Genomic DNA, 143,077 nt, shown 5'->3' with positions numbered 1-143,077 from the left:
GTCCTTGTTCCGGGAGGTTTTTCTCCGGGTACTCCGATTTTCCGCCCCCTACAAAATCAATATTTCGTAGTGCTCTGCGCAGTGATAATATATATATTTAACACGATTTCCTCTAAGGGAGCTTTTTGATTGACGAGAGAAACAGAGAATCATTTGACGTAAAATAGACGTGTTGAATTCGAGGTTCGCTTTACATACGAACATTTTACTGAACATTACCGTAGTTTTACTGTTACAGCTTCTGTTATTAGTTGCTTGTGTTTCATTGACGTATATCGCAGGATATCTGTTGACCACGGACAACGAATATCCAGTGTACCATGACCATATTTGGGCAGTGTTACAATGTGTTGAATAATCAGCGCGCTCTTCTCGATCAGCCTCCGGTCTCTAATAGCTGTCCCCGGGGGCTAAATCGAATCACAACGGTACATGAATTTGGTGCGCGTTTTTATCATTCCAGCGAGAAAAGATTAACTTGGAACATTTTAGGGAACTGGTCATAACAAGTTTGTTCGAAAAGAACCCACCTTGTCTGTGGTAAGGGGGGTTATCGAAGGCACCACCCAGCACCACCTATCTCATGAACATTACCGACAAAATTTTATTGGCTTTAAAATTTGAGTTGACACAGAAATATTCAGCTAGCAAGAGTCAGCATTGCTAGATAAACAAGAAAACTGAGGTTTGAACCTCACTGTTATCTTTTACTGCTGGATTGGGGGGGGGGGGGGGTGGGAGGCTATGCAATAAAGGACCATCTTTTGAGGTTGAGGAAGGAGGTGAAGGCAGAGACCACCATCTATTTTGTGGTTTGGTGAGTCCTGTTCGAGTATAGTAGCTTTGACCACTTCCCTTAGGTCCCTGTTGCAAAGCCTGGCGATTAAAGATGACTTACCTCGCGGCAGCTCTTTGGCATAAACGAGAAACTTTTTCGCCGTTAAAAGGAACAGTTGATACACATTTAACAGGATACTCTCACGTGAATTAAGATCTTCATCCAAGAGAAGAGGATGGCACTTTGGGCGCACTGAGTACATGAGCTTACGATGGAGGGCTTGACCAGGATGCGCATCTAAGGCCACGGATATTGTGTCCCTTAAGAGGACCCCTGAGAGAAAAGGAAATTATGCATCTATAAATGGCAACGTGCAAGACAGGTTTTGACTGTCCAACATAGGGGCGTCTAGGTTGGATTATAGGAATGAAAACAGCAGAGACAAACTGCATATTTTTTCCTAGGGAGTTGTCCTCTCTGTATCTGTTTTAGGTGTCTGCCTCACAAAGCTTATTTTGTGAAAGACATTCCATCTTGGAGATGTTTATATATCAGGAAGATCTTTGTCCATACTACTACCAGAGAGGTTTCTGCGTTAGATCATTGTCCATATCAAGGCCGATTTCAACGGTACGACTTTGCTGTATTAAAGCGACCTGTTGACGACAGGCTTACGATACGAATTGTTTCGAGTAAATCAAACTTCAGTACAACAACTTGAGTACAACTTGTCGTGCACGACAGGTAGAATGTTTAAATAAATGTAAATATATGAAACATATATTTTGAACTGCGGATGAAAGATCAAATAGAAGAAAGATCCTCGCAGTTACTACGCAACTTAAGCAGTTGCGAAAAGAAAACCTGAAAAAAAAGTTAGGCTTGAACGGGATTCGAACCCATGACCTCTGCGATGCCGGTGCAGTGCTCTACCAACTGAGGTATCAAGCCAACTGGGAGCTGGTCATATTGTGAGGATCTTTCTTCTATTTGAGGTAGAAGGTTGTCGTTTCCTCCACTAACCTGTGTACCGGGAAAAATCACTGCGCACTTCAAGCGTGACAGTATCCAGAAGGTATCCACACCATGGAAACCTTTCACCTGCTCCGACCCTCTTCACCTCTTGCCCATCAGCCAGGACCACGTTGAAGTTAGTCATTGTTTTATCACGATTGATAAAACAGCCGTACTCTGGTATTCCAGCATGCATCGTATTCAGGAATTTAACAGCTAAGCTCTTTTGCGGAGTGATGAGCAGAAAGTCGTCAACCCATCTTAGCAAGAGTGAGTTAGGTTCACGTGACAAGTCTGAAAGGTGGATCTTTTCCATGTGGCTGTAGAAATGGCCACAAAGCATTGTGGACAGGATGGATCCTTGGGCGATCCCTAAAACAAAGGGATTTGAAAGAGGTTATTAACATGCGTTTTTGACAAGTTTAATTAAAAATGGTGAAATAAGACCTTCACTTAGCTACAGAAAAATTTGCGAAAGGAACAATTCGTAATCTGCTCTTTAAGTGCATTTTGGAAACAAAAATGCGAGAACTTGGAAAACGTTAGTCTAACAATTTTCAATTTCAATCAATTCCGACTTACTCTGTGTCTGGCCAGAGGCACTAATCGACAGTTTTATTCTACTGGGGTGATAATTTATGACAAAACTAGACAAACATTTTTGGGTTTTGAAATGACGCGAAATTCGCATGTTACTTCCCCTTTAAGCTGTTGAAAAGGTTCTTTACCTGCTCTAAACATAATAATGATAAAAAAATTACTGACTCAGAGAAATAGTTTTTCGGAACGAAATATTTCAATGCTATCTCAATGTCTTCTTCAGTCGTTTGATCTTGTTAATCGGTCACGTGATCCTCAATCACGCAATCACGTGGCCATTGTATAGTGACCAATTAACAAGATCAAACGACTGAAGAACACATTGAGATATTTCGTCCCGAACAACTCTGATGTTCCACCGCCGACCGGTTGGCTCAGTTGGTTGAGTACCGGACTACCGTGCGGGAGGTCGTGGGTTCAAACCCCGGCCGGACCAACACTCAGGGTCTTTAAATAATTGAGGAGAAAGTGCTGCCTTTGTGACGACATCTGCAAATGGTTAGACTTTCTAGTCTTCTCGGATAAGGACGATAAACCGAAGGCCCCGTCTCACAACACTTCAATGTTCATAACCCTGTGGGACGTTAAAGAACCCACACACTAATCGCAAAGAGTAGGGCATGGAGTTCCCGGTGTGCTGGTCTGGTCTTTGTGCTATTTCATGATTAGTAGTATTGTAAACCGCATTTGAATATATGCATATAGAAAATGCGGTATATAAATACCATTACCATTACCACACACCTCTGATTTGTTGGTAATATTTGTTTCCAATTCTCACAATGTTGTTGAAGATGTGCTCCTTGAGCAGGTCAATCAGTTTGTCCTTGTCTTCTGTCAAATACCACACGAGATCCACCGCTACCACTTGCTTCAGTTTCCATGTGGCAATGAGGGACTGAAAGAAATCTGGAAACGAACGACAGTCGTCTGCAGTGCTGACATGCTTGAAATATTCCCTGCAAGTTAAAAAGCAAATTTAATTTTTACATAAATAGTTGAACACTTACATATTGAGGGCTTGGTGGAAAAGTGGTGTAACTTACAATTGAAGGGCTGGAAGCACAACCGACCCAAATGACTTTCCAGATTGCTTTTTGTTGTTTTAGCTCAGATTAATCGAATTTTTGCATGTGGCTTTGAATTCCTTCAGGACACATTGCTCCAATGTTTTATCCGCTGCCTTGCGTTCCGTTTGCGAGCAACATTTCCGTTTTTCTCACAAAACGAAGCGCAAAGCAGCGTATAACATTGGAGCAACGTTCCTGAAGGAATTCAAGGCCACATGCAAAAACTCTGGTGAATCTAGGCTAAAACAACAAAAAACGATCTGAAAAGTCATTTGGGTCGGTTATACTCCCAGCCCTTCAATTTGACCTTGAAACATCCAAACATTGCTCCAAGTAAGCTTTATTTTGACATCTAGACTGGACAGATATCAAGTATGAAATGAGCCTGAATGTATATATTTTTTGTTCTTTGACAATAAGTCAAAATACAGCTTATTTGGAGCAGCTTTTTCAGTGCAAAATTGTCGATTATACACCTCTTCTATCACGCATTCAAATATGTTGAAAAGAAAAGGCTATAAGCTCCAGGTCTGAAAAGGGGTGTGGAACTCATTTAACCCACAGAGTATGGCCATGGTTTTTATTAGAACTTAGTTACAAATCCTGATAAACAGAAATTAGTATTACCCGAGATTAAAACCATACCTGAAAACCTTTCCTGCTGACATCTTTAGCAAAGCAAAGCGCCGGATCAAATACTCCTCCTCTTCAATGACTCCTTTCACGATGTCAAACAGTTTCTGGTGGGGGATAGATTCATAACAGTGGCTGACATCAACGTGAACAAAATACAACGGCCTTCCTTCTACACACTTTCGAGTTTTCTCAGCAAAAGGCTTCAGTACTCGGTAGAGATCATCACTTCCAAACAAGGTGGCACCCAGGTTCTTGGGTTTACGTTCTTTCTCAAATTTGAGAACTTCAAAGAGATTTTGCAGTTTCCTGTTGATTGACTGCGGTTTCTGAGAGCTAACTGGTCCCTTGCTTGTTGGACAGTGTCTCATATTAGTGATGGGGCGCACTGTTGAGCTCTTTGGAATAAATCTAAGTGGAGAAAAACTAACGATTTCAAATAGGGACCGGTCAAAAAGTATAGGGTGGGGTGGGCTGGAGCATTTGGAAATGTGGTAGATAAAAGACACATGGCCCACCTCCTCCTTTTGACACAAAACTGACTGATCCGCCCCTAAATGAATGTTGAATATTACGTGACCTTCCCCCTATTAAACATGGACTTTTTGGGTGTATAATCTGGTCAGCCAGCTAGCCAGTCAGACAGCCAGCTGGTCAGCCAGCCAGTCAATCAGCTTGTCAGCCCGCAAGCAAGTCAGTCCGTCAGTCAGTTGGTCAGCCAGGCAGCCAGCGAGTCAGCCAGTCAGTCAGTCAGTCAGCTGGTCAGCAAGCCAGCCAGTCACTCAGTCAGCCGGTCCGCCAGTTAGTCAGCTGGTCAGGAAGACAGACAGTCAGCTGGTCAGCCAGCCAGTGAGTCAGCCATTCAGTCAGCTGGTCAGTCAGCCAGTTAGTCAGTAAGCCAGGCAGTCAGTCAGTCAGCTGGTGAGCCAGTCAGTCAGTCATTCAGTCAGACAGCCAGTCAGTCAGCTGATCAGCCAGCCAGCCAGTCAGTGAGGTTGTCAGCCAATCAGCTAGTCAGCCAGTCAGCCAGTGAGTCAGTGAGTTAGTGAATCAGCTGGTCAGTCAGCCAGTTACAATGCAGTCAGTCAGTCAGTCAGTCAGTCAGTCAGTCAGTCAGTCAGTCAGTCAGTCAGTCAGTCCGTCAGTCCTTTGGTCAGTCAGCCAGCCGGTCAGTCAGTCAGCTGGTCAGCCAGCCAGTTACAGTGTAGTCAGTCAGTCAGTCATTTGGTCAGTCAGTCAGATGGTCAGCCAGCCAGTTATAGGTCAGTCAGCTGGTCAACCAGCCAGTTAATCAGTCAGTCAGCTGGTCAGCCAGCCAGTTAATCAGTCAGTCAGCTGGTCAGTCATTTGGTCAGTCAACCAGTTAGTCAGTCAGTCAGTCAGCCAGTCAGCTGATCAGCAAGCCAGCCAGTCAGTCAGCTGGTCAGCCAGCCAGCCAGTCAGTGAGGTTGTGAGCCAATCAGCTGGTCAGCCAGCCAGTCAATCAGTCAGTCAGCTGGTCAGCCAGTGAGTCAGTCAGTTAGTGAATCAGCTGGTCAGCCAGCCAGTTACAATGCAGTCAGCCAGTCAGTCCTTTGGTCAGTCAGCCAGCCAGTCAGTCAGTCAGCTGGTCAGCCAGCCAGTTACAGTGTAGTCTGTCAGTCAGTCATTTGGTCAGTCAGTCAGTCAGATGGTAAGCCAGCCAGTTAATCAGCCAGTCAGCTCATCAGCCAGTCAGTCAGCCGGTCAGTCACTCAGTCAGTCAGTCAGCTGGTCAGCCAGCCAGTCACTCAGTCAGTCAGCTGGTCAGCCAGCCAGTTAATCAGCCAGTCAGCTCATCAGCCAGTCAGTCAGCCAGTCAGTCACTCAGTCAGTCAGTCGGTCAGCCAGCTGGTCAGTCAGTCGGTCAGCCAGCTGGTCAGCCAGTCAGTCAGTCGGTCAGCCAGCTGGTCAGCAAGCCAGCCAGTCAGCTAGTCAGCTGGTCAGCCAGCCAGTTACAATGTAGCCAGTCAGTCAGCTGGTGAGCCAGCCAGTCAGCCAGTTTGTCAGTCAGTCAGCTGGTCAGCCCGTCAGCCAGCCAGTTACGTTGTAGTCAGTCAGTGAGCTGGTCAGCCAGCCAGCCAGCTAGCCAGTCAGTCAGTCAATGTTTAACGATAGTAATACTTAATAACCTTATGGCTGATAAGCCTGTGGCCCTCATATTCTGGGTAGAAAGTTGAGGAGGGATGAAAACCAGAGAATCCAGAAAAAACAGCGAATGTAAAAAAACTCAACCAATGCACCTCGGTATGGGCTCAACTCCAGCTGTCAATGTTGGCAACTACATGTCTGTTAAGATGGACAAAAACCTTGCAACAATTGATCCATGGAGAAGAATTTGGGAATAGTTGGTGTAAAATAAGGGTTTTAACAGTGTTATGTTGGCAACATAGTAAGATACACAGTTGGTACAAACCTAAGTGGGGAGAAGCCCAAGGAGGATTTGCTATGAAGACGGCTTTCAGCTTCTTTGGTTTTCAGCAGTTTGAAAAACTCCCCACAACATGTATCAATACCAAATTGTTGGATCTTTGCCCATACTGGCTTTCTGTAATAAAACACTCTTTGGCGATGCATACCACTCTCTGTAATATAAAAGAAGGTCCTGAGAAGAGGCGTGATGTACTGGGTTATGAACCACCAAATAAACTGAGCAAGAAGCTGCTGTTTCTTCAGGGAATCTGAGAGAGGAACATGTTTGGCCTTATCCTTCACCACGAGCCACTTGCAGCTTGAGACTTTGATTCCTGCCATCATCTGTCCCAGGGAAAACTTCTCTCCTCTATAGAGTCGCACAAACTTGGCAAGATTGCCAAGAAAGGTTCTTTTGTTTTGTGGAGATCCCCACAGCTCACCTGGAATAACTTTGTGGCAGATACACTCTAGGAAGCGTACAACCTGCAATAATTTCATCATTAGATTAGTTACCAATTATTAAGGGTACAGCTGTTTGTAATAAGGAAACTGGGTCACATGAACATTATCAAGCAGAACACGAGAATAAGATGAGATATTGGCTTGTGAAAATATGTGGTGGTATCATAAATGACCCACCATTTTTAGGGGTAGGTGGTAGCATTGACTGACTCACATGTACACTGTGCATACCTGATCTTGCCTGGTAAAGCTTTTAACAGCATGACGATACACAGAGACATCAACTTTTGCCTTCTTCTTCTGATGTGCACTTTTAGACACCTTTGACTGGCCTTTCTCCCAGGGGTGTTTCAATGACCCCCTTCCCTTGGGGAGCGTGATTCTTGCCAGAACTCTCTTCTTTTTTAACCTCTTCTTTACCCTTGTGCATCTTGCTTGTTTCCTCGTCTCTTTACTATTGCAAGCATAAAAACAGTGATGTCTTAACAGAGTTCTAAATGGACACTTCTTATGCTTTGCAAGGAATTTCAAAAGAATTGGTTGTATTCTTTTAAGTCTCCTTGGAAGACGGAATGGCTTCTTTCCCCTGCTTGGGGTTTGTCTTTGGCTGCTTGACACTCCTGCCATGTTCTTGGTGTTTTGCATTTCTTTTCTGTTGGTTCCCTTTTCCCCATTGCTGACTAAACAGCTTTCTTTCAGGAAAATATGATGAACAAGCCTGCGTGCCCCAGACATACTCACAGGTGTTGTTTCCATTATATGTTTCTTTGGGAACGCTTGGGAGAGATTTGAAGCGTGAAATAGTCTGGAATGAGGCAAGTAAACTTCATTCAACTGGATGCCATGGTTTGTTTTCTTTGATGTGAGGCGGCCTCCACTATTGTTAGCCTTGATTCTCTTTCTCTTTTTAGTTTGGCATTTCTCTTTATGCTTAGGAACGTTCAAGTGGACACTTTGGGTTGCTTTCTTTGATGTGAGACAACCTTTGCTATTGTTAGCCTGGATTCTGTTAGTTTGGGATTTCTCTTCATGCTTAGGAACAGGCCCTTTTTCTGGCAATGATTCTCTTGGCACTGACTTAGGTAGGAGCTTTAAAAGATACTTCCAAGGTTTTCTGTTATTCGTGGCCTTGCTAGCTATCTTTTCTTTTACACCAGCCTTTGAAAAATGCTTTCTTTTTAGTTCACCTTTCTTTTCCACTGGCAAGACAATCACTTCCTTCTCCTGGTCCCTGTGCAAACCATCACCTGCCAAGTGGCCATCAGAACACTCATCCAAGGCAATCAACTCTGTATCTTCTTGCAGCAATGGCATGACAGTCTTCTCAATGGTGCACGTTTCTTGGGCATTTTTGGATTCCATTTCACTGGTAGTGTAGGGAAATATTGGTTCATCTTCAGGAAACAACAGTGGGGATACTTCTTCACCATTTGTTTCAGGTGTAACTTTATCTATCTCATTCTCAGTCATTTCAGAGTGATTCAGATCTGAACTAGATCTAATGCCGTGACTACTGGCTGAAGAGTTCAAGTGGTTTTCACCAGCTTCCCCTGGAAATAATGAAGGGGAGACTTCAGTGAAACTGGAACATGTTCTCGCTTTCTTAGCACATGGTTCTTCTCGGACATCAGTAGGACTGCTACTTGCCTTTCTCTTGCAAAATTCTGACTGACCCTGTTGATTTACTGTTAAGTCCGATGAACTTGTACTGGCCTCAACTGTATCACATTCTTTACTAACAAGAGTAGTAGATGTATCACTAGTGCCAGCAACACCAACACATGCATTCAAATCATTCTCTTTCTGACTTAGAATATTCCTGCGAGATCTCTGTACTCGTTTACCTCCTCTTCGTATTTTCCTAATTCTTCTTGTATGATCTCCATCACTTGGTGGCTGTTTGCTTTGTTTGATGTCTGGGAGTTTAGGTGTATGCGGTACATCTTTAGCAGTTAAGGGAGTCAGACGGCCTATGGGAAAGCCTGCCACTTGAAAATAACATTTGGAAGTCACCTTGACAAACACAGCCACGTTCTGCAGCAGATGAACCATCAAATCATCTCCTATACGTTCATGAAGTAGTTGCCACTCTTTGGCTGTTCTTAGATAGCTAACTATTGTATTGGGATAACTGTTCTGAAGTCCAACAGTCCCAGCCACCGTTCCACTCTTTTCATTGGCTTTTAACGTCTCAAAGCCAAAAGCAAGAACGTTCGACTTGTTTAAGCGGCAGAAGTGCCCGATTACTCTGTTGATGATCTCCTTTAGAGTACACCACTGAGTGTGACTGGGCTTGAATGGCGGCGTGACCGACTGATCTCTAGGAACTGCTATGATAGTTGATTTGAGAAGTTGTCTGTATTCTGCAGGGTCGCCATCTTGAATGATTTCTCCAGATCTGTCATTTTTCACCTTGCGAATGTAGCTTAGCAATGTAAATGACTTAAAGTAGAAGGAATATATTATTCTGCGAGCATTACAAAGATGATTTTTCTTCTCCTTCCCTTTTTTAGCCACCATTTTACAGCCATTTTCACGAGCTGAAAGCGCAGCAAAATTTTGCCGCCATTTTGCTGTTATGAAACGCTGACCACAATGCTTACAGGCGCACGGAATTAGATCATTTCAAGATCTTTCAAGATGGCCGTCAAACACTTCATGTTTGTAGTAGCTCTTTCGTTTAGTCATCTTAATTTCATTGTTTGTAGCGCTATAGAGGTTAACCTAGGAGGTACCTGGATTGTTCACAATGCAAATAAGAGCTTAGGTATTTATGGAGAAGTCCCCGGAAATGTACACACGGCACTTTATCGGAATGGCACTATCATGGATCCTTACTTCCGGTTCAATGATGTCAAATATCGCTGGATAGCTTACGACAACTGGACCTACACGAGGTCTTTTGAAGGTTTGAATAGTTTATGTTATTTTATTTTAAGGTCCTTTGATGAAGGAGAACTCTTACCAATCTGGTGCCATAAAGATTTGAGATCTCCAGTTTTTTTTTTTTTTTGATGGATCATAACAGAAGTTAGGCCTCGAACCAGTTCCCTTCGGATCTGACGTACAACATGCTGTTAAAACCACTAGACTACTGCACCACCTTAACTGTATCAGTGGCTTTCTCCAACCTCATCCCAAAGGTCTAAGCGACATTTAAAATGGCAGACAGCAGCAAAGACTATGAGACATGCTGCAAAATGTTCTATGGACTCTGGAGTATTTGTCATATGACAAACACTTGATTTTCGTCCTTGCTACAATATTGCTTCTTGGATTAAATATGGTATCCATCTGGCAGCCATATTTGATCAAGTCTTTGTCATGTGACAAAATACTGTACATGAATCACTGAGGTTTGCTGCATGTCCCAGAATCTTTACCACAGGTCTAATATCACGGTTTTCGAAGCCATTTTGACGAGTAGGCAAACACGTCTGAAATAACAGTGTTTGTATGGAAATCCGATGTCAAATAATTTTCATAAAACACCACTTCTGGAAAATTCATGAATTGGAAACTTTAGGCACTATGCAAAGGAATGTACAGAAAATAACTGAGGAATGTAGCTGTGCTAGAAAGCATCTAGTTGTATTTTGACATTTCCATACATATTTTGTCTGTATAGCGAACCAGCCATGAACTGCTACTAAAAATAGTTTGCGAGAAAAAATACAGGGAGAGTATGGAAAGTTCAAAACACAACTGGACACTTTCTGGCACAGCTGCATCTCTCCTATTTTTTTTTTCTAAAAATCCTTTTCATCAAAATGGCATCATGCTTTCTGATGTAAATTATCGGTCAGCTTACCTTTGCCGATACGGTGATAACTAATGACTTACATGTGAGTTTCTTTTGTTTATATGCCGATCCTTGCAATTGCAAAACTACTTGTGCTCGAAAAATTACGTCCAAAACCAGTGACATTAATAGCGCTCAGAGCAAACGATTTCAGAAATATTGCGACAAACAGCTTCTGTAATTATTGAGGAATGTTTGTAAATAAAAAATTTAACTAACTTTCCGAAGATGAACGCGATTCAGGCAGATAAAAAGGGCTTCAGCTTCCTGAACTCTCTGACGGTAATTTGACAAAGTTGGGCCAACGATTTCAAAGTGGTTCTATCAACGCATGGACTCTACTGTGCATGTCCCCCTGCTGACATAGTCCCTTTAAGTGTCTTATGTATGTGATTAGCCTTAGTAGACTAATATTGGAAACTAACATGTGTACTGGACAGGTAGATAAAGGTATGATAAGTGTCCTTTCAATGGGTACAGTGTATTTCATCTAGAAAATGACGTTCAGTTCATGACTAATATTTTGGACTTAAAAATAGAATTGCTTCAAGCAAAGAAATTTATCAAGGAGTTCAGTTTTTGAGAACCAAGTCTTGTATCTAGATTTTACAGGGGAAGGGGGGACTTGCATTATTTTATTAGTGATAAAGAAGTGCAAAAGAAGTCATAAGCTGAAAAATAGCCAAAAAATATATTGTCATTGTCAAAGACAATTAGGCCAAGAAAGTGTCTAAATTTTTATATGCCTTTTTCCATCTATTGAACACTAATTTATTGAGTTTTAACTTTAGTTATACTCCACTTCCAAAAAAGAATCCACCTCGATTGACCAAAATGAAAAATTATTAATCTACAGTGAGTTAAAAAAATACCTTATGCTGCAAATTTTACCTAATGAACTCAGAACAGGTGTTCTCACATTCTGCTGTTACTAACTTAAAATTTGAGTATCTCCTTTTTTTCAACCAATAATGGCAAATTAACCTAATTAACAATGGTTTTAGCTGCGTCATGCAAATACACCTGAGCTACTTACCAACCTATTGGTTTCTTATATGATGATTAATCACTAATTTTGTAAATTTTTATTTTTGCAGTTTCTGAGGACCTATTATCCAAAAGACAGATTCTCCTGGTTTTTGAAGGACTGGACACGGTAGCTACTGTTCTTGTAAATGGCATCACTGTGGGTCGCTCAACAAACATGTTCCACAGGTACATCTTCGACATTAAGAAGGCTCTTAAGGCTGGTTTGAACATGGTTGAAGTACGCTTCCTTTCTGCCGTCTTCTATGCCAAACAACAAGCTAAAAAGTCTCCATATCTTGTACCACCGGAGTGTCCAGTCCCAGTACAGCGTGGAGAATGCTATGGAAATTTTATTAGAAAAGAGCAATGTTCATTCAGCTGGGTAAGTTTGTAGAAGTGGTAGATCTGTGGAAGGGGCACAGGATACCCAGGGTTCATAGCCTCCCCAATTTTGTGAGAAGTCCAAAGTTGTAAATTTAATATTTCTTAGTATATATACTGTATTTTAGTCTGAGGTCTACACTGGGCATCTTTAGCAGCAAAAATGTTGATGTTTCTATGGTTGGTGACTAGTCATGCTTTCCTGCATGGAAATAAAAAAAAACTTTTATCTCGAGATGTATGTATGTTAACTAACCTGCTGATGTCAGAATGTACTAAAGGACAGCCATATTCAAAACAAGAAAGCAAAAGTTCTGCCGTCACTTTCTAAAGCAAACATCATGTCATTCTGTGGTCAAAAATAATGTCATATCACACATTCACATTTTTCCTCATTTATTTATAAACATTGCCAAAACAGTTGCTGAGTAAGTGTGAGATCTTTTTTGTGTGTAGTCTTATGGCCAGGAAGGGTGTTTCATGTGTATCTGAATAATGCTCATTTTATTTCGACACCCCAGAATCAATCTACTCATTCACCCCTAAAATGTGGAATGACCAACCTCTCCTGAATGGCATCTTCAAATGCATACATGCCCCTCCTCCCTCATGCTCCTTAAGACATCATCCTCTGTGCACAAATAACTATTATTAATACCTATATTACAGGTATATTTATGAAAACTCTCATCAGAAAGCAGATCACAGTAGTCAAGAGAGAATTTATTTTTTAACATCAAGAGTGGTAGACTTAATGCACCAAAAATTATAATCACTTCACCTCACAGCAGATGGTTAGAGGGAATGTCCTAACATTAGCAGTTTGTAATAAAAATATCAAATACATTTTTCATATCTCTTTCAGGATTGGGGACCTGCATTTGTCCCACAGGGAATCTGGTAAGTTCTTGATCAGAACCTTCTTCATGATAAATGGGAAAGCTACAGTGCTGGACAAAAGGGCTTAGGACAGAAAATGTTCCAAAGTATGCTAAGCCATGTTATCTGTTTAAAAGACATCTTACTCACCCCAACCCTTCCCCCAAGATAATGTTGACGTCCATTTGTAAGGCATTTTTCTTACATGGACTCGACAATTGTAAGGGGGTGTGGCTCGGAGAATGGAAGATTTTTCATTTGAGTGTACTGTGTTCTGTCACGTAGTAGGGAAACACCCTAAATGCAAATTTGTCCCAACCCTTTTGTCTTTGATAATTTGTAGTATCTGCATAAATGTAGTGCCAGAAGAGTTCTCTTATGGGATTTTTGACTGTACATTTGGACCCTGAGAACCAAGCTTAATTGATCATTTTTTCCACATACCAGTTAAAACTCAGTTGCTTGTCATTCCACTTGCTGGACCATGACTGCACTCATTCTTGTCCTCAGGAAACCTCGTAACACATTTTTAAATTTTTGTTTCCTTAACCTACAGGCGCAATGTGTCTTTACAAGCATACAACTCAGCTGTTATTAGGGATATCACTGTAACACCTACAAAAGGTAACTTTATTGTTAATTCTCTGAACACCTTCATTATTTTGGACTTGTTTTTTTGCTTTTGTCATAATTTTTCTCTTTATATATCATATTTTAATACACTACAAAACAAACTCCCAAAAAATTCCAGAGAGAGCGAGGACATGAAAATATTGAGACTGGAGAGAGATGTGTTAATTATTATGTGAGGCTTGTGTGCAAGAATCCATTCTTTTGCTAGTTCATGATGTTCAAACATTTGTTCTTTAATACTAAAAAAATTCCTTTGCTTCTCTCTTCTGGTTTTGTGGATGCAGAGAAATTAATGTTTGTTAATTTCTTTTTTGTGCCTGGAGACAGAAATTCCTAACTTGACTCATGGGCAAGACTCTTCTGACTCTTTCCACTAACTGAGGGTAGAGGGGGGCTTAAAATAGAGCAGAGGGGGTACTTCAAGGTAGAGGGAGGGGGGTTATTATAAGAGAGCGAGCAGTCTTGAGACGGAGGGGCTTAATAATCATACCATATGTGGATGGACAGTGGTGGACTGGCGTGACTTGATAAGAATCTATCAAATGTCTGACAAATATACACTTTTGGTGAAAAAAAAAAGAAACAAACCGACAAAAACAAGGACAGATTTATAAGAGAAAGTTCAAACAATCTAAGGATTTTCTTCCAATCACCTTAACAAAAATGATTAATAAATATTGCAATGCTCTGATTGACTTAATATCTAATTTTGTTTTTCAGTTGGGTCAGTTAATGTTACCTGGCAGTTGTCAGTGACAGTTTTCATAGATGCAGCTGATGAAGGAGTTTCTGGTACCCTACATCTCAGCCTTCCCCAGTTGGCACGCTCTGAGAAAGTTGTCTTAAAACTGTCACAGGGCTTACAAAGAGTTAATTTACCAGTTATGACTTTCTCGGAGAAAGATGATGTGAAACCCTGGTGGCCCCAGGGCTATGGAGAACAGAATCTTTATGCAATCAAGGTGAATCACTATTATATTGCTATCGTTATTGTTTATGCGAAATATATCGGCACTTGTTTGGGGCTGAGGGTGTTTATGAGAGCGTGGGTGCTTATTCAAGGAAATATGGTGGGTGCTTACAATTTGTAGGAAAAATCCGGTTGGTGTAACCGTTACATAATGTTAAGGGATTTCCCGAATTCAACTAACCAACCGGATGAGATTGCGCATACCATTTATCTATCAGGCATTCCGTCCTGCTTTAGATTAGCCGGAAAAGGCTGAGGATTCATTCGGCGGAGGAATTTTCCGCCGTTCCGTTCCAAAATTAATGGAAAAAGAGTCTGAGTACCTCTGAAGGTACTCCACAATTTCCGAATGGAATTTCCAGGAAATTACCTTACCATTTGACTTTGATTTTGTGGCCAAATGATAAGCACCCGGTATCTCTAAGAGAAAAATAACTTACAGAATATCACCAGCCCCTCCCCCCCAAAAAGGGCAAACTTTTGCCCACCCAAAAATTATGAAAAAAAATATGAATCTACCTTCCCTCCCCCCCCCCTCAAAAAAAATCCTAATTTGCACCCTCCTGTCAGTTAAATCCTTCTGCTACTTGTCACTGGTGACATCCGACATTTAGCTGGCTTGCTGAGAACTATCCTACAAAGGAAGAGGGAGAGGAGGAAGATGGGAGAAAATGATGGGAAGAGTGGAATTGCCTGTTCACATTCATATAACAGATTATTACAGTGATCCTATGCGAAAATATGGCTCATTCCTACAAATATTCCTTGCTGGTTTTTTTTCATACTAGTCACATATGTTGGTTTGATAGAAAGTCATGGATGGCATGTGCCCAAAGGAAACTTGATTGTTGGGGAATTCACACTGATGTATTCATTTAATCATTGCAGGTAGTGTTTTTGAGCAGCTCTGGTGAGGAGCAGTCAAGCATAACTCGTAACATTGGTTTCAGAAAAGTTAAACTTGTACAGGAGCCAATAGAGGGAGACCCAGGCTAGTCCAATGTTTTCAGATCTAACAGGGATTAAGAGGATTTGATAGAAATACCCTTTTTTCATAAGAACATCTAATGAGGCTGAGCATTCTTATATTTTTGGCAATTTGAAAAGTTCTTATTAATAAGATGTTCTTAAGCTACCTGTTATATTACAATAAATCTATGCGGAGGTGACCAGGACACCTATCAAAGAATAATGTGGTGTCAAGTTGCTTGTGACATGCTCTGTTGTGTGGCTTATATGCACTCTAGTGTTGAAGTTTTGCATGTGTTATTTTATCTGTATAGTATTTATACTGTTAATTTAAAAAAAAAAAAACATTTAATTGGTCAAAACGAAAATATTCTTCCTATCACGAGGCAGTGCATCAGTGCATCACGTAATTTGAAGAGGCAGAAAAACTAGAATAATTCGCTTAAATGGATAAATTAGATTTCTTGGGGTTATGGGATAATGAGCTGTATACCCATGGGAGCAGGTAAAAATTCTACATTGGCCAGTTTCTTGGATACTTTAGTAGCGACAATTTAAGAAAGTGGATAATTGTTTACAACCATTAAGAGGTTGGCATTTTTTTTTTCAGGACTAGGATTTCACTTTGAAATCAATGATTTGCCAATATTTCTCAAAGGAGCCAATTGGATTCCAGCAGGTAATTACATCGTATATGATTAGCTGAAAATTATTTGCCACGTGATACATTTATCTGTTTTGATTCTCTAAGGTGATAATGTTAGTATTGGACCAATTTGAAATGCAAGGCTTGACAGAGTACCATGCAATCTGGAGCGTGAAATCCAATGAAAATACTAGGACTTGCCGGCAGTTAGCATTGAAATGTTTTTCTCTCCTTCCCAGATGCCTTTGAGGACCGTGTAACAAGCTCTGTTCTCAGGAACCTTCTCCAGTCCGCTGCTGACGTACACATGAATGTCGTGAGGAACTGGGGAGGAGGGATCTATCAACATGATGATTTCTACAAAATAGCAGATGAATTGGGGTAGAGCATTTGGCAATGCATAATTTAACTCGAAGACATGATACTTTTGAATTTCGTTATTCCGTAAAGAGTCAGAGAATCAAGGCTAGACAAACAGTATTTTGTTCTGACGTTGTTTTATTTGAGTAGTTCACGTTACTGTACATGTAGCTCGTTTTAGGCGAGCGCGAAAAAACGAGAAGAGACTATTCGTTCGCATCGCAATATTCTTCGTACCGCTCCTCACTTTCTTAACGCCTGAAACAGACTAGCGCTATTGGCGATTTGCATCTCCCTTCAAAACTTTCAAATTAATACTTTTTTGCAGTCTATTTTTACTTCTAATGCTGTTAAGGGAGGCAGGTGAGGCAGGCATAAAACTCTGGTAATAGCGACTGGGCATCTCTCTAGCAGCCTTGTAAATCCATCCTCAGGGATTTGCAATGTCAGCTGCGAGACGGCAGTTCGCTAAATTTTGTGTGTCTCTCTCAATTCCGCTCAGACAACTTATCTGTGAGCCGTGAATGTGGCTCAATTGCCCTCCTTGATATCATAAGTCTTTAAACGCTGTTCAAGTACCTTAACCTTGTCTTAAACGTTTAAGCGTTGTTTGCAGTAGTATTATTGAAATTTCTCGCTAAAAATAGTCGATTCTGACGAAAGTTTCCGTAGTGAAAGTGAATTTTATTAGCCAGATGAAGCAGACAAAGAATGCGTGAATGAAGAAATCTTGGCAAGCTTCACCATGACTGAAGTGGGCCAGCGACCAGCAAACACGGTTAAGAAAAAAAAAACCCAGGTTATTTACTGGCCTTCGGTCTGGAATAAGGCCCTCTGCTAGACCGCGGGCACAGTTTTTTCCTATGCGGACCTCCCGGCTGGCAAATCAGCGATGTATTTAACAATTATTCCACGAGCCGGCGTTGGAGATGAGATACGCACCGAGTTGGCTATAATCATCTCATATGCAACAAACGGGATTGGAATAATTGTTTTATTAAAAACGCTTAAGAAATTTCGCTAGATCTTGCTGATTCCGCTTTGTAAGAACTACCAGAGTATCGAGCATGGTGTAATGGCTCATATACCATGGTTGCTAAGCCAATCAAATCCCTGGAAATGCATTATACCAATGATCCAGTTTTTAATAAATGTAGAATATACTAATGTGGTGATACATTTCCGTATAATGTGCACCAGATTCAGAATTTGTAAGCGTGTACTGTGTGATGGAATAATCTGAAATTTATTATCAATGAGCAATTGTTTTTTCAGGTTACTTGTGTGGGAAGAATTCATGTTTGCCTGCGCCTTGTATCCAGCCGACACGGGATTCTTAGATTCAGTGAAGGAGGAAGTACGATATCAGGTAGGTTTTTGTACTCAACATTTGATGATCTTAACATCTTTCCAGAAAACTCCTCCGCCTAGGCACAGCTATCCTCCCCTTCTTCAAGAAAATGTGGGAGGGGCATCTGTGTAACGCAATTAAAAATCCCCGCTATTTTTCATAAAGGGAAGAGGGTGGGAAAGGTCAGAACTCACGTGCGCGAGGGACAGCTGGCATAGGCACGCAATGCGTGCAGAACAGATGACGTTTTCTGTCAATGGTCACGTAAATAAATAAATAAATAAATAAATAAATAAATAAATAAACAACTAAATAAATAAATAAATAAATAAATAAATAAATAATAGGAGTTCATAATTCCTTTCATCATTTCAAAGCATGCTTACAAGGAGCGATTCCCTTCACCAAGGCTTGAAAAGGACAGAGTACAGGAATTACGGGAAATTGCGGGTTTCTGGTTATAAAATGATGTACCACTGCTCCTCTTTCTGAGCTTTTCTGTTGATACTGTTACATTTGGTACGCTATCCATCTCCCATTAGGGCAAGCTGAATCATTCAATATTTACACCTCGATTCCAAAGGGGTGGTTTGTGTACATGTACATGGTAAGCCCCCCATATTTCCCGCTCAATCCATAATCCCCTTCCGGTCCCCTCTCTGTGCCTGCCACACAAGCTTTGGAAACTCTTTCTTTTCCTGTGTCTTCACCGCCATACATCTGCAGAATCAAACAAGAACGTGAAGAGATCATGAACCGGAATGCATTTGTCATTCGCAGGTGCGGCGTTTGCACCATCACCCATCCCTCATGGTGTGGAGTGGCAACAATGAAATTGAAGCAGCGCTGGCAGAAAACTGGTGAGTTTGAGTGAAGAGTGGTCCATTTCCTCGCATTATTAGATGACGAAAAGTCTTGATTATCTTTAATTGAAGATGGTAAAGTGAGCGCGATTCGAAGACTGCTTGGCCAACGCGCGGGAAGTGAGCAGCGAAGCCGCGAGGCGTGAAGAACGAGAGCGCAACCCCGATTATTTTATCTCATTGGATGTGCCAATGTTTATTGCAGCCCTCCCTTAGTTTTAGCTTTCCTCTTTTGTTTCTTGATGTAATATACGCCTTTGCTTAGTATTTTGTTTCGACATCTATCATTACAGGGAAATTATTAATGGCAGCTACTTGATTTTGAGCTCCAGCTAAGTAAGGAGTTTTGGCAAATGTTGAATATACCCTTTATACATTGGAGATATATTTTTTATTCCTGTGTGCACCTGTCAAATTCTTAACATTTTTCCAGGAATTATATTCGTTTAAGGGGCTATTAAGGCTTAACTGTCTGGTATTTTATTGTTGGCTGAAATTTTGCTTTTCAAAACTTTCATAGGTTTAAATATGCAAGCGTGGTCAACTTGCAGTCCATGAGGCTGGGTCCATTATCGGAATTGAAGGATTTTCGTGTTTAGATTTGAACGTCTTATAGTTGAGGGAGGCTTATATTTACGTTGAGAATAATTTTACGTTACCTTTGTCGCTGCGTCCGTGCCCGGCTGTTTCCTCAGGCGGTGTTTGATCCCCTTCGCCAATATAGCGACCCTTGCATAAGGCAAGACGCTTCTTGGTTATGATTACTCGGCTGAGAGGTTGGCGGGAAAATGAAATGCGGACCAGACCAACAGTTAGTTCTGGTTGGAACAACCAAAGAAGATTGTGTTATCTTTCCTGTTCTAACCACAGCACTCACCATTTTTGCAATTTACCAGTTATCTTGTTATTTTAATACCCGCAGGTACAACACGACTTCCATGTATTCGAGATACACCAGTGATTATGTCAAGGTAAGTTCTGTTGAATGTTCCCATGGAGTCTTTATTGGGGTTCCATTTTTAAGGTAATCCACACAATTTTTGGAGAATGCAAAATAGACAGAGCGCGAACAAAGCCCTGGGGCAAGACCACATCACAAAAGTTTTTCCCCCAACTTCTTCCCCACCCTCCAGTTCGATATACCTTTGCACCATTTCTTAAAGGAATGGGGGTCGTTTTGCTATTGCTGACACGCTTTGTGCATCTTGGGAGTGTCCGGAGAAACCTGAGTTTCTTAAGGACGGTGAGTAGTAATGCATATGCGTTATTGACCAAGTGTGAGGTCAAGATGGCTGGATAATTGCGTTTTTGCGTTTTTATGACCGAGACGAAAAACGCAAGAAAACTTGGCCAATATCCAGCCATCTTGACCTCACGCTTGGTCAATAACGCAAACAAGGTATTTTTGTATTGTATTGTTATGTAGAGATTTTAGACCTTTTGTTGCCAGTTATCTCTGAAATACGCGTGGTTACCCCCAATTTTCTTTTGGATTCATATAGCCCCTGCTAAGGTCTGCTTTTCCCGCATATAGTTATAAACCGGGCAAGTATCTTTGTATTAAGATGTACCGGTCAGTCAGAGGTTGATCAGTTGCTGGGCGCTCCAACACTCTTCTCTTTCCTAAACGATCAATTCCTTCATCATTTTCACTGACGAGTTGCAGCTTAGCTTTCGCGTGCTATTTTATTTTTCAGCTGTTTATAGATACGATACGAGAGACGTTGGAGGAAGAGGATGAAAGTCGGCCTTTCCTCTCCTCGTCTCCTTCAAATGGAGTGGATACAGAGAAAGAAGGGTGGGTGGCGAAAAACCCAGGCAGTCCCTACTGGGGAGATGGTAAGCCATATAATACACAAGCAGGAGCCCGTTACCCATTACCCATTACCCATTACATTAGTAATGGGCTCCTGACACAAGGGAGGGGTGGGTCAAAGAGTACCGGGCGGGATGGTAAAGAAGTAGGAGTGGGTGTGATAAAAAGTGGTGGACCCTATTGGGGAGTTGGCTGGTAAACCGATGTGGCGAGGGCGGTCGTCGGGTGAATCTTGTGGGAGGTGGCCAAACAACCAGCAGCCTCTTTGGAGAGTTGCTAAGTGATGGAATAAAAAGGGGACGATGGATGGCTCAGCAATATTTCGTATTCTCGTGGATGTCTTGCACGTTTTTAAAATGAAGGTAAAATATTGGTAAATGGGGTTGATCAACCAATAAAATCTTTTTCCCGAACACCATAAGATTCTGAATATAAGCCCTCCTCGTAAAAATAGTGCGCGTTGAACAGCATCAGTGAAATGGGCTGAATGAAGTCCTGACCTTCTTTCACAAATGATACAATGCTAACGATGACAACTGAAGATCCAAATTGTGCGGATGTAGCAAGATTTCACTTTTCTGTGGAAAAAAAAAATAGAATTTCGATGGTATAGAAGTGAAGTAGCAAATGTCGCACTCAATGCCCTTTAAAGTTTACGTTTGTTGTTCAAAGAGGACCTACCTTGTCTGGATTAGGGGGCTATCGAAGACACCACCTATCTCGCGAACATTACCGACAAAATTTTATGGGCTTTAAAACTACGTTGACACAGAAATGTTCAGCTAGCAAGAGTCAGAATTGCTGGCTAAATAAGAAAAGTGAGATTTGAATCTCACTGTCATTTTTACTGCTGGATAGAGTGGTGGCTATGCAAGAAAGACACCATCTTTTGAGGTTGAGGAAGGGGGGTGCAGGCAGAGACCACCATCTATTTTGTGGTTTGGTGGATCCTGTTCGAGTATAGTAGTTTTGAGCACTTCCCTAAAACCTTTCGTGATCCCACAAAAGTAGTAAAGTTTCTCTGTTCCTTTACAATGCACGTCTCATAGAATTGCCATTGATGAGAAATTCTATTCCATCTCTTCTCAGTGCACTTTTACGACTACAAAATGGATTGCTGGAATGTGAGTGGCTACCCTAAGCCGCGCTTTGCATCTGAGTATGGTTTCCAGTCCTACCCGTCTTTTGAAACGATAGCTGAGGTGTCTGTACCGGAGGACTGGACATATAACAGTGAATTTATGGATCATCGGCAGCACCACGGAAATGGTTAGTGTAATGACGACGATACACTCAATCACAGAATAAAATTGTGTGTGACTGGTCCCGCGCTCTTGGTTGAAGAAATGTGACCGCGGTTGTTCAAAAAGATCAAAGAGACCAAGAGACCCATGATAGTTACTGGGCTGTCTACCTTGGAATTTGAAATGTAAACCGCGTATGGGTCATGTAAAGGACGTGGTACGATTTCACAACTAGTGAGGATTAAGAATTAAATGAACGAAAAACAAAAATAAATTAAAAAAAAAATGATATTATTACGAATTGGCTGAGTTGTTGTTGAGGTTACGGTTTGAGCTATCATCAAGGCTTCCCTCTTTTGTACCGCAGGTAATGAACAGATGTTGGATCAAGCGAGTAAGCACTTTAAATTGCCCAATTCGTTAGATTCCCTGAAGAAATACAAGGATACTCTATTTCTTACTCAGGTATGAACACAGTGGACCATTCAATCTCTTCACCGCGTTTCTTTTTTTAGAAGTTCTTCGAGATCGCGAACGAAGAATTTCGACCAAGCCGACGTGATGGATGCGGAGGGAGATTGTATCGAACAAACGTAAAACACAAACTTGAACCTCTCGTTGGTGATTACTAGTTAACCCTTTAATCCCTAATATCAAAGAACAAATTCTCCTATCTTGTTTCCATACTTCTCTTATAAAAGTACTGGGGAGAAGTTATTAAAAGGGATACTTTGTCAAAGGAAACCTCCACTCTTGAAATAAATTAACGTAAAATTGTTGAAGATACAATCTAATTTCAAATTTCGATGGAAAACATGGAAATAATATTTCTGTGTCGAACATAAACAGAAATTGATTATCGCCTATTTTTCATATCAAATTTCTTGGGCGCCGCCATCTGGGATTTCATGACGTAATACGGTTGTTCTTTTGAAGTTCTGCTTGCTGACAATGGCGGCAACCGTATGACGTCATGAAATCCAAAATGGCGGCGCCGGGGAAATTTAAAATCGAAAATAGGCGATAATCATATCTAATTTTTTGCGCACTTGAATGTTATTTCTACTTTGAAACTAAAATTTAGAATTTAGATACTCTTTCTTTCTCTTACCGTCAATTTGTTGTCGGAGTGGAGGTTTCCTTTAAACACCATGAGGTACAAAATGTACGTCATACTCAGCACTATAAGACTCATAATAAAATATAACTGACTTCAGATCATGGTGACATTAAACGTATTAAAGTATTAGTGTAGTAAGGTATTAAACACTTTTGTTGATAGGTGACACAAGCTCAGTGCATGAAGATGGAGACTGAACACTACAGACGTTTTCAGAATGAATCAGTGCAGGTAAAAGCTCGCTTATTCCTTCTAACGGCTGATATGGGCAGTCGACACATGATTTCTGCTGTAATGTTTGGGCGCTTTCTTGCGCTGCTTTTAAGTGCAATTTCGGATCGCTTGATCGCGTAAACTACCGGTGATTTTCGGTAATTTTCATGGCGGTTTGATTGCTGGGTTTGAATTGTTGTACGGCGGTGGGTGCAGAGCGCATGCGATGCCAGCATTCATGAAAGTTACCTTGGGGATCACCCAAGGGATATTTGAAATTTGATGTGTTTTGTGGTGATGTTGCGTGCGAGTTTCTCTCACCGCTGTACAGCATCTGAAACTCACAATCAAAACGAATTGAGGAAAAAAACGAAATCAACGAAAATCGTTGGTAGTTAGCCTGTGAACAGGCTACGGTAGGGGATAGGACGAAAGAAAACACCGCGAGCGAAGCGAGCCGGGGGAAAACTGTGCCGAGAGGGGAGCTGGCCGAGGGAGGACTAGGGGGGAGGAGGGACCCCCTCGGCCAGCTTCACTCGGCTCGCTTCGCTCGCGGCCTTTTCCTTCGCCATTTCCTTCGCCCTATCCGGCTACGGGAGCCTGTTCACAGGCTAGTTGGTAGTTTATATTGTGAGCAAATCGCACTTAAAATTTCCATTATTTTCTTGGAACCTCAATTTCCGCGACTTTACTTAAGTGGAACAATCAGTAAACTGCTGTCTGGTTAATTTGTACGGTTTTTAGCCCAAATTCTGTTTCCTATTCTTAGGCCGACCTGATATCTTTGTTTAGCCTCCCAACCGTTGATTGCAATGTTGGGACGGGTTCTTCAAGTTACGGGTTGGGGAGTCTTAAAAACGTTGAGCTTAAACGAGACTCGAACTTTTGCCACGGCGATTAAGGAAGGTTCTGCTTGGTAGCTCATAGATTACAGTTTATACCAAAGACTCTAAAGTTTTAACACCCTGAAAACACAGTGAACAGCATTACAGGAAAGGACTGCTCAATAACATTCATTTGAACAGCTACGCTAAAAGATTTTGATCATAGACTCAATAGTGAGAGCCGCATTATATACAGCCTATGTGCAACGTATGGCGCCGCAGAAAACTTAATAGCTTTCACTTCCTAGCTTTCACTTGAAAGGTCACACTTTCAGAATTTCACGATACACAGAAGAACAGGCTAAAGCCGCCGTTTCACGTTGAAACTTTTAGCTGAAAAGTTTCAGCAGGCGTTGCACCGTGTAACATGATCGGTTTCGTGAAACTTTTTCGAACTTCCGTTGCGAGACAAGTTTCTCGAAAAGTAGAACCGCTTTCTACTTCTGCAACGGCTCGCAACGGTCGCAGTGGTGAAAAAACAAGAGTTTCACCGTGTAACACCACTTCGTGAAACTGGTCTCGTTCGCCGTTGCACACAAGTTTCAGCTAAAAGTTTCAACGTGTAACGGCGGCTTAAAAATGTGCCACCACACATTGAGCGAGGTGTAATTGTGAAATCCGCAAGTTAAAGTATTAACATACACCTGCTGCTCTTGATAGGGCCAAGGAAGGACTATGGGGACAATCTACTGGCAGTAAGTCGTGCATTATAATGCAAATTTATAATTAGGTCCGTAAAACAGGAGCGCAATCACAAGTGTTACGAGAAAGTTGAAAAACGTGGAGCTTTATTATTTATCACTTAACTACATTCAAAACCCATGACCTTCTCCACACCGGTCGGAAACTCAGTCAAACTTGCTGAGCAACCTTTGAATTGAAAACGTGTTACAGAAATGATGCTTGGATAAAACAATGTCGCATTGTTAACCGCCAATGTCGCATCGTAAAACTCCAATGTCGCATTGTAAAGTCCAATGTCGAATTGTGAAACTCCGATATCGCATCGTAAAACTCCGATCACGCATCGGAGAAGTTTTTCTCCAATGTCGCTTCGTGAAGCTCCGATGTCGTATCGTGAAACTCCAATGTCGCATTGTGAAGTCCGATGTCGCATTGTGAAACTCCGATATCGCGTCCTAAAACTCCGATGACGCATCGTAAAACTTCATTATCGTGTCGCTTTGTGAAACTCTAATATTGCATTGCGAAACTCCAATGTCGTATCGAAGACGGATACAGGACCAGCCTCGTAGCGTCCAAGACTAGAGTCACGCCGTCATCGCTCATGACTTGAACTGCTTGCCGCCCTGATCCTGGCACGTTTGAACTCAGCCGTACGAGAAGCCTTTTCCCAGGTGATAACCATCGAAGAAGTTTTCTGTTGGACCGACAGCATCACAGTGTTTTACTGGATCCGGGCCAACAAAGAATACAAACAGTTCGTTCAGAACAGGATGGACGAGATTCACAAGTTGACCGATGGAATTGAGAATCCTGTTGAAGTTGGCTCGAGAGGGTGGCTAGCGTCAGAACTCGTGCATAGCAGCCTGTGGTGGGAAAGTTCTGTCAGGTTAAAAGGCCCGCCTAAGAACTACTCGAAACTTGAAACTTATTCTAATGAAGAGGATCAGACTGAAGAGTGTACAAGAGAATTCAAAGTAATGGAACGGAGTCCAGAGAATATCGCACATGAAACTACCACAGTGAACATGATTTAAGAGCCTACGCCTATCAAGCCTGTAAAGCTGGCTAAAGTCCTCTACTGTGAACGGTTCAGCAATGCCACGAAACTATTCAGAATAACGGCACTTATCCTAGAGTTCATTAGAAATCTGCAGTCGGCGAAGAATGAGAGAAAAGAACCACATAGTAAAGAGATGGCTGCGACAGCCGAAGAAATCAGTGAATCGAGTATCCTGAGGATCCTTGAAGACGAAAACCTTAAACAGCACCTCGACAAACTCCTCACACAATTCTGGAAACGTTGGTCCAAAGAGTACCTCGTAGGACTACTTGCGGTGGTAAAGGAGGTCAGAACAAGGTGGTAGAGACTGGAGACGTAGTTCTGATTCACGATGACAGCCTAGCGAGCAGCAGTCGGAGATTAGGGGAGATCACTGAGTTGATCGAGGGCAGAGATGGTTCAAACGAGGTGCTGTGCTGCGAGTGGCAAGCAAGAAAGGAAAGCTCCTAATCTTGCGGAGACCTAATGTATCTTAAAGCTGTTCCCACTAGAAGTAAGCGCAGGAAACCGAGACTCACCTGAGAAGGAAGTTGGAGTTGTCCAGCAGCCCGACCTTCCTCTGGAAAATTCAAGATCCCCGAGACGAGCAGCATCAGCCACTGATGACATGATTAGGAAACTGATTCACCAACAGTGAGTTGGTCAAGGGGGGAATGTCGAGAAACCGAAGTAGCCTTCACAAGAACAATCAGCCTGAACTTGATGAAAAAACAGAATTTTGTTTGTTATCGGACATGCTCTTTTAAGAGCATTTAAAAATGGAATAGCCTCGCTGACAGACGTGCAAAACAACTGAAATCTTTAATGTTCAAAACTGTAAATAACCTCGTACCCGAATACCTGTCTGATAAATTCGCTAGCGTTAATACCATCCATAGACATAATCTGCGAGGTGCACAACATAACTTGTTTATTCCGTGACCGAACACTGAGGCCCTCAAGAAAAGTTTTCGTTATAGGGGCGCAGTAACATGGAACAGTCTGTCAGCGGAGGCTAAGCAGGCCACTACTTTAAATAGTTTCTATTCCGCTATTGCATTTTAGAATTTCTCTAACTTAGTTTTAGCACCTATTATAGGATTTTTCAATTGTGTTCATTAATTTTAATGCCTTAGCTTTTTAGCACTAGGTTTAATGCGCACGGCTCTTCAGAAGACCACTTTTTAGTGATAAGGATTCCGTGGATAAATAAAGTTGTTATCATTATCATTATCATTATCATTATCATTATCATTATCATTATCATTATCATTATCATTATCATTATCATTATCATTATCATGATCATTATCATTATCATCATCATCATCATGATCGTTATCGTTATCGTTATCATTATCATTATCATTATCATTATCATTATCATTATCATCATCATCATCGTCATCGTCATCGTTATCGTTATCGTTATCATTATCATTATCATTATCATTATCATTATCATTATCATTATCATTATCATTATCATTATCATTATCATTATTATTATTATTATAATACGCCACAAGAGGCGTGGCGCCCTAACATTATGGAACTTAAAAGCAACGACAGCGACGGCAGCGAGAACGTCAGGAAACAACACTGTCCTTGCACGTGCGTTTTAAACTTTCTTTGTCGTCCTCTGCAAAACAACAACGTGGATTGACCACATTCAAGGTTTTATGAACAACGTGAACGCATGATGATTAATTCTTCTTTCTCGTTCTGAACTTGAAATTTGCGAAATTTAAGAATATTTTAAGAATAAGCCCGAGGCTGAGATTTTGAAAAGAATATAATTTTTTTGTGTTGAATAATTGTAAATACAATACAATTATATGTTTTTAACTAGAACGTATAAAATTCTTCCTTTCTCTTAACGGCAAAACTACTGAAACTAGCCAAGAAAAGGATAAAACAACCTGCACTAGCCAAATGTTCGATGCTACTGACAGTTCGATGAACGGTACATGTAATACATATGATGGTACACAGCACAAAGGACATGGATATAAATGTAATCTAAGAATATTCACAAGAATATTTTGCAGCCTAACATCGGCAGAAAAATAAGAAAATTCATCCTGGGCCGGAAAAACAATATTCTTATAAAAAGAAAAGAGTGTAACCAGTCCCCTCACGTGAACACTTCACTTGTCCCATTTTTGTCAAAACGTCTAATCCCTGGAACCAGTTCCCCCGTGTAAACACGCAAGGGATTTGTCTGAGGGAATAGTACTGGGGACATTTCCCCTCATGTGTGCCGACCATAAGGCTCCTAGGCATCACTGCAAAGGCAACGATAGACCCTTATCACTCAGCGGCCATGTTGAGTCTTGGGGGAATAAAGAGTTTGTTTTCGCACAGCAAGCCTCGGCCAGACGCGAATTCAGTGCGAGGATTGCCGTGCAGAACAAAGCTTTTTATTCTCCTGAGACTCAACATGGCCGCCGTGCGATAAAGGTTTTATTATAATTAAAATCCAAATATGTCTACTGAATACGTCTTTGCATGGACTTCTACGCATTGCTTGAGAAGTCCTGAACTGAAACTTTATTGGTGTTAAGAAGTCAAACAAACTACGATCTCTCTGTCGCCTTTATAGCTAATTCTCGCATGCTGAACAGCTAGCTTATCCAACACTAACAAATCGCCCTTCCTCCACTTGAACCCCACTGCGCATGACCACCCGCTGGTCAGTATGTGTTGGATTACCTCGGGCTCGATTACGCTGCCATCGCCGTAGCGAGTGTTACCGGCCAGTTTAGTTTCTGGAATCTCTGCTTTTCCTGGCAGTAACCGGTAATACGAGCCATGATGTGTTGCTATCTGGTTAAACCATGTCTTCTTTCCTGTTATCGGGTGATATATGCAGGGGTGCTTGTTTTGCCAGGTGTACAAATCTCCACTTGGGTCCCATGTGAGGTTAGTGCCTTGTTCCCTGGCTTGTTTTTCCACAACCTACAAAACAAAAATGTACATGTCAATCCGATAATAAAATAAACATACATTTAATTTACGATATGGTCGATCTCATTCAATCGAACACAATCTGGTTTTTTTCTCGAATGGATTCGCCTGATTATGGAATGCAATAAAACACTCACAAAAAGTTTCCAGTAACTTTGAGGTTATAGTTTTGATGATACTGCTTCATGCATGTTATCTCTCCAGACACAAGTAATAACGTATAGATTAAATTTTGGGGATGGGAGGGGAGGGGAGGGAGGCTGAAGGTAATTGGGTGACAACTTACATATGCGAAGTATTGGAATAATGCTCATTGCCCGGGGCACACTGGAGGTAGCTGATGACAACTGTAGCTCGTTGTAGCTCACTGTAACTCAATTGTAGGCCGGTGTAGGTAAATTTAAGCGCATTGTGACCTGTTATAGGTCATTGTAAGAACGCTCGCGTTTTCAATCTGAGTAGAAACCTTTGTGGGTAAGTCCTTTATGATGATATACTGATAGTGGAGGAAAAAAAAACTTAAAATTAAGGAAACCAGCATTTACGTAAGGCAAGAGCTTCAAGTGCCTACCTAGTTTATTTGTAGGTATAAGTAAGTGGGGTTAGCGTGTGAACGCGCGGTTTTAAAGCAAATGGTATGCAACCAGTACGAATGTTGAGAGTGTGCAAGGCTTGCGAGCGAGAGTCCACGCTTTTGGCACTTCTTGATTATTCACGTTATTGAGGGACTCAATGAGGTTAATCGTTAGTCGTAAAATGACCAAAAATTTTAGTCGTTGGGCGCAAAAAATGGACAATTTTAACTGTTGGTCGTGAAAAAAAATCCCTATCCACAATTTGCGTTTTAGAGATTGTCAAGATCGCTTGTTAGGACGTTTTGTGTCTTGTCTAGTGGCTGATGTACCATATTTCAACCATTTTTTTTTTCCATCCGGGAAAGGTCGTTAGAGACCTGTAGACTTTAAAAATGTGTTTTTCAACAATGGAAACTTATTTTGAACTTTCAATACAGCAATTGACTTTTTTTTTCAGATGTCTGTTAACCGTAGGGGAGAGATTAACCGTAAATGCCTCTACCTCATTGAGAGCGCCGTTGTTTGCTGATTAGTTCGTCCTTCCGCGAGTTTTAAGAACACAAAAAAGCGAGTGTCTTGCAGCTTGTACTCACCTCTCTGTCGTCCGTTTGATATACAAACTGCCAGTTCAGATACTCTCCATTGGACTTGTGAGGGTAGTATCTCACGTATCGCACTTGTTTTTCTTCAAATTTCTGGACAATGTCGGGATCCAGTGCGGAGAGAACGTCACTGTTTTTAACAATAGCTGTTTCACCGCCGCAGCCGTCAGCAGGCTCTTGGACGCAGAAAAAGAAAATCTGTGGGGTGGGGAGGGTGACGAGTACTAATTAGCACCTAGAAATGGATTCTGTTAGCGATGAGAGGGTTTGAATGTGAAATTTCAAAGGAGTGTGTCGGCTGTTTAAGTGACACTTTGAAAAGCTAAAAGTTCTAATTTGTTTTATAAAGTTGTAGTTTTTGTTTTCACTCCTTTATGATCTGCCATAGTCATTAAACCCTTCAACGTCTCCGACGGAATTTCTCCGCTAATTCACAAGGTACCACGCGGTTAATGATTACGTTACAACCAGGTATTCTACTGAGCATCGCTTTAATTGCATGGGCGTATTTGTTGTAAGTCATACCTTAATCTCTTTCACTATAAGGAGTTCCTCCTCCCTTCCGGAAAAAAATGTCTCTGATTGAAAATTGTTCCTTCTGGGGCCCAATAGTCCACGATTAAAGGTAAACCGAGGTTTTCAACTCGCTCATTAAAAATGTGTCGCAAGCTAAATGAAGCTAACAAAAGTGAAAAAGTGACAGCATAATAACAAAAGTGAGGGATAAAAAATCATTTGAAAAAATCGTTATTGAATAGTAATTAAACGAGAATCAAAGTTCACGTTAACCCAGGATTAGTCAAATTGGGGTTTGAACAACTGAGCCCTGATTTATGATTAATGTAAGACAGAAACAAACTTAGGGGAAACAGTTCGACATTGAAGCCAACATGTGGAACACTATAGACACGGAATACACTTCTTACCTTGGATGGGAAGACGTCATTGTAAGCGAATTCGTTATGTGGGTCTATAGTGATGTGAGGAGGTTCGTCACTCGCCGTGTATGTGCCTGCATTCTTGTCAACATTTGAGCGGTAGTTTATGGCGCCTTTAGAATCCATAGTTTTCCACGGCATTCCCTGAGCAATGATGGAAAAATCCTGCGCAGTTTGAGCTGGGAGATTGCGGAATAATATGGCAGGATTATCTGTAAGGTTTTCCTCCACATATTCCATACATTTTGCAGTCAGCTCAGCGAGAGAGGCCTGGTGAGGATTGTTAACAAACACCCCATGTGGGAATGACTCTGTGGGCTCTCCAAGGAACTCTGGGAAACCTTGGCCAGTTGAGCCTACCATATATGGTCTGTCTTTAAGTCTTGACTTGATTTTAGGCACTAGTTCCTCCTTGGGTATCCTCTGAAAGATGGCTGGTTTGGTGCTTGCTTGTGTTGAAAATAAGCAAATGTTTCCTGCCAAAGGCTGTTTTCGGCTCACATGGAAACACAATTTAGGAAGTCTGGAGATTGATGTGTGAAGCCTCAGAAGGTAAACTGCCATATTCAATCTGTTGAACCAAAAAAATTCTGTGTTTAACACATACAGAACTGATTATCGGAACACAGACGCAAGTATGTATTTCTCTTGTATACGCGCCACAGGCAAACCAAGCTCACAATACGAAAATACTCTTCTCTAGCTTGACTCTTGGCTGTCAGGACTAAGAGTGGTTGAATTTCTTGCTTAGCAAAAAAAAAAAAAAAAAAAAAAAAAAAGCAATATGTGGTACCAAAAGCTAAGGCGACAAACGCATCAAGCCAGCAGAGGTTCCTATAATCCTTGCTGTCCAAGGATTCTGTAATAAAAGCTGATTGCTGCACATTGTACTAATTTTTGCTGAAATTAAGCTTCGCAAATAATTAACAAATATTGGACGAGGTTGAGCAAAATATCGTGATTTGTCAGTGGCGAGCAGATCAATTATTTGCCGAAGCCGAAGGCTGAGGCAAATAATTGATCTGCGTGACACTGGCAAATCACTATGTTTGGCGATAACCGAGTTCAATAATTGTTTTATCATTCAATCACCGAGTTTGTCTTTCATAATTATTTTCTCTCTGATAGTTCAGGGAAGCGATCTGCCATTTTTACACAAGAGCGTGGTTGCAATTACGCATGAACAGAATATTATTCGCAGCAAAACACAGTTGGACAGTATTGCGCATAAGCAGATCATTATTGTAGGCAGTTATTTGCAGGTCACGTGGTTTGCTCTCGGCCAATGAAAAGGAAGAAAAACATGCATCGAATGATAACATTTATAATCTATCGTAACAACTAGACAGAAATGATTGAAACAAAAAAAATTAAATTAACGAACTGGAAATGACCTATGGTCTCTGTGGCTTGAAAGAACTAAAACGACGGAGTATATTGAAGATGAAGACAAAATTGAATGTTCGGGAGATCTGTGGTCATCACAACTGCAAAACGATACCTTAAATTTGTACTCTTAAACGGACAAAAGAGGAATATTATTTAGTTGGTCCGAATGTGATAGAATATCAAGTTAATCATATTTTTATGTTAAGGCGGCTGGCACTGGTTTCCATCACTTTGCAGCACATATACTTTGACAGATTAATAGAACCATTCTTTATCACTTGATACAACAATTAATGGTATCAAAAACAAGTATAAACATTTGTGAACAAGTTATGATCATCTTCTTGACATCATAGGTTACCATTGCAACAGTGTGACCTGTTAAAAAAAGCATTTAGTTTACCTTGAAGTGGTTATAACAAAAAAACGAGCTCGATGACCAACCATTTTCATTATGGAACTGCAGTCCGCATGTTTAGATACAATTTTTTGCAAAGTTCAAAAAAATTCTACCGGAGGGGTCCAGAGCCACCTTAAATTTTCGAAAGTTTTCTGGTGTTACATTTCGGAATGACTGGTTTCCGGTCACTGCAGATTCTCGCTGGGGTAGCGTGAGTATCACACCCCCCTCCCCTTAGGAAGGCCTGATACTCAGGTTACACTGGGGCGACAAATATATCAACGAAAACAGATAGACCAGTAACCCGCTTTTAAAGAATCACCATTTACAAGATTCCAGCTTTAAAAGATTCTCATTTTAGGATTCCCGCCTTTTCTGAACTCCTGAGATTCTCCGTTTAAGATTTCCTATTTTAAAGATTTCCTCTTTCAAAGATTTCCCGTGTTTAAGATTCCCTAGTTTAAAGATTTTAAACTGAGATTCCCGCTTTTAACGATTTTTCGTTTTAAAGATTCCCCATTCCCGTTCCCGTTCCCCATTCGACGTTTTCCAAAAACTAATTCTTCGCGCGTCAGATCGCAGGTGAGTGATTTATAACAGGCAGTAGTATAACATGACATTTGAAATGGTTAACTTGATATTCTGTCACCGTCATTATCGATTTTAAAACGCCTTCCATGTGAAAAAATTACTCAAATTTGAATATAGGTAATTGTCGAGAGTCGAGAGTAACATGTCGAGAGTCGAGACGTATATGTCGAGAGTCGAGAGTGATTTGTCGAGAGTCGAGAGTGATTTGTCGAGAGTCGAGAGTAATTTGTCGAGAGTAATAATTCATTAATTTTATGATTTTTTTTTGTGTTAGTCCAAGAAAAGAATTTGATGGATTTTTCAATAATCAGTCCTCAATCGCGTGATTGTATGTGTGCGGCTTCCTTTGTTTTTCGCTGAGAAACACGCAAACTCGTAAAATTTATGCAAATATGCTACAACATATCGTAGGCTCGCCGATTTTTCTTTTCGCATTAATATACCCCACTAGGGAGCCAGTTCACAGGCTAAACGTTATTTGGTTGCATTGCATTTAGTATTCGTCGGTTTCGAAGGGCAGTGATCTTTTTCAAGGAATCAGGTCAAAGAGTTCTTGAATTACCCACATAAATTAGCTTTTGTCAACATTCGTAATTATTTCGTCAGGATTAACTGCACCTTGAATAAACATCCTTCACAGCTTCGCATCTTGTTTACAGATTGTTTGTCACGGGTATGTGGTCGAACCTCTACCGAAGGACACCCTCTCTATACAGACAACTCGTTACTAGGTACAGGTTACTGGGTTGTGCCAGCGAGCAAGAAAAAATTAAAACTATTTAAGACCCAGGGTGCTATACAGAGTCTGGGGGTAAACGGGTCGAGGCTGGCGCCCCTTCCTGAGCTGTACTCTGCACTGACCCTAAACTCTACTCTGGGAGAGAGAAATCCTGAATATTTTGGATAACAACAGTTCATTTGAAAGGCATAAGTTTTCAAAAGCCAAGGTAATTTTTCTTCACGTCAGCGTCTACGCCAGACTACCTCTGGGATTACGCAACTAAAAACAAGCCGGGCGATTTGGAACCCACGCCGAAGATCTTCGGCGTAACCTGCAAGCACGTAATCATGCAAGCACGTAAGCACGCAATCTTCGGCGTAAAATGCAAGCACGGATACCTCTTCCATGTTTAATAAGACGAGTAAACATACCTTTGCCTCTCCTTGGCGATATTTGAAGAGCAGACGATTTGGAAATTGATTGAGCGAGCGATGTTAGATAGTGCAATTCACAGGTACCGGAGGGTAAATGCCCTAAATGCATAATTATGCGAAATATGATACACAGTAGCGTCCATTCAGAGGAGACCCTCGGGACCAGGGTAAGTGTCCCCTGAATAGAGGTCGGGTTGGGGTTTGTTGTAACAAAATAATTAACCAACAGAAAAAGGAACATTCTTAACACTTTTATTCGTTTTTAATTAAGTATTGTCTATTTTAGTATTTATACATTATAATCAGCGCTATTTGACTTGAAAATGACGTTAGTTCAACGTCGAAACGTCGTAGTTGTTTTTGTCTTGAAAATGTTTTTAACAAGGAACAAAAAATAACATTTTTTTTAATTCTGGCTTGGAATCCGTTGCTTACATTGCAGTCATTATTTCAAGCAGCTAGATAATGTATAAACAACCACGGGCTTGATTAACAGATCTTAACATAACTCTGCATGCGATATTGTCTGTTGAATCCGCCCACAAGTACAGTGCAGTCGATTTAAGTGCCACAGGCAGTAACAAAATAGAGTACGTTGGATACCTTTCGCAAACTGGAACAACTTGTTTAATATAACATACACAGTACTATTGCATTGGTAAGATTCTTTCTGACTCGGCTATTGTTTCTGGATTCTGGGAAGCGTTTTGGACTCCGGGAAGCGTTTGGGATTCTGGGAAGGACTCTGGGAAGCGTTTTGGACTCTTTGAAGCGTTTAGGGTTCTGGGAAGGACTCTGGGAAGCGTTTAGGATTCTGGGAAGTGTTTTGGACTCTGGGAAGCGTTCAGGACTCTGGGAAGGTCTCTGGGAAGCGTTTAGGATTCTGGGAAGTGTTTTGGCCTTTGGGAAGTGTTCAGGATTCTGGGAAGAACTCTTGGAAGCGTTTAGGATTCTGGGAAGTGTTTTGGACTCTGGGAAGCGTTTAGGACTCTGGGAAGCGTTTAGGATTCTGGGAAGTGTTTTGGAATCTGGGAAGCGTTTAGGATTCTGGGTAGGACTCTGGGAAGCGTTTAGGATTCTGGGAAGTGTTTTGGACTCTGGGAAGCGTTTAGGATTCTGGGAAGTGTTTTTGATTCTGGCAAGTGGTTTGGACTCTGGCAAGTGTTCTCTCCCTATGAGCCACCGAACGGTTTCATTGCGGCTTTAGGTCTGATTTTCGCGATAGGCGCAGGCACAGGAGTCCATACAATTCTTTGAAACGCCGGCGTTATTCCTCACCCCTTAAATTGCCAAAGCTGTTATCCCTTAAACTATAAAAGTCAGAGTTAGCCCTAAAACTAGTTACTGTATATCTATGAATTATCTCATCCCTACAATTACTCACTCTTCTGATCTTTACCAATAATTTTGTGATGTTTATCCTTCATCTGTGAGAGCTCTAACAGGGTGTCTTTATCTAACCCTTATCCCTAAAATTTTGTTGCGAGAATTCTGTTATCCCGAATACCCTAACAGGACTCTTTAAACGTTGGATTCTTGAGATCTCCTGACAAACCCGGCCATATTTGGTACCAGATTGGTATTGGCCAGAACAAACTATATACAAAAAAGGATGAAACGGAATAAAAACTACTAAGATTTCATCAAGAAATTTAAAGTAGATACCGTTTATCCAAAATGGAGGGGACCACTGAGTGTTTGATGAACTGGGCAAATCAATGTTGATCCGCCATCTTTTAAATAACTTGAGTATCAGGCCTTCGTAAGGAGAGGGGGGAGGGGGCAGCCCTAGTCCTCCCCCCTCTGAAAACCCTGATGCTCAGGCTACCTCTTAAAATCAAGGCCAGCCCAGCTTAAAAACCTAACTAATGAATACTAAATTAGTCGTACATCTCGGCCGTTCCGTGTCAGAGCTGATTGTGTCTTTCGTCTTGTTGAACTGCGTTTAGGTTGAATAGCATTTGGCAGGCGCCCACGTGGTCCTCACTGGAATATGGAGGCCGATGGAAGGTATATCTCGTGAAATTATACGTATAACTGAATCAGGGTGCCATTTCTTACAATCATTACCAAAGCCATACATGGCCAAGCACCTGATTACATTTGTAATCTCGTTAATGTTAGGAATTTTTCCACGTATGGTCTTTGCTCAAATTCTGAACTTTTGTTAGTACCACCATCCACGAAAACGAAGAAGATACTCGGTGACAGGGCTTTTACTGCTGCTGCACCATCACTGTGGAATAAACTGCCGAGCGCAATAAGGGACGAGGATAATCTTACACGTTTTAAGTCCAAATTGAAGACATTTTTATTTAGAGTTGCTTACAATACGATGTAAGGACTGTAAGAATTGTAAATAACTATTTTTAATTAATTATTTTCTATTTTTTACATATACAATTTGTTAGGCGCATTTGATCATATACACATGCTAATTTGCGCCATACAAATATTAATTATTATTAATTATTATTACCAGTGCTGATAACGGCAATAACATCATAATAAATTAACAAAGTGTAAGTCCATTTTGGATGCCATGTAGTTTTAATTGAGTGTAGAGAATGTTTTCCTGTTTTTCATTTTGGATGCCATGTAGCTTTAATTGAGTGTAGAAAATGTTTTCCTGTTCATTTTGGCTTTGCTTCACAACACTCTGTGATTGGATGGTAAAACTCGCGTCACTTTCTCAAATGTTTTTCAAATGAACGGTATAAATACGGATAACATAATACAGGTAAAAATTCAGTCTATATTGTCCAATTACCCCAAATAATAGGTGTCTTGGTCACGTCCGCATAGATTTACTATATACTATACTATAACAGATAGCTTAAGAACATCTTAAGAACTTTTCAGGCTCAAAATTTGCCAAAAATAATAAGAACGTTCAGCCTTAGCCGCAAAATTAGACGTTCTTATCAAAAAAAGAGTGTATTCGTATAACAAAAAGTGCTATATACATGTACTCCTGAATAACTCATATTATCAGTCGAATGATGACCGCCAAAAGGTCATATCTGGTATATCCTTTTTGAAAAAGCCCGTGTCTTCAAGCAACAATCATAATCAGCCATTGGCAGTTGATGTCCATTGACGCCGTCAAGCATCCATGGTATTCTTTACGTTTACCAATACGGAGAGTTTTTGTATTATTTCTTTAGATGCTTCATTATTTTGTGAAGGATTTCTACGCACCTGTTATCGCTTCAGCCTACGTGGATGGGGGCAAGTTCAAGCTCTTTGTGGTGTCTGATCTAGTGAAGGTACCTGCATGTGATTTGCTTTGTCTTTTCTGACCAAGCGTTAACCTCAAGCTAATTTAATAAAACTTTTACACTTGTAATTTACAAGTTAGGTCCTTTTCTTTTACAAGCAAATACAAGTAAGAACTTAACAAAAGTTCAAAAACTAATTTAACAATCATCGTTTAAGAAAGCTAATAATATTAAATTTAACTCGTTTTCTGCAAGCGCGTGTAAAGGGCCCTGACAGTTACCTACAAGTGTAAACGTTTTGCTGAATTGACCACTGCATTTTAAATACGGAACCCTAAGAGGCGTGATTACAGGCTGGCCCGGTTTGCCGAGATCTCGGCATGTCTGTTAAACAAAACAAAAATCAAGGTTGCGATTTATGCATAAGAACCGGCCCAGCCCGGTTCGTGCAATCGGCCCCTAAGAGGGGTGGTCACATGAGTCCGGCTGGCTAGCTCGGTTCACTGAAATGAGTTTCATCCCGGTTCTTTTTATTTGAAGTTATCGAGCGCAAAATGGTTCCAGCAGAAAGAATGTATTGAAATTTAGGGAACAAGTATTTGGCCAACCAGGAACGTCTTCTAGTGTACCTCGGTGCTGTAAGCTTGAAACATTTTGTAACTTTTCTTCGATCGACAATTAATAGCAGTTATTCTGATCTCAGCGATCACAGAAACAAACCATAGAATCCTCTACTACCTGCATTTGTAAGAGCTCTTCCGCCCGGTAACCGGGATAAATTGTTCGTGTGTGATAATTTCCAGCAAAACCCGAGATCTGTAACAGGCCTAGTCCGCTTTCACATATAAACTCATCGAAAGGTTCACTTTCGCCAGTCATAACAGACGCACGCAGGACGAGAACTGGTCAAAAGTTAAATGAAAGCCGCTCTACTTGACCTATTTTTCTGTTTGTTCGTTTTCAGCCCATTACAGAAGGTGCAGTCTCTCTAAAGGGCTGGGGTTGGTCTTCTTTCAATCCGCTGTACAGCAAGAGCGTCACATTCAACATTGATCGTCAATCATCAGTAAGTAACAAGTGGCACGTATGCTGAATTAACATTTTGGGGTACATTTCTTTGATTGACATTTGTCATTAAAATGTGACCAAAAGCAACTTACAAACCGTAAAATCCCGGAATGCAACCACGATAGCTTGAGCCGGCGAAACACTTCAGTGAGCGAACGCGAAAGTCGCCTGGGTGAGAAGATCAAGCTTACTCCGTCTTTCAATTAGCCTCCCACGCAGACGTTTTTAGGGGTTCGTCACGCGTTCCTGCCCCACAGGAGCGCGTGACGAACCCCTAAGAACGTCTGCGTGGGAGGCTATCTTTCAATAACATGCGGACTCCGAAGTTCAAGATTCAAGCAACTGTTACGCTTTTCACTGCTGTCAATTACCTCTAAGAAAACAAAAACGTTGGTTGAGGTTGAAGTTCAGGGTCTGTATGTTATTGAAAGGCGTAGTAAAGTTTAGCAAGTTCTTTTACGGATTTATACATTGTCTTTCTTCTTCCTTTTTTCTTTTCTTTATTTTTCTTTTGTTTTGTGTTTTTTGTTTGTTTCTTGTTTTCCATTTGTGATGGGAATCTTTTTCAATCATGCAGTTACGTTGTGTGAATAATTTCTTTTCAATAACAATCAACCCGACTTTCATATCCCCGTTTTATCATAGAAACTCATTTACGCAGAAGACTTACAGGCTCTTGTAAAAACAACGGGATGTGAAAGTACTCGACACTGTGTCTTCACCATGACTCCTGTGGACCAGAGCACCGGGAAGGACCTGGGACCGACGAATGTATTCTTCCCAGCCAACCTTTCAGAAGCCGTCGGCTTAAAAGAGCCTCAGTTACAGGTCAAAGCTCTCGGAAACATTTCTCTTTAATTTTTTAATTTTAATTTACAAGACTTGCGTCCTACGAAATAAATCTACTTCAGATTTTCATCACCATAGAAAATATCAATAACATACAAGTTTCCAATCCTTTGAGCATGACTGGAATTTAAAAAAATAGGATTTCTTCAGATGTATATATCGCCTGATACTTAGCCGACGAGGCCGTAGGCCGAATTGACTAAAATCAGAGGATATTCCGCAAGATTGAGCAGGATAATTGTTTTATTATTCAACACATTGATAACGAAGCACACTTTTATTGCAGAAAAGCTGGAGACGATCTATATTTTGCAATTTTTTTCCCCGACACACGAAATTACGTATATCGCAGGATATCTATTGACAGCGGACGACGAATATTGAGTGCACCATGACAATATTTGGGCAGTGTTGAATAATAATGTTGGTTTGTTATTTACTACATTGTGATTTATACAGCTGACGGTGAGATCGTCAGAACAGGCCCCTCTTGTGTCCGTACGTCGATTTTGTTTGAGCACCAATGAATATGACGATGTGGTCCATTTTTCAGGTTTTAAAAGTTTCCCAGTTGTCCAAAACAGAGTTCAGCGTGTCTATTCAGGCCCAGTCTCCTGCTTGCTTTGTGTGGTTAGTCGCCAAAGATGTCCGCGGCCGTTTCTCGGAGAATGGGTTTCTACTAACCGAACCGACCAAGGTGGTATGTAATTATGTTTATATACTTCGTGTCAAGTTTGACGTCGATTCGTCGATTAAAGTTTCAAACAATGAACAACTCGCAACGTTCTCGATTAAACGTCTCTCTGAGAGAGATAACCCCCTTAATGAGGTGGTATTGTGGCAATTTTGCTGTATTTTGCCAAAACTGCAGAAAATACTTGAGTACGTTTCTTTGCTGAAATACATGGAATACATTGGGGAGCTTGCACTAATAGGGCTCACAAATGGACAACAAACGGATTAAAAAATATATATACTGATCGGGCAATGCATTATCAGGACTTTTATCTTTCTCTGAATTGTGTCGTGTTATTCTGTATTTCAGGTTACCTTCTACAGTTGGCAGGACACGACAGAAGGCGATTTGGAGAAAAGTCTCTATATTATGTCTCTTTATGATTTATACATGTAAACTGGCCTCTTTAACCGAGTGCCACCAAATGAGGAACCGATCTCGACGAACGTGAATGGGGGGTGGGGGGGGGGGGGGTTGGGGGTACTTCCTTATAAGAGGCTAATGGGGATGTGCCGCTGGATGGGGTCGCATTTTCATGACTGGATTTACTAGAATGGGGTTTCGTTTTCAATAGAGTTACTAGAATGGGGTCGCACATTTTCGGATTTTTGAGGTAAGAAAATTCTATTAAGTAGGGATTCAAAATGGTCTCGGTTAAAAAGTTCAGAAAGTTGTTGTTTATTAAATGTAACAATCACCTCGCATTACATTTCGTTCTTGAAAGTAGATGCATAAATAGAAAGTGACTTAGTTGGGATCGCGAAAATTACATTTTCCCAAAAAGTGACTAACATGGGGTCTATAACTGGCCACAAAATAGACTATAATGGGCCAGGGGCTCCGAGAGGCCAGCGGCACATACCCAGCAAAACTGAACCCAAGTAGCCCCCCCCCCCTCCCCCCCGGAAAGAACACATGAATTCACTAAATGAACTGTGTTCTATGAATTATGAACTATGAATATTTTCTCAATTTAAAGTGTATGACACTATAAGCACTGCTTTTCTAACTTTACAAACAGCCATTTGTCGTCTATGTACCCCGATTTTATAACAGCTTTTTTCAAAAAATACAATGGTTTGTACCCGGCTTACTAATATTAATCGTTTTTCAATGCTTTCAGAAACAGGTTTATTTTGCTACTAATGTGTGTGTCGTTTGCGTCCCGCTCCAGCGGACGGCAAGAGGAGGGACCCTGGCAACCAGGTTGTTAGCAGATCGCTCTTCTGGGCGGGACAACAACAAAAAACTTAGCACTCAAATAAAATACAGCGTCATAGAATTTGTCTTCGTCGAATGCTAACAACTGCAAAACGCTGTCAGACGTTTCAGGAAGTAGAGCGAGGGGGGGGGGGGGGGGGAGGGGGCTGCATTGAATTAGGTTGAATAACTTTATTTCAACACGGTAAATTTACGGTGAACTCCTGTCATGCGAACACCTCGCTATAACGGACACCCCGATAATACGGACAGGAGCTAAGTCCCCGGCAAAAATAGATTACAGACGTTTGACTGAAATAAATTCCCGCTACTACGGACTCTCGCTATTAAGGACACAAACATGTGGTCCATAAAGGGAGTTGACTGTAATCAGTACAGAATAAAATCAACAAAATCTATCCTAAATGTCCTTTATGTAAGAAGTTACTCTAAGAATAAAAACTACATTGAAGGAACTGTATTACATGAATGCTGTTTGTAAGAATACAATAAATTAGTCACTGAAAGAGGGTGCAAGATTATAGCTGATGGCAGAAATCATTTTCTGATTCTGCTTGCTGCTATGCCCGCATATCTGAAGCTAGGCTGTTTCGAAGTACGGTACCACTATAGCTAAAGCTGTTTTTCAGAAAGTTGGTGCGAGGCAATGGAATTTCAACTTTGTCATATATATCTGTACGGTTGACATAACCAAATTTTTGATGAGGCTGGAAAAATGAATATTCGTCCGCCATCTGTTAAAATCTTGCGTGACTAGAATTTCGTTTGGAATGGGGGCCATGCAACAACTTTGTCTCCATGGTCCTTGCATTAAGGTGATAGCTACTTGAACTGGGACGGCGCTACCTCCCAAAGCAAGCTTCAGTGGAGAACGTCGATCTCCTCCCCCTTCCCCGATGGGTACAATGGTGCCTTCCCTTATACCCTCCCCTTACTGACACAACAATAGCACGGCCGGACAGCTTATCATTATCGCTTCACTGTCTCAGTGAGACTAATTCTCCCTTTATAACACGTACACGCCACACAATATGAACGCTTATCCACTGTGTTCCTCGCTTACACTTAAATCTGAGCCTCTCATGCATTACACACATACAATGTTGACAAACTAGTTCTTCATTAGAATAGGAGCCTCCCGCCTTGAACAATTGTTCATTCACATTATGCAGTCATGTAAACTAACAACTGTCTCTCGCCTTTAAATCCAATTCTCCCATGCTGAGCAGCCAGGTTATCTAAGACCAACAAATCACCCTTCCTCCACTTGAACCCCACTGCGCATGACCAGCCGCTTGCCAGAAGGTGTTGTAAAACTGCGGGCTCAATTGGGCTTCCATCTCCGTAATATGTGCAAGAAGGTAATTTGTGATCCGGGACATCAGCGTTCCCTGGCAGTAATCTGTTCCAGGAACCATGAAGTGTTGCTATCTGGTTAAACCATGTCTTCTTTCCTGTAACTGGGTGATGTATGCAGGCCGCTCTATTTTGCCAAACGTGCAAATCTCCATTATCGTCCCACGTGAGGGTATAGCCTTGTTCCTTGGCTTTCTTATTTACAACCTATAAGAGAAATGCACTTATAATGTCAGTCCGGTGTAATCTAATTTCTTTTTCCTTTGTTACAAAGTTCGAACCATCTTGTACATCACAATGAATAGCTCCTTAATTGCTGTTGAGGCCTAAGAATTTCAAACAGAGATCCAAAATTTTGACCCAAGTTGTATAGCATCATAGCTTGAATGCAAAGTATGGCCCCAAAACGTTTTTTTTTTTTTTAATAGTAGCACGGAAATTTCTTCTACAGAGTCAGATAATCCAGCCATCTTATTCATTCTTGGTGAATACTATAAAACACTAAGCTATGATCCGTTGGTCTTACTATCTGAGGGATTTTAGCGTCTGCCAATTTTATTTTTTTTTGGGGGGGGGGGGGGGTGGGAGGCTAATATTAAGGGAACTTAATTCGGAGGAAGGATTGAATTTGGGGGAGGGGTGACACTTAAATTTGGATTTTCGTGGTGAGTTTCATCTGATTATGATGACACATTGGCGTCTGGGACTCAAGAGTGGGAAGCATACCACATGAAGGAAGTACAAAAGCTATGAAAAGAGCTTCGAGTTTATTTATGTCACTTACCTCTCCATAATCCGTTTGATACACGTGTTGCCAGTTCATGTACTCTCCATTGGACTTATCAGGTAAATATCTCGCGTATCGCACTTGTTTTTCTTCAAATCTCTGCACAATGTCGGGATCCAGTGCGGAGAGAAGTTCGCTATTTTTAACCAGAGGTGTTTCACCGCCGCAGCCGTCAGCAGGCTCTTTGACGCAGAAAAAGAAAATCTGATGGGGCAGGAGGGTGGGAATAATAAACATTATTAAAAACTGGATCAGTGTATAATGCAATTCGAGGGATTTGATTGGCTGAGCGGGCATGGTATATGAGCCATGGCCAAGAAATGGCGGCCATTAAATTGTCTGCTGGTTCTTCTCTCACAGCGAAATCAGTAAGACCTAACAATATTTCTTGATTGTTTTTAATAAAACAATTATTCCACTTGCGCTTGTTGGATATGAGATAATTATAGCCAACTCGGCGCTACGCGCTCCGTTGGCTATCTATCATCTCATATCCAACGCGCGCTCGTGGAATAATTGTTAATATTTAAAAAATGGCTTAAGATGAGAAAGTGACCTTTAAGGATTGGACAGGCGAAGTTATAATCAGATGAAATTGTAATTTTGTACCTCACTTCTTTCCCCTCCCGTCAGGGGGGGGGGGGGGGGATTCTCCCCTGCGTTCCTTACCTTGGATGGGTAAATTTGTGAGTAAGACATTTCGTTGTGTGGGTCTATAGTGATCTCATCAGGGTCATTGTTCGCGGTGTACGTTCCTGCATTCCCGTCAATTTCTGTGCGCAACGATGTGCCACCTTCATATGTCAAACTTTTCCAGGGGATTGCTTGAGCAATGATGGAAAAATCCTGCGGAGTTTGGGCTGGGAGATTGCGGAATAATATGGCAGGATTGTCTGTGAGATTTTTTTCTACGTATTCCATACATTTTGCAGTCAGCTCAGCGAGAGAGGCCTGGTGAGGATTGTTAACAAACACCCCATGTGGGAATGACTCTGTGGGCTCTCCAAGGAACTCTGGGAAACCTTGGCCAGTTGAGCCTACCATATATGGTCTGTCTTTAAGTCTTGACTTGATTTTAGGCACTAGTTCCTCCCTGGGTATCCTCTGAAAGATGGCTGGTTTGGTGCTTGCTTTTGTTGAAAATAAGCAAATGGTACCTACGAAGGGTTGTTTTCGGCTCACATGGAAGCAGAACGTAGGAGGTCCCGAGATTGATGTGCGGCGTCTCAGAAGGCAAACTGCCATATTCAATCTGTCGAACTAAATAAAAGTCTGGTTATGCAGGTATGATTTTGTCGTTCGTTTGTGCCACAGGTAAACCAAGGTCACAATTAGAGACATGACTCTTGGTATTCAGTACGTCACGATTGTGTTACAAGGTTTGGAATACGCATAACAAAGATAAAAGGGTATCAGTGATGAAAATAAAAAAAAAAAAACGAAAAGAAAATCTGAAATAAAATTCAGTGCTTTTATACTAAGCGGAGAATGGCCACGACGGGCCGTTGCAATCTAGTCTACTCTTAGATGTCTCTTGATCGGCCATCAGTTTGTTTTTGTAGGCTGCACTGACTGAGCTAGTAACGTCACGCTTCACAGTTATTTGGTTGTATGTGAATTTAAATGCAGAATCATGAACCATGACCGCATTTCATGTATTTTATTTTAAAAGCTCAATATATACATTAATATATGTAGTTATATTTCGTTCTATTCTTCCCTTGGTTTCTGATCGAGCTAGTGAGCGCAAAAAATAATACAAACGTAAAGATCTTTCTCTAATTGGGGACTCCTCTGTAATACGGGCGCAGACACAGATCAAGGGGTGCTAAAAACTGTCTGCCAAAAATATTACTCAATAGCCCTTTTCACGGTCAACTCTGCTCATTTGAATTACAATGAAATATAGCATGTATGTGAGGCAATTTCGGGCTATTTTGTAGTTTTAGCCCGAAATTGCCTCGCATCCACGTGGGATAACATTGTAATGCAAATGAGAAAAATCAACCGTGAAAAGGGCTATTTCACGGCGAGCCTCGTAGTCTCGACGTTTTGCGCGAAGCCGGGGTCTTCCCCAAGCCTTTATTTATTTTGCAGGGGTAAATAACTGTACTGCAAGCCTCGATCTCACACAAGATTGTCCGTCTCGCACAATACCATTTACTCCAAGAGATCTAGAGCGCTTTGTTCAGCTATTCTTAGAAGAGGCAATCAGAGTTGTTTCCACAGTTTACATCTTAACCGCTCATACTTCTTCCACAAAAACACGAGTAAACATACCTTTGATTTGCTCTCGCGATATCTGAAGAGCAAACGATTCCTTATCGAACGGGCTGTTAATTTTCGGAAGCGCACCACCGTTGTTATCGAAGAGTTTCGATCCGCCGCTGATCCCACATCTTTGAAAAGCTTGCGTGACTCAGTTTATGCAAAAACTTTCGTTCCCAGTATCCCAGCCCGTTACAATAGCCTCATACGGCTCGACCGCTCTTTATTGGGGACTGTTCCTTGAATTTTTTCCCAATAGCTTGTACACTCCCATAACATAAGTAAAAAGGGACATTTTTTCAACGTGTATTATCGTTGAACTTAAAAGTTTTTCCTTTGGGAAGGAGCCTCTTGTCTGGAACTATTCTATATTTTTTTATTTATGTAATCATGTAAAACTAACAATTCTTCGATTCAAATTCCGAATAGGTGGTTTTCACCTCACACATCGTCACGCAAGGGATTCAACCATTCAATAGATTAAGTCAAGAAATTGATATGTTGTAGAAGAGTGATACATAAACAACGTGCGAAAGCCACAGGGCTGTGCGATATCTCCTAATCAAGTTATTCGAGAAAATGTACCACGGAAAATTACAGAGTTTAGTATGGGACGCCATGTTGGTGCCCCGTCTGATGGGCACCAACATGGCGGCCGGAAACCAGCAAAAACATCTGGAGTTTACCTTGGCTATTTCAAAGCCTTTCTTCTCTCTGCTGAACTTTCACACATTGACATTAACGCTTCTATTACATGTTAGCTTATCAGACCTAAAAAAAACACGAGACGGATCGATGTTTTCATGTATGTGACATGTTTAGAGCAGCAATCCTTCTGTCACGCACTGCGCAAAAATCTAAAATTCAAACTGCTCTATTTTCAAAACAAAGAATGCTATCCCGCTGAAAACAAGCAGCCGATGGAAATTTAGATTTTCTTATATGTGATGAAGATAAAAACCCAAAATTGTGTTTAGTTATGAATTTCAGTTTTTTATGACGTCATGTGAAAACCAAGAATTTATCCCTTCTGAAGCAGGTCCAATCTCGTTCCCAGAGCCCTCGTAACGAGATTGAACCAGGTCAAGAAATCACCCTTTTTTTATTCCCCGCTGCGCATGACTATTCGCTGGCTAGTATGTTTCAGAGTACCGTGGGCTTGGTTACGCTTTTTCATTTTCGGAAGACTCTAGGTCGTCATTTCGGTAAATTGCGATGTCCCTAGTATTAACACTGTAGTATTAGTATTAACTAACTATTAGTAATAGTATTAACACTGCAGTAAAAGTTAAAGTCCCGAGGCGAACCCATGCATTTCCCAATTGAGCCTTACATTACCGTATTTACTCGAATAAGCGCCGCCCCCGAACAAGCGCCGCCCTCGATTAAGCGCCGCACATGGAGCGGAATGGTTAATAAGCGCCGCCCTCGAATAAGCGCCGCAGCACCGGTGCGGCGATTATTTGAGTATTTCCATAAGATGATAAAAATACACTGTAATCGCTGCAATGCGGTTCTAAGCCAACAATGGGAATTTATTTTCATCAATAGTGATGTTTTCAGTTCGAAGTGAGTATATCTTGATGCTCTTTCATTTAGTTCTCTCTTCAAAATGTTCGCGTTCTTCAGTTCTTGCGTGAAGGATGTAAACTTTGCCGGTAAGAGAAGCCCAACCTCCCTCTTTCTCTTCCCTGTAACTGTTGCAGTAAGGAGATTGTCAGCGTTTGCTTGTACAATCAAAATGTTTTGGCTTTGTGGTATGAGCCTTTTAATAAGCGCCGCCCTCAAATAAGCGCCGCCTTCGAATATGCGCCGCACAGGAGACACGAAAAATTAAATAAGCGTAAGCGTACACAACTTATGCAAATTAGGTCACGTGCCTTCTTACGGATACAAAATTCAAGAAAACGTTTCAGCAAAAATGGCACCACTTTTTATTGCCTCCTAGGGGCTACCTGTAGTTTTAAAACTTTACCACTGTTAGGCACTTCATTTCTGTGCCCGGGCCTTTTTAAAAATTTCCTCAATTTTGAAAATAAACGGCTCATTTTACTTTGGAGGGACTGGGAACTAGTAAAAAATGCCGTTTATTTTCAAAATGAAAAAAAAAATATTAAAAAAGCCCGAGCACAGAAATGTAGTGCCTAACAGTGACAAAGTTTTTAAGCTACCGGCAGCCTTCAGGAGGCAATAAAAAGTGGTGCCATTTTTGCTCAAATGTTTTCATAAATGTCTCGGCCGCAACAGGTGCATAAGTTGTGTACGTCAATATGTTGACATTTGTAAGCATATTATGTTGCCAAAGCCTTACGACGTTACGGCTAAATGTTCAGAAGATTGACCACCCCCTTGCTTTTTTGGCTAAGTAATTAGAGACTCATGCCTTAATTTTCTTGAGTAGATATTGCAGTCTGCAAAGAAACTGCCGAGCAAAGACTAATCTCTTTAAATTTTATTGTAATCACCTCATGAACAACCAGTTTTGTAGAAAATGCGCGTATTCATTTATCGTTCGTTCGTTCGTTCGTTCGTTCATTCATTCGTTTTTTCATCCATCCATCCATCCATCCATCCATCCATCCATCCATCCATCCATCCATCCGTCCGTTCGTCCGTGCGTCCGTCCGTCCATCCGTTCGTTCGTTCGTTCGTTCGTTCGTTCGTTCGTTCGTTCGTTCATTCATTCAGGTAACCTTCTACAGTTGGCAGAATACCACATCTGCACAAAACATTTACACAAAACATTTACATCGCAAGGCTAAACGCTATCGAACGTTGCAAGCTGTGGTTCATGAATTGCGTTAGAAAGAAATTCACAAATCTAGTGTGTATATGACCTTAAATGCTGTTTCTCTTAATGCAAGAGGCCTCAACAAATCTATCAAAAGAAGAAAACTTTTCCGGTGGCTTCATATTAGAAAATTTGATGTAATTTTTCTGCAAGAGACGTACAGCGATGCTAGCTTGGAAAATTTTTGGCGAGCAGAATGGGGAGGCGACATTTTCTTTGCGCACGGCTCAAAACACAGTAGAGGTGTTATGATTCTTTTCAGTTCCTCACTCAGTAAAGAGGTGACGAATGTTACTGCGGATAAAAACGGCAGATTTATTATTGTAAACACCACCGTCAACGAAGACGAATTGTGCCTCGTTAATATTTATGCCCCAAACGACCAAAACCAGCAAATTTCTTTTTTTCAGAAGATAACCGATTCTATTCGTGGCCAGCAAACTGACAAAATTCTTATTGGTGGAGATTTTAACTGCCCACTGTCCGCTTCCGATAAATTTGGAGGTAAAGACATTCAATTCAAAAAAAGTGTAATACATTCGATCGACGAACTCCGTTGCAACTATGACCTAGTCGATCCCTGGCGAGAACAACATCCACATGATACACAGTTTACGTGGAGAAATAGCTCCGGGAAAATCAAATGTAGACTGGATTTCTGGCTCATCTCGAAGCATTTATTATGCCGCGTTTCGAAAACCGACATTTCCGCCTATCATGATTCAGATCACTCCCCTGTCACCATCTCGATCAAGCCTGAAGACAAACAAGAAGAAAGAGGCCCAGGCTACTGGAAATTTAATAATTCACTCTTAGAAAATGAAGATTTCGTCACAAAAATGAGCTTCATCATCAAACACGCCACCCAAAAACACAAGGATGTTGCTGATAAAAGGTTATTTTGGGAAATGTTGAAAATGGAGATCCGGATATTTGCAATTCGTTTTGCGAAAAAGAAAGCCAACGCTGAAAGAAGTACGGAATTGAACCTCCTCCAAAAGCTAGAGAAAATCAACTCACGTATCGACGAAACCCCAGAAAATAGCTCCCTTGTAAACAAGGCTAGAAAACTCAAGATCGAATTAGATGAAATTGCCGTGCAAAAAACTAAAGGGTCTATTATCCGGAGTAGGGCTAGATGGTATGAATTAGGAGAAAAATGCAACAAATACTTTTTTAACTTAGAAAAAAGAAGTTATGTAAAGAAACATATAACAAAGCTGAAGACACCTGACGGTAGTACTGTAGAGGATCCAAAAACTATATTAACCGCCATGAAAAATTTTTACAATCAGCTTTACACCTCTCAAAACCAGCTTTCAGCTGAACGCTTTTCTACCTTTTTCGATTGTGAATCCTTACCAAAACTCGACAGTACAAAGCAAGACCTTTGCGAAGGTCTGATAACCGCAGAGGAATGCCTTGCCGCGTTGAAAACGTTTCAACCTAACAAGACTCCTGGCACAGATGGGTTAACAGCAGAATTTTACCTTCGTTTCTGGCCCGATGTTTCTGGTCCTTTGATAGACTGCTTCAATCACAGTGCCTCACTAGGAGAACTTTCTATCTCTCAGAGTCAAGGAATCATCTCCCTGATCCCAAAAAAGAATAAAGATCCTCTTCTGTTAAAAAATTGGCGCCCTATTTCCCTTCTAAACACAGACTACAAATTAGCAACCAAATGTATTGCGAAACGTTTAGAGAAAGTACTTCCGTACTTGATAAACGGTGATCAAACTGGGTACATCAAAGGTAGATTTATTGGTGAAAATATTCGCTTAATTTCGGATATAATTGAACAATATGAAAACAAGGACGGAATGATACTTTTCCTTGACTTTGAAAAGGCCTTTGATTCTTTAGAATGGGACTTTCTCTTTAAAGTGCTTAACACTATGAATTTCGGTCCAAGTTTCCTCAACTGGATCAAAACGTTTTACACCAACATTTCTAGCTGTGTTGTAAATAATGGCTACTCGTCGGAATTTTTTTCTCTCCAAAGGGGTGTTAGACAGGGTTGTCCTCTTTCAGGTTTACTCTTTGTTCTAGCTGTGGAGCCACTCGCCCACCAAATAAGAATCGATGAATCAATCAAAGGACTTGAAAACGGAAATAAGATCACTAAACTCAGTATGTACGCTGACGACACCACCGCTTTCATTCGCAACGATTCATCCGCGGTGTCCCTACTAACTCTTCTCGATCAGTTCGGTGACCTTTCCGGCTTGAAAATCAATAAGTCAAAAACCGAGGGTCTTTGGCTTGGTCCTTTGAAAAGCCGATTAGGCAAAGAAGAACCTTTTGGCATTTCATGGCCGAAGCAATACGTCATTGCGCTTGGAATCGCTTTTCCTTATCATGTTCAGGTTGGGAATAAAATCAATTTCGACGAGAGGCTTGCCAAACTCAAAAAAGTTCTAAATACTTGGTCAAGTAGACATTTAACGATCTTAGGCAGAATTGCCATCGTCAAAAACTTAGCTCTCGCCAAACTTGGTTCATAAAGATAAACGGAAAATCGTTTTATTATAGATCATGGGCTAATAAAGGCATTTTGAAAATAAGCGACCTCCTAAACATCCATGGCCAGTTCCTTTCGTTCGAAAACTTCAAATGCAAATATAGCGTTCGCTCTACTTTTCTCGATTATGCTGGTGTTCTTGCGGCAATCCCTAAAATTTGGAAAAGCGAAATCGTAGGTAATCTCACTAACGGCGATAACGAACCAGTTCCATTCCTTGACATCTCCTCTACAAAAAAAGCCCGTGTGATGCTTGCAGAAAGATCCTTTTCTCCCCCCATCGTTGAAATCAATCTTAGAAAACAAGGGTTGAATGTAAAGGCAGTATACGAGCTTCCTTTTAAAGTCACAGTCGAAAACAAACTGAGGAGCTTCCAATTCAAACTAATTCATAACATCATACCCACTAATCACTCTCTTTACAAAATGAATATAAAGGCTTCTCCAGAATGTGAACGCTGCCTCTTTCCGAACGAAACGCTTATTCACATGCTTTGCGAATGCCCCGACGTTAAAATCTTTTGGAAAGACATAATGATGTGGTGGAATGCTAAGCGCTCTGACAACATTAGTCCTAGGAATACTGAAATCCTGTACGGTTACAAACCTGAAACGACCACCTTCTACGCGTTAAACCATTATCTTCTTATTGCTAAATATCATGTTTTTCTTGCAAGAAACCAGTCTGCATGAGACTCCAAATTTAAAGGTCTTTCTTGCCTTACTAGACAGCAAGATCAAATGTGAAAGACAAATAGCCATTAGAAATTCCAATTACGAAAAATATAGAGCTAAGTGGACCACTCTCAGCAACTACGATGCGTGAAGCACTTTAAGTATGAAAGTTGAGTAAGGGGAATCTTTTATTATCTCTTGTATGTGTGGGTGGGGTGCGTGTGTGTGTATGTGTGTGTGTGTTGTGTTAGCATCGTATGCAGGATGACGTAGCACGTGTATTTATTTCGTAATTAGTTAAAAAGAATACAAGCAATGTAAGTACAATTTCTGTAAGTAGGTCAAGCAATGTAATGTAATGTAGTAATAGTAGTGTAACTCAAATAGTCATGTAACGTAGTATTGTTTGTACGTGTCGTTGCTATGAATAAAAAAAAAAAAAAAAAAAAAAAAAGAATACCACAGAAGGCTATTTGGAGAAAAGTCTCTATACTATGTCTCTTTATGATTTATGATTTATACACCTAACTTTTTTCACCGAGTGTCACCAACAGATTTCGAACGAATAAAACAAAGAACACATCAATTCGCTAAATGAACTATGTTAGAATATTTTTACAACTTAAACTGTATTACACTATCAGCACTACGTTTCCAAATTAACAAACAGCCATTTGTCACCTTTATACCTTGATTTTATAACTGCTTTTGAGAAAAACCAATGTTTTGTACCGCTCGCTAATATTATTCATGTTAAGAACAAAGGTCTGTTTTTTCAATGCTTTTTGTAACAGGTTTATTTTGCCACTAAAGTGTGTGTTCTTCTTTTCGTTTTCCTGTATGTTTTTTTTTTCGAAACTATTGGCGGTTTACTCGTCAACAACAACAATAACAACAACATACCTTTACTGCAACACAATCGATAAATTTATACAAAATTCTTCCACCCACATGTAGCTGGCTAATCGAGGCGGGGGAAGAAGAAAAAGGAAATTACAAATAAAAAAATTGTAACTAAATTACAACACTAGCTAAAAAAGTCTCAAGTTAAGGATAAACTAATATTAAGGATTATGGAAGGATGCATAATATTACTGCGTCTGAAACTTGCAGGACAGATACGCGCGTTGACGATTTTGTCTCACATCATGCGTGTTCACCAGCGCAGTAGTGCAGGAAACGAAAAAAACCACACTGGGATTTTTTCTTTTTTCAAATGAAAGAGATGAATTTCAGCTAGATGTTGAGAAAACTGGCGCCATATAAAATACATGACGCCATCGCTGCGTTGTTATGGTAACACTAATGTATGATGTATATACTTTTTTGGCAAGTTCAACCAGACTGTAGTGGGAAGAACATTTTGACCTCTTTATCTGCGATAGTGAAATGCCAGCTGTTCAAACTTAGGAAGGTGTGTGCAATGAAAAATCGTCGTCGGCCACCTTAAACCCGAAACGTCTGTGTGTTTTTTTAAACATTACTGACACTTTTCGATATTTGTTACAATATCAATCCTACCAGTTATCCCTTAAACTAAGCAAATCAAGACTCCAAGGCATCATTTCAGCACGCGGCAACAAATACACTGAAGTCTAACTGAGTAAATACGTGTTTGGTTCTTCACGTATAACTTAAGCTTAAGAATCTATGAGGCAGTCATACAAACTAATATCTCTCTGTCGCCTTTAAATCCAACTCTGCCATGCTGAGCAGCCAGGTTATCCAACACCAACAAATCACCCTTCCTCCACTTGAATCCTATCGCGCATGACCAGCCGCTGGCCAGTAGGTGTTGTAGTACCTCGGGCTCGACTGTGCTTCCATCGCCGTAATAAGTGTTAGCGGGCAATTTATTATCCGGGATCTCAGCATTCTCTGATAATAGCCGGTAATACGATCCATGATGTGTTGTCACTTGGCTAAACCATGTCTTCCTGCCTGTTATCGGGTGATGTATACAGGCCGGTCTGTTTTGCCAAACGTACAAATCTCCATTGGGGTCCCATGCGAGGTTACTGCCTTGTAATTTGGCCTGTTTTTCTACAACCTATAAACCAGAAATAAAACCAATTCAATAACAACAACAACAAAAACACACACAAAACAGAAGAAATATAAAAACAATGGAAAAAAGCAACAACAACGTAAAAACGAAACAACAACAACAACGCCATCTTGTGAAGCGTGAAGCGCCAAAAGAGTGGATGGTAGCTCGAGTCTCACTTTCCCTCTTCGCTCAAGACTTTCGCTCAAAGGACAAAAGGAAAAACTGCAGACAGTTGTGAAGTTTAAAGTCTGGGTAACGGAAGGAACAGCAAAAGTGGCATGTTCCTTTCCCAGCATTATCAATATCAGTCTGTACGTCGTAAAGTGATTAATTATGTCCTCAGTGTAGTGTGGTCTTTGCATCAGTTCAATGTAATATTCTGTTTCTTTTCAGTACAGTGCTGAAAATCGTTTTATTGTAATAACCGAACAATTGTATTATTCTCCTTTTCTTGGTTGCCATTGTTGTTGTTAGTGTTAATATAATGTGTATATATTGTTACTCATTTGTACACCAACAAAGTGTTTGCAATAGAAAAAAGGAATGATTGAACGAACAAACAGACAGCAAAGCTAGTGACACTGTCGACTCTTACAAAAACTAATCACGTTGTTAAGTTGTTTAGTGATCAAAGTCGTATTGCATGACCTAAAAATATTACTTACATGACATAACCCAAAGTTATAGAAACACTTCTTTCTTGCAAATAACGAAGAGTTTGCCGAGAATCAGCGAAATGGCACAAAATCTAATAGAAACAACCACAGGAATAATCAGCAGCTCTGTGCCAAGTACTTGAACTGAAAATTTCGTGTTTCCATAAGAAATACGGGATTAAAACGACTGCAAGTGTTTTATCGGCGTAGCCGACTGCTTTAATTGTTCTTGCATCTTCGGAGACCCGGATGTACCCCAAAACAAGAATTTTAGAAATGGTCTCTCAATCGCGCATATAATAATAATAAAGGAACTTTCTAGCTAGAGTATTCTGTTTTCTTGTTGTTGTTGTTGTTGTTTAATTAGCAGGTAGTTGCTAGAGAGGAAAAGAGAAAAGAGCGAATGTTTTGCAGCTTGTTCTCACCTCTCTGTCCTCCGTTTGATACACATGTTGCCAGTTCAGATACTCTGTATTGCACTTGTCAGGGTAGTATCTCACGTATCGCACTTGCTTTTCCTCAAATTTCTGCACAATGTCGGGATCCAGTGCGGAGAGAAGTTCGCTGTTTTTAACAATAGGTGTTTCACCTCCGCAGCCGTCAGCAGGCTCTTGGACGCAGAAAAAGAAAATCTGTGGGGTAGGGAGGGTGACGAGTACTAATTAGCACCTAGAAATGGCTTGAATGTTATACTATGAAAATCGAAATTTAAAACTCCTGGCTTATATATTCATTGAAAGGAGTAAGTGGGTCATGTTTGGACTGGGTGTATTATTCGAGAGAATTTTATTTTTTAAAATTGGTTGGATAGTGATCTTATTATCAACAGCTTGAAAGGATGGTATCTTACACACTAAAATATACAGCATTTTGTTGCGCTGTTATGACTACGTGGGAAAAGTAGATCTAAGCTAGGAAGGGCTGCTGGTATCCAAAGAGAAAATTGGGGGTAAAAAAAGTATTCCAAAAAGCTGTCAAATATGTTCAATGTATGGCATTTTTCTCCAAGTTAAACTGCTGCCTTGATCTTGCTGTGAAAAGTTGGTTTACTTCGTTCTACTTTTTTTACGTCCCGTGTAACCGGCTATTAAACGTCTCTGATGAATTTACTACAATTAATTAATTCATGTTTTTTTTAAGTGGGTTTGAATGGCATGTGACCACTCTGACGCTTGATTACTCATTCATTTATTCACTAGATCACTGGATAAGCTGCCAGTCTCTTGGCTGTTAAGCCCTTATTCAGTTTTCGAAATTTTTCGGCTCGTGTCTCATTTTACTCTATATAAATCAAGGTTACGCTAAATTTCACTGCAGTGGAACCTCTATATAGCGTTTACGTTACTCCTCAACATGTCCTCTCCCCGCCCATTTAAAATGTATGGAACAAAACCTCGATATAACGAATCCTCGGTATGACAAACCAATTTCGCTAGTCCCTTGACACTTTGTACAATCGATGATCCACTAGCTTTGTTATGATTTTAATTTCGCGTTTGTAAACTAAGACAGAATTTTGTGCCAGTGGGAGTGCTCGGCGGGCATGTTTTCTCACAGGAGGGATTGAGTTCACGTGTCAGAATACTGCATACATCTCACCTTCGATGGGTAACTGTCAGTGTAAGACAATTCGTTGTGTGGGTCTATACAGATCTCACCAGGGTCGTCATTAGAGGTGTACGTGCCTACATTCTTGTCAACTTTATTGCGGTAGTTTGGACCACCTCTAAACTCCAAAGTCTTCCACGGGATTTCCTGAGCAATGATGGAAAAATCCTGCGCAGTTTGAGCTGGGAGATTGCGGAATAATATGGCAGGATTGTCTGTGAGGTTTTTTTCTACGTATTCCATACATTTCGCAGTCAGCTCAGCGAGAGAGGCCTGGTGAGGATTGTTAACAAACACCCCATGTGGGAATGACTCTGTGGGCTCTCCAAGGAACTCTGGGAAACCTTGGCCAGTTGAGCCTACCATATATGGTCTGTCTTTAAGTCTTGACTTGATTTTAGGCACTAGTTCCTCCCTGGGTATCCTCTGAAAGATGGCTGGTTTGGTGCTTGCTTGTGTTGAAAATAAGCAAATGTTACCCGCCAAAGGTTGTTTTCGGCTCACAAGGAAGCAGAATGTAGGAAGTCTGGAGGTTGATGCGCGACGTCCCAGAAGGCAAACTGCCATATTCAATCTGTCGAACTAAATAAAAGTCTGGTTAACACTAGTCTTTTTCGCAGCCGCTCGGGCTGGAGTCACACAACGCCTTACGCAACGCGCAGGAGACTACGTTAACACATACGGCATAAGCAGAACATAGATGCAAGTATGTCCGTGCCACAGGTAAACCAAAGTCACAATCTGGTCACAATAATAGACATGACACTTGGCTGTCCAGTACATCAGAGTTGTGTTACAAGGTTTTGAATGCGCAAGGTTTGTAACATTAACAAAGATGGAAGGGGTTTTAGTGAAGAAAATAAGAAAAAAACAAAAAGAAAATCAATAAAATGCAGGGCTTTTATACAAAGCGGTAAAATGGGTTTTTAGAATAGCCACGACGGGTCGTTGCCCGTTGTTTCTGTAGTAGTCACGTAAAATGTAACGTCACGCTTCGGGGTTATGTGGTTGTGCTAGATTCTCTAAATAATTATGTGAATTAAGCTAATTTATTTTATCGAAAAGTTAAACGCTAAAAGATTCTTTAAAAACATTTTAAAAACTAAAAAGCGGACGACGTTTCGGCGTTACTCTACGCCATTATCAAGTCAAAAAGGTAAAAGCTAAAACAAGAATATATAAAGACGTAAAACAATAAAATATTTGTGTGTCCTATGGGTATATTACCCAAAGCAAAACAAAGCGAGCCAGTAGCAAAGAAAAGAAAGTGTCAAGTGAAAAGTTTGGCGCAAATTGAGTCACTTTGGGTGTTGAGAGAAGGCTTGATGTCCTTTATAAACAGCATCTCGTATATTAGGCAATCGAACTTGCTTCTGCATTTCTTTAGGACTTTAAAGAGGTGATCGATCTTTGCTCTGGTGTTGCCATGTTGTGTTTCAAAGTGTTTCCCGATAGCAGAATAGCGGTGTTCACTAATGCGCTGGTGTAAGTGTCGGGCAGTAATTGCATCGCACAAATCACATTGGAATGAATCAATTCGGTTTCAAGGTCCTACGTTTTTCAACTCGCTAAGTCGTGAAATTCAAAACAGTGAAAGTATCAGTTTGTTTGGCAAAAGACTTAAAAAAATTCCTTCTTTCTAAGTTAAATTGACTCTTTGTTGAGCTACACACCTTTTCTTTACCCTTTCTTTTCTTTCTTTCTTTTTTTTTTTTTTTTTCTTCTTTTAAAAAAAATTAATTGGAATTTTCAATCAGTGCCTTAACTTCTATGGTTTATCCTATAGTTCTAGGAAGCCTATAGTTAATAAGCCCCCGGCTTCTATATAGGCATCCTAGCCTTTAACACATTTAATATTGTAAATAGTTAAGTATGAACATTGTAATAGTTAAAATATTGTGTGTCGTCTATAATGTATTTATGTTGTATTTTTTGGTTAATGGCAAAATAAACGAATTGAACTGAATTGAAATTGAAAAAAATGTACAACGCACTGCGTGTAGACGATCGGAGGCTTGTTTTCCTTTACACTCAAAGTTTGCAATAATTTCCTGCTGGTAAAGACGGGTTTTATGTTGACATTAATCATAGATCCCAGAGAATTGATTTCATTGCGGACGCGATCAGCTGATCGCTGATCTCTGAAAGGTAATTTAATGTAAACAGATGGCTCTGAAGAAGTCACGGCGTGCGGCGCTCTATCAGTTTCTTGCATGAACCTATGTATTGTGGAATTGACCAATGTATTCGGATAGCGCAGTTTTGAAAACATGGTGCGTAACTTGTCGCATTCTTTGGTAAAGGCTTCTTCAGTAGAAGATAGACGATACGCACGATCAACCATCGTGTTAACTAGGCCTTTCTTGTATCTATTGTCAACGTGGCTTTGAAAATGAAGCAGAAGTCCCGTGTCAGTTGGTTTTCTGTACACTTCTGTATTTAGTGTGTTTCCACATCTTGTGATTACTGTCCCGAGGAAAGGAATACTCAAGCAGTTTAAGGCCTGGGTTAAGGGCTTTTATGAGGAAAAATGGTTTATTCGAGATAACTTTAACAAATTCAATGGCAATGAACTGAAATTTGGCAGATAAAAAGATCTTATCATTCTTAAAATTTCTAAGCTTAATAAGTAGTGCTATAGATCACGTGACATGTCACGTGATCGCTTTTGTAAAAAAGGCAAAGATTTGACAGGTAGGCGACGGTTTTAAGAGAAAACATCAAACAAAAACGCGTTTCTAATAAAGATTAAATATCTCCATCGCTTCACGTTTGGAATGATCGTCCATTGTTCTCCAGAAAAAAATTGTCAGTACAAAGGTCATTTCTTAGTCCACAATTCAACCTTTGATAGTTAATTTCTCCAATTTAAAAACTTGAGGACAGTCATTCCAAACTTAGAATGTTCAACATTTTAAATCTGCTTTGGAAACACTAATTCAGTTATCTATATAAAGAAAATTCGCCACCGTATCGCCGATTTACGAAATTTTCATTTTTTGGTCACGTGATGTGTCACGTGATCAAAATTATACGTTAAGGCAAAAGAAAGCATCGAGCTTTATATTCAGGGAAAATTTCATCCTGTTCTAGGCACACAAACCGAAGATATAGTGGATCATTCATAATTTCTGAACACCCTTCAAACCCAGGCCTTAAACTGCTTGAGAGAGGCCTTCATTTTCAAGTTCCATAGTAAAGATAGGCTAGGATGGACGCTGTTAAGAACTTGGAGGAAGTCTGTCGCTGGCTCATTGTTGGGCATTTTGACGAGAGTGTCATCCACATATCTTCGATAAAAAGACGGGATCACGTTCTTTTGTTCCAGTTGGTTCTCTATATGGCACATGAAAACATTGGCCAATAAGGGCAAGTGGCAAGCCCATGGCTACACCATCTGTTTGCTCGAAAAGTCCGCTTTTTAGAGTTTTAAAATGTTTTTAAAGAATCTTTCAGCGTTTAACTTTTCGATAAAAATTTTTTCCAAATCGCTCCTGTTACGTATACGTTAAAACGCGACAATCAACTGCACCTCTTCAAACGCTTGGAAAAGTACAGTATTCGACTCACCAAATGTGAAGGCGCCATCAATTTCTTACGACTTTGTCAGAACTTCGACGTAATTCCAACCTTTGCGAAAGCTGTTGCTACAAGATCCAATAAGTGTAAGAAATCTTCTTCCAATTTTGAGAGAGAGCTCGTTGAAGTTTGTCACAGATCAAACAACTGAAAGAAGATCTCACTTACAGCCTGCGTGACTTACGCGAAACTTGCTCGGCTTTCAAATGTGTCGTCATTATTAAAATACTTCGGTCGCTGCAAAGAACTCAGTTTCAAGAGATGATGAAGTGTCACACCAAGAAGCTTTCTCGATTAACATCCAAGGACATCGACACTGTCGAACACATCAACAACATTTCCTCATGTCGCTTATCTTTTTTCGAGAAGCTTATCTTATGTCGAGGTCTTAAATTCTCACTTCCTCAGCACTGCTCTAGCAAAGATGTCCAAGCTAGCTTCGAAAAAGCGTTTTGGAAATTAGAGCCTCTCATCACAGATCCCAAGCTAAAAGATCTGACATCCGCCACCTTACGCTCGATCGCACTCAACTATATTGCGAAGAAAGGCCCCTCTCCTCCTAAAGCGCTGCTGAGATCCGTTAACAACCTCAAACGAAGGGATGACATTATCATTTCCAAACCGGACAAAGGCTCAGGTGTTGTAATAATGGACAAAGACGAGTACCTTCGTCTTCTACGTGAGGCCTCGATCAACGACTCATGAAGTTCGCCCACGTCGACCAACACCGTCCAAAATCCAGAGGGAGACCTCCTAAACATTTCCACCCACTTCTGGAGAAAGAAAAACAGCTCCACGAGAGGGTACATCGGATTCTACCCAAGGCCACAGCCGAACAGCTTTGCCCTAAAGGCTCCAGACTTGCGCACCTGTATGGCCTCCCCAAAACACACAAAGAAAGGCTATGTATGAGACCAATTTTATCAGCTTCTGGTACATACAACATATTCGTTGGCGAAATGGTTAGACTGAGTGAGATAAATTGAAGCCACTATCTACCAACAAATGTTGTATTAACGATATTTTCGGGTTCACCAACGAAATAAGAAACACTGGCATCGAATCGGACCACATCCTTGTCTCCTACGACGTGTCTGCATTATTTACCAATGTTCCTCTGATGGAAACCATTGACATTCTCGTAGACAAAGCCTTCGAGGATGACTGGTTTAATGAAACGCATAGTATGCAACTCCAAAAGGATCAACTAACAGAGTTACTAGAAATCGTTACTTCAAACCAGCTGTTTCAATTCAACGGTGGACTTTTCGAGCAAATAGATGGTGTAGCCATGGGCTCGCCACTTGGCCCACTACTGGCCAATGTTTTCATGTGCCATATAGAGAACCAACTGGAACAAAAGAACATGATCCCGTCTTTTTATCGAAGATATGTGGATGACACTCTCGTCAAAATGCCCAACAAAGAATCAGCGACAGACTTCCTCCAAGTTCTTAACAGCGTCCATCCTAGCCTATGTTTTTACTATGGAACTTGAAAATGAAGGCTCTATTCCTTTCCTCGGGACAGTAATCACAAGATGTGGAAACACACTAAAAACAGAAGTGTACAGAAAACCAACTGACACGGGACTTCTGCTTCATTTTCAAAGCCACGTTGACAATAGATACAAGAAAGGCCTAGTTAACACGATGGTTGATCGTGCGTATCGTCTATCTTCCACTGAAGAAGCCTTTACCAAAGAATGCGACAAGTTACGCACCATGTTTTCAAAACTGCGCTATCCGAATACATTGGTCAATTCCACAATACATAGGTTCATGCAAGAAACTGATAGAGCGCCGCACGCCGTGACTTCTTCAGAGCCATCTGTTTGACTGTGTGGTGCGTAAATTTTAAGCCTGCAATCTTTTAACAGTGATAACCTCCAGCAACGCCAATTCCCCCAAATAGATAGCCTGCGAGCAAGCTCTCTTGGGGGTGGATCCTCTTTCCCCCTCCCGCCTCCCAACCCCAAGAGAGCTTGCTCGCAGGCTACCAAATTGATAGATACAGAGACATAGTGAGGCAATAAGTAACCACCAGATAGCATTGCATTTCTTGCAGTCAAAATGAAATACAAGGGAAAACGACATTTGTCATACGAATGCTTTTTATAATCCTAGGGCTTTAATCCTTACGTTTTCACCTTTCGTTTAGAGACAGAAACCATTTGTACGGTCCTAATATGTATGTAACGCCTGGTCAATGACGGATCGTAATTTTCGGTATGATCTAGACCCGGGGGGTACTCCCTTATGTGACCTTAACGGGGACGTGCAGCCTGATAGGGTATGGTTTTCAGGGTGTTTTGTCTTGAACGGGGTATCTATTTCATCACTTTCTGTCTTAAACAGGGTATCCCTACATGACCTAATGGCTTAAACAGATTGTGATTGCCAATGCATTAAAATACAGTAAGAAACTAGTGTATTTTTATTTCATTCTAGTCTTAAACAGGGTGTGATTTTGGGTTAAATGTCTTAGGAAGGGCCTGAAAATTTTGAATTCTGTCTTAAACGGGATAGGGAAATCGGAGAATTGTCTTAAACAGGGTCAGAGTTTGAACGCCTGGGCCGCACCTCCCTACCCCAGCATCTGTTGAGTACCCCCCCCCCCCCCCCCGGGTCTAGAGTAACGTTACGCATCACGCGTACGTTTATATCCTTGTACGTTTTTCAATGTTTCGCTGTTTATATTTTTAAATGAAATTCAGGGGAAAGCATTTGTTATCCACCTTTCATTTGAAGACAGAAACTGTTTCTACATTGATTGTTTTTCTATAGTAAACGTGAGACATCTTTATCTATCTTGGCCCGCGAGGTCATAGACTGATTTAGTTGCCAAATTTTCGGTTAAACAAAACTATAGCCTTGAGGCACTCAGGTTAGCCTGGCCTAAAAAACACTCCGGTTAGCCTAAAGAGCACTCCAGTTAGCCTAAATATCACTTAGATTAGCTTAAATAGCTCCCCGGTTAGCTTAACGGTTTAATAGCAGTTTATGTTGGGGTTGTTCATGCCTCGCATGTTTTGTTCATGCCTCGCACGTCTGGCTCGCATATTGTAAATACTCCTCACGGCCCGAAAACAAAGAGCGCGACCGATAATTTAAAGAATTTGATCTCACGACAGAAAACGTAACTCGTACCAGCCGAGTAAAAAAAACGAGACCGAGAACAATAACTCGTGGCCCGAAGTCTTATCTCTCGGCCAATCGCGACCCCAAAAAGAAAAAAGAATTTGATAATGCTACCAAAAGCTTAACTCGGTCCGCCTTACGGCCCGAGTTTTATTACCTTTCAAAGATCAGCGATCAGCCGATCGCGTCCGCAATGAAATCAATTCTCTGGGATCTATGATTAAGGTCAACATGAAACCCGTCTTCACCAGCAGGAAATTATCGCAAACTTTGAGTGTAGAGGAAAACAAGCCTCCGATCGTCAACACGCAATGCGTTGTATATTCATTCCAATGTGATTTGTGCGATGCAAATTATGTCGGCTTTACTGCCCGACACTTACACCAACGCATTAGTGAACACCGCTATTCTGCTATCGGGAAACACTTTGAAACACAACATGGCAACAAAAGAGCAAAGATCGATCACCTCTTTAAAGTCCTAAAGAAATGCAGAAGCAAGTTCGATTGCCTAATATACGAGATGCTGTTCAGTTATAAAGGACATCAAGCCTTCTCTCAACACCCAAAGTGACTCAATTCGCGCCAAACATTTCACTTGACACTTTCTTTTCTTTGCTATTGGCTCGCTTTGTTTTACTTTGGGTAATAGACCCATAGGACACACAAATATTTTATTGTTTTACGTCTTTATATATTCTTGTTTTAGCTTTCACCTTTTTGACTTGATAATGGCGTAGAGTAACGCCGAAACGTCGTCCGCTTTTTAGTTTTTAAAATGTTTTTAAAGAATCTTTTAGCGTTTAACTTTTCGATAAAATGTCAGTTTTTCCAAATCGCTCCTGTTAGCTAATTTAAATGCGGAATCATGAACCGGACATGAACCGTGACATTTAAAAAGGGTCTGCGTGCCATATTATTCCGCAATCTCCTAGCTCAAACTACGCAGGATTTTTCGATCATTACTCAGGAAATCCCGTGGAAGACTTTGGAGTTTAGAGGTGGTCCAAACTACCGTAATAAAGTTGACAAGAATGCAGGCACGTACACCTCTAATGATAACCCTGATGAGATCTGTATAGATCCACACAACGAATTGTCTGACACTGGCGACCCGCCAAAAAGGGTCGCCAATATGTATGTAGTTGTTTAATTTCGTTCTATGCCCTCGTGACCCTTGTTCTCGTGTCGAGCTAGCGAACGAAAAAAAAAAAAGTCATACAGACTCTTCCTTAACCTGAGAACTCCTCCTGGTACCTTGGGCTCGATTACACTTGCATCTCTCTTTCGACGACTCCATGTCGTCATTTCGGTAAATTGCGATCTCCGTAGAATTAACTCTGCAGTAAATTAAAGTCTTAAGGTGAACCCGTGAATTTCTCAACTGACCGTTACGTTCAGGCCCTTAGTAACCGTTGGCCTTGGGAAACCACCCGAGGAGATGACGGTTTCCATTTGCACTTCCAGTACGCTCGAAACGTCAGAAGCAGGATTCAGAAGTAAAATCTCCTGCTCAGGAGTCAAATCTCTTTACGGTGGCAGCTCTGTTGATTAAACCAAATACTCATTCAAACATACCTTTACTTTGCCTCAGCGACTTCTGAAGAGCCGACGATTTGTAATAAGTTTGACTGGCTGCTAATCTTGTTACAGATGCGATCGTTGTTCTGGAAGGAGTTTCGATTCAACTGTAAAAAATCTTGAGTGATACTCTTTGCGTGTTTCATTTATGCGGATTGGTGTCTGGCCCGGGGGGGAGGGGGTACTACTATATATGGGCTATATAGGTATGTGCGCGAGATAGGGTATGGCTTTTAAGGTTCTCAGTCCTTAATAAATAGGGTATTATTTTTTTTCCTCATTTATCAACACGTTCCCGCATTAGTCCTTAGATAGGGTACCTAAATTGTATCAGTTAAATTGAAGCTTGTAAGCGCCACGTTTTACGAAAAAGAAATGGCTTTTTAAAAACTGAAGTGTCCGCTGAAGTATTAGAAAAGCGATTTTCATAGAGATTTGTGTTTATCCGTGCACACTAGCCGTTGTTTGGGTCCCTTGAATAGGGTGTCATTTTTCGGGTTCGGTCTTTAAAAAGGGTATCCGTTTTCCCTTCCTTTACCCTTAAATAGGATCAGGGTTCGAAAACCTTTGCGACACACCCCTATCGAAAATTTTCGGGAGTACCCAAAAAAACACCATGGGGTGTCTTGGCGTCTTTATTAGATCGAGAAGAAAAGGAATCCCGCACGCGCGCGAAGCGAGGGGAGCGCACGCGGAGGAGAGGTAAAGGAAAGGAACTTCTTTTTCATTTCATTTCTACCCAGGAGCCACAATCAGGGATGGAAACCGTAACGGGATCCCATTTTGACTTAGTCCTCGATCCCCATATATGTGTTGTAGTAAAAAAATCTACTTAGCTGAAATTGCGACATACGTGCGTGACGCGCACGTGTGTTAATGGTCAGGATAGCTCGTCGCCCGGAGAAATTGAACATTTTTTCACCCAAATCCAAATCTTTAAATTCACCCAGGGTATATTTCCTCGGTGGCCGCATTTAATAATTATATAATTTCAATAACGTCGAATTCGCGTGGCCCCTAAGCTTACGGTCTCCATACCCGATCATGGCTACTGTTTCTACCTCAGCCGGAAATAATTATTTTTCTTGGAGTTCTAAAGTGACGACTACTGTCCTTGTAGTTCTCCGGCCCCAGGGTTTGCTGGCCCTGTGATGGAAACGCTTTGGCTTGTCTCTCCGGTGCACACTGTACGTTGTCCAATGAGACAAATTTTCATATAAACTCTGCCGCTCGGAAAAACGAACCTCCTTAATTCTAACTCCGTAATTTTTCAGTTTTAAATGCACACGAGCAAAATTTGTATTATCGTGTCTACAACAACACTTCAAGTTTTTCCTTAAAAAGCCTCCATGCTAAAAAAGGGAAGCTGTTACATGTAAAACAGTGGGACTTGAATATTTCCATGTCTTATCTGAGCCAGGAATTTATTACGGTTTGATCTGCTCGAATGCTTTAGCTGAAAATTAAAGTTACAGAAATTTTTTGGAAACTCGGGAACCTTATTAGTCCGGCCCCGATTTTGCGAATGTGCTACTGAGCTGACGTTACGGTCTTTGCATTTTGCTCCTGATAAAAAACTGGCGTACCAGCGGTTTCTGAACAGGGGAGGGAACAGGGAGACTTGACATTTTCACATCATTTTCGTGGAAAAAAGTCTTGCTCGTGTACAGATATAATTTGTCAAGGATAACTCATCACGAATATCTCGTTTATCGTTTGCACCCGAAGAAACAGTTTGCCTAAATATGTTGCCCTTGAGTTGAAAAGCTGAACTGTGTTGTGGCTTCAGCAAGGAAACTGACGAAGACCTCGGTTTGTAATGATCAGTCATTTACACCGGTCGGCGAATTTAACTTGTCATGTCAAGGGTAACTGATCACGTAAAACTTGCTAAACTTTTCCACTTATTTGTCGACAAACGTTAAACGTGTGTAACCAGCCAAAGCTTTCTTCCTTGTTTTCAAGTCATTCAAGTTTGGCGGGTTTGCACCCAAGGGACGTATTTGTAGCTCTCTGATTGGCTGCAATATTTATTGTCATGTTTGTTGTTGACCGTGGCTTGGTATCCGGGCCGTGAGGGAGCGGGTTCGTGATCACTTGGCCGACGGCTGTTATTATCGGCTCCTTGAGAAATTTTTACTTGGGGAAAGAAGTACAACGAGCAGTCAAGCGATCTATAAAGACAGCGAGGAAGGTAAGAGTTAATTTTCAATCGTGTTGTACTCCAATAAGTCCTCACTGGAAGCTTTGCGCGGTGAAGGGACCCAGACCAAAATGGCGACCGCTCGGTGATATGAGACATGTACCGGTAAACAATGGCCACAAATCGTTTCAAATCAATGCGAAACAATAACAATCGAGATAGGCAAATTTAACGAGTACAAGTTAAGTAATATTGTTATTAAATAGATCATAGCTTACCAGCGTTTTGATAAAACTAAACTGTTAGGAGCTGCACACGTTCTCAACCGGACAGTCTGCTAATCGCATGGCCGGAAGAACACTATCGCTTCCAAAAGTTTGGCGGTCTTGCAGTGGTTTACGGGCCAACAATGTGTTTTTAAGCTTAATACACAATAAAACAAAGCTCCATTTTATTCCAAGTTCTGAATTTATTTAGCTTTATTTATTTAACTGTGGATTTTTGAAACAAACTTCCTTTGGTAGTACAGTTAGCGATAGATTGCGTGTCTGCATACAATCGATGATTGAGCGATCAGGGAAGAGGTGTGAATCTAGTTATAGTTTTTGTAAACACGTGGACTGGAATTCATCGCAGAAGGAATCCAAAAATCCACTCTTCATCACGCAAATTGATTCTTGTTTGGAACGAAACTTTGTTTAGTTTTCGGCAAACGGCATGTGGTTTTCCTTTAGATGAATTTGAAAGCAATACAAGTTTAAGCTTCCAAAACGCATTGCTTTTCAATATACAATAACCCATATAATATATTGAACAATGTTAGTAACACGCTTTGTGTTATGTTAATGATTGTACCCTGCAGCTTAATGCTAACTTAAATTTAATTATGATTTAGCTAAGGGTGAGAAATTGGGTTAATTTAAACTGCACCATCTTAAAAAGGTTCTTCAAAACATGAACATAAAGCTTTCCACAGTTTTCTTCATCATAAATGTTGCAATATTGTTATCATTATTTTATTGCCTTTCTCTTTCTGCTTTTAATTTCATGTTTGATTATTTTGGTTGTTGTTTGAATTGTTCTGGAATTCCCCCTCCCCCTGACACACCCCCATGTTTAATTTGAACTGCAGGGACAATTTCTAGTAGCCACATTGTAAGTACTTTTGATTCAAGATGTCAAAAGAATGGCTTTGTTTCTAGTGTAGACAGGTGAAAACAGAGACTTTTGAAAACGGTGACGTAAAAAGCATCACATGCCATTGGTTCCAGTCCAAATCGCAGCATCTGTCCAAGATGGTGGATGGTCTTGTGATTTTAACCCATGCACAATCCCAGGTCCCAGTTGTTTCATTGTTTTCGAGCGTTTTAGTGTGCATAGGTGAAAACGATACGAAAACGCTAGTGTGGATGAAAATATTTTGCTTGGTTTTTGCCGAGATGAAAATGGACACTTTTGAAATCGCATTAGTGGGGATGGAGCCTCAAAAGAATTAATGACAGTGGCGTGGTGCGCATGTTGGTGTACCATAACAAAAAATACTAATGAGAAACCTTTTGTTGATGGTACATTGTATCTTAACATGGTGGCAATGATGTCACTTGAGTTGAAAGAACGAGAACTACTGTATTTGCTGAACATTATGTGCATACAGTACATGTAGTGTCTATTAATTTAGAACTTGGTCCAACAATTGAATTTCAACTTGCAGAGGCCTTAAGATTATTCCTCTGTCCAGGGCTTCTGATAATTCGCGGGAGAAAAAGTCAAATTTCGCGGAATTTTTGGAGACAAATTCGCAGAGAAAACGGACGATTTCGCGGGAATTTTCGAGGCAAATTTCGCTGAAAAACAAAGAAAAAAGCTAAGAAGAAAGATTCCAGAAAAAAAAGATATATTGGAAGGATGTCAAATTCAGGGCAAGAAAGAAAACACAAAAGCTCATCCAACACAGTTCTCAAGGCAATTGTACTTGTTTCAAGCTACAAGAAAAACATAAGCTTTACTGAAATGCCCGGCCAGTTAACCTCCTTTTTCAGCTGCAATTTAGAGCTGAACACAGTAACGCAATAAATTTCTTTTCTGTCCTTGGTCTCTTGTGTTGCTTTGCAGTTTATAAGGCAAGATTGTTCGTGATCAAAGGTTCAAATCCATTTGCGAAGTCAAAACATTGTTGTGTCTTCGATCGTGTCCTGCACGTACGATTAAATATGTGCCTGCATTACTACAGACAGCAGTTTCCTTTCCCACTCAGTATAGTGTGACCGAAAAGTCTTCTCATTTCTGGTGCCCAGGTTTTCACAACAATAATCTAAGAACGCCTGATAGTTATGGTACGTTATGTTTACTCTTGACATTGATGAAATTTCAAGATAAATTTGCATTAATGGAAAGTAAACAGCCCCAGTAGCCAAAATAAGTTTCAAATATTTTGTACTGACATGTATTTGGTAGGATTTTAAACGAATTTCGCAGTATTACGCGGTTTTTTGTGAATTTCGCGGGATTCCGCAGATATAACTGAATTTTGCGGCTCCGCGACCGCGCGAAATATCAGAAGCCCTGTCTGTCTCGCAGAGTGCAACTGCATTGTGCGTGAAGGCAAAAACAAAATTCTATCTGTACACGTAGTTATATATAGCTAACTAGTAAATATCATTCAATGGTACTTATCTAAATTTAAGTTTATGTTACCTCAAAGCATTGTCTTTTGAAGCAAAGAGGTCTTTTTATCGGGTATACTAACTACACTTAATCTTGCTGCTTTGTCTTTATTTTCAGGCCCTGTTTCACTATGTTCCTGAGAGCTGGCCTTAGTGTTGCTAGGCGATTCCATAGACAGTCATTTCAAGGTTTTTGTTGTCTATTTCATTATGCAAGCTTACTGCATCACCTTGTATACATTCAAAGCAATGTGGATTTCTGTAGATGCTTTAACCTTTAGTTAGTAAATAAACATGCATGGTGGCCTATCTTCTTAATAGCAAGGGATCTTGGCCTAGCAGTCATTCTCTTTATGTATGGCAGAAAAAAGAATTATTATTAATAATAAATTGCTAGAAGCACAAAATTTATGTGCCATTACTTGTTGAGATAAAATCATGACCTCAAGAATACCCAGGCAAGACGTGCTTGTCTCAGTAATGATTCTTCCTCTACCAGCAATAAATTTTAAAGTTAAAGGCAAAGCTTTTGAAACACATCTGAGTTTTTGTGAGATTTTTAAATCTGGAGACTCATTTTGCTAAAATAGCCAAACACAAATGAGTTTTGAACGCCTCATTATCTTTTACTTTTCAAATTCATTGCTGGAATCTATAAGAAGAATCATTGAATAACTATGAAAAGAGCCTTTGTGGATCTAAGTGTTTGTTTGTGTGTTTGTTTAAAAAAAAAAAAAACAGGTCAAATTGCCAAACGGTGAAAGATGAAGAAGTCATATCTTAGTGTTTAGCTTTAGTGTAATTTTAATAAGTTTGTAACATACTAATGTTTTCCTGTTGGTTGAATTTGTGCATTGTTTTGGTTATGGTGTGGTTATTATCCCAGAAACAATTATACCAACTGTTGATTGTTTTCTTCTCGTCACTATGACATATTAATTAATTTTACAATTCCTTTTGTTTTCAGGCACCAAGAGTGTGTTAGGTAGCTATGGAAGAAAAACTTGCTCACCAAAGTGTTCCACTTTTAAGGTACATGCATGGTGACACAACATCTTGGCAATCAAAATGATTATTTGTGAAATTAAGACTGAAAAATATTTGAGTCTCGTAGATCCTAATACCCTTGTTTTGTTATGGCTACCTTTATTCTAAAAACAATATCATTTTAATTATGAGAATGCTCAGAATAACTTGTTGTTTGAAAATACATGTATGCTTCAGTGTGAGGTTCTGTAGCTAGGTAAACTGCTATTTCCAATAATTGATTATACACTCAGTCAAGATAACAATGTTGACTGAAAACTTGTACTGGTGTGCAGGATGTGGTAATCAATTGTTAAGGATAAGAATTATGCTTGTAAATGTACAGTGCATGTAAGTGTAATGTCTTGTCTGATGTTATGTTTTTGGAGGATGCAATCCACAATATTATTGTCATCGTGAATGTATGGCAAGATCAGAAAAAAATGGATTTTATGAAACCACTCTCAAGTTACTGATATATGCATTCTCAAACTCATTAATAATTCATCAAGGGAAAACAAAGAAACTCATTACTGTGACCGTGGTTTGAATATGTGATCCTAATTACCATAAAATTTTGCCAACTTTAGCCTTGAATTTCTCCAAGAATTATTTATCATTTGAGAAGCCATATCAAACCCTCGAAAGAGTGTTTCATCAGATATCCAAACACCTCAAAGTCGTTTAAAAAAACTTGGCTGCCCCTAGTTTTTTCAACCTACTTCTCAGTGTTTGGATATCTGATGAAACACTCTTCCTCGTGCTTGATATATTACATGAAAGAGTATTAATTTTTTTTACATGAATTTGTGTTACTCATAATAAACTTTGAATTAAGTTTGTTGTCTATGACCAGCTACCTGCACAGTGACTGTGCAATACCAGATTCTTAACCAACTTTTCATAAACAGTCACTACATAAGGTGACAGTATTCAGTTCTTGTGAGAACTTTATTGTTGCTTTTATTATTTCTTCTTGAATTGCCTCTTTAGGATCCTCACTTTTACCCCAAGCTTCTAGCTGGAACTGTCAGATTTTGTGCCAATGAAGCTAAAGGTGAGTCTCCTATCCAAACAGTCTTCACAATTTATCTTTAATAACTCTCACTTAATAAATGACCATAATTTAAACTGGAATACAAATCTCAGCATTTATTAGTCATGAAGTTCAGAAGTTAACAGGGTCAAATTAAAAGACAGTACACAAAATTTTGGTACCCAGACTTCTCTGTAAATAAATATTGTTGTACATACAGTGTAAGTGATAATCCAGAAAAAGTTAAAACCAACAGAACGTCTTGATTTAATCAATTTAGCAAAAGTAGGTATTCCTGGATGGGTTGTTTTATTTCACTACATGAATGTAAAGAAATAATTCATCTGACAGTTCCCTCCCAGTAACTGCAGTTACTTTGGAACCAAACAAACTCATTGTTTGTTTGCCACTAAAACTTCACTGGAACTGCAAACTTTACAATTCTTGAATATTATTATCACATTCCAAATAAGGACTGTACTTATAAGCATTTATATATTTAATTATAGTATCTTGCCATTGCTGGCAAATCCCTGTAACCCGGCCATGAGCATCCAAGCCAAGGGAACAAAGCACCCATCATACTGTTGGTTCACTGGAAAATAACTTAGGAAGGGGAGGGGGGAAGCTGAGACTGGATGCACACCAGCAAAGCATAGTTTTGAGAATCTTGCACTAGTACACAAAATCTGACTATATTCTGGATATTCCAAAAGCAGAATAGCTTGAAAAACTAAACTGTCATATTCTTCTTCTAACACATAAAAAATTAGTTTCTTTTACTTTCAATTGGCCATTTGGATATTTTTTGTTACCAGGCGACAAATACAACATAGATTTTTTAGTGTGTTCCTTTTTTCAGAATATACAGAAAATGCTCATGATAGTAATAAATATAATTTATAGCTCTTTAATATAGCACAGACTAGAGATTACAATCATTAGAGAGAATGGTAAGAATGTTAAGAACCCCTTAACACAACCACTCTGTTAATATGCCACCATGCATATTTGGCAGCCCAGTTTTCAGTGGTCAAATTAATGAGCTCTTACTGTATTTAGTTAAATTTAATTCCTTTTGGCAGACAAATCTGCACCAGAGGCAGTCACAGGTGTCCCTTATGGCCAGCTGACGATTGGTGTTCCAAAGGAAATTCATGAGGGGGAGAGAAGGGTGGCGTTGTCTCCTGAAGCAGCCAAGCAGTTGATCAAACAAGGCTTTAATGTTGTAGTGGAGACAGGCGCTGGTGCAGGTGCCAAGTTTCTTGATGCTGATTATATTGCCGCTGGAGCAGAAGTGAAGACAGTGAAGGAGGCACTTGGTTCTGATATCGTTTTTAAGGTGCGACTAATTTTACACTGTTAAGGTTCCAAGGATACACAAGGGGACATGTTGCAGGAACAGATTCCCTTGTGTGACTTCCTTGTTTTTATGAAAAAGTTTTTGATGTTGTGCATGTAGAGACACAGTTTTGTCCCTGCAAGATGCTGCATGAAATTCACCTGGTTTGTGCATCATGGACAGGACAAAGTGACCCAAAGTTTTTAATGTCACATAATTTGTGTGCACACTATACTACTCTTTCAAACTGTTCCATTGCTTCTAAATAGAAATGAACCAATAAAAACCAAAAATATTAATGTCATTCATGATTGTATCCTTGCAATGTACCACCTATGCAGTGCTCACAAAGTGGCATATCCCGGTTTCATGTACAGTACTATAACTACAATTATTATCCCCTAACTGTGTAAGACACTGTATGTTGTACTGTAAGAAACTTGGAATGAATGTAAAAATTAATGAAGTAGTGCTTTGATCAGCCAACTTCCAGGGAAGACCATTAGTTATTGTTTAGAAATTCTTTAACACAACTATGACATTTAGTCTTTGTTCTGTAAGTACTCCTTTCCAGAGCTTATCTAGAGGCAACTCTCACCTTATAACTTATGGACACCTCGCTATTACAGACACCTCGATAATATGGAGAGCAGCTACATTGTAAATCCCTGGCAAAAATAGAGCACAGACGTTTGACTGAAATACATTCTCACTATTATGGACTCTCACTATCAAGGACATTAACTGTGATTCATGCTCTAATTTGATTGATGATTGTGTAACTTTCAATAGCTACTCCATGAACAAGAGGAGCTCAAAGACTGGGCTTTTTCTTCACAGATATTATTTTTCTTGAATCATTAATAGTTGTTTCAGAGTTTGGAAAAGTGTTCATAGTTTTAGGAGTGGGACTTTTCAAGACAGGGAGAATAGTAGTTTTTCTGCAAGATATGTGAAATTTAACTAGTAAACTTTTGCAAGACTCATTTTTTGAAAGATCGTTCACCTTCCCTAGGTTCAGGTGACATTAAATGTAAAAAAAAAAATTAATAATAATAATAATAATTGAGGCTTTGAAGAGGTGGTGGACTGTTACATGACTAGTATATCATTCTAGTGAAAGAGATATCAAACTGAGCAAATGCAACAACCAAACTGTGTGGGATCATTGAGGGTACACTGTAGGATGGTAACTTTCAAGCAGAGCTAGTTTAGACCTTGATTTTGTGGTGTGCTACTTAAGGTTAACAGGGTTTATATTCATTTCTTACAGGTGCGTCCGCCTGAGAAAAACCCAGCCTCTGGTGTTCATGAAGCAGATCTCATGAAGGAAGGTGGCAAACTGGTCAGTTTTTTGTACCCAGCCCAGAATAAAGACTTGCTAGATGTCTTGGCCAACAGAAAAATCACTGCTTTTGGAGTAGATTGTATTCCAAGGATTAGCCGTGCACAGACGTTCGATGCTTTGAGTTCGATGGCCAACATTGCAGGCTACAAGGCAGTTATAGAGGCTGCTAATCTGTTTGGAAGGTTCTTCACTGGACAGATCACGGCTGCTGGGAAAGTTCCTCCAGCAAAGATTCTTGTGATAGGTAAAATACATTTTTTATATCCTTTTATGTAACATTTTTCAGCCAAATTTTCAATGTTTCAAGCATGTACAGAGGTGTAACGTTGAGGTTGAAAGAAAAGGAATTCCTGCGACAATAATAGGCCATTTCCGAGTTGCTGTGAACTTCTTTAATACTGAAAGTGAGTCTAAGTGCAAATCTTTTCATACAAAAATTAGTTTTGTTTGCATATGAATGAACACCAAATTAAATGTCATAATAAAAACTTTGCATTTAATCTCGCTTTCACAATGAGGATCAAGGCAACTTGGAAATGGCCTATTATTGTATCAGGGAGGTTTTCAAATTGTGTGATTTTTGAGGATGTTAAAGTTGGTCTGTATGAATTATACAATAAATTATTTGATGTAGTGTAAAGGTCAGCTGTACAAATAATTGCTGGTAAGTCCATGCTCAGTCTGCCACATAATTAGTGAAATTATTTTGTGCTAGCATTCAGTTAAAATAATTGTTTCTATTTCTGTTGAAAACTAGGTGGTGGAGTGGCTGGTTTATCAGCCATAGCTACAGCTAGAAACATGGGAGCTATTGTCCGTGGCTTTGATGTTAGAGCAGCTGTCAAGGAACAAGTGCAATCTTTGGGAGCAGAGTTTCTGGAAGTCACTGGCATTGAAGAATCTGGAGAAGGCAAGTCATTGTTCAAGGACATTTCCTTGTATCAAAGGATTGAGTTATTAACCGAATGGTTTAAGCCTTTGAGAACGACAAAAACAAAAGGAGAGGACAGATGAATAAAATGACAGGACCCTAAGAAAAATGGCAGGGCAGGGCACCCAGTTGTTTAGGCTATTATCACTAGAACATTGAATTGCTTTGAATTGCTTTGAATTGTGGAAGATGGATACCTGTATCTTCCACTGTGGTTAGGCAGCTTCTAGCTAGATTTACTCCAATTGCCTGAAAAATCCCTGGAAATGTCCATAGAGCATCAATAGGATAGCAAACACTAAACACTACATGTACATGCTGTGGAAAAAGGTCTTTAAGCTTTTAGAGAAGTCAGTTGAACAAGGAATGTCGCTGTTCATACATGTACATGTAACTAAGGAAAGTCTTGCATGACTATCTTTGGTTTGCTATTGTCAAAGTGAAATCTGAGATTTATTTTACTGTGTGACAGGTTTCATGGTAATGGATTTTATCTCATGTGGTCATGAAAAGTCAGAATTTTAGGAAACAAATAGTGTACAAATTCTTGCATAATTTGCTAACAGCTTAGTTTATTTTTTCTATCAGGTGCCGGTGGTTATGCTAAGGAGATGTCAGCAGAGTTCAAAAAAGCACAAGCTGAGTTGTTTGCAAAGCAGTGCAAGGAGGTGGACATCGTCATCTCAACAGCATTGATTCCAGGAAAACCAGCCCCAAAACTAATAACTAAGGACATGGTGGAGTCTATGAAGCCTGGATCAGTGATTGTGGATTTGGCAGCGGAAGCAGGTGGAAACTGTGAGCTAACCAAGGCTGGGGAATTGTACAATCATAATGGTGTTAATGTGAGTTGCACGTTACTTTTGGGATGGCAATATGTTTTGGTGAATTTTTGATCATGTTACCAGTCTCAATAGATTGTTTTTGTATCCTCCATAAATACACTGTTGAGAGCCACTGAGCTACAAACGGTACAGGAGACTTGTCTGGGGAGCTGCATATGGAGCATCTGAACTAGTAATTGGAAGGCCATAGGTTCAATTTCTTTTGGAAGAACTTGGTTTTCTTTTTTCTGAGTATGCCTGTGTTACTGACTGAATAATACATCATGCTCGTTTTTTAATATGTTCCTCTGCAAGCGCCCCCATTCCAAGCTACTAGGTCCTAGATCCAGTTCAGTTCCAAGAACATGAAAATGGTCAATTCAGACTTCTCAGCTCACTTTAAACCTTGAAATCATTTGTAAGGTAAAACACCACTCTGCTTGTAGTAACCTTAAGGACAGTGTTTGATCTGACAACGTCGGGTTTCGTACGATGGTACCTGCCAAAACAAAGATATTTTTTCACGGTTTGTAACTACACAGGAAGAGCAGGTCTTAGCATTAAGTCTAAAAAGAAGATTAGTGGTAATCACGCATTTTTAGAGATACGTGTACTAGTTAAGATTCAATTTGGGAGAAAATTCTGTACATTGTTTTGTATTTTTAACCTTTTTTAGAATATTCTAAAAAAGGTTAAAAATACAAACCAATAGATATATTTTTATTGTAGTTGCTAAATTATCTCTGAAAAAATACATGGTTACTCCCAATTTTCTTTTAGGATTCCAATAGCCCTAATGCTAAGATCTGCTTTTCTTGTATAGCCATAAACTGCCCAAAAATACTTCTGTATTAGAAGGCACCATCCTTAAGAACAATAATTTCAACAAAATTAACAGAGATGATTGCGTTTGACAAAGAACGCATTCCTAATCCAGGCGAAATCGAGATTTTTCGACTGCGTATTCATCGACACCAGTTTGGCCCCCCCGAAGAATATTATGCAGGGGCGAATGACGTCATTTCCATCAACCATGTGCTTTGTTTCTAGCGGGAGTCCTCGCAGGAGTCGAGTTTCGCGTGTTGGTGTGCTTCCTTATCGAGTTCGATCTTCTCTTCGGTCTCTTCGCGATTGGTGTGCTTGCTCTTCGAATTCTGGACTGCGCTTCCTTGCTGTGTGGACTGTTATCAGATAAGTTGCGTTGTTTACGTTTGAAGTTTAAGTTACCGGCATTTGGAATCTTGCGAAAGTATTGCGAAAGCTTATCGATGTTCAGTTCCTTCATTTCAGCGGGGGTCGAGTTTCACGTTCTTGCATCGCGTTTGGTGTCCTTAGGATGGTTTCGCTGTTTAAGTTAGAAAGAAGACTTGCGGATTAGATTTAGATTTATCAACGGCTTCACGAAGTGTGTACGACTGCGAAGACACAGAAATAAGTTCGGCATAGTGTTGTTTACCCGTTTCACTACAAGAAACCAACGCTGCCTTGCGCTGTCTAAATCAAGAGACAAGTTGCGTAGTTTCAGCAGTTTCAGTTTCGGAGATGTGTAGCTCGGCAAATAATTTACTCAGCGAGTTTTGTAGATCGGCAAATGGCCATGATTTGTGATCACCAAAGCAAAAAGTTGCCGAGTTGTGTAGCTCCGCAAATGGCCATGATTTATTTCGAGAAAAGCAACATTCCTAATGCGAGTGAAACGAACAAGTGCAGTTGCAATGGCAGACACTTTATCGAGTCATTTGATTATAAGGGATTGCAACCACTCGATGGTACCCAGTTTTGTCAGCGTAAGGCAGCGTTGGTTTCTTGTAGTGAAACGGCCACAGTTCGGTTCCGATTTACAGGGAACAACTCTGCGAGACAGCCAACTTTGTTTGCATTTTTAACATTCTTGGAGCGATGTGCGGACGAGCTGGAAAGAGTTCGCTCTTCAAGCGTTTCATCTCGGTTTTTTGCCGATTACAACCGAAAATATTGTGCGTTTTTTAATAAAGGAAATGCTGTTTTCGAAGATTTGATTCAAAAGATTAAAGCATTATTACGTGCGGCGTACTGGTTTAGCGAGGTTAAAAGCGATCGCGCGTGTTTCCATTCTCAGCTTGTGAAACAGCGGTCGAAAAAGTCGCAATATTTTAGTTTCGCTTCCTTCACTATTAAAACTTGGTTTAGTGAACAAGCTATCCAGTCATCTGTCAGTGGAACACACGGTTACAATCTAAATCAGTTGATAGAAAATGAAAAAAAACGTGAAATTGCCTTTTGAGATGATCTCAATAATATTTATGCAAATTTGTAACGCTACGCCGAAGAAGTATTACAGCGGCTTTCAATTTCTCCTCAAAGGCAATGGCAAGTGAACGGGCACGTTGACGTTTTCCCGGTTCCTTGCCGAATTCTACCGTAAATGTTGTGCCTTTTTTAATTAGAAAATGCTTTTTCGAAGTTTTCATTCAAAAGATTCAAGAAGAATCAAGTATAAATCTCGCGTAGCGTACTGCTTGCGCAGCAAATGTATTATCATATTTTATTCTTTCATTAAGTATATTTAGCTATTTATTGATTGATTAATTTTTTATTTCTTATATAATTATCTATCTTTTGGCTTCTTTTCCTCTATTAACGTGAAACTCAACTCCCGTTAGAAACGAAGGAAATGAACATATCGATATGCTTTCGCAAGATTCCAATTAATGCCTGTAACTCTAACTTCAAACGTAAACAACGAATCTTACCTGATAACAGTCCACACAGCAAGGAAGCACAGTCCAGAATTCGACAAGCAAGCACACCAAACGTGAAGAGAAGGTCAAACTCGACAAGCAAGCCACCAAATATCCATTATATTACAAACACTGGGTTATAGATTGATAACATTTTTTGCAATTTTAATAAACATGTGAAAAATATCTGGCACTCAGTGTAATTTTTTTTCCCAAATGGTCGAACGCATCTCGCTAATCTCTGATTATTACTAGTATTATACACTTTACAATGTATGTAAAGCATACATGTGAAATGACACAAGTTTACCCATAGGAAAACTTTTTATCTAACTGTAGATTGTTGGCTATACTGATCTACCAAGTCGGCTACCCACACAGTCAAGTACTCTCTATGCCAACAACCTGACCAAGTACCTTCTTTCTATGGGAGGGAAGGGAGAATTTGCCATTGATCTCAAGGATGAGGTTGTCCGTGGCTCCATTGTGCTTCAAGATGGCAAGATGATGTGGCCCCCTCCTGCAATTGAGATGCCTGCACCATCCCCGTCCAAGCCAAAAGAGATTGTCAAACCACCAGAGCAAACACCACTTGCTGCTGCGGCATGGGAATCTGGCCTCACAGCAAGTATGAACCAAATGATTAACAGCTACATGAAGAAATTTATTTGACAATAAAAATCTGCGATAAAATATTGTAAAACATAGCATGACGTTTCGACGTTTCCAGAACGTCATTATCAAGTGAAAGTAAAATAATGAAACGTCGTGCTATGTTTTACAATATTTTATTGCAGATTTTTATTGTCAAATGTTTTACCAAATTCTTACTTATTTGAAGAAATTTATACAAAGTTTATTTTATACCCTGGTACCCAGAAATAGTGCATTATTATTTTGTTTGTGGCTTGCATTTGCAGAGAAATTTTACTCTCCCAGAGGAAATTTTGCTAAGTATCTAAAATAGACTCTTTCAACAAAAGTTGCAGGTCAGATTCTAGCAGTATGCAGGACATACACTGTACATGTGCACTGCATAGAGTAAATTGACTTAACCCTTTAGGTCCCAACATCAAGATGCAAATTCTCCTTAATGTCCTCCACCTATTCCTTTGGTACCAGTTGGGAGAATTTTGCTTAAACATCAAGACATGTTATCTCTGGCAATCATCATTTCCTTTACTCTTAGAAAGAAAGAGAGACCTGTGTTTGAGTAAGCAGTGACATTGTAAGGAGAAAATAACTAGGTACTGGTCATTGTCTGGGCTTGAAGTCTTAGTAGCTTGGGTCTCCCTGTAGTTCCTGGTCTTTGGTCACTGGTGTGCAGAAGGTCATACATGTACAATCCTGGCCAATATTTTCTGGGACAGATACGAAAATAACATTTTGGAGTGTACATTCGTGTTCTGGAAAACATAGCCAGTTGCCATAAATTTGGTTTTGCTGTCATTGCAAATTTTTGAAAGCCCCCCCTCCCCCAAGAAATATTGATAGCCACTGAAATTATTCAGACTGTACACTGTACATAAACACAGCAACATGACAACATTGCATGGGGTTGGGTGGTGGGGGAGGTATTTTGTGTTGAGTTTTGGAAATGGTCCCAACAGTTTTGGATTGTTGGTTTGACTCATTAAAAACTGAGTTTCTTTGACAGTAATTTTCAATTTAACAGAGCTATGCATGTATGATTTCCTTGAACAAGCAGCTAGGAACACCAAGACCAGTAAATATTTTTTCTCTTTGCCACAAAACCATTGGCATACATGTATGCTATTAATTTTTTACCGTTTACAACATTAAATTCTAAAACATAAATGAGCAGGTTTAGCATTGCATCTATACTTGTACCATAATGTTTTAACAATCCTTTTCTTGTGTTTACTTTACAGCTGGCTTAGGCTCACTGCTCGCTCTGGGAATCGCTTCCCCAAATCCTGCCTTTGCTACCATGGTAACCACCTTCTCTCTAGCTGGTGTGATTGGATACAAAGTGGTGTGGGGTGTGACGCCCGCTCTTCACTCCCCCCTGATGTCTGTCACCAATGCTATATCTGGCATCACAGCTGCAGGGGGGCTGGTGTTAATGGGTGGTGGGATGTTGCCAAACAATACTGCTACCTCGCTAGCGGCCATTGCTACCTTGGTGTCCTCTATTAACATTACTGGGGGATTTATCATCACAAAGAGGATGTTGGATATGTTCAGGAGACCAGGTACATGTATTCGTTTGATACTGACCTGTCTCTCAAGTCATTTTCATGATTAGTTTGACCACTTTTGTTGTGATCTGGTTTTGTTTCATCCAACTGGATAATCTAAGGGAACAGGTCATTACAAGTTTGTTCGAAGAGGACCCACCTTGTCTGGGGTAGGGGGGTTAACAAAGACACCACCTATCTCATGAACATCATCAACAAAATTTCATTTGCTTTAAAATTTGAGTGGACACGGAAATGTTCATCTAGCAAGAGTCAACATTGCTGGGATGAAAAAGGAAACTGAGGTTTGAATCTCACTGTCATTTTTTTACTGCTGGATAGAGGGCTGGCTATGCAACAAAGACACCATCTTTTGAGGTTGAGGAAGGGGGTGCAGGCAGAGCCCACCATCTATTTTGTGGTTTGGTGGGCCCTGTTGGAGTGTAGTAGTTTTGATCACTTCCCTAACCCTCAGAGGTCACTGGCTGGCTAAGAATTTAATGTGAGCAAAGCAGTTGTTATTTTAGTGCTTTTCTCTGATATACCTGTACTTTGCAAAGGTCTCCTGTTAGTTAAGAATTCCTTGTTAGGAACCTCGGGTGTTTTTTTTTTTTTGATGGGGGGTGGGGAGGTTGGGGTTACATAATCAAGTTATTGGTATTAGAAAGATGAAGATGATTATTATTGTAGTGACAAGGTTGTTCAAGATTGTCATCGTTTAGTAGCCGGTACCCAGCCATTATTGTTGTTGTTGTTGTTGATATTTAAGATGATGATGATGTGGTTTGTTTTCCCCAGGGGACCCCCCTGAGTATACGTACCTGTATGCCATTCCTGGAGCCGCTGTGCTGGGTGGGTATGCTGCAGCTAAGATGGCTGGATATCCTGATATTGATCAGATGGCTTACCTAGCCTCATCACTGTGTTGTGTGGGTGCACTGGGTGGACTCTCAACTCAGACATCATCCAGACAGGGAAATGCTCTTGGTGAGTGGATTATTGGTCATTATTGATAGGAAACGTAATCGGCGATGAAGACCTTTTTCGTTGTGGGAGTGTAAGTCCTTAAATGTGTCCACCGAGGTGATATTCCCTGGCTGAATATTAAAATTTGGACGTCATTTTGAACGGGTGGAAACAATTTTCAATATCTCCATGCGCGATCCTGGCTTTTTACATGTCTGCGCATCATGTGCATATTGCGCAATTTTTTCTAAAAATAGATGTTTTTGGTACAAGCCCGCAAGTCAAAATGGCATCTCGTTAGGGTCTCCATCCCTGATTATGGCTCCTGTTATCAATTTACGGTAAGAAATCTACTATTCATGGCCAATCATTGCCCATTCTTAACTGGCCCCTGTCATTTGTCAATTGTTGTTTTCTAAAGCCGAAAAGGGGGAAAGGATGTGTATTTCCTATACAACTGACTGCCACGAAATGCACTTATTCATCGGCGCAATTTCCAGCCGTCTACCCAAATGATCCCATAATCCCTCGCTCGTATCAGTCTCCCCGTAGTTTCTGGAGTGGGGAACAGGAACATAACCTTCCGTGGTCAAATTTATGCACCATGTTCGACACACGTCCGCTATGTTACATGTAGGTGCCAATACAGTCGACTCCCGCGATAGCTCGAACCTTCAACGGAAATTGAAATTTACAGAATACAAAGGCTACTTTAAAATAAATTGAATGGTTTGGACTGCAGTAGCGGTTTGTTTTGACCTGTCACGGCTTGACAAACATGGTTCGAGTTATCGAGGGTAAAATTATATAGAAAATGACCTCAAGGGAAAGGAAAATTGCCTCGAGTTAGCAGGAGGTTCGAGTTACCGAGGGTAAGATTACAGTAAATGTATGAAGGAAATCTAGGGGGAATTTGATTTTGGTTCGAGTTAGCGAGGGTTCGAGTTGATGTGGGAGTCGACTGTATATTTTTATTTGCGGTAGTGATTCCGCAATGCTGTACTCAAGAAACTGAATAAAGCCTGGTAATGCTTGTTTCATAGGAATCATTGGCATTGGTACGGGTATGACGGCCACAATCGGAGCATTAGCACCCACCACTGATGTGCTGACTCAGATGGGTGCCATGATGGGCGTCGGAGGTACCATAGGTGCTGTCATCTCCAGCCGCATTGCCGTCAGCGACCTGCCTCAGCTTGTAGCAGCCTTCCACAGTTTTGTCGGTCTAGCTGCTGTGCTCACTGCCATCGCCAAGTACCTGGCTGATGTGGACCTCTTTGCTGACGACCCCGCTGGCAATGTCCATAAAGCAGCGATCTTTCTGGGCACCTACATTGGCGGTGTGACGTTCACAGGGTCCCTGGTGGCGTTTGGGAAGCTCCATGGGCTATTGGATTCCCGCGCGCTGAGTCTACCCGGGAAGAACATGCTGAATATTGGCATGGCACTGGCCAATGTTGGAGCTATGGGATGGTACATGGCTACCGATAGTGCAGCAATAGGGATACCTATGTTGGGTAAGTGGTTGTTACTGTACAATTCCGAAAGAAGGATGTTTGAGAATGATGTATTAATCAGTAAATGACACAGGCATACTCAGAAAAAGGAAATCCGAGTGCTCCTTTCAACAGTCAAACCTAAAACCTTCCGATTACTAGTTCGGATGCTCTACCACTGAGCTACAGGAGACTCGTGGGAGCTAAGTCGTTCTCGGGGCTTTTCTCGGATGTGTCTTCGTGTGGGGAAAAATCGCACTGAACATCAAAGTTGTTTGCTCGTTGTTATTTTACTGTACAACATCAAATTTGGGATCTTTCTTCCTTGGGGAGGTGGGGAGTTTAAAGCAAGTGTGACAAGAAATTACGAACAACAATTAAGGGACCCACCACCTTAATTTTTACATGTAGGTTAGGAGGGTGGGGGCGTAGCTTTTTTTTTCTGGCCAAATTTCTTTTTCGGGACTAAAAGCTTTGTATGAATTTTATTTTGTCAGATTGCAAGATATTTTGTTGCTTTGTTATGCTGTGCACGATTTTTTCTTCCTCTACTAAAGGTTTAAAGGAATCTTTTTGGTATATGCTCAAACCTCGACCCCTCCCTCAAGAATAAAATGTTCCGTCCCTAATGAGAATTTTTTTGGTTTGCAGGCACCACAGCCGCGTTATCTTCCATCATGGGTGTTCACATGACAGCATCCATTGGTGGCGCTGACATGCCTGTGGTCATCACTGTACTCAACAGCTACAGCGGTTGGGCTCTCTGTGCAGAGGGGTTCATGTTGAATAATGATTTACTCACCATCGTGGGAGCTTTAGTGGGATTCTCCGGAGGCATCTTGTCTTACATCATGTGCAAGGCTATGAATCGTTCTCTAGCTAATGTGCTGTTCGGTGGATACGGCACGTTGTCTACTGGTGAGTCAATAAGCTAGTTCATCTTCTTTAAGGCGTTGTTAACTTGCGTTACCTCACGTTGCTAGACTCGTACTGTACAAGTTGAACCGCAATTGTATTTGTCGCTGGTCCCATGACCAATTCTGTCTTCGGAAAAGGAGATCTAACGGACCGTTTTCGGAGTCATTTTGGTTGCGAAGGTCTTAGGGCCTGACCAAACTAGGAAACATTGTCTCTTGTAAGACGGTGGCAAAACTAGGGGGCATGTTTCAGAAGAAAAGTTTGCGTACGTTAAGCAACAATGTTTTTACTTGATTCAAAACGTTTTCTTGCTTCCGAGACGTAAAATTTGTCTACGTAACGGATGTCCCTCGCGCGGCTAAACTGGGAAACATTTGCGTCCACATTAATGTTTCTGTAAGACAAATGTTTCCTAGCTGAAACAGACCCTTAATCGCCTTGGATATCTGGTTTTAGTATATAATTGTGTTGCCTAGAGGATTGCACTGATTGCTGTTCTGACGTAAATGGCCAATTTCATTTACAACATACACAAAGACGATTTGGTTTTAAGTTATTTATTTGGAAGGAAAGTTTTACAAATTAGTCTGCGAGCAGTAGAAGAACTGAAATTTCAAGATACAAGTTGGGTGCGAGAGCCACTCTGAAAAGAGCCTCCTAGAGGTCTTCAATGGTTGTAATTATGATTGTCTTCAATTCACTGCAATTCGTCCAATAGTATCAAAGGTCGACCTAATTTTCTTACAGTTGCAGCTCAGCAGTTTCTCCGGCCTCCTTTGCCGCTGTATTTATCCGAAGTCCGTTTTCTTCGTTTTCCATGAGTGTTGTCAATCTGTCCGCATGCCACGCTGTTGGCTCGTCTTGTGCGGCCCCTCGTCTCCTGTCCCCTCCCCACTCCGGACGTTCCTTCCGATGGCTGTTTGGTTTTCTTCTGAAGCACCACCTGACCGACCATAGCAGCCGCGCCTTCACCTGACCGCTTGGAAGCTCTGGTCACGTGTCGCTTCCTCAGCACTGTAGGTTCGACAATTTCCGGTAGCTCTCGGTAATAATCCGCGCTGTAAGACTTGTACGAGAGACGTGATTGGCCGGCGTTTGGCGCTAAAATCACAGGCGGTTCGGGCAGCGGTTTGAGAGTGAATACCGACGTGGGGTTGTTTCCCGCGTTGCCGGTCTCCTTGTGCAGCGATTCGTCGAAGAGAAATTGTAGCGACGATTTCTCGCCGAAGTCGGTTTCGTCGGTTTTCATAGAGCAGTCTGAGTCGTCCTTGTTTTCACCGTCTGTCGGAACTTGGGCAAAGAGAACCTCGAGGGAAGACTTGTCGACAGTGTCCGATTGTTTCTCTGCGAACAGATTTCCAAGTGACGGCTTGTCGTTCAAATCCGACGTTTCCTTTTCTGACGAAATTTCTCCACCGGGAGATGACTCTTTTATGGAACCACTGAATTCCGGCTTGCTTTCCTCAAACAAAGTTTGCAAAGAAGAGGCTCGCTCATCTTCCTGTGAACTGCTGTCATCTTGCTCCCTGTAGTTGTCGTCGTTTGTAATTTCCTCAACCAAAACCCAGTCGTCTTCAATAATCTTGGAGTCGTCAAACGAGACTTCTCCGTTGTTGGTTCGTTCTGGTTGCTCTTCGGGCGAACCCCAAACCAGGTTTGAAAGCGAAGAAAACATTCTTTCTAAACTGATTTCATTTGTTGTGAAGTTCTAAAGCGCGCCATGTTTTGGTGTAACTGGTGATGTCATAATGCCACGCGTTATGACGCGACGTTTCTAATTAGTGACAATTGAGCAGATTTTTGCTCACGCGATCGGCAATAGAATCCTAGGAATTCGGTTCGGTTTATTCGGTTATCATTTGTCTTACAGTGGAACCTCGATTTAACAAACCTCTATATAACGAAGTCCTCGGTATAATTAACAATTATTCACCGAAGTGGAGATGAATAGTACTTGGCTAATCACCTCCGAGCTAGCCAATCAGCGCGCGCCCTTCGAGGTTCCCTTCGAGGTTCCACTGTACTTCAACGGATTACTGCAGAGATTTCATCCAATAAGAAAACTCGAATCTCAACAGAATTCGAATTTTCATGTGGAGATATCGCCGTTGCCAACATGTTAGTTTTCCTCTGATATGGACAACCATCATCATCATCATCATCATCATCATCATCATCATCATCATTATCATCATCATCAAGTGGGAGACATTGGACCCGTGTCCAGTGCAGAAATATTTATTTTAATTTAATCCTCTCTTAAATCCGTTTGTGCACGTACGGAATGTTTGTTTCGGAAGCAAACTTGTTCTGAGAGAGGCAAAAATGTTTATTTATTTTTGCGCAAAACCATTTTTTCTTTCGCATCAAGTGTTGCGTACACGCGCAATCTGGCGGCTTGTTTCAAGTTCGCTCGAAAACCTGATGGAAAACTGCACAAACCAAGTAGCACGAAAATCTGTTTTATTGTAATAAGGCCTTAACTAAAGGGGCTTTCCATTTGTCAGATGGAACTGGCCTGCCTTCCGCTCGGTCTGTAAATCGAATGCGTTATTTTGAAGGGATGTTGCTACCTGGTGGATAAAACTTATAATCCTTCAAATTGTTACATTCCTTTTACGAACTGACCGGTTTGGTGTACCAGTTGTGACAAATGGACAGCGGAAAGCTTTACTTACTCATTGTGTCTTGGCAGGGACGGGCACGCGGGAAAAGATAACAGGAACACACACAGAGATCAATGCTGATGGTGCTGTAGAGTTGTTGACCAACTCCAAGAATGTGATCATCACTCCAGGCTATGGACTGGCTGTAGCTAAGGCGCAATACGCTATTGCTGATATGGTTCAAGCACTCAAGGAAAAGGGACTCAACGTGCGATTCGGGATCCATCCCGTAGCGGGACGTATGCCCGGACAACTCAACGTTTTGCTTGGTGAGTTTGTCTCCTTTTAGCGGGTTATTAGATTTCCCTTCTTGTTCGCCAGTAGCCATTTGTTGGCCTTGACGGGAGAGACAATATCATGGAGTTACTTTCTTGTCTAAGGAAACCAGAACAGAATTTTCTTGTCTGGGGAAACCGCTGGCCGTTAGATCAACAGTTCGACGAGCGTGTTAAGGCGAATATTTTCATCTCAAACATTTATGTTCGTGTTGCAGCTGAGGCTGGAGTGCCTTATGATATTGTACATGAAATGGATGAGATCAATGACGACTTCGGAGACACGGACCTCGCTTTGGTGATTGGCGCCAACGATACAGTGAATTCCGCTGCCCAAGACGATCCAAATTCTGTGATCGCGGGCATGCCAGTTCTGGAAGTTTGGAAAGCGAAGCAGGCAAGTGATTTGACATTTGACAATAGCTTATGAAAACATGTCATGCCAGTAACGTGTAGTTCTTCTTGCAGATTGTGGTGATTGAAGGTTGATGTTATTAATTAACCCTAACCAAACAAGGCGAATGGTGATATATTCTTAGGTTCAGATAACAATATTTAACAATTATTCCACGAGCGCGTGTTACCATCCTTAAGAAACCCAAGTTTCTCGGACTATCCCGAGATGCGCAGAACGTATGCACGGTAGGAAAAGGAAGCACCGTGCTTAAGAATGAAAATGGGCGAAAAGGCATCAGAAATTATGAGAAAGATGAAATGCCCAACGTGTCACGAGCCTGTGACAAGGAAAACAATCCGAGTCTTCGATGGGAATCGAACCCATGACCTTCTACCCAGCAGTGGGAGGATTATTTAAAGGGGAAGTATCACGAAAATTTGATGCGATTTCAAAACCCAAAAATGTTTGTCTGACAACAGAAACAAAACATAATTGTCTAGTTTTGTTATAAATTATCATCCCAGTGTAATAAAACTGTCGATTGGTGCCCCTGGCCAGAGACAGAGTAGGTCAGAATGGATTGAAACTTGTTTTCAAGTTTTCGTAGTTTTGTCTCCGAAATGCGCTAGAACAGAGTACGAGTTGTTCCTGTCAAGAATGGAGTTGATTTCTCTCATCTCGTTGTTCTAGAATTATTTTGTAGCAAAGTGAAGGTCTTATTTCACCATTTTTAACAAAAGAGGTCAAAAATCCCGTGATACTCCCCCTTTAAACCACTGAGCTACAATAATTGTGTTTAAAAACCGAAAAAGAAAACGCTAGCTTTGTTGATGGCAAACGAGTCCGTCAAAAAGCACTTCATTAGGGACGGGTCCTTTGTTATCAAAATTGATCCCCAAACCGACGCTCTTCATCAGAGCAAATTTTCCTTCAAATGATTTACACAGTATTGTTTCCAGGTTCTCTCGATCTAATTGCCCGCGTGTTTGATTGACAGGTGATCGTGATGAAGCGTACGCTGGGCACAGGGTACGCGGACGTGGATAATCCCGTGTTCTACAAGGAAAACACTTCGATGCTGCTGGGCGATGCGAAGACCATGTGCGATGCTCTCCTTAACAAAGTCAAGGAACACTATGGCAGTTAACGAATGTTTAAGTTATTGCCGCCACAATCAATTATGGTAGATTTTACTGTGGACAATATTTTTCTCTAAAAGAAAATTGAGATGCGCTTTTGATACAGTCGTGACTGGCCGTTGTGTCTTTCTCTCGTAGTTAGGTAAGAAAAGAAAAGGAATGTCGTTTAATAGTTTTCTGTTAGGTAGAAGTGTTAAAAATTCACCTCGTGACTCAAGCCTTCGGAGGTAGTCTTAGGTATTTCTGCTTTGTTTTGTGTTTATCTATTTTTTTCCGAATAATCTTCAAAATTTCAAAGGCAAGCCGGCGATCTGTTAGCCTAACTATAGAGCAAAGCAAGGCCAAGAGTATCTGTTTTGCCGATTTGACACCTAGATTTGTTTTCAGGGCCTGGTGGCTCGAAAATCGTTTAAGCTAAACCCGGGATCCAAAGTTAACAAAATACAGTTTGTCCTGTTTCCAAGATTTTCAACTGATAATTTCAATTGACAGTTCGCAAACGACCATTTGGTAGTAAAGAAGTTACAGCCCTTATTGTTGAGCAATAAACCAGCACTGAAAGTGAAACTAATCATGGGCTAGCTTAACCCTGATTTGAACAACCGGGTTCGGGATTTCAAAGCAGCTGACTAAAGTTTTCAAACCGTGTAGAGGCTAGCATATTCCCGGCTTTCACATGTTTTCAATTGAGCTGTGTACTGAATCAGGCGTTTTTTGCCAGCGTTTTATCAATATTTCTGACACAAACGATTGGTTTTGTAAACGCACATTAAGTCTTTTTTGTAACGTAGCATGTTAAAATTCTTCAAATACGTTGTGTGCGGAACGGGATTCCAAACCAATGTACCGAGTATTGTAATCGGACATTCTCTAAGAGTGCTAATGTAAGGATTGTGTGAAATAAAGAGTGCCTTGTAAAGGATACTTTACTGCTTGCTCGAGTATATCTTTATTTGTTACGAAAGGTTGAAGGTTACACCTAGTCGCGCGCCGACTATTTGAGGGAGAAACTCAGGTAAAGTTAACGCATGCGTAACGGCTACCAGCCCTACATGAGGTCAGATTTTGAAAGTATGCACATAAACAATGCACCATACGGGAAAAGATGGCTGCTTTACATTTCCCACAATACCTTGCGAACCTAACACAGCCAATAGGTACATACAAAGCCATATTTTGGGCTAAATTCGTCCATGTACTAATAACATCGAGTATGCTAGGTTTGAAGTTTTAGAACTTTTCTGTGCGCTTTTCTGAGCGTTTTTAGGGTTTCCGTGCGCTAAGAAATACCAGTCGCCATTTTTTCGGTGCGATGGATTAGCAAGAACGTCCTTACGTTCTGGATTAGCTGGGCGGCAATCCGTACGACCCCGTCTTAACCCTGTAATACTGTAGAACTTTTTTTATTTAACAATGGCTTCATATCTGAAAATAAAAAATTAAGTGAAATAGTTTGGTATTTCATGCCAATTCTGGTACACAGCCATCCGCAACTACATTTTCAACCTCCTGTATTAGTCAATTCAACGTCCCTCTGGACTCGCTTAGATGAATCCAAATTGGAACGCGCTCTGTATACAATGTACGTGTGTGGCAAGCAATGTAAAAGAGGTGTTTAGAATCGGGATGGAATGGAGTTCACTTAGGAGAGGCTCGGTTGCAGACACGGATCAATGAATTGATTGATTGACTGAAAGTCGAACACTCCTCTAAAGCAGACACCTAGATCCAATGGGTGTCCACTTGAGACATTTTCGGCTGCACAGAAAGATCATTTGATTGCCGGATTGCTGGATTGATTGATTGACGTGAATTAGTAATCATACGACAGTGAGGTTCAAAACTTTTTTTATTAAAATATTCCCACCAAAATAAAGGACTCAGCCCTCTAATATTGAGTAGTACGTGCTGCAGAAAAACAGCCATTATAACATTTTGACTTAATCAGTATCTTCAAGTCCTAAGTTTAAACGACTTCGACCTGCAAAATGTGATATTCTTATAATGAACTAACTTTAAACTTGGTGCAACCCCGATAAATTATGTTTAAATTCGTATTTGCTTTGTAATTATTTTCCCTTGCCTTCTTAAGAGACATCCATGACCTCAAACAGAGGAAATAAAAAAATCAGAGTTCAGTTGTCCAATTTAAAGCACGGCAATCATTACCAGGATTTAAACCGTCGACATTAAATTCCGGCAACATTCAATTCGATTTCTTTGGAACGTTAAATTGTCCTTTACTGAATTGACCTATTTCAGATCAGAAAATTTAACGAGCATAGATGCAGTATTTGTACTGTAGGTATGGGAAAGTTGTACCATTTTCTTTGGAAGGTATATTAAAGGGTTACCCTTTTCTGTCCAAAATGGTTTATAAAAGTTTAAGGGTTTGAACCTCAGGGCGGAGTTTCCCTGTATAAAACTCTTTAGTAACCCCAGGATTACAATGACAGTCGTCCAGTAATCAGCGCTTAAAGCGCTTAAGAAAAACGCCCCCGGGTACCATTGCTGAACTCATGATGAGAGAAATACAATAGTAACAACTACAAATAAACCATGTACGTGTGAGGAAGGAAGAACAGTCAGCGCGCTCTCATCAAGCTGAAAGGACAAAGGAAACAACATTAATCGGAGTGTACTTCCAAAGTGATTATGAGCGGATTAGCGCAGTTTTCAATTGAGCATATAAATTAACTTATTTCGCGTTTGCTTTGCTTTTGATTTAGCAGTACAAAAACCACAAACAAAACAAAACAGAATCGCGCCACTTTTTCATCCAATCGTATTCTCGACTCTAGAGCTCTTCTCTTTTGCGCATGACTGACGGCGGTGTATGACGTAGTCAAAGTCGAGGGGCTCTGGGGTCGAGAGTGATCCAATCGTAACTTGCTCGCGCCCGTTTTCCCGCCTTCCACGCATCTACCAGTGTATTTATTTCAAGTTTTGATTGGTTGATTATGTTGTTGTGCTCCATTTTCACCAAAATAGATCAAAATCCCCGTGACACTCCACCCTTTAATTTTCCTGAGCTGTTTTGTTTTTGATGGGTCAATACTACTACTCTTTATCAGTTGGAACAACAACAATCGTATCAAACAAGTGCCTAATTCATTGGTGAACAAGTTATGGTCGATTATTTTGACATTCTACGTTACCATGGCAATAGCATAATTGTTAAAACACCACTAATTTTAGAACTAAAAAACGATCGTAGGTTGATCCCCAGTTTCATTATAGAAATGAGATCAACATGCCAGATACAACTTTTTGCAGGGTTTTTTCGTAGGAGGGGTTAAGTGCCACATTAAATTTTCAAAAATTTAACGTGGCTCATCGCCAGGAGTTGTATCTGAACATGCTGATCACAATGTGGGCCACCGAGCTCGTTTTTTAGTTACAACTACTTAAAGCTAAACTTAGAGGTGTCTTTAACAGGTTATACTTTTGCTATAGTAACCTGTTATGTCGAGAAAATGGCTATAACTTGTTCACCAATGATTAGGCCTTTGCTTGGCACCATAATTGTTGTATCATCTGATAAACAGTGGTAGCATTGATCCATCAAAGTATAAGTGCTGGAAAGTGTTGGAAACAGGTACCAGCCACCTAATTGCAACGCAATCGTTACTATGCGAGCAAAAATGGCTGACTGCAGCTTTCAAAAACGTGGCAAAAGATGTCTTACCGTCACAGCCGTATATCTCGACTCTGAGACATATCTCGTTGTACCAATGTTTGGGCTCAAGTCGGACATACCGCGCGATGAAAGGAGTTGGTGCCTCATTATACTTGGCTGAATTCATGTCAAAGTTTGCAGTCAGAAGCTGAAAAATTGTAATCAAACCGAAGGAGTTAATAAAATTTTGACGGGACACTAGCGAGGCAAAGGTACCTCAAAAGCCAGCCTTATAACAATCTACAGAAAGAATTGCTATAATTACTACTGGCTAAAATACTATTTAATTGCTCGAGCCATACTGGGTTTCATCTTAATCCAAACGTATTGAAGATTTTATGAGAAGAGTACCTTTCCATCGAATGCCTGATACCATTTGTGCTGATCCAAACTGCCCCACACAACAAGGTTTGTTGTCCACGCGTTTATAAAGTAATCCAGTTTCCCTTGCGTGGCAATTCCTGTCACCTTCTTCTTTCCTCCAAGGTCCACCTACATAACATATTGCGATTATTTTATACTCGTTTCACATAAAGTGGACATTCAGTTGTTGAAGGATGAGTTGAACAACATCAATATATAGTAGTCAAAAGTAAAACAGAGTCAAGGACAAAAAAAATATTAAACGCCTTTTCTGAATCTACAAATCCCCTCCAAACCGTTATCGACTTAAAATCTTGGTAGTCGTTAAAGTAAATTAACAATGCTTTAAGCGTCCTGAAGTGCCTTTAAAATCTGCGAAAATATTTTTGCAGTCAGTCAAAGTCAATTTATAGTGGGATCAGTTCAAAATTGTCTACCAAACTATCAAAACAATTATTCTCTTCATTCTCCGTGATTAGTGGGAAATATTCTGTTACTATTAATTTTTACTTATTTTCCTATTCACTAGCTCAAATAACAAAGAGCATGTTTTAGATGTCATATCAACGTTTCGTCTATCTTTGATCAACGCGGTGGAATTTAATGACGTCACCTGTAGCCATTCTCCCTGTCGATAGCTCTGACTTGCGCACCACGCGCCATTTCCTTTGTAGCTGGCTGTCAGATGTAACCTGGCCTGATGTGGCTCGTAGTACTGTTTATATGAGCTGGCCGTTATTTGTGAGTCGGAGATTTGAAAAGACTCCATACCAAAGGCTTTGAAACAACCTGTAGACATGTAAATGAACGAGCAACGTAAACTCCACCCACATATGCATATTTCTTTATTTATGGCAAATGAAATCGTGGCATGCCTTTTCTCTTAATCTTGCAATGTAGGCTTTTTGGTAGGTAGTCGTCACAACATTTTTGGTTACCAAGGAAGTTACTTACAGCTTACAGAAATTACGTTTTTGACTCACCCCATCCCAATTCAACGCTCACACTCATATACTAAATCTGGACGCATAGCCACACAAGAGGCTCCATCTTTGCCGGTCATTTTCCCATCGCTTGTCTGTTCCAAGCTTGACGTCTTGTTGCTGCAGTTTCCACTCTATGTGGAAAAGGATTTCAACGATCATTTCCCTAAAATATGATCTCCACCGCACCGAGCATTAGGCCACCTGGTCTTCTGGCTAATGGCGTAAGTAAAATAAATTTTTTTAACGAAAGACGAACATGAGACTCACTTGGGTACCCTGTGCAACTGTATAGCCGGTTGAGTTGAGCTTTGTCAATCTCTGAAAGGCCAGCGGAGCTTCCTAAAACCACGTGATCTCCTGCACGGGCATCTAGCGTGTTAAAACCATTTTTGGTAAAGGCTTTTCTTGGCAGGTGCATAAGTGACGTCATATCGTAGGGGGCTTCCAGTCGGTCTACCTGAGCATGCGTGTATTTTTGGAAGTTTCTCTCAAATCCTGTGTAGAAAAGCGAGAAACAAGATTTAGCTACCGCATACGGGTATTGTATCCCTTATCTGTTGATTTGCCTAGCCGCATTTCTGAAAATTATCCCTAATGATCTTTCCCTAGTTATCTCTTATCGCTAAAATTATTTTGTCAATTATCTTTTACCCATTAAACCTTAACCGGGTCTCAACACGGGTCTATAAGTTTTTGCTATGCTTGATGAGACCAGCAAGTACAGAGACAAAGTAAAGCTTTTTAAAAACACCGTGAGGCGTATAGTATCGAGCACAAGAACTACAGAATCATGTGATAAATGTCATCTGGCTGAGAACGGCATAACATTAAGCAGTATTGATTCAATACTAAATAATAGTTGGCCATCGTACTTGTTCGGTAGAAAATAACCATTTATTTGTTGATCGAGCTTATCCTCATGGAAAAGCCACAATATCTCGAATGTGCTCGTACATTGAATATAAGCATGTGCACTCGTTAGGCTTTTGTACATAACGCTTTTACTTTGCCACTAAAATGCTTCATCTTAACACTCCATTTTTGTCTCTCTGAATCGACTAAATCGAAGGAGTCACTAAAATGCTCGGATAACACTCATTAAAAACATGCTTACTCTATTACTTCAATAGTTTTTGATGAGGTGTTAACTCTAACAACTACAAAAATTGTCTGGCCTTCAATCGGCTATCAGAACCCGACTGTTTGGCATGCCCTTGAATTTTAAATATTTGTGTGGAAGTCCAAAATACTCAACTTATAAAATTTTTGCTCTAAATATTTTAATTTTCTGGCAAATAACAATAACAATAACAATAACAATAACAATAACAATAACAATAACAATAACAATAACAATAACAATAACAATAACAATAACAATAACAATAACAATAACAATAACAATAACAATAACAATAACAATAACAATAACAATAACAATAACAATAACAATAACAATAACAATAATAATAATAATAATAATAATAATAATAATAACTACTTATATAGCGTTTATCCAGTCCTGTTCTAAGCGCTTTACAAAGATGAAAAGATTTCACATCTGTTTAAAATAATTTGTAAAAAGATGAGTCTCAAGTTTACGTTTAAAAAGATTTAAATTGTCACAAAAACGGATGTCAACAGGTAGTTTGTTCCAGACGACCGGAGCGTTCTTGAAGTTGAATAGCGGCGTATCAGATCTTGTATGTAGATGGGGGACTGTTGGTGAAGAGCTTTATGGGTTAGCAGAATTATTTTGTGCTAAAGTACTCAAAACATGCTTGATACTTCTGTCTCACTAAAATGTTGTGAAAAATGCCTGCATACTGATAGTGTTCAAAATCCTATCATGCCGTGACGCAATGATGCACACTGCACCTTAAATATCCAAACCTGTATTTTACCAAAGCAATCCATTCGATACCCTCGATAAGAGTTGAAATAATTTATTGATGAGTGGAATTTTTATTTTAGCCTAAAACACTAAACAGAACTTATTTACCAGGAATGATATTATCGTGTTTGACGATGACGTACGAATCTCGGTCATAACGTGAATTCGTGTGGAAGAAACCCACGCCGTGCATGATTTCATGTATGACAGTGTCAACTGTCCCGCATCCAGAACCGATGCTGATTGGCTGACCCGCGGAAATTTGCACTTGACCAATGTAAGACCAGCACCTGGTAACAATAAAACGTGCAGATGATATGTATACTGAATATGTTTGAAACAGTGTTTTGATTCCAAAAATCGCTTTTACAGCTCACGTTTGACTTAAACTTGACTCGTGTCAAATATGGTAAACGCCGTCTTTCAACCTTTAGCAAACGATTGTGTAAGGTAGACGAAAATTTCCCTGTGCCTCGCATAATCGTTTGTTAAAGGTTGCACCAATATGGTAAAGGCCTGGTCAAAGGTATTACTATTTTGATCGAGATTAAAGGCAGGGTAAAAGTGTTGTCAAATGTTTGTTTTACTGGTGTGCAAAAGTACCTTTCACGCGTGCCAAACATCCAACACCTTTGATGCACGTTAGAGGACTGTTAAAGTTGTTGTCAATGTACATAGTACTATCAAGGCATACCAAAGGTAATCGAAGGCGTTACGAATCAAAGTTGATCAAAGTTAATTCTTCGTGCAGTACTAGCTCTGCCTGATATGTGGATTGAGTTTGTCTTGGTTCTGTCTTTGTCTTAAGGGTTTTTCTCCGGCCTGGTTTTATAGTCTTCCTCGCCTCCACCCTCCTCAATGATTAAATATACAAATCCCACCGTCATAAAGTGAAAACGAAATCATAAGAGACTTTTGATCTAGTGAATGGCTTTTTACGATAGGCTTATTCTTTTACTGTTTTCGACTCCAGTTGCTCTTTTTCTGAGAATGTAAGTTTTCGAAAAGATTCCATTAGTGTCTTGGTCTTGAATCTCTCACCAGGAAGTAAGACCAAGTAACGGCTTTTTGGCCGGCATCCAATTCCGACTATGTATACAAACAATTATTGATTCTCACTTACCCTGAGCCTCTAATGAACCGTATATAATACTGCTGGCCTTTCCTTGGCTGAAATCTAATACAGGATATCTTGTGTATTTCACTAATAGCGTCTGTTATAGCCTTCCTTGCGCTTGGATAATTGTCTAAACAACAATACAACTTAAAATCCTTTAGTCTGTCAAATTTACAGGTATACGTAACACAGGTTTGTAGAGATGGGTAGGTAGGACAGCAAGAAGGTAACGAGAGTTTTGTATTTTACGAACAACATAGAACGAAAAACAACAAAAACAACCAAAACCACGCCTTTAGTCTCCGACACAGTCGTTTTTTGTGTCGTCACGCAATGCTCGGCGGAGCGTTGCGTGACGCCGCAAAGAACCGGCTGCGTAGACTGCTAAAAGCTGGGCAACAAGCGTTTGCAGTTTACAAAACCAAACAAAACTTACCAAAGACTGAGTCGATCTCAAAAGGCACGATTCCATTTTTCCACAGATAAAGTTTATTTACGGCCCCTCTCTCTTGAACCGGCTTCTTTTTCTTTCTTACACCCTCAGCGACCAGCGCTTCTACATTAGGCGACAGTTTGATGTCTCCCTCAAACTTCTCTATCAGTAAACAAAGAATATCGATGCATTAGTATACGACGGACAATCATATCTCCCTTTAGCTCACTTGATAGCGCATCCGGCGGTGTGTGTAAGAATATGTATTAATTCGGCTCCAATCTTTTTCTCGACAGCCTCACATGTTCATGAAATGCAAAATACATTTTACTTAAGAAAGATGTAGTATTTCCCGTTAGCCCAGCCTAAAGGAAGCTTTAGCAACGACGACGGCGACGGCAACGAGAAGGTCAAAAAACAGTAGGCTTAATAACCAAAACAACAACTCTGCACGTGCATTACACTTTTTGGTTGTCGGTCTCCAAGAATTCAACTCCAGGAAATTTCATGTACATTTGACATTTAAAGCGAATTGGGATAATCGCGACGCCGTTTGAAGAAAATGACGTTTTCTTTGCTGTCGCCGTCGTTGTTGCTAACGCTCCCTTATGATCTTCCCTCTGCGTACAGCTTGATATCTTAACAGTTGAACCACCAGAGGGAGACTCGGGATGAGCTAGTTTATTTATAACAACCAGCTTCATATTTTTTTCCGTGTTGATAATAGTCCTTCATTATCACAAGTATACTGTTCACTAAACCCCCCCCCCACCCCCCTTACGACATCACATCAACACAACAACCTTGGTACGACCAAGGCATACATACTTGCATTAGTGCTCTCGTGAGGGCATCCTCAGGAACACATCAACAGATAGTGCGTTTATCTGTCCGCCTGACTTTAATTTCTTCGCTGAATTTTTTACCGTCTGTCTCGATTTTTTTCTCTTCACTATATCTCCCTAAGGCTTGAATGCCATGCACAAATGACACAACGATTATAGGGAGGTTTTCAATTGAGAATATAAAATAATTCTCGTTTGCTTTGGTTTTACTTTACTGCCTTCTATGATTGGTTGGCAAAATTCGCGCCATTTTTCTCAACCAATGGGAAGCCAAACCAAAACCAACCGTGACTTCAGTCCCACGCGTTTTCCCGCGCTTGACGTCGGTTGCACGTATTTACTTCGAATTCTGATTGGTCCATTGTGTTTTTTACGTAAATTGTGATTGGTCAGCTCAGAGTACTTTGGTTTTGATTTTACGACACGATGGATCATTTTCCTGTGATTATAATTATGTTTGTGATTATGCTTATAATTTGTGTTCCCACCGTAGACAAGAGAGCATTCCGATTACGTGATTATGAGTATGATAGTCTTGTAGCTATCTAGTAAGAACTAATCTTAATACAACCACACTAACCAGGTTTCAACTGAAATCTAAAGACAGTAACTGCGTTCTATTTTAACGAACATTCTTGGATTACGGTGGACCGAAATGAGCCCGTCTTCTCCCCCCTCTCAGCTTTATTGTTTCAGATTTTAACCGGTTTGGCCCTGTTTATTCAGCCTGTTGAACTGGAGTGACAGTTCTGAAACGCTGTTCTATCTATTTTATTTTCTTTTTACTGAACTAAACCTTAGTAAAAGCAAAACTACTGAATTAGTTCTGAGAAGGTTCGGTGCTTTTAAATTTTTCTTCCCCACTCTCCAAGGGAAAGAAACACAGGACGTTGTGTACTTTGTGGTTCAAAATTAATTTGTTTAGCGATAGCCAGCTTAACTTTGAGATCATTAATATTTAAGTACCGTTGCTGAATGTAAACTCTAAAAAGACGGACTAAAATTTATTCAAAATGACAAAATAAACCATCTGAATGGCTATTCTTATAAGTTTCTAAATCATCAGGAGAAAGCCCGATAAATTAAGTTTTCATGAAATTTCTATCCTACAGAGTTTATTACAGTATAATCACTGGATTTCAATTTACAGTATATACTGACAAAGAAAATGCTTATTTTTGCCTTGTTACCGTTTTGATTCTAACACGTCGTGAAATGTTAAGTACGAAACAAAATGTTTAAAATGATAAGGGTCATCCATTAATTTGAGCGTCATAAATCCTATAATTTTTGGTTGAATGCACGTCAAAATTCAAGCTATAGTTCTGCTCAAAAATTTTTATACCAGTCCACTCGTGATTTAACTCCACCCACCCGACTTATGAACAAATGTTAAGAGGTCTAGAGGGGATATCATAAGGGATCATATCTCTGCGCTGTTATAAAAGCGCCGTTGGCTCTCCAAGGTTCTTTTTATATGTCAAGTCGTACGGGAAGGATTAGGAGACAAAGCCAACGCCTCAAGGTGATGTTACATGTACACAAGACAATTTGTAACGACAATTTTTAAAGCAACACAGCGCGCGAAAAACCCGCTTTAACGCAACAAAATATTGCGGCAACGATTTGCAGTATTTTGAAGACAGACAGAAAAAACACGCACAGTGTTACCGCAACAAACTGCCTTGTTAAAAGCTGTTAGAGCGCGTTTTCGCGACTTTTAACCCCAACAATGTTGCTGCGTTAAAAATCGTTCCATGTAACAACGCCTTTCACATCATAGCCCATTGACGCAATTATATGAACCGAGACAAGGGTAATGAACACAGCCAGCATGCTTTCAGTTCCAAGATTAAAGGAGTTTGAATTGTTGAGAATTTTCATCTTTTGCTGTAAGGTAAAGTTATTTCAAGTCACTGAAGACAAATAAGGTGAAAATCACTTGCATACTTGTTTTCTTGAGTAACCGACTGATTAAAAACTAACTGAACCCCTGATAATTTTTTGCTGGCCACTTTTAAATAGCTGTGAAATAATCAGGCACTCAGTGTTCGCTAGGGCTGTAAAAAGTACCCAATTTATAATTTAATTTATATTTAGCCATATTTTAAGTACCAGAGATTCCAACGCAATTGCCTTAGCCCTAAACAGCCTCCCTAATCTCAGAGGTTTATTGAACTGTGACGTTCACTGAACTTATCCACGAACTGAAACGCACGAAAACAGCATTATTTAGACCGTATTACAATTCAAAAGCACTGCTCAGTAGCTTTCATTTGATTAGTCCACTCGCTTAAGGAATTCGCCAGACTCAAAAGTTAGACCTCCATCATTTCGAACAGCTTGTCAAGAAAAATACGGCTCGAACTAATATTACTTTGACCGGTCCGCACACTCAAGGAATTAATCCAGACTCAAACGCTAGAATCAACTTGTACAGTATAACACTAGACAGAGGAGAGTACTAACCAAAAACTTGTATTTAAGTGGTCACACGTTAAGACTCTCCACATACACGCATTTCATAGCTTAGTCAAGATTTTCTTGCAGTTAATAGACGTGGCTTTCACTGATATTACATCGAAAATTCTAGTCGAATTTTAACAGCAGTATGAGTGATACGAGTGAGTTGTTACGAATTTCATCAGGTCAACCGCTTGAGTCTGTAGGGTTGTAAATTCAAATGACTTTTTTAGATCAACTGGGCCAATTCGGTGTAATTTCAGTTATCATCTTGCCTCCCTTATCTGTGCATATCTACTCGACAAATGTGTGAAAAGAGAACCACAGACTTGGGCCTACCACTTTAACCTAAACAAAACTGGGTCCATTTACGCGGCCGACCCACTTTTGCCGCAAGGTTTCCTATCCAATTTGATCATGATGTTTTCGTTTGTTATTACTTTCCCACTCAAATTTATGGACGTTTCTGTTTAACTGGATAGCACCTTAAGGCTAACCAGTTTACACGTACCAATCTTTAGGCCCGGTTAGAAGGTTCAACTACATAGGACACTTTACACGTTATAATTTGTCGACTTTTTCTGTCGGTGTGGCGCCGATGGAAATCGGTCATTGCCACAGATTGTTTTAAGTCAAGTGTTCTTTGTTAAATTGGGCCAAGTCGGATCTGAATCGGTACGTGTAAATTAATTAAATACAAACCCCGGAGATCAATCGAACCCACGGCTGATTTTGTTACTGACAATCCCCCAACAAATCTAAAAAGAAAATAATTTGCCGATTATGAAGCGGAACATGACCCTTTAACAGAGAACAGTCAACTGGTTCGTTTTTGTTTACCATGTCCGTTGGCTTGGGCCCATGCAGGTACTGAAGGGTGGTTTGTTGAAGTCTCCGGTTCTTCTTCGTTGTCCATTTGTACTCCGGAGAGAGCAGGACCCGCAACGATGCATTTTACTAATATGATTATCACTATCTCAATACCCAAAATCTTAAATCTTTGGGAATTCATCACGATCGGTGCAACAGTTGTTCGAGGTAACAATCTCGAACAGTTTACAAAAAAGATTCAGCTTACAAAGAAGGGCTGATTTGATATAACTTCTCTGTGCTCAAACCTTTTTTGCTGTGAGCGATTCGTTTAGTATAAACTTTTTTTTATTATTTTTCGACGGCTTAAAATCATTTTCGCAGCTGAGCTAATAAATATTTTCTTGACGTATTAGGCGTCCTGTACAGACATTTTTCTTTGTCCACAGTGTCTTGTAAATGGTGTGATGTTGATTTACGCCAGTGATTTTATAATGTGATCTGACAAACTACTGCATTAAACCCGCATTAAACGGCGTTAAAATTTCTACAGAAATATATAAGCTGGTGAAATTTTAACGTTGTGTTTCATGAAAAAAACATTTGCAATTCACTTTAAAGTTCCACAAACTTTGGACCCCCCATTTGACTTGGAGATGGGAGTGTTTGAGAGGAACGAAAATTAGGTTTTGACTGAGTAAACAGCGGTGATGATTCGTGATTTAAATACATTCGACCGATGTTCGAGGGTCTGGATGAGGTTAACTGAAAACTGACAAATGGCCAAAATTTTAACTGACAACTGACAGTTGACACGGTTTTACTGACAACTGATAAAAGGCTTGGTGGGCCTTCAGTTGGTATTCTTCAAACCAGTTGCAAAGAACCTTTTTCGGCCTTTTTTGGCTAATAATTTATGTGTTTTCATACAAAATCCTCAGGCACGTGATTAACAGCAGCACACTAGAGTGTTATATGACGTTAATTGGTAAATTCTACTAATACCTCTAGTTAATCATTTAAAATTTGACCCTAACATCCATAACATGATCGCAAATTTATAACTAAGCTTTGCAGTTAATTATTAACAGCGAATTAAATGGTAACTGACAAATGGCCTAAAATTTAACTGACAACTGACATTTGGCCAAATTTTTAACTGAAAACTGACATTTGTATACCCCCATCAATACCCTCATGTTCCTTTTAGCAAGACAATCAGGATGAAAAAAAAAAAAAAAGAAAATTAAAAAGAATGCTTTAAAACAAGGGAGAATTCTCAATGGGGGCAAATGTCGTATCGGTGTTCGATTTGGCTTGATGTTCAGTTTTTATATTATTGGGTTTTCTTATTATGATAAGTAATTACTTTGCCATGAACTCTCGTCTACTCTCTTCAAGATCTCGGAATATCTCATCTACATGCACGTGTCACTTCAGAAACAAGGAGGACGTGGATATCAATGCATTCATTAGCAGACCACTGAAAACAACAACAACAACAACAACAACAACAACCACTTTTAACTTTTAAGTTAATATTTTGATGGTGGACTCTTCACTTTGAAAAAATACCAACAAATAAGACAGAATGGATCGGTTACAACAATTCTAGGGTTTCTAAGCAAAACGCAGATCAATCTTATGCAGTCTTCCTAGGGAACTTAACCCTCACTGTACCCTGGGACGAATTTTAAGCCTTTTCTGAGTTAATCAAAGATCGTCCCATCAGGATGTCAAAATGGCTTTCACGTAAATCAGCTGTGTAAATTCTTCTACTAAGGTGGCGCCCGCTTGGATGTGAAAGTTCAGAGAACATCAAGAGAAACTTGGGATACCATTTCATCATTTTTATTGTAATAATTATAAACTATTATTAACTCTTGCAATTCTTAATAACAATCACAATCACAATCATACTGGTACCAATCCACTGAAGAGTCATGCAAGTCCACTGAGAATTATTAGATAATTAATGTATACCCGAACTTACATTTTAAATCTAAACTTTTTCTGATTCTGGATCAGAACACTATAATTGGAAGATCACAAGTGATTACTTTCCTAAGGTAAAATAAACCATAAGCATGTTAGTAAAGGTGCTTGTCTCCAGAACCTGTATTAGCAGCTCACCTTGGTGTCCTCCTCTGTTCCCTTCTCTGTTCCTTTCAATCTGGAAATGTTCTAATAATGTCTTTAGTTTCAATGAAGGGACTCAAGTTTTAAAAACTGTAGGATATCACTAAGGGAATATCAACGTCACGTGACGCATTTTGACCAATCCCAGCTCAGGCTGCAGGCAAGGTAAGTCGTTTGACCGATTATAATATGCGCCTTGCAAACAGCATGTGCAAAGCAACGCTTTCGTTTGACGCTCGGAGGCTAAGATAAACTAAATTCATTGTTTCCTCAAGGCGCCATACAAAAGGGCGGTAACAGTTAATTCATATCATCAATAATGAACTTGTACATTTAACATGTAAGCACTCCCACCTTGGTGTCCTTCTCTGTTCTTCTCCATCTTGAAATTTTCCAGTAAGGTTTTTAGTTTCAATGAAGGGATTCAAGTTTTAAACACTGTAGGATATCACTAAAGGAATACAGTCGAACCTCCACTAACGGCCACCTCTCCACAACGGCCACCTCTCTACAACGGCCACATTTTTTTGTCCCGGCGGACAGTCCATTCATTAGCTCTTGTTTAAACCTCTCTACAACGGCAACGGCCACTAAAGTGCGTCCCCAACTGCCAAAATAACCTCTCGACAACGGCCAGTACAGTTCTTTTTTGTAAAAACCTTTTTTTATAAACTGATGCAGTAACCGACATTTGTCTTCGGAACATTACGTTTCTGTATCCATTTTAATGATATACGTATTTTGATTGTGTTCCATTTATATGCTGCAGTAAGCATAAATTGTCTACAATATAGCGAATGTTGCGAACCTTGCTCGTTTCGTCTCGTTAACATTTTGATTCAAAACATTATTTACGTTTTATTGTGTATTTTATCTATATATATCTTATTTAAGATTGGATTGCCATTATAGGCTACAGTAAGCATGAACTTGGCACAATAAACATGTTGTACTTCTCGAAAACAAAAGGTGTCATATTACACCCCTACCTCCCCATAACGGCCACCTCTCCACAACGGCCACTTTCTTCTGTCCCCAAGGTGGCCGTTGTGGAGAGGTTCAACTGTATCATCGTCACGTGACGCATTTTGATCAATCCCAGGGAACTAAGTTATTTGACTGATTATTAGATACGCGTTACAAACAGCAAACCAACGCTTTAGTTTGGTGCTTGGAGGCTAAGGCAAACTAAATGCATTCTTACCTCAAGGCGCCATACAAAAGCGTAACTGATTAATTCACCAACAACAAACTTGTACATATTGGAAATGTAAATAGTTTCTCCTTGGTGTCCTTCTCTGTTTGTTTCCATCTTGAAATTTTCCAGTAATGTTTTTAGTTTCAATGAAGGGACTCAAGTCTTACTCGGCTGTGGAATATCTCTACGGAAATATCATCGTCACGTGACCCATTTTGGCCAATCCCAGGCAAGCTAAGTCATTTGACCGATTATTATATATGCCTAATGCAAACAGCAAACCAACGCTTTCGTTTGACGCTTGGAGGCTAAGATAAACTAAATTCATTTTTGCCTCAAGGCGCCAAACAAAAGGGCAGTAACAGATTACTTCATCAACAATGAACTTTAACATTGGAAATGTAAGTAGTTTCTCCTTGGTGTGCTTCTCTGTTCCTTTCCATCTTGAAATTTCCCAGTTATGTCTTTAGTTTCAATGAAGGGACTCAAGTTTTTAACACTGCACGATATCACTAAAGGAATATCATCGTCACGTGACGCATTTTGACCAATCCCAGTCAAGCAAAGTTATTTGACTGATTATTATATACGCCTTACAAACAGTAAACCAACGCTTTAGTTTGGCGCTTGGAGGCTAAGACAAACTAAATTCATTCTTACCTCAAGGCGCCATACAAAAGCGTAACTGATTAATTCGCCAACAACAAACTTTGGAAATGTCAGAAGTTTCATTTGGTGTCCTAGCGCTTCTCTGTTCCCTACCATCTGGAACATTTCCAGTAATGTCTTTAGTTTCAATGAAGGGACTCAATTTTAAAAACCGTAGAATGTCATCGTCACGTGACGTATTTTGTCCAATCCCAGGCAGACAAGTTATGTTATTTGACCAATCATTGTATACGAATTGGAAACAGCAAACCAACCCTTTCGTTTGGCGCTTGGAGGCTAAGACAAACTAAATTCATTTTTACCTCAAGGCGCCATACAAAAGCGCCAAGAACTGATTAATTCATCACCAATGAACTGTATGTTACACTGTGTTCGTTCTTCTTTAAGAATCTCAAGGTAATTTACACTTTTGAATTTCGTTGATGCACAGGGCAAAAAAGTCATTGTGTGTTCCAAAGCTGGTTAACAAAAGGCTTCGACTATCCCGAGAAAAATAAACGCCAGTTAGGACTCAGTCTTAGGCGGCACATTATGTACAAAATTTCGAGCAAACGTTTGCGAGGTGGATCTTGAAGCTCTTTAGGCAATTGGTTTTGAAACTTTTAAAGTGATTAAACGGAGACAAGACTACTGTTTATGCTAATACTTAGATGTCAAGATTGTTCCTGCTATAGCTTATTATTCCATTTACTTAATGCTGTACTTTAAAATCTATAGCTCTTTAAGTTAAACTGTCCGTAGTGGTGTGGCTGGGTCCATTTGTGTTTGTTTAACTAATTTAGGCATTATTTTGTTTCGCGAAATTATGCGAAGTGTTGTAAAAAGGTGCCAGAGTTGCTTCGTTGAGTGAAGCACTGACTTTGCGGTGTTCCATTTTTGGACGAATACATTATGACCGCTAAAGGCCGGCAAAACTCATATGACATTTGACATATGATCATATGACATTTGGAAAACAGCGTTTTGATCGCTAAAGCTCTTGGTAGCTGTTTCTTCAAGGACCAAGCCAGGGCTTCAAATACCTAAGGAAAGTACATGAAAACTGGAAATACTGAAAATATTATGTCATTTAGTGATGGTTCAATTAGCTATGGAACGAGTCTAAGTTTTTCAGTTACTCGAAATGATTTGCGTCTGACAAATCGCAAGTTTGGAGTAAATATTTTAAGCTAGTATTTAAAAATGAAACGACAAACCTTGCGACATTTTCCATCTGGAAGTCAGTAAAGTTTTGCAACAGCGAAACAACGAATAGACTAAAGTGTATTTGCGTTTTTCTGGTAGCTAAATATCGCTTTTGTTTGGCGACTTGAGGCAAAGATCAAATTAGTTCAATCTTGCCTCAAGAATCCAAACAACGGCGTAAGATTAAGCCAAATAACACGTTTACTTAGTATCGTATTATTTACCGCTCAAAGCGCTTAAAAAATAGAAATAGAACATAATCCAGTCCTTATATATTCTCTTCGGCTCTTCAGCATAAACTGACCTTGTTGCTGGTGCAATGACGTTCATTTGCACATGCCTTATCAATCCTCCGTTCAGTTTGAAGAGCCTACAACCTTTGGTCAGCGGTGGAACCCAGAGCCCCTCGTGCAACAATTAAAAGATCGCGAGGGCTCTGGGGACGAGAATTCAACAGTGAAAATCCCTGTTTGAGATAAATGATGTATTTTGGCTTTCTGTTGATTTCCGAGATTTCCCCGTGCTGTAAACAATGTTTCAGTGCTGTAAACAACGTTCAGCGTCTCTTTTCTGAGTGAAACCACCATATGGCATTTTATTTTAGGAGCACAACAGTGTGTTCCTTGGGTCTTCTTTGAATAAGTGAATGATCATCACAATTTGATCTTTAAAGTTCTGCAAATTAAGCCGTCTATAGGAATTATTTCTCCAAATCACAACGCAAAGACATGGAAACAATTTTTTTCTAATCCAGGGATACTTATTCAGGTCGCTGGGGAATACTTTTTGACTTGAATATTCTACTTTTCACACAATAGGCACTTTGATTACTTTACGTGTTATGAAACTGTGGGAGAAAAGTGCACATTGCAAAGTTAAGCATTTTAATCTCGCTTAACATTTTCACTTGTCATTTAGTGATGGTTCAATTAGCTTTGGAACGAGTCTAAGTTTTTCAGTTACTCGAAATGATTTGCGTCTGACAAATCGCAAGTTTGGAGTAAATATTTTAAGCTAGTATTTAAAAATGAAACGACAAACCTTGCGACATTTTCCATCTGGAAGTCAGTAAAGTTTTGCAACAGCGAAACAACGAATAGACTAAAGTTTATTTGCGTTTTTCTGGTAGCTAAATATCGCTTTTGTTTGGCGACTTGAGGCAAAGATCAAATTAGTTCAATCTTGCCTCAAGAATCCAAACAACGGCGTAAGATTAAGCCAAATAACACGTTTACTTAGTATCGTATTATTTACCGCTCAAAGCGCTTAAAAAATAGAAATAGAACATAATCCAGTCCTTATATATTCTCTTCGGCTCTTCAGCATAAACTGACCTTGTTGCTGGTGCAATGACGTTCATTTGCACATGCCTAATCAATCCTCCGTTCAGTTTGAAGAGCCTACAACCTTTGGTCAGCGGTGGAACCCAGAGCCCCTCGTGCAACAATTAAAAGATCGCGAGGGCTCTGGGGACGAGAATTCAACAGTGAAAATCCCTGTTTGAGATAAATGATGTATTTTGGCTTTCTGTTGATTTCCGAGATTTCCCCGTGCTGTAAACAATGTTTCAGTGCTGTAAACAACGTTCAGCGTCTCTTTTCTGAGTGAAACCACCATATGGCATTTTATTTTAGGAGCACAACAGTGTGTTCCTTGGGTCTTCTTTGAATAAGTGAATGATCATCACAATTTGATCTTTAAAGTTCTGCAAATTAAGCCGTCTATAGGAATTATTTCTCCAAATCACAACGCAAAGACATGGAAACAATTTTTTTCTAATCCAGGGATACTTATTCAGGTCGCTGGGGAATACTTTTTGACTTGAATATTCTACTTTTCACACAATAGGCACTTTGATTACTTTACGTGTTATGAAACTGTGGGAGAAAAGTGCACATTGCAAAGTTAAGCATTTTAATCTCGCTTAACATTTTCACTTGTCATTTAGTGATGGTTCAATTAGCTTTGGAACGAGTCTAAGTTTTTCAGTTACTCGAAATGATTTGCGTCTGACAAATCGCAAGTTTGGAGTAAATATTTTAAGCTAGTATTTAAAAATGAAACGACAAACCTTGCGACATTTTCCATCTGGAAGTCAGTAAAGTTTTGCAACAGCGAAACAACGAATAGACTAAAGTTTATTTGCGTTTTTCTGGTAGCTAAATATCGCTTTTGTTTGGCGACTTGAGGCAAAGATCAAATTAGTTCAATCTTGCCTCAAGAATCCAAACAACGGCGTAAGATTAAGCCAAATAACACGTTTACTTAGTATCGTATTATTTACCGCTCAAAGCGCTTAAAAAATAGAAATAGAACATAATCCAGTCCTTATATATTCTCTTCGGCTCTTCAGCATAAACTGACCTTGTTGCTGGTGCAATGACGTTCATTTGCACATGCCTAATCAATCCTCCGTTCAGTTTGAAGAGCCTACAACCTTTGGTCAGCGGTGGAACCCAGAGCCCCTCGTGCAACAATTAAAAGATCGCGAGGGCTCTGGGGACGAGAATTCAACAGTGAAAATCCCTGTTTGAGATAAATGATGTATTTTGGCTTTCTGTTGATTTCCGAGATTTCCCCGTGCTGTAAACAATGTTTCAGTGCTGTAAACAACGTTCAGCGTCTCTTTTCTGAGTGAAACCACCATATGGCATTTTATTTTAGGAGCACAACAGTGTGTTCCTTGGGTCTTCTTTGAATAAGTGAATGATCATCACAATTTGATCTTTAAAGTTCCACAAATTAAACCGTCTATAGTAATTGTTTCTCCAAATCACAACGCTAAGGCATGGGAAGAATTTTTTACTGATCCAGGGATACTTATTCAGGTCGCTGGGGAATACTTTTTGACTTGAATATTCTACTTTTCACACAATAGGCACTTTGATTACTTTACGTGTTATGAAACTGTGGAAGAAAAGCGCACATTGCAAAGTTTAATTAGCTATGGAATGAGTCTAAGTTTTTCAGTTACTCGAAATGATTTGCGTCTGACAAATCGCAAGTTTGGAGTAAATATTTTAAGCTAGTATTTAAAACTGAAACGACAAACCTAGCGACATTTTCGATCTGGAAGTAAAGTTTTGCAACAGTGAAACCATGAATAGACTAAAGTTTATTTGCATTTTTCTGGTAGCTTAATATCGCTTTTGTTTGGCGACTTGAGGCAAAGATTAAATTAGTTCAATCTAGCTTCAAGAATCCAAACAACAGCGTAAAGATTAAGCATCAAATAACACGTTTTTTTAGTATCTTATTTTTTACCGCTCAAAGTGCTTAAAAAATAGAAATAGACCATAATCCAGTCCTTATATATCCGCTTCGACTCTTCAGCATAAACTGACCTTGTTGCTGGTGCAATGACGTTCATTTGCATATGTCTAATCAATCCTCCCGTCAGTTTGAACTCATCCTCGTTTCCAGAGCCTACAAATTTGGTTAGCGGTGGAACCCAGAGCCCCTCGCACAACAATTAAAAACCGCGAGGGCTCTGGGGACGAGAATGTTAAAACTATTCTACAGTGAAAATCCCTGTTTGAGATAAATGATGTATTTTGGCTTTCTGTTGATTTCCGAGATTTCCCCGTGCTGTAAACAATGTTTCAGTCCTGTAAACAACGTTCAACGTCTCTTTTCTGAGTGAAACCACCATATGGCATTTTATTTTAGGAGCACAACAGTTTGTTCTGTGAATAAGTGAATGATCATCACATTTTAATTTTTAAAGTTCTGCAAATTAAACTGTCTCTAGTAATAGCCCTTTTCACGGTTAATTTTTGTTAATTTTTGTCATTTGCATTACAATGTTATCCAACGTGGATGCGAGGCAATTTCGGGCTAAAACTACAAAATAGCCCGAAATTGCCTCACATACATGCTAGATTTCATTGTAATTCAAATGAGCAGAGTTAACCGTGAAAAGGGCTATTGTTTCTCCAAATCACATCGTAAAGGCATGGAAACAATTTTTTCCTGATCCAGGGATACTTATTCAGGTCGCTGGGGAATACTTTTGACTTGAATATTCTACTTTTCACACAATAGGCACTTTGATTACTTTACGTGTTATGAAACTGCGGGAGAATAGCGCACATTGCAACGTCAAGCATTGTAACCTCGCTTAACATTTTCGTTTGTCTAGATCTGCCTCAAATTAAATTTTAAAATTCCGTAAGTGAGCTCGCCGCAAATCCACATTTTGCATATTTCTTAGTTTTAGTATTAGATCCGATCGTGGGCCTGCCGGGCATGTACACCAAGGTCAAAAAAGAAAAAAAACAAGGCTTACCTAAAATGAAGGCTTTTCCTAGACAGGTAACAAGATCTCAGAATACTTTACCTGGCTTTGTTGTAGACTCAGTTTGTAAGGCGTTTGTGGTAAACTTCGAGTAAACCTGCATTTGTGACGCGTTTTAAGTCACCAAGAATTATTTGCGCGCGCGCTGATGCTTAAAAAAGTAATATGAATGCAGTGTTTGATTCAGATCTTCATGTAAGTGGATACCCGGTCTCGGACGTTCAACTTGCTTCAGTGTTCGGTTTTTTTTGAAAATAGATAAATAAATAAATCAGTGTGTAGGCCGCTGCTAGGTCAAACTTGTATCGAAGAGAGCGCAGCTCGTTGCTCGAAAATGTAAGCACTTCAGTTTTAGGCCTTTTGATAAGTGTCGTGTCCAGTCCCTCTCTTAGTGTTTGCACTAGTTGAACAGCATTCTAAATAAAAGTTTTCTACGCATTCAGATCGGTCTGGCAGTTATTTCGGTCACTCTGGATTTACGGACGGGGAAACGGTATGAATAGGTGCATGCGATGAAACTTCAACTTAATCTTCCACATACCTACTGTGTTTATAGTAACTCTCATCTCTGTTTTTTCCATTATATAAAATTTAATTTTAATGTTTTTGTTTGTTTGCGGTTATTCTACTATGACTATATATATATATTATGACTGATCTGTCCAGACAAATATCCCACGCCCAGAACAAACGAGCTGTTCACTGAAATGCCTCGCGATACAGGCACAATATTAACCCTTTAAATCCTAGGTGTGTGGTATTTTTTTCAATGACTTTTTGGCAATAAATAGTCTGAGCCACTTAATTTCTCCATAAATGGAGATGAAATAAAAATATCTGCGGTCTTAAGAAACTGTGGGCTCAGGCTAAATTGTCACGTGATGCAAGTGACGGTTGTTGTTTGTTTCGAGCGAGTGCACGAGCACGAATCTGGTAAAATCATCGCTTTATAAGTGTTTTTCGAGCCATTTTCCTCTGCAGAAACCCCCATTCTGGCATCATCAAGCTGGAATGTGGGTAGAGGCAATCCTCTGAAAGAAAACAGAGGTGAGAGGTGATTTCATGCTGACTGAGTCGCCAAACATGCTGTGTAGCAGACATGGAGGCCCACGAGTGAAGTTGCCTCTCTGGCCGTTTTGTGGATGGATTCCAGGACCTGCCAAGGCTATTTGGGCGAGTTTGGAGTAGTAAAATATTCAATGGATTCGAAATTTTGCTGGTGGTACTGGGTGGCTCGACACTTATAAAAAAACTATGAAATGGAAAGAGCAGGAGTTCTACGCTCGCGCTATGGCTGAATTACCCAGAATTCTCTTCGGGCGTAAACGAGGCAACGTGAGATACGCAAGACTGGGTCTGATAAAATGGCTGAAGTATAGCCCTCGGAAAGCGTTGAGAGGAAAACTTCCAGTCAGATACCAAGGTCTGACCTTGACGTTTGCTGTAAATATAGACTTTTCAATTTTGAACAAATTATTTGGATTAAAATTGACGATAAATAAGTGTAATTTTTGATGTTATTATTTGGCCGAACAATTGGCATTTAGGACTTTGTTGCCAAACGAACGGTGATATGCAGCGAAAATCGGGAGGCGTAGTCGATTTGCTGGGTTTGATGATGGAAATATACATCAGCTGGTGTCATTCACACATTATCATGACGTTGTAGCTTAAGTTAAACAAGAAGCAATTCATAGAAGCCAGAACGGTGTTTTCGACGCATATATGCGTTGTTAGTATGCGAAGGGTTAATGAAATTTTCTTTTTCCATTGTATTTCACATTTCGATATCGTAGACTCCGAAAACTGGTGGTAGCTTTTAGTATTAGTAACACTAGAAAGTTTTGTGTTAGTCTAAGCAAAGAATAAGGACTTAGTTTGAGAAAGCAGTTGGTACAAGCCTTCAAGAGCTCCATTTCAAAACAAAGCCCAAAGTGCAAGTCAGGGGGGTGGTCAGTTTTGAAATTAACCTTTCAGGGCAAACTCTTTTTCGCTTAACAAACACACCACCGTATGCCTAGTTACTCTAGGGTGTTGCAGTGTGATGAGAAGGTTTCTCACGTGACTAGTCGACACCCAAACCCCGACTCTGACCCAAAACTAACCCTAACTCAAAGAACTGACCCAAAGGCCAAAGCAATGACACTAATTCTGCAATACCAAAAATAACCCTGAGTTGGAGTGAAGGTTAGCAATTGCTGTTTCTTGAAGGTGTCAAATGTCCAGGTCACGTGATTTGAATTGTTCCCTTAACCCTTTAAATCCTAGGTGTGTGGTATTTTTTTCAATGACTTTTTGGCAATAAATAGTCTGAGCCACTTAATTTCTCCATAAATGGAGATGAAATAAAAATATCTGCGGTCTTAAGAAACTGTGGGCTCAGGCTAAATTGTCACGTGATGCAAGTGACGGTTGTTGTTTGTTTCGAGCGAGTGCACGAGCACGAATCTGGTAAAATCATCGCTTTATAAGTGTTTTTCGAGCCATTTTCCTCTGCAGAAACCCCCATTCTGGCATCATCAAGCTGGAATGTGGGTAGAGGCAATCCTCTGAAAGAAAACAGAGGTGAGAGGTGATTTCATGCTGACTGAGTCGCCAAACATGCTGTGTAGCAGACATGGAGGCCCACGAGTGAAGTTGCCTCTCTGGCCGTTTTGTGGATGGATTCCAGGACCTGCCAAGGCTATTTGGGCGAGTTTGGAGTAGTAAAATATTCAATGGATTCGAAATTTTGCTGGTGGTACTGGGTGGCTCGACACTTATAAAAAAACTATGAAATGGAAAGAGCAGGAGTTCTACGCTCGCGCTATGGCTGAATTACCCAGAATTCTCTTCGGGCGTAAACGAGGCAACGTGAGATACGCAAGACTGGGTCTGATAAAATGGCTGAAGTATAGCCCTCGGAAAGCGTTGAGAGGAAAACTTCCAGTCAGATACCAAGGTCTGACCTTGACGTTTGCTGTAAATATAGACTTTTCAATTTTGAACAAATTATTTGGATTAAAATTGACGATAAATAAGTGTAATTTTTGATGTTATTATTTGGCCGAACAATTGGCATTTAGGACTTTGTTGCCAAACGAACGGTGATATGCAGCGAAAATCGGGAGGCGTAGTCGATTTGCTGGGTTTGATGATGGAAATATACATCAGCTGGTGTCATTCACACATTATCATGACGTTGTAGCTTAAGTTAAACAAGAAGCAATTCATAGAAGCCAGAACGGTGTTTTCGACGCATATATGCGTTGTTAGTATGCGAAGGGTTAAGTTGATCTTTTCGCTCCTGTGATTACCTTCTAATGAAAGTTAGCTCAGGCCAAGTTAAGTCTCACACAAGTCATTTCTAAACATTTCTCCAATGACCGTTCATTCTGTGGATCTATAATCTCATTTTCGTCCTCCTTAGAATTAATTAATAACAAATTCATCATCTTTGCCGATGAACTTATCATTGAAAGATGTGAGAATCACGAGGCCGAAATGCCCCGGGGCATACTAATGCCCGAGCCCGGGACGGGTAATCGAAAAAATGCCCCACATACGTCCCAGGGAGGGGAGGGGCATGCAAACCAGTGCGAGTCCTTGAAATTGGTCCTTCTTTGCAAACTTACCTTCATCTGGTTGGCCATTTCTGACAAATCACCAAGGCTACCGTAGGAGAAGCTGTACTGATTCAATTTTGTAAGAAGCCGCAAATAAATTGGGCATAGACCTCAGTCTGCCCGGAAACAAGGTAACCATTATTGGAATACGTGACTGTTGAGTTCATGCACCTAATGTTGATTCCAAGTGCCTGCAACACAGGAATCAGTAGGCGCTGTTGAAACACTGTGGATCAGTAGTACAATTTCCGTTTCTAGAATCTCCTGTTTTCCCTTTCGTTTAGTTTTGTCGTAGCCTGAGGAAAAGTCTGGTATTCACTTTTACCGGCCATGCAGTTTTGTATCATGTTTCCGTTCAGTGCCAAAACGTTTTTCTTTACTTTCAATACGGATATCGCGGATGCGGTGTCGCTCATTTTTCACCGCCTACCACCTCCTTCAGATCTCGTTCGAACCTCGCACTTGATGCTGGCCACGTACACTCGTCTCGTGACGAACAGTGTTCCTGGGCCCACCTATTTACATTGACATTTACTTTTACATACGTTAGGTCGCTAAAATCGTTAAGGAATCACACCAACCATACAAATAAAAATAAATAGATAATTAAGTAAAGCAATAAATAAATAAATAAATAAATAAATAAATAAATAAGATAAATAAATAAATAAATAAATAAGATAAGTAAACGAATAAAACACAGATATATTAAAATTTAAAATAATGATAAAAAAATTAAATAGGGAAAAGTACTGTTATCTAAGAAAAGTTGATGATCTATATTTAAACATTTCTAAGGAAGTTGAAAAAACGAAAATTTAAAAATGTCCTTAATTACTTGCATATGGCATGTGAAATTTAAATTGACGGCTTCCCCTCGTGCGACTCTCGGGATGATGAATTAAATATTTTCGGCTATCTATAGCAATAAGACCGTGAGTTAGTTTATACCTAAGTGTTAGTCTAAACTGCCTTCTTCTCGTTTCCAGTGTGGCCCACCCTAAATCTTTATTCATGTCCGTAACACTCGTATAACTGTTGTAATTTTGTGGGCAGCAGTTATGCGAGTGATTCCCTTAAAATAGGTCTACTACCGTTTTTTTTTCAACTTTTGACAAAGACCAGTTAGCGAAAATCCATCGACACTACTGGAAAGAACTTCTTAAAATTAGTATACTTGCCAAGTATGAAAGTAACATGTGAAAAGCGAGCGAAGATATTTTTTTGCTCTCGCGAAATTTTTACCAACGTTTGTATGCCTGCCACCATACAAACGTCTGTGAAATCTTGCGATTTTGCGGTTGCATATTTATCGTCCCCATTTGTTTTCAACATATTACTCTCAAACTTGGCAACTTTATTGATATAAAGGCCGTTCTTTTGAGCGGTGTTGATGGATTTCGCTAACTGGTCCGTGTCAAAAGTTTAAAACACCGTGGAAGGGTCTGTTAACCCGCTTAATAAGGACACTTTTTCTGGTCCAAACGATGTCCGTAATAAATAACGGGGTTTGGCCGGACAACACGGCTTTGGAGGTAAGGGCATTAATAGGAGAAGTGAGGATCAGCTCTTTGAAGGACCGGTTTTGGAGCCAGGCCAGGGTTTCTGAGGAAGTGGTTTACTAGTATCAGCATTAGGGTCAAAACACCTACAAGAGGTGGAGTTGTCCCGGGAGATTCAATGTAGCTTGTTGAATGATGTTTTCTTTCATTGGAAGCAAACTCTGATAAAGATACAGCGTTTGGCATTATTTCACTGATTGGTATGGTGAATTATAACCTGAATTATAATCAGATTGTTGATATATTTTTTAGCAGGGAATTTATAACTATTAACAACTTGACCATATTGTGAATTACAGAGAGAAGCCGACGCGGTGAAATGCGAAATTACCAAATTCAGATGTGTCCAGATAATTGTTTTCTCCAACCCTGAAAAAGAAAATGAACAAGGCCTTCAAAAAAACTAATTGGTTATGTTCGCTTAAGTATAAGACCTTTAACTTGACAGGAGCATTGAAATATTACAGAAGAGGTTTCCAAGGCAGGTGCAATATTGAGCCATATTTAATGACGAGTCACGATAAATGAGCCAGCTCCCATACAGCCCAAGTCGCAGAACTTCAATCGCTGTTAGCTTCTGAGCAGCATGGCTGTGAACTTCTCTGAACATGACGAATATTATTTTTCTATGAAAGATTTGCGAAGAGGAAATTGTTTGTCTTTGAGTATTGCTTCGAGTCCTAGACAGGATGTTCTAAAAAATACAAAATTTTCCCTGTTTGTGTTCGGCTTCTTGCTAACCAAGCATTGACCAATCACAGTGCAGATATTTTTGCGACGTCAGAATGTTATTTGTAACCACTGACACTGCTTCAACTTGGGTTTAACATATCCGCCATCTTGTTGTGTCTCGGTGGTCCGTGGGGTTATTGTCATTTTCACGCATTTATTCCTCTTTCCCTCGCCTAATTTCGAACGAGAAAGATCTTAACAATTACGATGGATTGCGTATGGGGTATTTTGTGGTGTTTTGAGTGAGGGGCTGGCTGAATTGATCTTTCAATGTTGGTGTTCCGCGAAGCGAAAACGATGCCCGTACAGCAGATCGTTGTCAACCCAGTTACTTTACAACAGACGAACAATAAGGACAGAAAGGTAAGTTCTGCGTCGAATACAACTTCAATATTCTCCATGGCATACGAAACGTTAGTTTTCACCTATTTAGCTGGTGAAATTCGCTGTGAATTTCTCACACCTATGGCGCTTGTTTATTTAAGATGGAACGATTGGATTTCTAAAGAACATGGCGTTTTCTAAGCCAGCGGTTCTGTTGTGTGCGTGCCGTTATGCAATGATACACTTTTTATAGCTGAAGTAAGGAGTACTGTGAAGATAACCTATTTATTTCAATCTTCGGCTGAAGTACACATTACCGTTTCAAATGCAGCTGGTAAGATTAAAGTTAAGCTTCGATGTTCTCGCAGCAAGCTTTACATCAAGTCAAACGAGCGTAGACTTGTGTCCTCGCTTCGGATTTTTTTAAAGCATTCAGATTTTTTTTCTCGTTAAATCTGTTCTTATTAAATTAAACATGATATTTTTTCTTTATCTTGGCTGCCTTATTTCTCCAAATTGCAAAGTGCTAACTTCGTGACCGTGAATTTGGGATTACAGTAAAGATTGTTCACAGTTTCCGGTAATATTTTTCAGCCAAAAAAATTCTAAGGTGATTTAGTACGCATCTCAGTTTGGGCTTGATTAGCTTTGAATATTCGCTTTCTATTGGCTTCTAACAGTGTTATTCAAGAATTCTACTGTTTATTTAATGGTTGGAAATTTTTACATAATTCACTTGGAAAAATTACTCTGAAGTTTGAAACCAACCCATCAGGTATTAAATTTGTAAACATGCATTTCATGTCGATTGCGCCGACCGCCGTTCAGGTGGTTTAATGCCTTAAAGTTTTTCTTTTATTATTGATAATTTGTGTGTTTGATATACTACATCTTTTTTAAGCCTCTAAAAATTAATGAGGAATTCCATGGCTCATTTCAGCCTGTTGGGAGGGAAAACACATCTAGGATCGATCTTTATGTTGCCGAATCCTTATATACTTTTGTTCAGTGTTTGTTTATGTCCCTGTTCCATCCAGAGATCATGACACATAATTTTAAGCTTCTCACCCGTCATTAACTTAAGCACGTAGATGCATACACGTAGATGAGCATGTTCTAACGATACACTTTTCCTAAAATATAATTGTTTATGTAAACTGTATGCCTGAACTTGTTGATGTGTTTCAAAGTCCAGAGAAAACAAAACAAAAAAAAAAAAAAACAAAAAAACCTCCGTTACACTTGGTTTGTCTGGGCTGTAGAATGTTCTGCGAGGTTGTTCTTAACATCCAATGTTTTCATGTAGAAGTACAAAGTTCAAAATTATATCTGGCAAGATCTCAGATGATTTGAACTTTGTTGCTTGCACATGGCTGAACAAAGTTTGTCAGGTACTGCAGCCAAAAGAAAAGAAAGTGTTTTTCATGTGTTGTTGTTTTAGTAGACAGGGTGTATTAAATCATGAAAGAAAGTTGTATATCACAGATATCAAATTATTCTAATCTGATTGTTAAGGCAGCCATAATACAGGGCTTCTGACATTTTCATGAAAAAAATTGAGGAAAACAGTGCGTTATTGATAGCAAATAGTGGGGCATTGCGCTGCAGGAGAGGTCTATTGCACGGCAAATTATTCGATTTTGCTTTGATCTTATTTTCCCTTGTCGCACGTTATATGAAATTTTATACAGTGTATTAAGCGCCTAATAAGTCTGTCTGAATTTTAATGCTAAAATTCAATGCAGTTGTTGAGGTAGTAAGTATAAAATTGAAAAAATGCGAGACAAAAATTAAAAATCTCTGAACCAAAATCAATACAAGATTCCATGCCCGCAGAAGGCCTGGTCGCTCATTTTAGAGGCATGGAGATCGAAAACAAAGCCAATGACAACTGTGTGTTTTGAATGATTTTCAAAGGTTTTTCAGGGGTGCAGGTAAAAATAAATATTTGTCCAGTTTTCAAATAAGTCGCAAAATAGTTTATGTTTTGTCATGTTGTTTTTTTTCCTACGAATTTCATGGAATTACACAAAAATGAGCAAATTACGTTATCCAAAGCAATTTTAAGTCAATTTTGCGAAATCGCACCCTCATGAAATATCAGAAACTTTGATAATAGTAGTAGGGGGTAAGTAGTCCACTAGCTCTAATGGAGACTTTTAGAAACGTGTACATTTAGGACACAGCTGCAGCTCTTAAAACGTCACAACCGTGAAGAGTCTGGTTCAAGGGCGGCATTGTGAAGCATGGGAAAATAAAGTTAAGATTCACAATGCAATGAAGGACAACAACAACTTTGAGTTTTTGTTTTTGAAAACACTAGAAGCATGCTCTACACAGCATGAGCTCATTCAAAGAAGTTCCAGAAATGTTGTTTTTGCGTCTGCAGGAGGAAATTATTGACGATGAAGAATTTGCTGTGGTTAATGATGAATATTATTATCCTTGAAATCTTCCACTTTCTCATTCTTTGTACACTGTACAATAACTTTTTCTTGCTAAATACGGATCCTGCAGAATGCAAAGCAAATTTTCAAGTTGAAAAGGCAGATATTCCTTACATGTACCTCTTAAATGATTTAAAGAATGCCGCCAAGATATGTTTGCTGCAATGGGACAGTTTGCAATGCCACAGAAGGCCTACAGTTTTTGTACTGTGCAAGTCTTTGATATGCGCGCGTGCTGCCCAAAGCACGCGAAAGCATCACAGGTGAGGAAAATCACGTGAGCTTGCTGAGGAAATTCCGCGAGCACAAAAACAAAATGGCGGCTCTCGGAAAAATTTCCTGGTATTCCAGGTCAGTTTCAGGGGTGTGTTTAGTAGCTAGATCGTGTTTGGGCTTGATACCTGAAAAAACGTGTTGTCTAATGGTTGCCGTTCCTTAACAGCCTTAAAGCCTTTGCAGAGTTGTGATTTTGCGCCAAATGTTTGTACACGATGGCAGCATGCACTCACTAGTTGGAGTGCGCGCGTGCGTGCTGGAACCCAGGTTTTCCCGGAACAAGCATGCGCAATGGTCTTCTCACCGTAGGTCGCAATAGTTATTTTTTCGCGCTTAATTTCTCCAAATCTAGCCGTACAACCTATGTTCAAATTTTTACTGTTGACAGAAAACAGTAAAACGGAAACGTGAACATTTTTTAAAGAAAATCTGTCAGAAATTTTTTAGGAATTTTCAAATAAGGCAAAATTTCCCAATTTTGTCATTTGCCAAATTTCTCCCTGACAAAATTTCGTGTTCTTCTCTGTAAATATTTATTTTTGCCCACTTTCCAAATCCTGAAATTTTGAAGTGAGGTCGTACGGCTAGATTTAGAGCCAGACAACTCTAAAAGGTGTAGTTTCCAGGCCCCCACTGAGACTTTTTCTTTTGTATTTTTGTACACTTTTTGAGCATTCGAAATTTAATTTCTGACTCAAAATTATTTCTTTTGTATTTACTATACTAGAAAAAATTTCCAGAAAATTCCTCTTGGCGTTTTTCTTAAGTTTGATTTAAGGCCTTCTTTCACTCCAGAAAACTGTAGTAAGCCACCTTAAGCGGTTTGCCTATCCTTGTCATTATTCGGACGTGATAAAAGTATTTGGCAGATCAGCTCCAGAGTTTAAAAGTATGATTTTTAATGTGGTGATTGACTGGCTTTATACCAACCATGGCCACAGGATAACTCAGTGTAATCATAATCATGGCATTCTGAGCCTGGCACTGCTTGACGTCTACATCAATTCACAACAAAGGAGCCGCTCTGGAAAGTTACTTTGTGTTTATAGATGGAACAGTGTGGCAGCCCCATCTCTCGACCTACAGTATCATGAACCAAAAAACTGTGTATGACAGAGGCAAGCGTGTTCATGCACTCAAATTCCAGTCTGTGTGACTTCCTCATGGGTTGATGGTCATCTCTGTGGGCCTGTGGGTACGTGTAAGTGGTACTTTTCTTTTTGTTGAGGATTTTCCTATTTTTTTAGTTTTCTGTAATGTTTTCAAAAATCTTACTTTTGTACATTTTTTATTTCTTTTATGTCGAGGGAAGTATGCACAACACTATGATGCTGGCAGTGTCTGATCCCTATGGCAACCTGGAAAATTTTGTCTTCTTCCTGACCATGAGGGAAATGTGTTTGTACACGGTGATCCATCCTACATGTATACACTCATAGTTCATCTACAGGCACCATTTTGAACAGCGAAATGAAGTATTTTTGGCCAAGTGGTTGACTTGTTTTAGAATGGTCAGATGGGTCTGTGCTGTTATTCTGTAATTTTTCCACTGCCTTGCTTTACAAATTTCTAAATGGCAGTTGAGTTGCTGAAACTATACCAAAACACTACTAACATGAAATAAAAGCAATAAAGTTTCAGTGGTGTGTTAATGACAAAGTCATACATGTAACTTAATTCCATTAAAAATCAAGAAATGAACTGTCTTGTGAATAACCACTGCATTATTTTAACTTTGACTTTTCCTTTACAAAATTAACACAGGTAAATGATCCCTTGCCAGCTATCAGTCTACATTGTGGCTTATCAATGCCATTATTTACATGTACACTCTGTTTTTTTTATAAGAACCTTTTTTATAAAAACGTCGAGGCTGAGATTAACCAAAATTTTAAGAGCATTTCTCAGGCTGAGAGTCGATTAAGAAGGTTTATATTTTGATAACCTGTATATAAAATCAAGGTAACAAATGTAAAATAAACCAAAATGTTTTGTATAACATTAATCGGTTTGTCATCAGTAATCAGCAGTAGTTCTTGATACCATATCTCAGCAGGCAATGCACTTTGATAGGTTTTCTGGTTACTGAAATACATGTAGTGTATACCATGTAATTTAAGAACATCTCAAGAACGTTTTCAGCCTCAAATCGTCAAAAAATATAAGAACGTTCAGCCTCAGCTCCAAAATTAGCCGTTCTTATAAAAAAAACAGAGTGTAGCTCCAACCTTTCAAAGCTTACAATCTGATAGTGTGTGTAAAAATGCAATGTAAGAAGGATCATTATTCCCTTTGTTGATGCTGAACCCGTTTTGGTGCCACACATTTTAAGTAGCTAAGTGAATCCACATAACATAAGCTGGTTGTTTTTCCTGCTTTTCCTTTCAGTTATGATACAGGCTGTCCTCTGTAGTATCTTATTCCTGAATGTGAGAAGCCTACATTTTGTCTTCAGCTCGATCTTTGCTTTGTAACTAGTGCAAATGGATTACAAAACTGCTTATTTCAACTTGTACGGTAACATTGGAAAAACTCTCCAGCTTCCATCCACTTCACACAGTGATTAATAATTTTTATGAAAACATTGGCCATATTTTCTATAATTATTAAATAGAGCTGATAATGGGAGGCCTTTTTCCAGAGATCACCATCTTCGTTTGGCTTATATCATTTCATTGAACATTGTCTTTGCTAAGAAACAAATGTTGCAATAGTTTGGCATTCTTTGTGTTGAGCCATGTGATCATAACCTTTTTACTGTTTTCTTCTTTTACACCTTTCATTCCCTTTTAAAGTTAAGATTCTCAGTAATTTGTGGTAGAGGGTTAACCTACATCTATTTTTAAAACTAGTGGCAATCGTAGATTACAGGAGTGCGTTTGATACCTTACTGTTCATAGCACAAATTTAGCTATGGTGGTCCCTTTTCTGTTTGTATCGATTTGACTTGATTCATTTTGACATTTTTCAACTTTTTAATGCAACCTTTCTTTATCACAAAAATCGTCACAAAATATTTGAAGTTTCCTTTCCAAATTAATAAACACAGTTCCTTTTGCTGCTAAAAAAATCCTACCATGCGCAGGCTAGCCTCCCACACAGTCGTTTTAAGGGAGTCATACAGCTGTACATGTATATTTGCTTTCCTCTCTAGGGTAATACAACTTCCCTAAGAATGACTGTGTGGGAGTATAATTTGCAGAGGCCACAACTAGCCAAGTATATCATGACACAAGTCTTGTGGAAAATATATTTAGACCAGCGTAAAGTCAAAAGAATATAACAAAGTGAACAAAAATCTTAATTTTGAGGGTGAACGAAATCTGGAACATGAGGGATTACTTTATTCTTTCACTCTGAAGCTATGACATTAGAGGCGAACCTGAGCCCATGACAGGTCCGAGAAAAAATTGTTGGTTGCGTAACATTGACAAATATTTTTGGAATGTTTTAAATAATTTAAAACATTCCATTTATTGTTGACGAACATACAATGTATTTTATAGGACAGTATGCTATTTATTTCAACTTGCTACTACTATTTGCAAGCTACTAGAAAGGTATTTTTATACACTACGCGAAAATCCTGCGGCTATGAAGCGGTAAACATTTTTAGTGTTGGGATCTGATTAGCATATTTGAAAGCAATTTGACCTCAGATACCAAATGTCTGTGTACAAGCATAAAAAAAAGTCCTCATGAATTCACAGAGATAAAAATGCTACTCCTGGTATATTGTTCATTGCAAATGATCTCATTTGTAACATTGTTCATCGAAGAGTGAAAGAAACAAAGCCTCTGAGACAAACACAAAGTCTCGTGGTCTCCTTGTACATACTTTGTTTAGTTTAGTTTGTGTTTTGTCTGATTCAGCATGTCTGATCTTTATCAAAGGCAAAAAGGTGTACATTAATGTACTCTGGATTTTAGATAGATAAGACTTCCATAAAAGGATTTAACTGATTACGAAAACGGTATCTAAGCATGCACACTCCGTTTTGACCCTTTGTTATTTTGTGAGAAGGGTTTATGAAGACAACTTGTGGATGAACTCAGTAAAAAATAACAAAATAAAATAACTAATAAATTTGTATAGGCTGATTTTAGTTTTCTTTTTATAACAATATTTATTTGCATATTTACATAACTCAAATTTTACAGTATCGAACACTACCAACACTACTTGCAATAATTATGATACTGTACATTGTTGACAATACTGATTTTAGTTACTGCCACATTTTTCATTAAAATCTCAAGACAAGATATAATACTTCAAATGACTTTGTCATTTCTGCCCAAAGGTTTAATTCCATTTTGGTGATGAATGTACTTCATAATTACCATGTATGTGTTACAAGTTTACTTATGAAACTTTGTCTGGCAAAACTAAAATTTAATATTGACATTTTCAACTAAGAATATTTATTTCATTCATTACTTGTCATGTACATTTACAAAGAACAAACATTACAGTTTGGTTTTAATAACTTTACTCATGGTAGCATTTATTCTTGCACCAACTCTCGAGCCAGAGGCTCATGATAAAGTGTTTGACAATAATCCAGATTGAATTGGAATTTGGAAATGTTGGTTTTTTAGGAGAGGCGAAAACTCTAGTATTTCGAGACGACTCTCTTAAGCAAATATATAAGTAAATAAGTAAATAAATAAGTCACTTTATGTCAATGTATTTTAATTTAGCACGGAGCACTAATTGGGGCCACTTTCCAGATTGAATTGGAATTTAGAAATGTTGGTTTATGAGAAGTGGGGAAAACCGGAGTATCTGGAGAAAACCTCTTGGAGCAAAGACAAGAACCAACAACAAACTCAACCCACTTATAGTGCCGAGTTTAGGAATGAAACCTGGGCCACAATGGTGGGGGGCGACTGCTCTCACCACTGTGCCATCCCTGCTCCCCCAATTAATATTAATATTGAACATTCTTTTGTTTAACATGTACACACAATTTTGTTACTTGCAGAATTCTAAACCAAAGGCTACAGACGTGCAGATAACAACACCGACCATAGAAAACAGTAACGACAAACCAAAGCCACCGGCCAAGGAAAGCATATCGACGATTTCAATTGCATCTTCCATGGAAATTTGTAGAATATGCCATTGTGAAGCTGAACCTGACCAGCCATTGATCTCTCCTTGCCTGTGTGCTGGCTCGCTGCAGTTTGTTCACCAGAGCTGTCTTCAGAGGTGGATTAAGAGTTCAGATAATAAAAAATGTGAACTGTGTAAATATGAGTTTATCATGGAGTCTAAAATGAAGCCTATTACAAAGGTTAGTCACGCTCACTTATTATTGTGAAGTCATTTTGTCAATTTTCTTTCCGGGTTATTGAGCTATGTTGTGTTGGTGCCACTTGGTCGTGTCTTTACAATTAATTTTTGCAACTTTCTGATGGCTTCCACCTAAAATGGTCTTACAGAGTGCAAGATGGACAATCATGTGGAAGGAAATTAGGGACATTCCATTATTACACCTTTCCTGCTAAGGACCTACTAAATCATATAACGTGGTCAATTGCAGTGACATTTTCTTAGCAAACTGGTCTTGGAAAGATCTTTGCATCTGAAGAAAAAAAATGGTACCCCATGGTATTTTATGGTGTGGTTTACCACCCGTATGACTTTTGGAATTTTTAATGCGCTTATGGACTCTGAAATAATTATGTCAGGTGGTTCTACATGTATGCATTAAAAGTTGCAAAATTAAGCTACAGCTTTGCAGGTAGACCTATAATGTGCTGATCAGCAAAATTTTATGGTTTTTAATTTTGACATTTTTTAAAACCATTGCTGTCAAAGACCTGACTTCCTTCAGTTATCTTGATATGAGAAATGAATTTCACTCATCAAGACCTTTTAATTGGTGCATCACACATGGGCATCATGTTTTTTGTTGCCGTTTTCAAAAATTGGGCCAAGAAAACTTAGGCTTGAAAGGGTTAGAGACGGAAGTTCAAATCTAGGGGAACAATCATGTAACTCCCCCATTATGTGTACATGTAGCCTTCACTATTACATACACCAAATCGAGGTCCAGAAGGTGTTTGTTACAGCAGGAGTTTACTGTATTGTTGTTCACATCACTGTTACTTGAATCTTCTTCGGTTATGTAATTTGTTGGCTAAGAAAGAATGTTTTTGGATATGCAAAGACAGCTTTAACCAATTGCCTGAAATTGTTATTTTAGTGTTTTCAAATTCAAATGTACAGGCAACAAATTTTGAAATTATTGTTGATTCCTGTGTGATACATCAATGCATCAAATACTGTACATGTAGGTAGTTTCATGTGAAGTGTCAAAAACCAATAGAGTGCATGTAGATACCAGTCTCTTGTGTATGGAATACCGGTTGTAAAGTTAGATTGCAGCTTTAACAAAAATAATAAAAACATTTTCAGCTGTGTGTTATCAAATTTGACTGCGTATGCAGTATTTGGATGACCTTCACAATAATGTTATTACAAAACCGGTGATCTAAGATTTCTTTTTTTTGGTGCCATTCATTGAAATGTTATGTTTTGTTGTTATATTAGTGGAAAGCTTTGGACATGACAAGAAGTGAGCGCCGCAAGATCCTGTGTTCAGTGTCATTTCATGTGATTGCCATCACCTGCGTCGTATGGTCACTGTGGGTTCTGATACAGCGCACTGCAGAAGAGATAGAGCAGGGACAGCTAAACTGGCCTTTCTGGACCAAGCTGGTGGTCGTAGCGATTGGATTTACCGGCGGCCTGGTTTTCATGTACGTACAGTGTAAAGTGTATGTGCAGCTTTGGAAGCGCCTCAAAGCATTTAATCGTATTATCTTAGTCAAGGACGTCCCTGCACCACAAAAAGGGCCCGAGTATATTTGATCCTGGCCCATCTTCATTATGACTCTAGACATTTTAGCACACTGAGATAATCATGCAGTTTCTGCCATTATGCAAAACTTTCATTATTTCTCAGTGCAGCGTGTGTGGGGGACGGACCCCAATTCTTTATCCGGTGACATGATGTCACTTGTTTCTTTTCTCAATGCTGAAATCAGTCCTCATTCAGGAGCCCCAAGAATTGAACCATTAGCTACGTATAAGAGACCACTGAAATAGCAGTTTCCGATTTCAGGGGAAAAATGACCTCCCCGTATAGTGCTCTTAACTACAATATAGAATTCATATCCTCGCCATATTAATGGAACATCTGGTCTATGGTTGTTCCATACGAAGTAGTCCTTGAAAGGTTTCCCTTCAGTGAAGGGGTGCTTACGGGCTACAATGTACTTTGATAGGGCTAGCATGAAGTGCTGTGTAAAAGCACTTTAATTTACTTCCCAAAATTAATAAATTGCTTATGAAATTAGCATCCATACTGAGCTAAAAATGTGAACGTTCTTTGCACGTAAATGGCTTGCTGTACCATTAAAAGTTACTGGTAAGGCTGAGAAACTTGAGGGAACCAACAAATAATCACATAAAGTTAACTACTCAAAATAAACTAGAATTAAACAAGTGCATGCAATTTTCTAAGAAATTGTTTGTACACTGTGAGGATGAAGAAGTATGAGAATATGTTTGAGTGATTGAGGCTCGATTCTGCAACAGCACTGTACGTGTACTGTAATTATGTTTGACCAGTAAGAACAAGGTTTTCAAGTATTGCGAATAATCGGCCTTTTAAAGACAAATACAGTAGGCTGCTTTTAGGTAGGCAAATGCATGTACTAAGATGACCATATATCAGACGTATTGACCAAGGACTGTTTTTGGCCCTTTGGTCTTTGAGAAATCCATGGATCTGTTTGGGTCTCTGCTGAACAATCAAAGACCCAAATATGTTTGAGTCAATAGCCTGCTTTATAGCTGGCGGTATTGTCCATGCACCAATAAGCCACAAGAAAATACCATCAACTTTCCCCATGTGGCTTCACAGCTTGTTTGCCCAACATCCCACTCGCTTGGAAGCAATCTTCAAGACATGTGGCATGTTGAAACATGATTGGCCAGTATAATTATGTCAGTGTGTGAGTGAGACCAGTACTGTCATACACTGTAATGGATTTTTGTTTGGAAACTAATGGGATTGGTGAAATTTCTGAGTGGGCAGTCAAGTCATGTTGAGAGTAATAGAATAAGTAAAGTCACATTCATCGAAATAGCTTACCTTGTAGATTGTACTGATAAACTGTAGCCTGCTGGATAGGCCTTTATGTACATAGGTAACTTACGTGTAGTTTGAACACAGAATTCGCTACTTGCCGTACTTTTGTTTTGGTGATTTAGTACCAGCTGGAAGGATTTGCACAGTTGGTCAAGTGGGATTAAGCTAGTCTAACTTCGATTTTTTTCAATTGTAAATTTTACAGCAACCAGACCTGTATCGAGTAAAATAAGTAGCAGAAAGTGCTTTAAATTTAGAGAAATTCAAACCTTGGTCCTCTTTTAACCTTAACCTTACCCAACCCCATATAGTAAGGTCATTGGAAATTCAGAAGTTTAACTTTTTTAGAGAGGGGGTGGGGCGGTTAAGAATCTTAAAAGGAAAATAGGGAGTGGATCAAACCAAAATGTCTTCCTTCCGTGAGAATGGTGTGGGTATTTTCTTGAACAACACAATTTATTAGTTACATCTGTACCAGCAAAAAATCGTATGAAAGCCTAGCTGGCAGTCATGTATGAGAGTGTGATAGAAGGTTTAGACATGTAGGAACGTAGCCTGGTAAAATTGATGCGCTATGTTTGGCGCACTTCATGCGCACTTTGATTTGAGTTTATCGATAGAGTGGTTTTCGATTGAGAGTAAATTGCTCTGACCAATCACAACAAGACACAGCACAATAAACCAACCAACATTCAAAGCAAATGCATGTAACCGGCGCCAAGCGCGGGAAAATGCGTGCGAGAAAGACGATTGGTTTTGTTTTGGATTCCCATTGGTTGAGAAAGTGGCGCGAACTTTACCAGCCAATTGTAGAGCGCAATGAGAGAAGACCAAAACAGACCAGAATTTTCTACACTCAACTGAAAACCATTCTAACACGTTTTGTTTGAATTTTCTCCGTAACCGCTGTTAAGAGTTTTGTGTGAGAGGAGCAGTCATTAAATTCGACTGAATTAAGTTGAATTTGTGAAACCAGTGACTTACTGGACATGGTAGTAGCGCAGGCCTGATTGATGGGCAGGCTCAGACTCATTCCTAGTCCCTATGAATCTGTAAATTTATGCAGCACAGTAAAATAATTACAGTCTCTCATGAAAAAAAGTGTTGTTGAAAACGAGCCGAACGTCTTCAATAGTCGAAATCGTACTTGCATTGTGTTTAAAGTGAAGTCTTTTGACTTCGCTAACGGTGACCAGGTTGTAAATATTATAATTACATCGCTCAAGTTATTTTTGTATCTTGTGGTAGAAATCATCCTACTTATCTTAATTAACTACGAGTAAACTGTACATAAACAAGTAAAATAAAGTGTTGGTTCTAATCACTGCTACCGTGTTTCCGTATTTTTTTTTAACTCTACGTGTACACGAGACGCGGGTGAGGTATTCCCCTATATAAGCTATACAGGTATGTGCGGCGCCAAAGGGTATGGTTTTTGAGTCGTTTGGTGTGAAAATGGGTACAGATTTTAACCATTTCGGTCTGAAAACGGGGTATATATAGGATTGCTACAGAAATGGGTATGAATTCTTGAAGCCAGGTCGGAAAATGGGGCCAGCTCTAAAAAGGGGTGAGTTTGGGGAGCCGATTGCACACCCCGACCAAACTGATTCCCCGGAACACCATGATTTTCATAGAGTGTATTTTCATCACGTGCCTCGTCTTTGATCCTTGAACAAGTTCTATCCCGGATCCCTTACTAATTGTACGCCATAAGAAGCATTGTGCAATAGTCTGCCTAGTAAGTCAACTTGTAAAGTTGTACGACACTGAAGTCCCCAGTGATTTTCCACCGCTGCTTACGAGTGACCTAAGCGTGTTTTACCAGTCCTTAATTTTGCGCGCCCCCAACCCCCACTTAACCCATTCATTTTGAACCCGCCTCAGTTGGTCAACTCTTCAAGTAGGGTTGTTCTCCACAATTTTCCCTCCCTCTCTCCCTTTTAGTGCTGGCTTACTCATCTGCCATCTTTCACATGCCGTGGTTATACTGTATCTATCATATCCTGTATGAGAGTATTTCATACTTGAATAGTCCGGCGTTTGTTATTTTGATATTTACTTTGTCATTCACTGTTCTAAATCCTACTTAGTTCATTTTGATGTTGCTCTTTTGAAACATTAATGTGTGCTGCGTCAATAAAAATGTTTTGGTGGCAGGGAAGTACACCCTCGGCCGCACTTTGCCCAAAGATACGTGCTATGGCATCCATCGGAAATACGTTCGGATCTCTCCAAAACGGTACCACCGTACCTTTTGACCTATTGTCCTCCCACACTATGTCACACTCTAACATAAGCTCCCCTAGAGACACTCCTATTCAGGGGGATAGGCTCTTCCTTTTCTGTCACCCTAGTTTTGTCACAATAATCAGTGTTTTCCGTTTTCTTTGTTTTCCCCAGCATACGGGTTTCTGGGTGTTTGTATCATGTCAGTCCTTTTAGTGTAACAGAGCTCAACAGGGAGCTATTAGCTCCCTGTATATAATTTTCAGCTGTGAGCATTGAAGTCAGGGTAAAATTCAAAGTCAAGTGTATTCCCCAAGAAGTTTAGGCGCAGTTTTGCTTTTCTTAGTCTCCTACTGTACAAATGTTAATAATTATGGGAAGTGAATTGAATGGTCTCATTAACTTTTAGTGTAACTGGTGTAATGTCTTCGTGCTGCCTCTCTCAGCGTAATGTACTTTGGGGTTTGTCAGATACTTGATTTCGGAATAAATTTTGGGCCTGAGCGCCGTTGCACTTGCCTACTTTACGGGGTTACCTACACTTTAAGCTACTTTACACCGCGGCTCGGCATTGCTCGGCTGCAAAAACCGAACACCTTGCATCGGATCGGATTTCGTGCCGGTCCAAGCGCAAATAGTGAAGAGCTGGGTTACCTGACCGGCACGCCATACAGTCTAAATTGCGTTCGAGAAGAACGCATGGTACTCAGTATGATGTCCCGCGGGTATTGGTCTGTATGCCATGCGCGCGGTTTTAGGGTTTGAGGCGTCATATAGGCGAAAATCCTTAAATAACAAGGACTGGAACCAGGTTTGTGAGCCCGCGAGAATGGGCACCCCCATCAACCGCATGTTTTCGCGAAAACCGCTGGGCTCTGAAATCTGGTTTATGTCCTTGTTATCTAAGGTCTTCCCATCTTGGCCGGGTGTAGATCAGATTGCCTCGATCTCGTGTAGAAATAAACCTCGAGACCATTCCACCGCTCGTGGCATGGTAACTAGCGCATTCTTAGAGGCGAAATGGTTGCAGGGCAGGCCTAGGGCTTTTTTTTTTTCAGTACTCGGAGACCCAGGGGCAGATAGTTGAGTCAGGAGGAAGTCAAAACGGTAAATTTTACAAGACCCTGGGATTGTACTCTTTAGCGAGTTCCAAAAGCCATTTTACAATAACTGTCCAAATTCCCGCGCGCTGATTGGCTCGTAGCTATCGTCTATAAGAGTACAGACAATAAAAATGACGTCAGATGGTCTATACTCTTACAGACCATAAAATGACGCCATAAAATGTCCAAAACTTGGCAGTGAAACCACTCGCCTGCGGCTCGTGGTTCCATTTGAGTTTTGAACATTTTTGACGTCATTTTATGGTCTATAAGAGTATAGATCATAGAAAACTGCCGTCGATTTGTTAATTGAATTCCTTGTTTGTGATTTTTGTGCCCAATCAGAGTCCAGCTTCTTTCGCGCTACTTTCGTGACTTCTTATACGAAGCGTTGACCTGCAAACTGTGGTAATCGCTCGTTCGCCATGTTTTCCTCTAGAAGAGATTCGAAATTTAACAGTAAAAACAATTGAGTGATTCTCTACGCTCTCCGCTTGCGCATCGTTTTGGAGACGAAAAAGAATGGTCACAGCCTATGGATCAGAACATGAAAGACTTTTGTGGGAGAATTGCAGGAAAGAATGTAAGCAACATGATTCAACATTTGGGATTTAGCCCAGCAAATTTCCAAGTTCCAATTCAAAATTTTGATATAGGGAGGTCTGGGTCATATCGGAAGACCTATTAGGGTTTATTAGCCCCTGGCTACACTATGTTGGGCGTAAACCCCCGGAATTACCGTCCTCTGGTACCATCAGAGATCTTGGGAGACATTGCATCAGATTCGAATAGTAATGGGTTTTTAAATTTATTTTTTAGAGTCGGTCTTCGTTTACTTATAAGCAGCATTATATTCTTCATAGTCATCTGAAGAGACAGACGAAGAAGGTTGCCAGCTATCACTAAACAAGCATATTTTATCTAATCTTCTCCTATAGAGTCAGTGTTACTCGCTGTTTGGTTCGTAATAGCTCTGTACATCTCTCCTTTGTTCCTTGTCCTGGCCGTAGCTGTACATAGGGTTAATATACCCCCTCCTTCCTTTTCTTGCTCCAGGCGGTCCTCGCTTGTCTTTGCTGTCATAGTCTGTCTTGTGAATGCCATTCCTTGGCTGGTAGTCGGCTGGAAATGATATGGATGTTGAAATCATCACCAGCAGTATGAAAACTGCAAATATGACTTGAAACCTGCGGTGTGACATCTGTGAATAGTGAAAATGATTTCCTTAGAAGGAGGAACTACCTGGGTCTATAAACTGGGAAACAGCAAACCATTTTTGAAACTCAAAGAAAAAAAAAACTGTTAGAGATTGAATAGGTCTTATCACGGTTTTCGACACCATTTTGACGAGTAGGCAAACACGCTTGAAATAACAGTGTTTGTATGGAAATCAGATGTCAATTTACTCCCACAAAACATCGCTTCTGAAAAATTCATTAATTGGAAACTTTTAGCCCTAGGAAAAGGATTTTAGGGAAAAAAATTGGAGGGATGTAGCTGTGCCAGAAAGCCGCTCCAGTCGTGTTATGAACTTTCCATACATTTGTCTGCAAAGCGAACCAGCCGTGAACCGCTACTAAAAATAGTTCGCGGGAAAAAAATACAGGGAAATGTGTGGAAAGTTCAAAACACGACTGGACGCTTTCTGGCACAGCTACATCCCTCCAATTTTTTTCTTAAAATCCTTTTCCTAATGCCAAAAGTTTCCAATTCATGAATTTTTCAGAAGCGATGTTTTATAAAAATTAGTTGACGTCGGATTTCCATACAAACACTGTTATTTCAAGCCTGTTTGCCTACTCGTCAAAATGGCGTCGAAAACCGTGATAAGGCCTATTCTGGGACCTATTGTATTGTGGTATGTACTTTTAATTCAGTGTGCCAAACCCAAGAAATAGATTCCATCAAATGTATCGTGGAACAAGTCATTTGTTTACCTCTGGGGTGGGGTGTATCTGTCGGCCTATCTCCAGTTGCGGAGTTTTCGTTTTACTCTTAACAGAACTCAAGCGAATAATGATTTTTTTCATTTGGTTAAAACTAATACGAGCACGTTTACGACTGAAGTTAGCACATGGAGTCCTATAAGAGTTTGAAGAAAGTTTTTTTTTTCGAATCGTACTCAAGTGCGTTGTCGATATTTTACCACTAACCACAGCCTCCAGGTTTTTGTTCTATAATTATCAGCTTAATATATGCGCTTTGCCAGTTACAAACCCTCACAAAACAAGCTCAAATGTTAGGTACGATATTACATCATATTTGAAACAGGATCAGCTGAAAACAGCATTATTGCTATGAGAAATTACTGTGAAGGAAATTACAAAACGAGGGGAATGGAATTTTGTGTGTGTTAGCGGCAAAGATGGATGTACCAATCATTGTATTTGTATTGGGTTGACGTTAAGCAATCATGATAAAATCACCTAAAATCCGTTTATTGGGGTTTGCGTAAAGAAACGAACCTTGGGAACGCTTTGGCCGATTGCAAGAAGTATTGAAGCGCTAACAGTTGTTCTAGGATAGAACGGAAAAAGGGAAACTCCAAAGATCTTTGATCAAAGTAAATTCTGCTTACCTTTCAGAACCTCTTCTTTTCTTAGCTTCCTCTTTCGCTTCTGACGTCAAATTAAAGTCTGTTTTTCTCGACTGCGTCTTTTATTTTGCAAGTAGATGTACAATTAATCAAAAGGAAATTAAATTGCCTGTCGCTGTTTGCCGAGTCAACCTAGGTGAATCCGCACTATCGAGTTGGAACGAATGAGAACAAGCCGGATCACGGCGCGATTTCATTACCAGTGGGAAGTTCCGATCTGGCGTTCGCTAAAGTAATTTCCCTTAGATTGCAGACGTTCAGCATAAATTTTAATCACCAGAATCTGATTTTATTTCAAAATATTTGTCTCCTTCATGACGTTCTGTTTTCTCACCACCTGCCCTCTTTGAAATTCTACTCAAGGCACCGAATTTCGCGAATATATAAAGTAACGTTTTCTGGGACTGAGCGTATTTTTCTTCCTTTATTTTTTTTCGATTAAAGTGAGCGTAAAAGAATACATGTCCACTCTAAAAGAAAAGGGTAATTGCTTTGGCTGCTGCTGATTAAGTTAATCTGTGGAGGAAATTGTTAAAATTAGTTTAGCCGCAAAGAATAATAGCCTTAAGATATTGTTGCTAAAAGGAGATATTGCTTTTAACAGGAAGGTTTAGTAATAGAATAATACGATTTCACTTCAACTGTTCAATTTAACTGTTCGAGTTAAATTTCAGTGTTGCTACAGAAAATCGGATAAGACATTGTAAATAATTTTTAAATGTCTTCGTAAGACTGATTGATATGTCAGAGATTTTTTTTCTGTAATGTTTAACTGAACTTATAAACAAACAACAGTGGTTTTTTTTGTTAAAGTGGGGCTTAAATTGTCAAATCACAGGTCTTAAATGTCATGAAGGGTTCTAAACTTTGGAGGTAATTTCAAGCAAAATTTATTCAAATCCTTGTAATTTCAGTAATCGTCCTCCACAATGGATTTTTTTTAGCGCTAATCCTGATTCTAGTTATCTTTTGATATCACTGATGGGGCAATTACAAATTACATTGTAAGTAAAGCGTATTTCCTTCCGTTATAACATGCTCCAATGCCATTTCCAATATTCAGGCAATTCACAGCCATGTAAGTCTGACAATGAATTTGACATTATGTGAGACACATTTAAATCGGTTCTTTTAAGTCGAAAAGGGGAATACATTTTTTGGAAATCGAAAGAGCATCTTATTTTCTTGCAACCAAATTACCAACGGGCGAACGAAGGAGAAAACAAAGATGACAGCTCATGTTCTTTATGTCCTGCTTACAGGTTATTTCCTTAATTTTTGTAATCAGGCCTATACTCATCCGCTCATACACAGGACATAATTTCCTTTAATCAACACTTCAACTAATGCCCAACCTTTCCGGCGAGCTCTTTAGCATCTAAATTCAAATAAGTTGTTTTTGACTAGGTGGCTCATTTCGTGGTAGAATAGTATTACCTTCTGCAATGGTAAATTATTTTCAAACTTAATTTTCACTTTGAGGATTATGAAGAAACTATTCTCAGAAAAACACAGTTTTTCTTTCTAAGGAAGGTTAATCTGTTGCATTCATCAGGAACAATATTTGGGCAACCGTATGCCTTGAAATTTGTAGGGGACTTTTAGTTTCAGATTTGGCGATTTTCCTTTTGTGTTTTATTTGGGAATCCTGTTATTTTGCGATTTGGAGATCATCATGTTGGGAGGCGGTTGAATCTTTTACTTATATGCTTGTATAGTTTTTAAAAATAATCTTGCTCTCTGAAAAAACTCGCCGCACTATCAGTTAACCGAATAGACAACTGAACAAAAGTCAAAACAAGACCAGGTATGGCTCGCACGCCTTTTTTCACGAGCGCACGATCTGAGTGGCTCATTTTCACGTATGTATAATGTTTACGGTTGCTGTGATTGGCTAGAGTGAGTTTGGTTTTACGACGCTCTATTCAAATCGCTGCGATGCGTTCCTTTGACTAAGAAACTAACACAGCCAAAATTGTCCTGAAAGAACTCGGTAAACATTATCATCACAATCATCACAGTCACAGTTGACTGACAAATATATTTGAAGAAACTGTTATTTTAAAATATTAATTTTATAAATTTTTAGCTGTTTCAAATAGGTTTTTTTAAAAAAATTACATTCAGTTTGATGTTTTGATCTAATTATACCGGGCAATTTATTTCTATAACATGTATTTTTTAATTGCAAATTTAATTTTAACTACAAATTGTTGCTGAAAAGCCCTGTTAAAAGGGTGTCAATAAAATTATTGTTAAGAACGCAGAGAATCCAATAACCGGGCTCTACTTTTGTTTTTTCAAAATAAATTGTCAAATTCAAATTACAGTTTTCAATCACCTTTATATAATGCGGTCCAAACTCGAAAAAACGCAATGATTTGAACCTGATTCTTGTACTTGCATTATTTCTCAGTGTTTGTATGCAATCTTACTGCTTACGTGAATAAAGGAATGGGTCTTGATAGATTTGGATAGGGTGGTCTATTGTAGAACAAATTGAAGGTACTGGTTTGGAGGTTTGGAAGAGACAAGGTTCTGCAGAAAGTATTTTATTGTTATTGTCACTGAAGTTGAAGATTTCATTTTGATTTAAATTTACAACCACTTAAGAAAACGAATTACCATTCAGCTGCCTTCTATGAATGACTTTGGTCCACATGTCTAGGGCCTGAGTTTTTGAAATTCATCTACTTCCAGTAAATAACGACGTTTCTAGCTTGGAAAGAGACTGGGGAGAGAGAAAAAAACATTAAATATTACGCAACATTTCTAGTTTTCAAAAAGCCCCAATTAAATTAGGGTAATTCTCTGTAATGTTAAGACTTGAAAACAAAAACAAAAAAAGAGAATTTTTTACGTTGATCACCAGGTTGTAATCCGAATATAAAAAACGTTTGCAAAAATTAGGGCGTGGTCGATCATGTGACCACAGCTAACATGATAAGTCATCAAAAAATTTTGCTCCATTTGTTATCACCAAATTATAAGCCAGGCTAACTGAAAATCGTAAAACTGTTGTTCTCGTCTTTTCTCTTGGTAAGTTTTAATCTTGTAACAAGTTACAGAATTGGTCACTTCCTTTGTCATATTCACGGCCGCCATCTTGGTCGACTCTCCTGTCTGATTATCCGATATTATTAAAAACCCCTGCAAAAAACCCGGAAGCAGCGATGATAATAGCACAGCGGGTTTTGTTTACACGGCCATAATAGTACAAAAAATCCTCGTGCTATTATAACACAGGAATTTTGTTTTAGAAAAGAAAAATTGAAATTTTTTATTCAATAAATGGACTGAATTAAAGAAAAATGCGAACGAACTCGGCCTTCGAGGATATTCAAAGTTGAGAAAGTCCGAATTGATCGATTTGATTCGTCAAAAAAGAGGAAATATTATGGTGAACCGGTCCTTTTTCTCGGCGTACCAATTTTGAAGCCGAAAAGTTCGTGAAACTTGGACCGCGCCGACGCAGACTCGCGCTCACGCTCATAATCACCGCAAATATCACACAATGTTAAAGAACTAATGGATTGATTAGACAGCATTCCACCAGAAATACCAAAAGTGGTTAAAACAGAGGTAGAAGCTTTGAAATCAAAGACGACCGAATAGTATCAAGACCAAGACATGATGGGAGTCTGGGCATGTGACGCGAGGAGTAGGACGCGCTCCTCCGAGCTCCGGCGTCCAGGCTGTGTTATGAAACGCTATTTTGAACGGCTAAGCAAGAAACTGGATGCGATGAGTTCAAATCAGGAAAAGAGACACAAGAAGATGTGTACAAGATTCGAAGCTCTCGAGCAAAAACAAGTCCCAACTGGCTCGGCTTCAGATTTAAAGTCCTTAAAAGAAGAATTGAAAACCATGGGAGGTGATTTGGCAACTGTAAAAGTCCAAGTTGAGAATAAGTCGAAGAGATTAAGGCTTGTGATTTTGAAAAGAAAATTAATGAATTACAAAATTTTTCACGTCGGAACGACGTGGTGTTTGAAATCAGTTCCAATGCAAAGGGCAGTGAAAGTGGTATGCCTATATGCAAGGTCTTTTGGACGAGCACATGAGGTCCCATGAAGTTAGAGACTGGTCGTTTATAACGTCCTAGGGGGGGGGGGGGAGGGGGGCGGTGGTTTTCTAAAAAATCGAGTGTATGAAAATTTTACCCCCCCAAAAATCTTTCAAACAAACGTTTTACCCCCCACTGCAATGACAGTTTTTCCTGAAGGGAAAGGATAATTGTGCAAAAAACTTTCCAAACAGATTAGTGTCATTTAAATTAAATTTTACCTAAAACATTATTAACAGGGTCAACGCAGTGTCCCTTTTGGAATTTACAAGATATTTACAAGATCTAGGAATCTCCCTTGTTCAATTCAGTTATAGGATATGTACAGGTTCTAGCTGGTCTTTTTAATAAAAGGTACGTGATATTTACATGGTTGCCCGTTTTCGTCTCCAAAATTTAGAGGATCTTTATGGGTATTTACGTGTTTCAGTCATAGAATTTACTCGTTACAAATCCTGTAAGTGGGTAAAAACTATCAGTAAGTTTGAATTTACAGTATCTTTTTGATAATTTTCATGATTTCCACGTTTTTGTACATGGATGTACATTTTCGACTTTTCCAGTGATAGACATTTGACTTTGCTGAAATATTTTGAGTGTTGTAAATTTCTTTAACTTAGTTGTTGAGCGATTTCACGCTATTTTTACGCTTTTCGTCGCCCCATTTGTACGTGTCTGAAATAAATTTGTCTACCAAATACTACACGAAAAAAAAAAAAATCTCAGTTCCCATGAAATAAACAGATTACCGCATGGAAAATGCTTTGTACGATTTTTACTCACTCGTTGATACACATCTCAAAATTCATTCGTTCGTTTTCCGATACCACTCAACTCGTGAATAAAAATTGTACGTGCGCATTTTCCATGAAGTAATCTCTATGCCTCCATCTTGGTTTTTAAAGGCGACGAGGAGCCCCCTCAGGACCCCGCTCGGTAGTTTTGGCGCTCTCCCCAGGTTGCGCTCGCCATTATAAACCAAGATGGTGGCATTTCGAGCGAATAGAAGCATAAAACGAGAAAATAAAGGACTGTGAACAATCGCACGAGGAAATAGGAAAATGTGGACAGTTTAACTCTTTTAGTACTTGCCATTTTTTTCTGTGATGATGTGTTGATGAAAACCAGAGCTCGGTTGTCCGAAAGCCAGGTAACGCTAATTCACGATTAAAATCGAGGATTTCGTCTCGCTCGTTGGAAAATGCTTTTATTAAAAGCTAATTCTAAGCTAAATCTAAAGAAAAGTCAAAGCCAAAATTGAATTGAGGGCAAAAATCTTTTGGAAAAGTCTAAAAAAGATTAGTAATTAAACTGGTATCGAGGTTCACACTAACCTTGGGTTAGCTTGATTGTGCTTTTAATAATTGGGCCTGTTTTGATTCTTTCCTATTTCTTTATAATTATAAAAATAAAACACCGCAAATACTGAAGACTTTAGGAGGCCTGTGGCAGTACACGTACAAGGCTATTCATAAAAGCTTTGTCTGTAATGAACAAAGACTGGTGTTTAAGGCCGGGGAAGGTAGGGAAACAAGAAAATGATCAACTTTGCCTTGATTAGTCGATATTTATTTTTAATAATACCTGAAATGCACTGTGGTAAACGGTGATTCAAAATTTTCAACTTTTAAAAGTAAAGATGATGACATTTGTTACAATTGTTTTGGTTTAATAGCTAGCTTATCGCTTATCGTATTACTTTTCTGCTGACAAAGAGGCATTGTAGAACATGTAGAAACGTTCGCACATTTAAGTGCAGCCTATCAGCAGTTATTGCTTAATTAATTACAAGTACTAAGTCCAGGAGCAGAGTCAGAAAGGGCAATCTGGCAATCATATCTGGCAAAATCTATGAATAAGAAAGAAAAATGACGAGCGATTAGTAAGAATAAAGAAATATTTCGTGTATAATTTGAGTACCAAAAGTTGATTAAATTAGTTTACTTTTGTTAAGTTAGTTTTTCCTTTGCAACTAAACAATTTATTTTTTTCTTTTGTATTAACTGCCTCCCAGCTATGCCATTATGAAATTCAGTTTTTGAGATCTCGCATTTACTCTTTCTTACTCGCATTATACTTCATTTATGCACTTCTTACTTTGTTACCCGCCTCAATTAATATTTTTCGCTATTTGCAGGTAACAATAATTTTTGTGTAAATTTTACAAAAAAAAAAAAACAATAAAGTTGAAATTGATCTGAACCAAATTCGTTTGCTTTCTGTCAGTTTCAAAAACAAAAACAAAAAAAATATTCTGTCTGCCCTCTTATTGATGATTAATTTCGTAATAACATTGTCAAAGCTTGCCGTGGACCCACTTGCCGTTCCACAACAACGTTGACAATCTTATGACGAAATTTGTCATCGATATAAGAAAATAACTTTAATTTGTTGAATCACGCATTCAACGATGAGTCCGACTGGACAACCTCACTCTCAGTGTCCTCTCTGTTTCTCCTTTTACGAGGGAGGGAGAGAGGGGACCCTGGGAGCGAGATTGCTTATTGGAAACCTTGATTTGCATGAGGGTGACGTCACTTACATTGCGTCATTCTTGTCGACAATTTACGAATCGGATCTGTCCTCTGTTCCACTTTTTGACTATTCACCTCTCAAATTAAAGTACACGAGCTGCTGTTTGTTCAGACTGATATATTGCTAGTGTTTTTAGGACCTTGAATTTCATTTAACTCGTTTCATATCCAACGCAGGCTCATATCCTACGAGTTGAGAAGTTGCTCGAAACAGATGGCGGAAACTGACATGCTTATCCGAGCGAATCGCAAGCTAAAGATAAAAAGAAATTGAGCGTTCGAAAGGATTTGATCCACCACAATTGGTGCTCTACTAATTGATGCTGGGAGCAAAGATGATTCTGAGTTTATGTATATACCCGTGACAGTGACTCAGAGTAATTGTTAGGAAGAAGACTGGTTGATAATTTAGTGACCTTCTTCAAAATATAACTGTGCTTCTTACACAAATTTCCATATTTTCTTGGCACTGCTTACCTAGCTGCCTATAAATTAAAATCGCTTTCGATACGATTCTGTTCAATACTGTTTGTTAAATAGATTCTCACCTCCTGTTTAGCGTCGTTTCCCGTTGCAGTGCCAAGCTAAACATCCTGGTTTACGTCGTTCATCTGCTTGGCCAATAAATCGAAGTTTTTCCATCAGGCGGGATCCATCACCGCTGTTTCGTTTGACAAGCGACCTCTTCCCAGTTCGGCAATCTCTTGTGAGACAAGGCTCGTCATTGGCCGGTGCTTCCGGTTCTGGTGTCTCTGAGACGGCGCGTCGTTTTCGCCTACAATCCCATGAAAGACATGGTTCCTCTTCGTTCTCGAGTATACCACTGGACTTCTTCTCTGCAGCCTCAGCAGCCCTTGCTGCCTTCAGAAACTTACTGCGTAGAAGCATATTTCGTCGACATTTCCAGCTGATACAGAGTGCGCCCACTGATGAACGTGCAACGTTTTCGACGACGTTAACGTCGCTTGAGGGTTTAAGGGCTCGTTTTCCTTCTTTTTCTAGAGATTCTGGTTCACCTAATGTTATCACCACAAGTAAAAAGCTGAGAAGAACAATCGACCATGTAGCCATTTTCATCTGAGAAAATAATAATAAAAAAAAAAAAAATTTTAAATTAGACTTTTTTATTTCTCATTTAGACAATAGCATTAGTTATTCTCTATTTTCTTGTATTAGCCCTCACTCCCATGCAGAGGTGTTTCGAAACAAACAAACAAACAAGCACATTTTCAGCTCATCACTTAAGCAAATTACGGTCAAACAATTTAAAACGCGCTTTGCAGTTTAGAAAGTAAACATTTCTTTCAACTAAAAGGCGTCTTAAGCTTCCTAAAAATTTGATTTGGTCCATGTGAACAATTCAAAATTTTGAGAATTTTTAACTCCGAAAAACAACAACCAGAACGGATTTTCCATTTTTCGTGCTCGGTCTCAGTGCTTTCGTTTTTCCTTTTTCGTTGGCGTCTTAACCATTGAGCACATGATATTTGTTGTGATGGAAAACGTTTGGCCTAGACGATAAGGAAAGAGCAAATTTTTAAAGTGCACCTAGCCCCAAATCTTTTTTTCGCGTAAATAACTCTTTGCAGCTGTTCGAAACGCATTGAGCCTTTTAGTGCCTTTTTTCAACTAAACCTTGACTTTTTATAGGCTGTAAAAGTTACGAAATCTAGCCATCATCTGTCCCATGACCGAGCTGGTAAGGGGCATGGGTCTATTCCTTTCATGACGTCACAAACTGCTTTGCATGCATTTTCACAAAGACTTAATACAATGCAAATCAGTTTGTCACGTCAAGTAAGGAATAGACCCATGCCCCTACCAGCCCGGTCATGGGACAGATGATGGCTGGATTTCGTAACTTTCACAGCCTATAAAAAGTCAAGATTTGGTTGAAAAAAGGCGCAAAAAGGCTGAATGCGTTTCGAACAGGTGCAAAGATTTATTTAAGCGAAAAAAAAAAAAAAAATTGGGGGTTAGGTGCACTTTAACAAGATAGTGGTCCAGGAGAAGGTCATCTTTCTTCCATCTTCCAGGAAAATTCCTTTGTTTTTGTGTGCGTAACCCTGGCCTGATCCACCCCATCGTTGTCATTGAGGCATGGTCTGCAAGATCGTATCCCGGCCACTGCATCGGTTGATAATCAATAGCATCTTTGTTCTTCCAATTGATAAGTAAACGTAACAAATGGCACCAAAAAACCTGGTCCTTCATTAGCGTTGAGGATGTCACCGAAGTAAATGAGTTGAACTAACTTTAAATTGAAGCTAAGAAGACTTTTAACTTTGAGTTGCTGAATCATTGTTTTGACATGTACAGGATAATTTTAACGATATCTTCCCTTTACCTCGGCATGTGTATGTACATGTATTCGATTCGATTTCTGATTGGCTCATTATACTGTGCGCGTTTGTTGTGATTGGTTCGATTAGTATAGGTAATCACATGATTTCGAGTGCAATTTGGAATAAATAAGCACTTGTATGGTGTTATGGCATTTGATGAGATTTGCTGTATGTTTTTTTTTAATAAACAACTTTGTTTAGAACAAGCAACAAATACGATCCACATAGGACGCGAGTCTGGGAATCGAACCCAAGTCACATTGGTGGGAGGCGAGGGCTCTCACCACTGCGCTATCGCTGCTACCGGCCCGCGCGCAAT

The 143,077-nt window shown here is 39.8% G+C and overlaps 8 protein-coding genes and 1 long non-coding RNA gene across 13 annotated transcripts in view; 3 read left to right on the top strand and 6 right to left on the bottom strand.

The window, feature by feature from the left end:
- The window catches only part of LOC146469561 (telomerase reverse transcriptase-like), a 16,065-nt gene extending 6,443 nt beyond the window's left edge, over positions 1–9,622 (bottom strand). Inside the window, exons 1-6 of the mRNA XM_085123196.1 lie at positions 7,222–9,622; positions 6,530–7,011; positions 4,108–4,506; positions 3,137–3,351; positions 1,802–2,164; positions 899–1,111 (exon numbers count right to left, since the gene is read on the bottom strand). Coding sequence (XP_084979322.1) covers positions 899–1,111; positions 1,802–2,164; positions 3,137–3,351; positions 4,108–4,506; positions 6,530–7,011; positions 7,222–9,510 — 3,961 coding nt within the window. The 5' untranslated portion in view covers positions 9,511–9,622. The remainder of the gene's footprint in view (positions 1–898; positions 1,112–1,801; positions 2,165–3,136; positions 3,352–4,107; positions 4,507–6,529; positions 7,012–7,221) is intronic.
- Positions 9,599–40,824, top strand: LOC146469559 (beta-mannosidase-like). The gene is made up of 22 exons (XM_085123198.1): positions 9,599–9,898; positions 11,890–12,203; positions 13,068–13,102; positions 13,638–13,705; positions 14,435–14,676; positions 15,573–15,675; positions 16,264–16,332; positions 16,539–16,680; positions 17,935–18,028; positions 18,791–18,870; positions 19,796–19,844; positions 20,571–20,712; positions 21,779–21,958; positions 22,301–22,398; positions 23,216–23,284; positions 24,811–24,845; positions 36,446–36,506; positions 37,664–37,765; positions 38,682–38,783; positions 39,431–39,613; positions 40,188–40,334; positions 40,680–40,824. The coding sequence occupies exons 1-22, from the start codon at positions 9,631–9,633 to the stop codon at positions 40,764–40,766; spliced, it is 2,670 nt and encodes an 889-aa protein (XP_084979324.1). The 5' UTR covers positions 9,599–9,630; the 3' UTR covers positions 40,767–40,824.
- On the bottom strand, positions 27,434–35,146 carry LOC146469560 (uncharacterized). Its single transcript, XM_085123205.1, has 4 exons — positions 34,494–35,146; positions 30,950–31,532; positions 30,015–30,221; positions 27,434–28,837 (listed from the first exon to the last, which is right to left on the bottom strand). The coding sequence occupies exons 2-4, from the start codon at positions 31,523–31,525 to the stop codon at positions 28,439–28,441; spliced, it is 1,182 nt and encodes a 393-aa protein (XP_084979331.1). The 5' UTR covers positions 31,526–31,532; positions 34,494–35,146; the 3' UTR covers positions 27,434–28,438.
- A 28-nt stretch (positions 40,825–40,852) lies between the features above and the next one.
- LOC146469558 (uncharacterized) lies at positions 40,853–46,169 on the bottom strand. The gene is made up of 4 exons (XM_085123204.1): positions 46,015–46,169; positions 44,404–44,994; positions 43,732–43,938; positions 40,853–43,154 (listed from the first exon to the last, which is right to left on the bottom strand). The coding sequence occupies exons 2-4, from the start codon at positions 44,977–44,979 to the stop codon at positions 42,756–42,758; spliced, it is 1,182 nt and encodes a 393-aa protein (XP_084979330.1). The 5' UTR covers positions 44,980–44,994; positions 46,015–46,169; the 3' UTR covers positions 40,853–42,755.
- Positions 46,170–66,666: 20,497 nt separating this feature from the next.
- Positions 66,667–89,627, top strand: LOC146469557 (NAD(P) transhydrogenase, mitochondrial-like). Its single transcript, XM_085123197.1, has 16 exons — positions 66,667–66,796; positions 69,527–69,597; positions 70,376–70,440; positions 71,428–71,491; positions 72,556–72,812; positions 74,086–74,404; positions 74,918–75,070; positions 75,680–75,936; positions 78,975–79,263; positions 80,528–80,851; positions 81,635–81,823; positions 82,846–83,319; positions 83,950–84,216; positions 86,912–87,151; positions 87,376–87,554; positions 88,552–89,627. Exons 2-16 carry the CDS (start codon positions 69,540–69,542, stop codon positions 88,699–88,701), a joined length of 3,285 nt encoding a protein of 1,094 aa, XP_084979323.1. The 5' UTR covers positions 66,667–66,796; positions 69,527–69,539; the 3' UTR covers positions 88,702–89,627.
- An 897-nt stretch (positions 89,628–90,524) lies between these two features.
- LOC146469556 (hatching enzyme 1.2-like) lies at positions 90,525–110,996 on the bottom strand. 4 transcript variants are annotated; one of them, XM_085123203.1, is made up of 11 exons: positions 107,809–107,826; positions 103,417–103,467; positions 102,653–102,766; positions 97,169–97,327; positions 96,739–96,862; positions 95,724–95,905; positions 93,989–94,216; positions 93,349–93,524; positions 92,724–92,864; positions 92,382–92,520; positions 90,525–91,297 (listed from the first exon to the last, which is right to left on the bottom strand). In XM_085123203.1, exons 3-11 carry the CDS (start codon positions 102,699–102,701, stop codon positions 91,293–91,295), a joined length of 1,203 nt encoding a protein of 400 aa, XP_084979329.1. In that variant the 5' UTR covers positions 102,702–102,766; positions 103,417–103,467; positions 107,809–107,826; the 3' UTR covers positions 90,525–91,292. The 4 variants fall into 4 exon arrangements, with proteins under 4 accessions (XP_084979329.1, XP_084979327.1, XP_084979328.1 ...); XM_085123201.1 differs by lacking the exons at positions 102,653–102,766; positions 107,809–107,826 and adding an exon at positions 110,814–110,996; XM_085123202.1 differs by lacking the exons at positions 102,653–102,766; positions 103,417–103,467; positions 107,809–107,826 and adding an exon at positions 110,814–110,996.
- Positions 110,997–116,752: 5,756 nt separating this feature from the next.
- LOC146469555 (E3 ubiquitin-protein ligase MARCHF8-like) lies at positions 116,753–127,094 on the top strand. Its single transcript, XM_085123195.1, has 3 exons — positions 116,753–117,033; positions 124,706–125,017; positions 126,280–127,094. Exons 1-3 carry the CDS (start codon positions 116,941–116,943, stop codon positions 126,598–126,600), a joined length of 726 nt encoding a protein of 241 aa, XP_084979321.1. The 5' UTR covers positions 116,753–116,940; the 3' UTR covers positions 126,601–127,094.
- A 4,918-nt stretch (positions 127,095–132,012) lies between these two features.
- On the bottom strand, positions 132,013–133,936 carry LOC146469554 (uncharacterized). Its single transcript, XR_014867182.1, has 2 exons — positions 133,796–133,936; positions 132,013–132,418 (listed from the first exon to the last, which is right to left on the bottom strand). It is a non-coding gene; the product is annotated as an uncharacterized LOC146469554 (long non-coding RNA).
- Positions 133,937–139,426: 5,490 nt separating this feature from the next.
- LOC146469553 (uncharacterized) overlaps positions 139,427–143,077 on the bottom strand; it is a 15,782-nt gene continuing 12,131 nt past the window's right edge. For both annotated transcript variants that reach the window (XM_085123194.1, XM_085123193.1), the window contains exons 2-3: positions 140,962–141,490; positions 139,427–139,728 (exon numbers count right to left, since the gene is read on the bottom strand). In XM_085123194.1, the coding sequence (XP_084979320.1) occupies positions 140,969–141,490 (522 nt within the window). In that variant the 3' untranslated portion in view covers positions 139,427–139,728; positions 140,962–140,968. The remainder of the gene's footprint in view (positions 139,729–140,961; positions 141,491–143,077) is intronic.

This window comes from Pavona decussata, unplaced genomic scaffold, assembly GCF_977016875.1.
Source record: "Pavona decussata unplaced genomic scaffold, jaPavDecu1.1 SCAFFOLD_122, whole genome shotgun sequence".
Classification (NCBI taxonomy): Eukaryota; Metazoa; Cnidaria; class Anthozoa; order Scleractinia; family Agariciidae; genus Pavona; species Pavona decussata.
This window is presented reverse-complemented; position numbering and strand designations above follow the sequence as displayed.

Excerpts from the sequence above, each read along its gene's own strand:
- LOC146469559 (XM_085123198.1), top strand. The coding sequence starts at position 9,631 with ATGGCCGTCAAACACTTCATGTTTGTAGTAGCTCTTTCGTTTAGTCAT. Across the intron at positions 15,676-16,263 it reads GCCAATAGAGGGAGACCCAG|GACTAGGATTTCACTTTGAA; the intron begins GCTAGTCCAATG and ends TTTTTTTTTCAG. Across the intron at positions 19,845-20,570 it reads ACACCAGTGATTATGTCAAG|CTGTTTATAGATACGATACG; the intron begins GTAAGTTCTGTT and ends TTTATTTTTCAG.
- LOC146469560 (XM_085123205.1), bottom strand. The coding sequence starts at position 31,525 with ATGGCAGTTTACCTTCTGAGGCTTCACACATCAATCTCCAGACTTCCT. Across the intron at positions 30,222-30,949 it reads ATGACGTCTTCCCATCCAAG|ATTTTCTTTTTCTGCGTCCA; the intron begins GTAAGAAGTGTA and ends CCCACCCCACAG. Across the intron at positions 28,838-30,014 it reads ATCAAACGGACGACAGAGAG|GTTGTGGAAAAACAAGCCAG; the intron begins GTGAGTACAAGC and ends TTTGTTTTGTAG.
- LOC146469558 (XM_085123204.1), bottom strand. The coding sequence starts at position 44,979 with ATGGCAGTTTGCCTTCTGAGACGCCGCACATCAATCTCGGGACCTCCT. Across the intron at positions 43,939-44,403 it reads CACAAATTTACCCATCCAAG|ATTTTCTTTTTCTGCGTCAA; the intron begins GTAAGGAACGCA and ends CTGCCCCATCAG. Across the intron at positions 43,155-43,731 it reads ATCAAACGGATTATGGAGAG|GTTGTAAATAAGAAAGCCAA; the intron begins GTAAGTGACATA and ends TTTCTCTTATAG.
- LOC146469557 (XM_085123197.1), top strand. The coding sequence starts at position 69,540 with ATGTTCCTGAGAGCTGGCCTTAGTGTTGCTAGGCGATTCCATAGACAG. Across the intron at positions 69,598-70,375 it reads CCATAGACAGTCATTTCAAG|GCACCAAGAGTGTGTTAGGT; the intron begins GTTTTTGTTGTC and ends TTTTGTTTTCAG. Across the intron at positions 87,152-87,375 it reads ACAACTCAACGTTTTGCTTG|CTGAGGCTGGAGTGCCTTAT; the intron begins GTGAGTTTGTCT and ends TTCGTGTTGCAG.
- LOC146469556 (XM_085123200.1), bottom strand. The coding sequence starts at position 101,485 with ATGAATTCCCAAAGATTTAAGATTTTGGGTATTGAGATAGTGATAATC. Across the intron at positions 94,217-95,723 it reads ACACGATAATATCATTCCTG|GATTTGAGAGAAACTTCCAA; the intron begins GTAAATAAGTTC and ends TTTTCTACACAG. Across the intron at positions 93,525-93,988 it reads CAGTTGCACAGGGTACCCAA|GTTGTTTCAAAGCCTTTGGT; the intron begins GTGAGTCTCATG and ends ACATGTCTACAG.
- LOC146469555 (XM_085123195.1), top strand. The coding sequence starts at position 116,941 with ATGTTGGTGTTCCGCGAAGCGAAAACGATGCCCGTACAGCAGATCGTT. Across the intron at positions 117,034-124,705 it reads CGAACAATAAGGACAGAAAG|AATTCTAAACCAAAGGCTAC; the intron begins GTAAGTTCTGCG and ends TGTTACTTGCAG. Across the intron at positions 125,018-126,279 it reads AAATGAAGCCTATTACAAAG|TGGAAAGCTTTGGACATGAC; the intron begins GTTAGTCACGCT and ends TTGTTATATTAG.